At 40.0% G+C, this 144,179-nt stretch overlaps 1 protein-coding gene across 2 annotated transcripts; it reads left to right on the top strand.

Annotated features, from left to right (window-relative positions):
* Positions 1-58,496: 58,496 nt before the first annotated feature.
* Positions 58,497-142,221, top strand: cacna1ha (calcium channel, voltage-dependent, T type, alpha 1H subunit a). 2 transcript variants are annotated; one of them, XM_084743353.1, is made up of 36 exons: positions 58,497-58,621; positions 60,181-60,314; positions 62,585-62,682; positions 71,524-71,683; positions 76,305-76,596; positions 82,276-82,368; positions 83,904-84,142; positions 85,257-85,792; positions 91,676-91,842; positions 92,852-93,046; positions 102,071-102,222; positions 102,796-102,981; positions 103,067-103,184; positions 105,207-105,362; positions 106,625-106,712; positions 106,867-107,150; positions 110,036-110,395; positions 112,617-112,720; positions 113,009-113,132; positions 114,008-114,076; positions 114,676-114,860; positions 114,962-115,088; positions 115,617-115,742; positions 117,741-117,830; positions 118,568-118,760; positions 123,448-123,599; positions 124,426-124,535; positions 124,802-124,935; positions 125,573-125,643; positions 128,392-128,470; positions 131,842-131,963; positions 135,010-135,168; positions 135,731-135,871; positions 136,068-136,236; positions 139,200-139,357; positions 139,543-142,221. In XM_084743353.1, the coding sequence occupies exons 1-36, from the start codon at positions 58,529-58,531 to the stop codon at positions 140,965-140,967; spliced, it is 7,089 nt and encodes a 2,362-aa protein (XP_084599479.1). In that variant the 5' UTR covers positions 58,497-58,528; the 3' UTR covers positions 140,968-142,221. The 2 variants fall into 2 exon arrangements, with proteins under 2 accessions (XP_084599479.1, XP_084599478.1); XM_084743352.1 differs by having other exon boundaries at positions 118,568-118,781.
* The last annotated feature ends 1,958 nt before the right edge of the window (positions 142,222-144,179 follow it).

The following is a 144,179-nucleotide window of genomic DNA, read 5'->3' as shown; positions in this document are numbered from 1 at the left end:
GCTGATCACATTACTGTCTGAAAGATGGCTGGAATGACAGAAAGACATACGCACACACACACACACACACACATACACACACACACTGAAAGAGAGACAGATACACACCATTTGTAATGGCCTAGTTTGTATGGACAGCGTTTCATTTCAGTGTTTCGGAGGGAACAAAAAAAAACTGCTCGCACCAATCTGCTTAAATACGGGTGCACGTTCTCTCCCGATACAGATTTTGTCTGAACTCTGATGATCAAACCAGCTTGTAAATGAGGGCTTATGTATGTTAGGGAGTGCATGCATGAATGCACACATGTGAGGATGCACATCTGTGTGTGTGTGTGTGTGTGTGTGTGTGTGTGTGTGAGTGAGTGGTAGTATGAAAGAGTAATGCAGAGATGGATGAATAAATAAAAGATCTGGGAAACCCATCAGCATCTTGCACTGGGTTGTCATGGCAATGCGGACAGCACAGCACAGTGTGTGCGTGTGTGTGAGCGAAAAAGAGGGATAGAAATCATATCACTGCAATGTTTTAGTAGCATGTATGTAACTTTGTCTCAGCACAGGCCTCATTTAATACGAACAAAGGACATCTCTGGTGCCCACAATGTCATCCAAATACAACGGAGGGATTAGCTTGTTCCTGCATTTGTAGTTCCAGGATTCAATGGTAGCTTGGGAGGCAAAAAATCCCTGACCTAACAGTCACAGTCGTAGTTCCAAGTTAATGTGTTACAACAAATTCTCAACCAAACCTTAGTCAAAAAATCTGAATTTTAGCTCAAAGTAAATGCTGTTAAGGCTAAACAGCATTAAAAAATTAATAATCAGACAACTGACAGTTATAAACAGCTGATCAACTACAGTGTAGGACCCCTTGCTCCTTTAATATTTGCTTGTTTTATACACTGGAAGCACTTCATAGTTTATGTTATGTTTTTACAATCAAATTTAAAGAGCAACCTTGTTTGTTTTAAGGCTGCTTCTTGTGCCAAATATGGGTCTCCACGCATGTCAAGCGCCCATCTTTACGTGTGTGTGTGTGTTTGTGTGTGTGTAAGTACAAAAGATGCTTTTACAGCAGTAGTGTATAATGGATATAGCCTGATACTTAACTGCATCTCCGTAGAGACCTGAAAACTGCAGCCTCTTCCCGCTGCTTCTCTTCCTCTCTCAGCTCTGCAGCACGTGTCCCTGCTTTGTCTACAAAAATGGGCCTGTATGCACGGGAGTAAGTGTCTGTGTGCGTGAGTGTGTGTGTGTCTGAGAGAGTGCATAGGTGTGTAGATAAGCGTAGTGTGAAGAAGAGTTACGGCAACCTAGTTTTACGGCAGAGTGGTGATTGAAGGTTGATGGTGAAGAAAAGTGCGGGGTGAATTTAAAGTGCATGTGCCGAGTTTAATGAAAGCAACTTGAAACGGCACAAATGTGTGTTGCAATCCATGCGTGTGTGTGTGTGTGAGGGAGAGAGAGTGGGCAAGAGAGGTAAAAGGAGAAGTCTAGGACAGTGGGATTCTCTCAGCGAATAGGCTCTTACTAGAAACTCTACCTGGTTACTAGGCAACAGAATAGCACTGCTGCACATTGGAGCATTGGGGAGGGGGGTGTCGATCCACAACGAGTGTCCATGTTTGAGTGCTGAGTCAATAACTATATTATTTATGATCATTTTATAAAGAAAGAGTGTGCATGGTGTGAGACAAAACAAGGGGGGAGGGGAAATAAATGGTAAATTAAGACTGTGGGTGCATCTCAGCATGTATATGAGAGACTGTATGTGGTGTGTGTGTTTTACTTTGGTGTCACGCAGTGAAGATAACATTCAAAAGCAGCTTTGGCAGAGGCTAAAAAGGCAGGGAGATATTTGCTGCATGGCAGAGGAGCTCTTGAATCTACACAGAGCTTTCAAAGCGTCTGACCGGTTGGTTTTGAACGGCTGAGGCTGAACTGTGCCTCACTTTCAAATCGTCGCGTTTAGAGACGGCGTCGGAGCGATGCAGCACCCACCCGACTGCATAAAACAAAGAAAAGGAGAGAGGGAGTGAGAAAAAAAGAACAAAAAAACAGACAGGCTAAGTTGACCTAGTGTTCATGCTCAGCGCTGAAATGCTGCTCATATCAGATTTTTTTTTTGGGTGACTTCATATCCGTTCGAGGATGTAACCCACACCAAATTGAACTGACAGTGAACTCGCAAAGAGACGTGCAGAGTAAGAGGAGACATCACATCAGCTTGCTTTGTCGCTTGATTGATTTTAGGCATCAGACCAAATACGTGCTAAGTTTGTGTTGTTTCTTTTGCTTCATTCTGTCTTACCTAGGGCAGTGATTGTATGGATTTTTTCTACCTGCGGTGACACAGCAACATATTCCTGAGGGATGTCAGTTTACCGCGACTTTAATTTTGTTTTCTGGAGCCCCTGGTAGTGCAGTTGGTAGAGTTTGTGCCCCATGTACTGAGGCAGCAGCTGTGGGTTCAACTCCCAACTGTGTCCCTTTGCTGCACGTCATCACCCTCTTCCCAGTCATACCTACAGCTGTTCTATCTAGAGAAAGGCCTGAACATATATTAAAAAAACAAACAAAACATTCTATGGGACTTACTGTCAAAAGTGCACCATAGCTACTTGAAATCAAAAATACACATCACCTGTGGTGCTATTTATCCAGCTAGATTGTTTTATTTTGAGTTGCCAAATTTTGGACGTATTAGCCGTAGAGATGTCTGACTGCACTTGAATATAATGGAACTAGTTGGCACTCCTCTTGTGTTGCTCAAAGCACCAAACAATACAATGAAAAACAGCAATGTGTCTTTCCAGAAATCATCACCCAGTTACTAAAGATAATCCACAGACACTGTGGGAGCAAGTTCATGAAAGAAGTACTTTCTTTCTATGGTAGAATCTACTGGAACTACTTTCTGTCAGCTAGAAAGAACTAGTTCCTACATGAAACTACTCACAGCAAGGTCTGAGTAACCGGGTCATGATTTCTGGAAAGAGACTGGTTTTGAATTTTTCAGTTGTATTTTTTTGGGGCATTTTTAGCACCACAAGCCAAGTGCCATTGAGTTCCATTATACTGGAGAGAAGGCAGGCATCTCTACGGCAGATCTTATCTTAAAAACTCTGCATCTCACACCAACAAACTAGATGTACAAATATCACTACAGGCCATAGGAAAAATAAGTGTATTTGATTTTGGGGTGAACAGTCCCTTTAAAACTTATCAGAAAGCTGTCAAATCTGGCTGTAAATGTGCAAGTTGCAGTGCACTAATAAACGCTAAACAAAGCTTCTTAATACCAAGTTAAGTCTTTTCTATTGTTTCACAGCTGCTGGAAAAGCGACAGGGTAAGCTGAGCGAGAAAGACTGCCAATGCTAAAACTAGCACTGTACCTTTACGTCAGCTTTTCTTTTGGAGACGAGGCAAAATAAATCCACACACAGAATGTCTTCTGAAACGTCTTCCTAATAGATCCAACATGAAACTGACACTTCAAAATAAAATTTGCAGCAAAGACAGCTCAACCCCATGGTAGGTATCACATGACCACTATATTGCGGTAATGTAATTATCGTCACGGCCTCAGTCGTACCTTGTTGAATGACACAAAATGTATGTAAGTCGGGGCTCGAAATACAACGCTCATGTACGTGCAATGCCTTTTCTGTCTTAAAAAACATTTTAAACTGCACGCTAGTACAAAAAAGATCTGGATGTGAATACTTTGCAGCTGCAGTGTGAGTCACACGAGGAGAGAGTTTATGAGAGGGTATGATATTAAATGTGTCACTTCATAATATTTCCTTCAGTCACAGCTTCAGCTACAGCTCCCTTCCTTCAGTGTCAAATGCCTGCACACTGATGTGGAATATTTATGTTAAAATGGAGCATCATACCACTTTTGTCAAAAAATTTTGCATTTTCATTACGCCTAAATGTTATTTAAATTACAGCTTCAATTAAATAACTCAGCAGGGATGTTTTCTCAATAACTCTGTCATAGTTGGAAACACTCTATCTCGATAGATTTCTTGCTTTTAGTCTTTTTACAAGAACAGGAACCTGTAGTGACCCTACAGACCCTCTTATTGTGATCGTGTTAACAAAGATGGAATCATATTTATTTTAAATAGACTCGAATTGAGTCGAATCGAATATAATAGACGTTCAGTAGCTCAGTGGTGGAGAGTAAATTGAGATCGCAGACACTTAGTGATTGTCGTCATTTTGCGTCATCACTGACAGGCCAACAAACAGTAATTTTGCATCTGTAAGAAGCAGAGTGTTGTAAACCAGGAACTAGACTCCTCCATGTCAGTATGATTAAAACAAAAACCAATGAACTGTCCTCCCAGCAAATGATCTATTGTCCACAGGATCGAACTTGGCATTGTTTGTCTGAACTCATAGAGGTTACACACACTGTCTCTGACAAACACACACACACACACGCACACACATACTCAGGCAGTGGGTCAGTGCGGATGCATTAATCTTTCACAGACAGTTCAAATGATTATTAATTGTCTCTTGGAGAAATGGCAGCCTTATCAAAAGCATTTCTTATTTGCTGTGTGTGTATGTGTGTGTGTGAGACTTCTGTTTAATGTCCATTAGGCTGTAATGAAGGAACGTTGCTCTCCCTGGTCCCCTGTCTGCCTCCTAATGGACCTCTATTATCACAGTTCAAACACACATGGAAACTGCACCACACACACACACATACACACTGCATTTTCTTTGACGCACACACACGCTGCCTCGGTGTGCGATGAAAGGGTGTCATGAAGCAGCTGACTTTGCTGAAGTGCAGGCAGCCTGGTGTGTGTTAAACAGCCTGGTTTTAGCTGAAGTGGGTATATAATGGTGCTGTTATATACTTGTCTGGAGAGCAGAGAGCCATACGTCACAGAGCGAAACGCTGTTACACTGAACATAGAGCCAACAGCCAGCCCAGTCCTAATCATTTTTTCTTATTTTTTTAACACAAATCTGAAAACAGTTGTTGACTGCAGAACAGTTTAATGCAAAAGTGTACTTTAAAAATCCCTATTGACGTGAGTTGCATTTCTCCTTTAATTTTGTACTGTAGTGGTAAATATAAATGTGGTTAAACTAACACTTGGACTTCGGCATAAAGCAAACAGCCTCAAAAAACAACAAAGTAACTTAAATTCCTCTTCTCCAAAGAGAAATGTGTGTTTTTTAGGTTTGCTGTGCTCTTAATCTCTCTGCAGGAATTTACATACCGATTTGTTTTACAGTTTGGCTGCAGAACACCTGTTAATGTAATTGTTACACTTGGCGACACTTTAATTGTGCAGAGAAGAAATGTAACAAAAGAAATGTGGTTTCTAAAATTTAAACCTATGCAGAAATAAGAAAGGTAGACCTGAGAGTCAGGGAGGATTCTTGGCAACACATCACATAAAGCAAAATGCTCAAAATCTGTTTAGGAGTAGTGGATGAGAATTTTTGTTTGCATCTGCACTCTGTGTGTCTATATGAACTGCGCAGCTCCCGTAGCAGCGTAATCACTTTTGCATGCACTGCTGCCTCTGTGTTCTGTGATAAATGTGCAGGTCAGAGGTCCCTGACATCAAACTGGGGAACCGTCAGCTATAAAAAAAAAAAACACAGTAGGGAGCCTATGGAAAATGAAGCTGTCACACAAAGAACTGCTATGATCTGTAACACGTTTTAGTACCTTTTATTCTTCGTTCACAGACATGGTTCTCTCTCTGCTGCTGTAACGACCAAATTCCCTGCTGGGGATAAATAAAGTTAAGCTTACTGTGTTATTTTATAACTTTAAAATCATGTGAGTTGTAAATATTAAGATTTTCCTATGAACTATTTTATGTTTGATGCTCTCTGAGACTAAAAACTGGTAGACAAAGTCACTCTGACATTGAATTGCAGTTGCAAAGCACCCCATGTATCCAGAAAGTGACTCACCCACATAATATTTATTAATTATTTCCTTTGCTCATTCGTTCATCTACCCATTAAAAGTTGGTGTCTCTTAGGAAAGGATGCTACAAGCAGTTTGAATAAAAATTATTGACATGCTTGTTCTGTAAACACTGCAGATATGTGGAAGCTAAGCTAAGAGAATGAATGGATGAATGACTTTATATGTTGTGAGTTCTGTGTAGGGCTGTCCCCAACTAAGATTTTTATCATTTTAATTCAGTTTGTCTATGCAATATGAATATTTGACTATTCATTCTTTTTGTTTTCAGTTCAGTGCACCACACTAAATTCCTGTATCAGCCTTCATGTAGGCTGATACAGGAATTTAGTGTGTTTTACCACCAAGACTTGCATTTTAATGTCTTTCTTCATTACCTGTGATGTGAAAATATCAGATTTTCATACAGTTTCAGAAAGTGGGTTTGTTAATCAGTGTACCTGCTCTGCATTCTGCTTCATGCCATGAGTCACTGATTTATTTCAACCAAACCAGAGTAGATGATTATTGGAACAATGGTAATACAAACCAGGACGTTTTTGGCATGTTTTATTTTGTGATGATGTTTTGCAAAGGGAGTCTGGTAGTTTGGGCTGGCAGCTATTTCTGGTTTACTCCTTAAAAAAAGGTCTCTCACTGTAGTGATCATTTCCATAATGTTGTCAAAAGCATTAAATAATAGTCTGACCTTGTCAATAGGAAAAACAAGCCCAAACAAACAGGCAAGCATCACCTGCCCTGCACACTCCGCTGGTGCGCTCTGTTGTCGCTGACAGCGTGTCATCTGCGCTCCGTATCTATCACTCTCCTACATATCCATCACAGTTAGTCTTGTACTGGTTGTAATTTTGAGACTCTGTTTCTAAATTTCATAGGCTGTCATGCTGTTGCATTGCTCTGTGTACAATGATACAGTTTAAAGTCAGTGTAAAGGAAAAAGGGAGTTCTTCTAAACAAATTATACATGTAAGAACATAGTTGTTGAAAACGTGAAAAAGCTGTGTAGTATTGAAATTAAAAGTTAAACCTGTAGACTATTGTTTACAATTTCTGAGTTCAGGATTTTGCAGGTGGAGCTGAAATATGGCTCGATGATGTACCAGGGCCATGACCCCCACAACACTATACAATGTAAGCCTGATGAACCGACACGACACTACAACCCCCCAGTTCCCCTGTGCACTTTTGTAAACTTGTGCCTGTTTAATCCTTTTATGTTACGAGTGCTCGACTGAAAGAGTCTCAGTCAGCTAAGGGCTTTCCAATTAATATTTGAATCTTTGACTTTCAGGGGGTCGCCCAAGTTCTGTGCGTGGTCCAAGTAAAAACTGTCAGTGTGAAGCAGAATGTGCGAACACTAGACCTCTAGTGGTAAATGTGTACAGCTTGCAGGCAGCTAATTTGGGAACAGCATCATCTGTTTCCCAAGCAGTCATTTAGAGGCAGACTGAAAATGCCAAACTTTCTGGAACAAAATTGTTCAGTCAGTTTAACCTGCAATTAACCCAGCAAGGAGAATGATGCAGTGTTTCACCTTAAAAACTCCAAATAAAGATGTAATTAAGAAGCATCATTTGCTCCTGTATGGTGTGATAGTGTGTGTGTGTGGTTGTTGGCGTGTGTATATGTGCATCTGTAGTGTATGTCTCAGGGTGTTCATGCATAATGCAGCAGAAGGACAGTCGTCATAAGCCTGTGCGGTCATTGGCATTTGTGTCTCCATGTGTGTCACTGTGTCTGATAGCATTCTGCTAGGAGTTCCAATGCTGTGTGTGTGTGTGTGTGTGTGTGTGTGTGTGTGTGCGCACTGTAGGCAAAGGAGTGCTAACATGAGTGTGTGTGACAGTCCTCCTACGCACCGTGCTCTGATCTGGTTTGTTCCGGTTGGCGGACTTGTGTCAGCATGGCGATGGACACTGGACAGGCCCTCCTTTGGCTAGCTGAGCGCCAGGCACAGAGACTTAACAAGGCGCTGTGCTAACGAACAGATCAGAGAGTGGTGGACTGAGCGCCGATATGTGTGCGCGTGTGTGTGGGTGTGTGTGTGTGAGAGAGAGAGAGAGAGAGAGAGAGAGAGGGAGAGAGAGAGAGAGAGAGAGAGAGAGAGAGACACGTGTGCTGGTGTGTTTGTCTGATAGGAGCGTCATCTGTCAGCCCGGCTCAGGACAGCGAAACTGAGGTCCATATTGGCCTATTATCCTCCATTCCATCAGGCATGATGCAGAAAAAAAAAAGCTTTAAAAGCCCAATCTTTAATTGAAAATTAAACAAAGTGCAGACCCAACAAAATATCTCATCTTCAGCATCCTGGTATTCATAAAGCCGTTTGCTCTTAGTGATGAAATTCTAAGAAAATTCTTAAAATTATGATATTTTCTTAGAATTTTCCTGTTAAGAGCAGATCCTGTTAAAAGTAAGCATCTTAGCACTTGAGAGAAATTCTAAGATGAAAAGCTGTTTGGAGTAGGAAGGAGGACTTTTGAGGGGCTTAAGAGTTTCCTAAGCAGAGGAGAAAATAGTAAAAAAAAAAAAAAAATAGCAACGATAACACAACACTTTTCTTAACAATGTGACAAAGTGCTTTATAAAAGAAAACAAAACCAGACAAGGCAGATAAATCTCCTAATCAACACAATAATACTACAATGGCAGAAATGAAAGTGATCATGGCATTAAGATATTTAGCATAAAAAGCAGCAGTGCAGCAGTGATGACTTGGGTCTGTCACATCCTTCATCAGCAGAGTGATCGCACAAACACTTACAGCACTTTCACAGTCTCATATCGTGACACAGTTCATTTCATTTGCACTGGACAGTCACACCTTGCAGGCTCACAAAGGAACGTTTGTGGACAAAGCAGGCTTCCTCTGTTAGTATCAAATATATTTAAGTTCCCATGAAGTCAAAATCCATGTATATGTGTTTTTATCACATATGCATCACCCTATACTTACATATGTCAGGATCTGCTCCAACAATCCCAAAAGTAATTTTGTAGGTATTTTTGGACATTCTAATGGTTTTTCAGAGTTTATCTTTTCCTGGAAAATGATTAGAAACTGCTGATGACTCATCCTGGACCCGGGTGTGTTACTAAATTTGCGCCCAATGAAACTCTTTCTCGCTTATGATGCTGCCAGAGCATGAATGTATTCTCGTTTATGATCCCTTCACTGCCCTGTTTCTGGGGCCCTCAGTGTACAAAAGCACAACTTTATAATTTTTTTCACTGATCTGGGTGGAAGTGGACCATATTTTATGGTCTGATGTCCTCACTGGGACCAACACAGCCTCTGAGACAGACAGGAAATAAAACACCGAGGTCATTTACAGGGTTTCCTGATGGGAAGATAGCATTACGTGTTGCTAAAGTAACCGCTAAGTGCCGTTGGCTCAGTTACCTTTGACTCGGCCCTGGGCTGCCAGGGACCAAACCCATCCGGAAAACCTCTTTTGGTCTCAGAGGCTGTTTCGGTCCTGGTCTGGCCATGTTCACTCTGAGCTCTCAGTCCAGGAAGACTCAGCTAATATTGCTGCATTCCTAGATAAAACAGGTTGCATAATTACTAGACATTTAAGCTAAGTTAGGAGTGTATTCTCAGAATGTTTGCGATTACGGGGCCTGAAAATAACACCCACCTCTATTAACAAAACTTTGTGACACACCCGCCAGTGATGTTAGGGGCAAAGTGGTGAAATCAGTTGGGGAAAGTCAGTGTTTACAGTCTAGGAGATGATTAGCAGAACGCTGTGTAAGCTATATTAAAATTAACAATTTTTCATGCTGCATTGATTACTCAAAGGGAGTTTTGTCTTTTTGTGATCAGCTACAGATCAGCACCCTTGCAGCTGATGCAGATTCAAGTCTCTAGTTTCACAGTGGTAAACTAGTGTTCTAGGTCAATGACAGCCCAGCACAGTGTTTTCGCTCATGTGGAATGAAATCTGCAGCTTTTCCAGGACTATTCCTGGATTTCTGCACAGGGTGATTTTGATGCGGGTGTACCAGGTGGAGATTATAACAGTGTGTAAAATTGGTGTCAACTGTTTAGAGGCGTTAGTCACTCTTCAGCACAGGGTTTTCACTTCACCACACCACCCTGCTCAGCCTGTTGCAGCTCCCTGCCACAGTCAGATGAGATGTAGATCTGCCGCAGCTAATAAATGTTAATTCTCTAAAGGCTAACATGAAACTTTTTGGCAGTTGTCTGGTTAATTATATACTTTCTGCAAGCTTGTGCCACTCAGCCAAAAATCGCTTATGAGTGAAAAAAGCATATCACACTGTAAACACCCCGGTACAACTGTGAGTGAAGCGCATTAATTTATTTATCATTTTACAACATGTTATTTAATGAGTTGCTAGTTCAAATGGCTCTACCAAACAAAGCAATGTCATATGGAGTGCGAATACTACATACATGCCAACCTTTCAGATGTTCCTGAGAAAATCCCATTCGTCATTAGCCTCTCTTGGTTTCCTGCTCCTTGGGGGTTACAGTTCTCTTGTATTTCTCCCGGTTTCTGACATTTTTCTGGCACTACACTGCATGTGTTTACAACTCTAAAAGTCCAATGTTTCCACCCGGAAAATACATCTACACCAAATGTCGTTTCATGACAAAGAAGAGAGCTGCTTGCCTCCTCCTCCTTCACTGAGTGAGAGTGGTGTATTGAAGGGAACCCTTGATTTGTGGAACTTTCACAAGATTTGCACGCTTTGTTACGGTTAGGGAAATATCATTGTTTGGGCTAAAATGTGTAAAAAGAGAAAGACAGCAAATTTCAGACATCCTAGAAAGAATAATTCCCATTTGAGAGTATGGAAAGTTTAAAGGAAATGTGCACATTTGTCTAAGAGCAGCCTTACTGGCATACCCTTTGAAAAAAAAAAAAAAAGTGAAATATACATTTTCTGTGTCACTGCAGTCAAATTTGAAATTTGATCAGGTAAGGTTAAATGCTGTGGTCCCATTCCAGTCAATAAGCATCAACTACAGGTCATCTGGAGGTGTCTGTTTGCTAAAAATGCATACTTATAATTCTGAATGCAGGAAAAAAAAACTATGAATTACATTACTGACTAACATTCATTTGTATTTATGCATTTATACAATTTCTTTATTGTGATTAATTGATAAATGATTAATTGAAAACCTGCTGTAAATACCATAATGACACTTGGGACAGCATCTAATGATAATAAAAAAATCTCTGTTAATAAAATTTCTTTCACTTGTCCTACCCATTAATTAACAGATTCTGTGATATGTCTAGTGCTTCCCTACCTACACAGTAAAGAGCTGCAGTCTATTATATAAAAGTAAATATTCAAACTAAAGAATAGCTGCATCAGATGTGACGGTTTATAACAAGAACTAAATATGTTTAGTGCCCTGGAAGCACCAACTACCTGTCTGTGTCTGTATGTGTGTGTGTGTGTGTGTGTGTGTGTGTGTGTTTTCCCAGACTGAGCAGAACATGATGTTTGTGCGACCTTGCATATTATTTCCTAATTTGGTAACTGACAGACCTACGCTGTGTGTGTGAGCAAGACGAAGACAGAGTATGTGTGTGTGTGTGTGTGTGTGTGTGTGTGTGTATACTTACAAACATGTAATGTTTTTCTGAATGATAACTATCAGGTGGAGTAGATGCTGTGAATGTGTGTGTGCTAACACATTTGAGAGTGTTATTGTTTAGAGGCGATCCTGCTTCCTGTGTTATGGCACAGAGAGAGAGGTGAAGCAACAAGAAGAAAGCATGAAGCCACGTGAGAGTGGGAGAGAAACTCGGCCATAAAGACATCAGCAGGGAGTAGAGAGTCGCACAAAATGAATTGTACTTTTATAAACAAACTGTGTGCAAAGAGCGGTGATATAACTTTAGTATTCTGGGATTTTGCACTAGTATGAAATGACCTCCACCTCAAAATGTGTCTGCCTTTGTTCAAGCATGTGATACTAACCCATTGAGATGGATAAAACAATGTTGGCCGTGGGAGGAGGGATGTGGCATTAACAGCCCAGCGTGGATAGCTGCTAATTTTACACTCATCCTAGCCCACCTAGCTTCGTGTCTGTACTCGTTTGAAGTGCACACTTATCTGAAGAGGAATCTGTCATCCAGGGCCTGGGCTGGAAGAAGGGATGGATGGACTCAGGGGCAGGGACACGCCGCACTTTTAGGAAAAATCATTTAGTAAATGTAGTTTAGTGTCTGCAGAAACATGTTTATTTGTAGCATAATCACTTTTTTTTAATAACATGGTATCATTTGCACTGATGAATTGCTCAGGTAACACTTAGTATACACTTGCCATGCCATACTCAAAAATTAAAGTGAAAATATGTCTCTCAGGGTTAGAGCTTAAATCATATTTAGCACCCTTAACACTGCTGAGGTGAAGGTTAATGCACCGAGGCCGAACAAATGTCTGTTTACCACCACTTTTGTCCAGATTGCCTTGCTGGTGATTGTACTGAAACACAAACACTGAGTCGAGTCAGGCAATCGCTCAACTGACTCCCATCATATTTCAAAAAATGTACATCCATTCACAGCACACTCCAGTGCGATTGCTCTTCAACAGAACCATACCGAGGTATGCAGTACTGTGCCAACGTGGCTGAATGCTGAATCCATAATTTGATAACCACTAATAAATAAAACAGTTTGTATAGGGGTGAGTAAAAATTGCCTTAGGCCAAGTAGACCCGTTTGATTGACCGAGTAAGACGTTTAACTCTGCTTAAAGAAACCTCTTTGACTTCACTCAAGCATGTTCAGAAAGATGTTCTGAAAATAGGCAGCATCAGCGATGAAAGTTATACAACAAATTTTCTTCTGTCAGACAGACGCAAAAAGTTAATGGAATTAGCCCCGAATGGCATTTTATTTTAATTGAGGTGATTAAATGAAGCACTCTTATTCTGATTGGGCTGTAATTCTGTTTGTTAATAGAAGGACAGGCTTCATTTAAACACAGCTGATAAGACTGCAGCAGAGGACACAGATGCTCAAAACTAATTTTTCTTTTGGTTCTATCACCTGCTGCATCTGCTGAGAACATTGCACAGCTATGTCTAACGAATTTGGGAACATTTACTGTATTATCATCATTCATTTATATATTTACACACAGCATCAGCAGTGATTAGTTGTTTGGCCTAGAGTAGAATATATAACTTTCTCCATGAGTGGATTCAGACTTGGAACAAATAAAGTCCATCCATGCACCAACAAGCATGAGGGACAATGCACAACCGAACCACCCAATATTTTCTGCTTTGACAATACACTTAAATGGGACACATCCTACTGATAAGGCAAATGAAAGTGTAGGAGAAGATCAAGAAGTTTCTGTCATTCCTCTGTGCAAAGCCATGGAAGATAAAATTATTTTACAGTTATGGCAAAGCCAGCACTTTATGTGAACAAGTGTGGCAAACAAACACTCACTCACCTTTTCAAAATATTCAGCAAACTCCAGTCTAAAGTTAAGTTAACTTTGATTGATGTAAACATGTTTGCTAATTGTCCTTAAGTGTTGACATGAACTTTCACATTAATTTACAAAGTGACTCATCTTTCCAGTTGCCTGATAAATTCGATGCAGTCGATCCAGCATCTCTTTCCCTGCAGATGAACACAAATTCCTAAGGAGTCCCAAATCTCAAGTCTAATTCCAGCCTTAAGTCTTTTTTGGATGAGTCTGAAGTCGAGTCTGAAGTCCCTGTGTGTGAGACTCGAGTGCAAGTTGCAGACTTGAGACCCCGTCTCTGCCAGAAGATGATGCGCAGTAGAGGCAAGAGCGCAGACTGGCGAGAAAAAGAGAAAGTGAGAAAGAAAGGGAGAAAGAGCTTCAAACACTGCAGGGCCAGAGAGTAAATAGCACATACGCAAAGAGAGAAGAAAGAGAATAGAGAAAGAAAATGGGAGGAGAGAAGTAACACAGAAGCTGTAACAAAAGATACAGAAAACTGAAGATGGAGACAGAGCAGGAGAAGATGCAATGAAAGTCAAGTGGATGAAAAGAGTAAGAGGAATAAACTGAGAAGAGTACAGAGGAAGAGGGCAGGAGGAGGAGGATGGGTGAGAGTTGAGTTTCCTGCAGTGGAGCACAAAGCCAAGATATGTCTCACTCTGTGGCTTTCACTGCATACAGTACAGCTAGGAGATATATTAGATTTTAAAAATAACTGTAGCTGTCTGTGTGTGTGTGTCTCAGCTGTGATGCACCAACATACATTGAAACTCATATCTTTTTTGAGGTGTGCACCAGAGAGATTTTTTTTTTTTTCTGTCTGCGTATCACAGTCGCTATGGTTTCTTGTTTGCGTGTGTGTGTGTGTGTGTGTGTGTGTGTGTGTGTGTCTGTCTGTGTTCACTTGTTGAGATGACTTACAAAGCCCCTAGAAGTGAACAGCTTCTCCCGCTTGGTTTGATCAGCTGCTAATTAAATCTGAGAGAATAATGAGAGGGTCAGAGAGATTGTTCATTGTTTTAAGGCCATCTGGAGCCTTGCCTTTGGGGGGTGGCAACACACACACACTCCTTATGCAGTTATGTGCTCACAGATATACAGAAGCGCCCAGGCATGCAGAAACATAAAAATGCCAAGAGCTAATACAACACAGACTGACAAAATACACACACACACAGGGACGGAGAGAGAGAGAAAATGAGGGACCAAAAGGGCGGGGCCAGGCTGAGAATGAAAACGGAGGCGGACATGAGAAACAATAAAAGATGGATAACTCCAGATAGATGGCTAATAGCTCCTCGAAGCTCCTTTAGATAAAGAATTGGACTGCAGAGTAGAATGTAAAAACAGTTCAGGCCCTGGAGTGGGTCACACGGGAGAAGACAACGTACAGTAAAAGTTAAAAATAGGTCCCTGATTTTATCCCATCAGGCCTCGACTTTGTCTTGCCAGAGCACAGTACTGCAGGACCGAAGCCATTTGTTATAATGACAAACACCATCTGTATTTTTATGTTTAAATTTAAAGACTGAAGTAGCAGCAGATGCTCAGCAGGTTAAGACATTTGTGCCTGCGTTTGCATCGTTTTATGTCTAGTCTTGTGAGAGCTTTAAGTTAAAAATACGATGGCTTTCTGACATCATCAAGCAGATGTTTTAAAGTCGTGATGAAACAGAGATCAGAGTGCCATTCGCTTCCACACACTGATGCTTTTCCTGTAAAAACAGGCAGTAAGGAGGGACTTGTCTCTGTAGCCAAGTGTGGTTTGTTAACCTCACTGACCGAGAGCTCCCAGTGAATATGACCAGACTTTGATTGGATAAATTCTCAGAGACTTTTGGAAGCTGAGGACAGGGAATACAGTGCAACAGTTGCCTCCTTGCTGGATTTGGTGCTGAGGTAACTAACTTAGTCAGCCTTAGTTAGATATTGTCATGATAGTATTGGTTGAAATTGGTTAGTTCTGCTCTACTTAAGTAGGTACCTGTCATATATTGTTTTACAGGAATATATCTTTCATGTTTTTGATATAAAAATATAAAGCAGTGGATTTTTTGTCATATATTATTAAATTGGTGCACAATAAGACTTGGGGTGATATAAAAGGATTAAAAAGGCATTTTTCATTCCATCTCGACTATAAGGTTAGGATTTAGAGCAGGACTTGTTGCATTCAGCTGTAGGTTACACATAAAGATGGAGGTAGAATGAGTCATGCATGTCACTCAAAACACGACATGTCATGCGGCTGCATTGCATCCTGGTCTCTTAAGGCTACTGTCAGCTTTCATCTGCTCCTTTTGCCGCAGATTTCTGTAAGTTGAATCATCAAGTGTCATCAAAGCGCTGAGTCACCGGAGAAACTTTTTGCTATTTTTGAAGAGTGGTAACATCCTGGCCCCCATTGATCTGCAGGTGGATCAGTCATTGCAGACTCATGCTGTGCAGCCAATCCGTGCCCAAGCCTACAGAGCATCGTTTTAAATTCTAGCTTGGGGCCCAAAGTTTCCAAATATACCAAATATGTTGCACACAATTTTGAGAAAATGTGTATATAATGGTGCATGAGACATCTAGCCAGACTATTTCCATTTGATGGAGTGGTGCAGCTATAAAAACATGAATAATTGAGTCTGAATATTTCACTCAGTATGAGCATCATATAGCTTCACTGTACAGCTGGAGCAAGTTGATAGAGAATATATGATCATAGTGTGGAATAACGGCTCATTTATGCAACCTTTACATACTTAAATAGATATGCCTGATTTAAATTATATAACCGTGGCTGCCCATACACTTCCATGTATCCTTTATATATCTTAAGAAATACATCCACTAGAGGGCGTCTCTCAGATTTAAAAGTTACCCCGAAGAAGAAGACAAGGCCTATGGACTGTGACAATAACTGTATTTCCACAATACCACAGCCTTGTGATGCCTACCGCAGGATTGAGCTCGTTTTATTTTGAAGGGTCAGTCTCGTGTTGAGATCTGTGCATTGATCTGTTATTACATCTAAGGGTCAGCGCTAATATATACAAATCAGGAACATAGCCTCTGATTGACAGACTCAACCCAAAGCATCATGGGATTGCCAGTGGATAGCGAACAATATGCTTACAAGAACAATAAATGTTTTCTAGACAGAAAAAATGGGTAAATAACTGGTTGGTTTAATGTTCACTATGGGTTTCTTTTACCACATTTCCAAAAAAGACTGTCTGGTTTACAATGCTTCTGAAAACCATACCAACACACCGGAGCTGACGTTGTAAAGTGTCACCACTTGCTTAGCGGTAGCTTTTCCTGCTGAGCTTACTTCAGGGCTAAACCTGTCACTGTTCCAACCTTTGGGAAACAACACACAATACTTTTCTTGGTCTTGAGGTGCTGCAGTGTTTATTAACATGTACTGTACATTTACTGCCAACATGACAACTTACTGCTCTGCTATGACCAGCACGGGTTCTCGTTCACTTGCATGCCCCACATACTTACGCTCTGCCCAATTCCTTAAAGGGGCTATGCTACTCTTATGACAGTATGCTTCAGTAAAGTCCAATAAAGGTGGGAACATGTCACCACAGTAAGAAAAATTGCAACACAGCAACCATGGCGATACTGGAGGAGGTTGTAATTATGTACCTCTTGAGAAAGAAGCAAAAGTGGAGGCAGCAGTGCAGATGGCCTGTGCAGCAATTAAATACACAGCAACATGTGGATGGAGAATTCTTTTTACTAAGTAACTGACAACGTAATTCCCAATATTCTCAGATTTGTAACACTCATTTGTCATATCCCATGGTGTCGTGTCTTGTTTGACTACACAGCTACAGTACGGATGGAACGCTCTATCCATACGTGTATCTAACAAGATGGTTAAGATGATTTCTCCAACATTAAAGATACTTAAGACGAAATGAAAAGTGGAAGTTATGGAGTCAGAAATGTTTTTGTTGGACATTGTAGTGGCCATCATGTGGTGTGTCTTGGTCTTTTGACCACATGTCAATGAGTTCAGTGTCATCAATCACGGATGGCTGCACTGCAGATAATTATTTCTGTAAGTGCAAAGCACATTTGCACATGCGCATGTCCTGTGCATCATGTGTGTTTGTGTGTGTGTGTGTGTTACAGAGAGGGACCAATGCTGATGAGGTTAATGGAACGACAGGCCTCTTGCAGCTCCTCTCATTAGGAGTAATGGAGGGCTTCTGTAAGTGGCTCCTAATACAGACGCACACAGGACAAGAGGGAGGAAGAGGGTGGGGCAGACAGCTGGATTTGATGACATTTGATTGAAGATAGATGAGGACCATGTAAAGAAGGAGTATAAACAGGAACTGACAGAAATAAGGATTTAGAAATACTGCAGGAGAGAAAGATGTGCAAGTCAATGTCAGAGAATATTAGGGAGAGTCCGAAATAAGCCAATATTTGTGAACTCATTTAAGAGTCTCCCGGCTGGCCTTTAAATCTGTCAGTTTGAACTGAAATACTGTCAGTATAGGTTGTAAAATTGCCCCTCTGTGCTGCTATCTCTGCGAACCTACTGGTATATTATCTTGGCTGATAATTGGCCTTTTAATAAAAATTGAATTCTGTCCAGTCAGTGTCATCCACCGCTGATATAATGGCTATGATATACTTTGTATGGTTGCGTATATGCCACTACTGTTCACTTCACATAACGTCTTTATGGAAATTATTATAATACACTGTTTTAATTAGAATCAACAGAAAGATATTATACTGTTTTTACAGCTGAAATAAGATTTCTTGTTGATCACTTGTGGCCCCTCGTGGCTGGTTCAGAAGAGTGAGAGGTCAGCTGTCAGTGGTCGTCTAAAACGGAGTAGTCAAAAAATAAAATTACTGCCTGGTAGTTGTATGATTCCACCAACCGGTCAGGTTGCAGTTTACATCCATGTTTGTCTAGACTCATACAATGTATGTAGTGAAGGAATTCATTTTGGAATTTACCACTATATTGACCTGTAACTTTGAAGGAATTAAATAAAAGGTATAAAAGTGTATTTTGGGGAAAAAGGAAGTTACCACTATACATGTATGATTCCAGTGACCTTTTAGATATAAAATGTCACTTCATCCTATAAGGTATTTGCGTGTAATTCTGTCATAATTATCATATGAAATCTTGATGTGTTCAGTGTTGATCACCGAACTCCAAGAGTCCAAGTGGACCCTTCTACCAAGTTTGAAGAAATCCCCTCAAGGTGTTCCTGAGATATCGCCTTCATGAGAATGAGTCAGATATGATGTCATTGTGACCTTGACCTTTGACCTTTGACAACCAAAATCTGATCAATTCATTCTTATGTCGAGCTGGTCATTTGTGCCAAGTTTGAAGAAATTACCTCACGATGTTCTTCAGATATCACGTTCACAAGAATGTGTTGACCCAAAAACATAATGCCCATGGCCTGGACTGTCGCCATGTGGAGCCATTTCTTCAAAAGATTTTTTCAAAATGTGTGAATCACTGAGGTCCTACTGTGTACAGTGATGAATATGCATGAAAAATAGGCTACTCAGTCTAGCAGTATGCAGGATTAGCCGTGGACAAGCTCTAGGTCTGGTGATCAGGCATGCATGCATGTGATGTGGTTATGACCCTTTCATAATTTTTTATCTGAGCGTTGATATCCACTGGGTTAGATGTACTCTACGTAACGTGTCAAGTTAAGAGAGCAAGGGACATGAAAATGAGGTGGAAATACAGGACAAGAGAGTGACAAGGAGAGAAAGAACAACAGCAGAGAGAATTGGGGGAAAGAAGAGTCCAGGTTTTAAGGAGGGAGGGAACAGCATAAAAGAAGAGAGAAATGAAGGAAAAGAAACAAGAAAGAGAAGCAGTGCTGTCAGTAGATACAGCAGAGGGAGTGAAGTCAGGTTAATTACATTAAAAATGAGTTGAGGTTGGGTGAGGAGGATGAGGGAGAGACACTGAGGAGAGCGTCGGGGAAAGAGCAGAGAAGTAATGGGCTCTGAAGGTTGAATGAGCGCCGTCAGGAGAGAGAATCAATCTGTGCCTCATCTCTTTCTGACCATAAAATACACGCCTCGGGCCAACAAGCATACACACATACACACACTTAGACATAAAGGTGCTAACAAGGACCGACTCAGGGGCTTATACCAAGAAGAGGGTTGTATCTAGAACCCACCCAGTAGGTTCTACCGACAATCCTTTTATATTATGGTGCTAAGAACCCTTGATGAACCCTTGATGTAAGACTTGTTCAATATTTTCAACAATCGTTGAAGAACTCTTTCTTCAAAAAAGGGTTCTTTGGATGAAAAGGGTTATTAATGGAACCCTCAGTCTTATAAAGAACCTTGTTCTTCAAAAAACGGCTCTTCAGAGGCACTAAGTTGTGAGTAGAACCTCAGCCCTTCAGGAAAAACTGTTTTGGAAACCCTTATTTCTAAGAGTGCAGCTTTTAATGTAGTGTGGAAGCTGCAGGGACATATCTGGTTCGACTTGTGCACAGTAACTCAAAGAGGAGAACATGCTGCCTTCCATTATTCAATCAAAACCACATTAAACCTCTTCATGCGCACATCTCTCCCTCTCTGTCTCTACATATATCTCTTTGTCATGCTACCTCCGTACGCTTCCACCCTTCCTCAGTCTCTTCCACCTTTTTCTAATGTTTTCACTCTTTATGAGGGAGGCTGTATATCGCTGTGACACGGCCACGGGCTAAGCCAGTGCTGAGTGTATTACGTTCAAATGATTCCCCGGCAGTAGCTGCAATGCTCATTCTAACTTTTAAAGTAATGGGCACGGCGATAATCTTTGGCGCCATAAAACGCTGTGTGTCCTTTATTCACTCTGCAGGGAGAGTGTGATCAGCACAGAGAGAGGACCGAGCGACAAAGCAATCCAGTTTATTCAGCAATAAGTGCCTGTGACAGAGAAGATAAATGTGACATTAAAACTCTTTGTACTGCTGCAGCTTTACTGTAAACAACCAGCTCTCTCTTTCTCTCTCTCTCTCTCTCTCTCTCTCTCTCTGTGTGTGTGTGTGTGTGTGTATGTATACCTATGTGAGCCAGGAGGGCCACAGCAAATGATTTATCATGTACACTGCAATGTTTCTTGTTTATATGCAACTCTACAATGAATGCCACTCCTGTCAGGGGGTCTGCGTATGTGTGTGTTTTCTGGTTTAAGCAAAAAGATGTACACACAGTGATGTGATGGGAGCTGATTTATCTCCGAGGCAGAGACAGGTCTGACCTTTAACTTCACTAGGAGGAGAGGGGGAGGGAGGGAAATCATGGGGAGAGAAGGGTGGGGAGAGGGACCTGATAGTGGGAAGAAGAAAGAATCTGTCACTTGTGTGGACTTGCAGTGATAGGTCAATTAATTGATTAGTTGCCAACTATTTTAGTCCACCACCTATTTTGCTCATTGATTAGCCTTTTTGAGTCTGTTATTTTTTAAGAATAAATATCACATTCTCCGATTTTAGCTTCTCAAATATATGTTATACAAAGGAAATTTCAATCAGTGTGTTCCAAATTATTAAGCAATGATGCATCTGGAGTGAAGAAATGTATTAGTCACCACACTCATGGTGAAGAATAAGCCAACACAAAAATGACAATTGCCAACATAAACCACCATAAACCATCATCGTCTGAACAAACACATTACAAACATTACCAAACAGTAACATTCACATTTTGGAACATAAAATAGCAAACCCAAACTCAAATGTGTGATGGGCTAATTATGCAGCTGCACAAGTGAATGTCACAAGCCAGAATCTTACAGCACCCCACAATGATTTAAGGACTCCATTACGCAACCTACATTACACAAACTTTACAAGCTTTCCAGAATGAGGCTCAGTTTCAGCCTTGTGAAACCTTAATAATGCTGATAATGATACTACTTCTACTACTAATAATAATGATAATAATATTACTATTAATAATAATAAAAAAAAGAAGAGCACAGTTATCAGAATTGGATCTTAATGGAAACAATCATGGATCGTTACACTTCTAGTTTTTTTTGTCCTCTATGACAGTAAACTGAATATATTTGGGTTGTGGACAAAACAAGACACTTGGGATACAGATTGACAACTTACTGCAAACTTAGCGCTCTGCTATGAGCAACACAGTCACTCATCTGCTGCTCAATGTACCTCACTTGCCTGCCACACACATATTGTGCACTGCCCTGTTTCCAAAAACATATTTATTTATTTATTTATTTATATACCATCCCATGGTAATATGTTTCCCCGTAGTCAGGAAAAATCCGTCACAGCCCTAATCGATGACATTATCCATAGACTAACTGTATCTTGTGGAAAATGTTATTACCAGGAGGGTTAAAAAGGGGTTTAAAAAGGGTTTGTGAAAATTTGGCGAGGTCTGCGTGGGTGTTCCTCAAATTAAAGTGGCGGGGGTGCATGCACAGCATGTTGTCACCAAAATACTAAACAGGCTCAGGAGAAGAAAAACTACACCTTACAAAAATGCTACTTCGCCTGCATGAAAAACTGAGCCAGAGAATTCACTGTTGCAGTGATCTGACTGGCTCAATATAGGTTAAATAAAAGAGACTAATTATGTGGATGATGAGTGTTTCCGTTTTTCGGCTACGTGTGTGAGCGAGAGTGAGCGAGTGAGTGTGTGTGAGGAACAAAGTGAGTGTCTGTGTGTATAAAGGCTTTAGGCTAATCCTGTTGTATTCAACTGGATCAAAGTTGGTTTTTAAGCTCTATTTGTAAAAAGTGTGACCTGGCTAATAGACTCATGTCTCCACACACACTCTAACTAACACACACAGGTCTCTGAATGTTTGTGCTTACACCTTGACACACTATATTGATATGTGTGTATGTGTGTATTTTTGTGTGTCTGTATTCCCACATGACCAAAAATGACAAAAAGGAATCATCCAGCCTGGTGGTTGGAGTGGGGTGGTTGTGTACTGACATGCTCCACTGTACACACTACCAATAATCTCTCTCCTCATACACACACCAAACACACACACACACACACACTTATGCATGCATACACACGTATAGCAGGAAGCTGTCAAGTAGGGCCTTAGTGTTCTGTTCGGTTCCCTCAAGCATGTGACAGCTCCTAGACAGGAGAAGAGAGATTAGGACAGATAGGAGAAGGGAGAAGGAGGAGCTCTAGTGGATGGAGAGGGAGGCTGCCTGAGAGCAGAGTCAGGGAGAAAATAGACAGAAAAGGGCCAAGAGGAGGTTAAAGAGAGAAGAGAGGATAGTGGCAGAGATACACATTGCTACTCCAAATCAGCACGATTGATCATAAAACATAGTGGATGTTAATCAAAATATCTTTAGAAGGCTGCTTAGCAGGCAATTAACAATTTGTCTTTTCATTATTAAACATGATATGTCTTCATCAGGAAAGTTTGTGTAGTCTGTGTAATGTAAATGATGGGATGGCATGCTTCAACTGTTGTGGGGAGCTGTAGGAATCTGGCTTGTGAAATTCATATGTGCACTCCAGTGATGCATACTGTTTGTTAGTGTTTGTAATGTGTTTGCTCAGGACATGGTGTTTTTTGTCGGTAACTGTCATTTTTGGCCTGGTGAGGTGGCTAGTACATTTCATTTGGAGTGCTTTTCCTGCAAATGCAGAGTAGAGGCAAAAAGCATCATTCAGTTCTCATTTCGCGCTTCTTATCGTCGTGTTTACACTTGAAAAACACATAAAAAAAATGTGGCAAACACTTCCACGCATTGTGGAATAGATCAGAATGTGGATCAGTGTCGTGAGTCCAATGCCCTGTGAGTGCCATATGTCAATATCAGGGCCAGACACTGATATTGGATTTGATCTGTTCCATCTGTGATTATTATATTCGTTAAAAAACTTTAATTTAATTATTCTACAAATGTTACTTTAACAGCTGCAAGAAATAGCCTAATAGGAGGCCATAATCTGTATTGGCCCACTGTGGTTCATTCATTATTTTTAAGAATAAAAACATTTAAAAAACATCACCCCCTCTGGGCTTTGGAGTATTTTCAGTTATGAGCATGGTGTGTTGTCATGCTTTGATCATGTTGTAAATTTCTCATTGGCCAATCAGATTTCTTGTCGCACCTACTTGTTGTATATTTATTGTTAGAAGGGTTCGTGTTAATGCTGCCCTAAGGATACAGCTTTACTGGTTACAACGACTGCACTTGTAATCTTGACAACAGAAGAAGAAAGGTCAATGTCAGACATGTTGTGAGAAGTTTTGTGGTCGGGGTCGAGGACTGAGGGGTTGTCACAAGTATGATCAGGTAAACAGAAGCGCCCATAAACATCAGGAGGACAGAGGAGTGAATCTGTTTGGTAAATCACGCCTGCCCACACACTCCCTGCACTGGTCAAAGACTCATGCAAGTCCTCCAGTCACTGCAACCTTAGTCAAGGGGAGCTTTTATGGTCAATTAGCTTCCTAGAGGGCTGAAATATCCTGCACCAAACTGGGCTGCATAAATCTCTATGATGTAATAGCGCAGCATAGAAGAGCAGGAAGGTTTGATTTTTGGCCAACTGAATGGTGTCTGAGAGGGTTCAGCTCGTCACACCAAGCTTGTCCTGTGTTTTCTTTAACCAGAACTGGAGCAGCAAAGTTTACTTTATTGCATTTTGTAGCTGGTTTATTTAGGTTCAGTCTGCCAAGCTGCAAGCAAACCGTTTCTTTTAAACAGAAGTGATGTGGACTCACAAGGAGCTAGTTATCTGGAAAACGTGAGAGAGCTCAAGAGGGGAGATGGAATTTGAATGCAGTTCCTGTAAATTATACACGGTAAAATCAAATACTCAAACTAATTTATTGTAATAAGTAGTGTCAAATTTGTTTAAAAGTTGCTTGTTTGTTTAAAAATTACTATGGACTTTACTGAACATGAAATAATGTTTTTTATACTTCAAATTATTCATATATATTCATATTATTATTCTGTTCACTTGTTGTAATAAGAGAAATGAATGAAAGTGAATGATGTTGGCTTAATCAATTTTAATTTAACTGTAATCACTAACTCCAAATGTTTAAGCTCTGATTACTTTCAACTTTGGAGTTTGTGAACTGTGCCATACAATTGCTTCTTTTTTTTTTTCTTTGATTACCGCAAACTTATTTGGGTTTACAGTGAAGATAAACATGATGATACCAATCAGGAATACATGAAGAAATAGATACTTGGCAGCAGAAGCATCACTGCGGTTTGCCCTCTTTTTTTTTTTTTTTTTTTTTTGTCATGACTGGCTGTCAGCAGAGGTCAAAATCTTTGTCCTCATTCCCATCAAACCTTTTCTGTGGTTTTGTGTTCAGCTTGGATTACATCATCATGACTAGCTGAAATAAGAGTTTCTCAGGAGCAGGACTAAGACTTGATTTATTAGTTAGAATGGTGGAGTTAGATCTGTTTTTCACCACCAGTGTCTATTAAAGTCACTTTCTCTGTTTGAAGAGTTTGTGGAGATAAACTTTCTACAACCACAAGAGCCTTTCACTTGATTGCATTTATATATCTTTTTCATTTGTACAGTAACTGAGTCTTTTATTGTTTACAAATTATTAATAACCACTTAAAGAAGCATCCTAGGCTGGTGGGCATATGGAAGTTAATGTTATTTATGCAGTGCTGCTTGATTTTCAGTGATTGATTGTGCTTCTTTAATTAATCGTTAATAATTTCCTTTTGTGTTCCTCAAACAATTTAATTGAGAAATTGGCTAATGATTGTGTTGTATATCTACTGGCAGTATCTCTGTCTGTGACAGGAAATTACACCAAGCAGCAGTGTAATGGTTATGGGAAGCCGGGCTGGCTCCTGACCTACAGTTAGAGTTCATTAGTGAGCCAACCGCTACATGCTATTGCTGAGCCAGAGTCACAAACATTAAGGCCTAGACTGAGTCAAAGAATATGACTGATGCTATTTTATCTTATTTTTATGGAGTTCAATACATCCCGTAAAAGATCAAAATGTACACTTAGTTTATCCTACTAAACTGTCAGATGTGCTTACTTTATTTCTTCCCTCAGTGCAGTCCTTAAAATCTAAAATTTATCAGATCACTCTACTCCACATGGCTGGGATGCAAAATACTATGTATGTTTCCATGATGGAAAAAAAAGTATTTCTTATCAAAAAACAGAGAAACATAAATATATTGAACATTGACAGTCAGCTATCTGCAACTTCTGTGCATGAATATATTTGGTGCGTGCATTCCATTATTTTTGGACCTAATACAAAAAAAAAAAAGAAACACATTTTGAAAAGAAGCTGTTCCTGTCTTCCGAAAGCACCAATATGCAGACAGAGCTGTGTGCTACACTGTGAAAAGACTCCTGCAGTTGGTGCCTGTCCACCCACACCAGTTTGGAGTATTATGGTATGGCTCATTCACGCAGATAGAGAGGCTACTGTACATACTTTACCTGTTTCTATGGTGACGAAACTTGAGACGCAGTCAGCTACGAAATCAGTGACATTTACCTGCATCTTAGTCAGTCTTTCTTTGTAGATAAAACAGCATGTATGTGTGCATGTGCACAGACTCCAGCAGACACAGATATGCAGTCTGCCTGCAGTAACACTTAAAAAACACACACTAAGTGTGTGTGTGTCTGTTTGTGTGTGTGTTTGTTACACCCTGTCAGTGTGTTTTTCTAGACAGATTTGTGGTGCAGCTGTGCAGTCTGGTGTTGTCTCATCTCAGAGGCAGAGCCGTCAACAATATTTTAGCAACCTGCTTCACATTTCAGACATTATAGTTCACTTATTTGTCCATATCTGAGCTACTGTGTGGAAGTGTGGGTCAACATGTAAATGAGCAACATAAAGCCATTTTTATATTATAGAAAAGAGCAGCAAACTATTCATAAAATGGAATCAAAAGACCAGCAGACTTTATATTATGGTATCGAGGTCAGTTATCTATCATTATAAAACACAGGGAATGTTTGGGGACATGCAGTCAACATTTTAATTGTCAGTTTTAATATCTTTCAACAGTAGTATGGTAGCATTAACCACAATGGCTAAAATATTTACTGTTGCTTGGCAACGCCTCTCTTTCATCCAGACTTGTAAATATCAAACCTGAAACTCAGTGCAGCCCCAGTGCTGGATAATCTTGGCCTAACTTTGGTTCAGACTGAGGTCCAGTCCGTATTTCTCCTTTCATTCTCAGGGGGGTTGAATCTAAATCGGCACGAAATCTTGTAGTGTAAACCCTCCTTAAGATGTGGGTGAGATAAGGTTGGTACCACTCACATTTGAACCAATATGTCACATTTGAACTGGAATTCGGGTCCGGTAACCAATGGTGCCTTTTTTGTGACTTTACTCCCTCTGTAATAACAAATATTGTAATTTCTACTGTAAAAAAAACTCTAAATGTCTCATTTCAGAATTGCTATTTATTTACAGCATTGTACAAAATAAAATCCCAGTAACTGTAGCTGTAATGGGGAGACCATCTATTTGATTTAATTGTTTATTTCTTAATTAGCCTTACTGAGTGGTAAGAAGATTTATTTATTCTTTAGTAACAGGCAGGCTAATGACATTTTCTTCTCCCTCTTCCTTTGCAGTCATGGGATGTGTAAATACAGTTGTGTTTTGACTGTGAAAAGCTTTTTCATTTGTCTTTTTCTTGGTATTGTGCATCACAATGAGCAGAACAAATAAAACAATTGATTAATGAATGAACAAATGAATTTTCCTTGTGTTGGTAAAGAGGCTAAATTACCTTGACTCTCTGGGATTTTATAGTGGAACAAAACAAACACAGTGAAAACAAAAATGGATTTCTTTCACTTGGTCAGCAGGTCATTTCCTACTGACAGCTGAGGAGAAAAGCTATTTCTTCTGCTTGTGATTTAGGGGGGAAATTGCTTTTGCTTTTGAAATATATTTGCATATTATGCAAATAGCTTTGTCACTCAGTACCACTTCACCAGAGGTTGTATAACACAGGAGTGAATAAAGGGTACTTTTAATCAGTAGGTAACTTGCAAAAGAAACAGTTGTCTGGGGAATTAAAGGCAGCTTTTAGATCAAAAACTTACAAACAAGTGAAGATTTATCCTTGTGCAGTATTTATATAAGTGCAGGGAAGCAGTGCAGAAGCTTTGAAGTAAATTATGCAATTAAGTCAAAGGAGTGTCTTGTTTGCACCCAGGTAAAAAAAAAGGCACCTGGCAGCTATTTGGTTATTCACATCCGACCTCTAGGCTTGCTACAGATCATCTGTAGGTAAGTTGCTGAGAAGGATGGATGGCTTAACAACAGGACTCTGCTACAAGAGAGCAGAGTTTGAGCCCTGTCCCTCAAAACTGGGATCTGAGTCTTGTGTGAAATTATAAGTCACTGTTAATTTTAATTTTTAGACTTAGTTATTTACAGTTTTTGTTACTTTTTTATTTATTTATTGAGTTTCAGTGGTTTCAGTTTAGGAAACAAAACTACTTGGTTAGATTTAGGGAAAGATCGTGATTTTTATTTTTTTCTACCAAGTGAGTGCAAATAGTCACATTTGCAATATTTACAGCCCAGATGCAAATAGTGCTGTTGGATACAGGCACACAGGTGTTTGTCTCTGCTGTGACGGGCTATTTACACCCCAAGTGCACATAGGCACGCTGGCTATTTACATCTCGGGTATTGTTTGATACTGAATGCTTTTCTGTGCCGTGCTAGGCTATATACACCCAGGTGTAAGAAGCCACAATGACTATTCCACCGTGGGTGCAAATAGCATCTGCTTTAAATAAAACACCTCTTTTGCCCATTTCGCATTAAAACTGTTCACATATTGAGAGTCAGCTATAAAATGTATGCTAACGTCCATTTTCAAGCCATTGTCAAGACATTAGCATGTTGGAAAATAAAGGCTAATATTGGTTTAGCTCTACTTTCACAGAAGTGCAACCAAATGACAGTTGGTGAAGTACACCAATCTGTGGTTTGATTGTCCATTCATTATGTAGGAGACTGTCTCTTCATTTATTTTATTTTTAATTTTTTTTGTCTTTCTTCTTCAGGGAGATTGTATGCACAGGCATGTGTAGTCCACTATTGGTCCAAAGTGATTTGGAGACCTAGTAAAATGGCCTACGTTTCCCTGTTGCCCTTGATCAGAGAGCTTGTTCACATGCACCTTGCAGGGAGACATGAGGTGGACTGTGTGTGTGTGTGTGTGTGTGTGTGTGAGTTAATGTGTGTGTAGGAGCCGGAGTGAGAGGAAGGAAGAGTGTGGGCATAAGTAATGAATGTATTGTCACTTTCCATTTGCCACACTAAAGCATCACTGCGCTCCTGTCCCGCGGGAGGAAACGCTACCTACCTCGTTTAGCTCTGATGTTGGAGTGTAAGAGCGCGGGAAAGAGGGAGCGTAGGGTGCGCTGATGGAAAACCACTATAAAATACAGAATAAATAGAAGAGGAGAGAGGGAGAAAAAGGAGGTATGAAGGGCTGAGAGGTAGACAGAAATAGAAAGGGGTCAAGGAGGAACAAATCTTTTATGATTGCAGTTTATAATCCTTTTATTTTTGTATATGTAAACAATTTAGGTTTTAACAATCACCTCTGATGTTCTTGACCTTTTTTGAACAATCAATTGCTGTTATTATGCTGTGCAGTAACTGCTCTGCTGCAGGAGGCAATAGCTTGTTACCTTGTAGCTGTTTCCATGGAAATTATTTATGTTTGGGCTAATATTTGATTATGGGTGCTGTGTGTGTGTTAGTTTCTAACAGTCTGGCCAAAATGATCAGTTGTTTTATTAGGCTGTAGAAAAATCATGTTTACACTGTTAATCCTTCAGCTGTGGGGCTATTAACCATACACAAACACACACACACACACACACACACACACACACACACACACACACACACACACACACACACACACACACACACACACACACACACACACACTGATTTTTAGTGTTATAAATACAAATGGCCACTCTGCTGACGTCTTATTCAGTCTCATTCTGCTCAAATACAGCAATTTATTTCTGACAATTAGTGGAATTGAACATAAAGTACTTCTACTACATCTGCTGAAGTATAATAAGAACATGTTACACAACAAAGTGCACCCAGTGGCCACTGCATCGTAAGCACTATGTACCATCTACTGCAGTACAACAACTCTGCCAAACAGTCTACCTTTATGAAATGAATGTTCAGTTTTTGTTGATATTACCAGAAATATCACTGAACTTTTAATCGAATTAACACATTTATGACAGTGTCAACAAAAACTCAACATTATATTATGATAAAAGTAGACTTTATGGCAGAACAGTATTGGATATTGCAATTACATTGTACTGGTGTACGTATCAAAGTAGAGATGACATAGTAGTGTAGGTTTACTGTTTGGGGTGTATGACTTTTCTAATACACATCTATAATGTTGCAAAACATATGTTTGACACTACAGACAAGTCAGTGCCACTTAACATGAAAAATACGCTTATAAATTATTTATAAACATTTTATAATATGTTATTATTAGGTTGTTAACACTATGTAAATCAGTAATGCACTGTTACAGCACATCAGACTAAAAGGGCATCAGTGACTTGTTCCTTATCAAATAGTGAGTTCACATTTTATCTATATTGTTAAGCCTTGGCTGTCATTGTGTACCTATTTTGTGTCAGGGTTCAATATTAACATGGTACTATGGACTGTAGCCACAAAAAGCCACGAAATAGCCTCCTGGGGTCACAATTCTACTGTATTTCTCCCAATTTACTACAAATATTCATCTCTTTTTTTTCTTACAAGAATTTTAAATATGTTGGGGCTTTTTTATGCCTTTATTTGACAGGACAACTGAAGATATGACAGGAAAATGGGGAGAGAGAGTGGGGGAATGACACGCAGCAAATGGTCGCAGGCAGGGGTCGAACCCACGGCCGCTGCAGTTGACTCACAGCCTCTACATGGGGTGCACATAGGGAGCTATCCAGGCGACCCTTTATAAAAAACCTTTTGTACAAAACAAATTTTCTGTGTTATTGTAATCAAACTGGAATACTATGTAAGGCCAAATGCTGTGGTCCCATTGTGTTTATCTAACTAATAATTGTCATATATAAGTCATCTGCAAACATCTGTTTGCCATTAAATGTTTTACTTATTATTTGTCCTTGCCATTCTCTAAGGGTCACCAGAATAAATGAAACACAGTCTATGAGGTCTCATGTATGTTAATAGAACAGGCCGTTCTGTAAATATCAGGATTCACAAACATCTTCATAGACAGTTAATGATGCTGAGATATTCTTCAATGTAAATATATACACACATACACATGTATCTTAAGGCAAGGAAATGCATGCATCTTCATCTGGAAAAAGCAAAAGAGAACAATTTTTAGGCCCTGCTACTGAAATGTGTTTTCCTCCTTTCTCTTCATTCTTGCAGTCCATGTAAGCTCTGTTTCCATGGTAATTTTCAGTAGGCTTTGAGGCTGTTGATTAATATAAAATATATTGGGATGTTTGTGATGTGCATGTAAGGATGCATTTAATCTTGTTATTCTGAATATAACCTCAAACGGTGTGCAAGGTGACTGACTGAATAACTCATGAACACACTCTCCTAATGTCCGTGTTTCATATTTACACTAGTTAATATTAACCCCTGTACCTCCTCTGAGAAACGCTCCCGCCATGACTGTGTGGAGCAGTTGCTATGGTAATCTGTGGTACCTGCCCCAGGTGCATCCCTTGTTGTCCGCTGTTGCCGTGGTTACAGTAAATACAGTTTTACTGTTGTTTACTGATCACCGTGGGCCTTGAGCGATGGTGAGATATGAAATAATTTATTTTCCCTGACCCTGGAAAGTGTTGAGTCACTGCTCAGAGAGATATATCTCTAAAGCTGAAGATGGTAGGGGTCCAGAGGGATACATTAATTTTTCAGTGTAGCAGATCAGGGGCATGGCTCCACCTTTTTTCTCCCCTCCTTGTAGATTTCAAAACGTGATTTAAAAGATTATGTGTAATTACATGTAATGTGTTGTATTATGTGCGCTGCAGATGCGGTGTTGGTGGAGGGGAGTACTTTGGAGCCTCTTTCTGTTTAGTGAAAAACATTACAGTTTAACCCAACACAACAACAGCTGTAATAAAACATCCAGATTAAATTTCTACAAAGGCAATTAAGGAGATAAAGGGTGATTATGTTGGATAAGGGTAATAGAGGGTTTACTCAAATTAATCCTGCATCTTTAGGATTAAATGGGAATGAAGTCTGTCCAAATGCTGCAGTGCCCTTAAGGTGCTTAAATTAAAGAGCAAAAATAAAATTTCGGCTCTATTTGGGGCACAGGGTTTATATTTTGGCTCAAGATTGAATATAGAGAAAGACATGTATGTGGTGTATATAATAACAGTAAAAAAAAACCTTTTGTTATAATGCAATGTGATCTGTTTGTGGTTTTAACCAAAGAAAATTACTTTACAAAGGTCCAGGTAAGTGCAGGGCTCTGTATTAGTAAGAATTTGGCAAAAACAATACATATCATGATACAGGAGGTTAATATTTAATATTAAATTACGATATATCGCAATACTGTAAGCAAAGTATTGCTATCTTTTTAATCAAATTTTAGGAAAACTGTCATAGTATAAAGAATGCAACATGTGTTAAAAATGACCTTTATGAAGCACCCGACCAATTCTGGATTTGAACTGGATTTTGCTGATACCAGTATGAGGGAGTAAGAAGAAATTCTAATATCAATATCAGCTTAAAATCCAGAATAAAGTACATAGAAAATAGAATATATACACAAGCGCAATTTTTTTTGCAATGATCCCTTAAACCATGGCAAAGATATGTAATGGAGGCAGGATATTTTACTGTTTAATGATAAACTTTTGTCTTATACATATAACTGTTTTCCAAAATGACATCAGGGCTCTAATGACATAAAAAGCGAGCTAAATAATGTATATATTAAACCTGAATTAAGACAAATGCTCAAATATTCACAGAATGCTGCCTGTGTAGCTAAGAAATAAAAATAGTTTTCGTTATACTATGCTGAAAAAAAAAGGATTCAGATTGACGCATATCAGGCTTAATATAAGAAGATGTATAAACTGGATGTGTTTTGTCTGCTGAAACATTAGCTGTCACCCATTAATGTGAGAAAATACACATTTTGGAGCAGCGTCAGATTAAGCTATTCTTTCCCTCCGCTGTTTACGTTTGCTGTTGTTTTCATGCTGCGAGGAGAGTTCGGATGTGCGTACAGGCCTCCATTTATTTTGGATCAAATCCCACCAAAGCCAGTCTCCTGTGTCTCCCGCAGTCTCAGCTAATAATAAAACACAGTGAAACGTCCTGCCCACTCTCCTGTGGCTGTGCTGTAAAAAGGTTGAGGACCTCTGGCCGGGCGTGTAGTCAGCTCTCGCTGCCTCGCTTCATCTCTCTGTCTGTTAAACATGGCTGAAAGTTAGAGGTTATACAGAGACGGGGGCCACAGGCAGGGTCACCCCTAGAGATAAATCAGATGTGTCACAATACTGCAACTAATGTCAACTGATTTTTCTTCTTCAGATTGAAACTCTTCCAAAGCCCAGCAAATATATAAATCATTTTTTGTTATTAAATCTGAAAATTCAAAATATTTCTTATAGCATCTTGCTTCACTCCCCATATCAGCTTTCCTATGAAAAGAAGAGAGAAAGGGAGTTCTAGCGAGAACCCTTTTATATTCTAAGGGATTTATCTAACCCACACAGATGGTTCTACAATAACTCTTTTATATTCTAAGGGTTCTATCAAGAAACCTTGATTAAAAGTTCTTCAAGGATTTCAACAATCCATGAAGAACTCTTTCTTTAAAAAAGGCTCTTTGGATGAAAATGGTTCTTCAAGGAAGTCTCACAAAGAACCCTGACAAACATTTTCTTCTTCAGGGTTCTTCAGAAGCAAATGGTGCTGGGTAGAACCTCAGCTTTTCGGGAAGGAGAGCTGACAGCGTGCACAAAAAATATTACGCTGATCGGTCTATTAGTGTAGCTCCAGCCCTACTGGTCGCACACAACATACAGCTAATCTATAAAAGGCCAAATTAGCAGAAAATAACGTTTGATTTGTCCAGTAAATAAATGAAGACACAGGAAACATACAGCGCTTCATCCGGCCGTTCACTGCTCATCTGTAGACCGGCGCTCTCAGAGGGCAGGTCATTGTAGATCCAAATCAGTGAGTAGTGGAGCCCAGGAGGAAACTGGAGCACGCTCGTTCTTTAATTGCATTAATTGCACCTAATAAATAACAATTACAGGACGAGCTGTGTGCTCCAGTTTCCTCCTCCACTCCCTGTGGACTGTGATCAACATTTTTCTGTAATCTAACACCCCCTGGAGGAGGGGTGGAGGGTGGAGGGTGGGGGCTTGGACTGTACAGGAAAAAAAGAAGAAGAAAGTGTGTGTGTGTGTGCGCACGCTCTAAGGGATGCGCTACAAGGAAATGCAGTTCCTATGGTAACGCGACCTGAAAATATGGAAACAAATTCAATTACTCCTTCTCTCGATTTTTGCCCTTCACCGTCTCTGATCTCCATTTTGTGTCTGTGTGTGTCGTCGTCGCAGCCGCTCGCTCTTCCTCCCGCTCTGTCTGGCACTCGGTAAAAAGAGGTGATTTAGAGGAAGGAAGTTGTTGCGTCTAAGTGCTGCAGATTTAGGCTTCAAATGAAAGAAACCAGGGAAACAACACATTCACCAATCTGTCAGATGTCAGATTTTGGCGGTCTATGTGTGTGTGTAGGTGTGTGTGTTTGTTTGTTTATGTTTGTGCATGGCTGGCTGTGCTGGGGATGAGCGCAGTGAAGAGGAGTTATTTTACAGCTCTGAGGCAATAAGCAGAAAATTTTGTAGAGCGCGCCAAACCGTGGTCAGTGTGTGTGTGCGTGTGTGTGCGTGCGTGTGTGTGAGACGAGGCATTACAGTGTTAACATGTTGGAAGCCTTGAAACACAGTCTTGGGTTGCACAGTTTCTTCTTCTTTCCTCCCTCCAGTCTCTCCTGTTTTCCTGTCAGTCTTTTATTCTCCACCTTTTATTCTCCGTCTTTCTCGCCCTTTGGGTCCTGCAGCTCCAGTGGCAGAGTGATCCTCTCTCCTCCCAAATGAAAAACCCTGACAGAAAAGTTTTATGGTGGGAAGACAAATGTCATCTTTAACTAGCCCCAAGTTTTTCTTCTGCCGGAATAATCCTTTCAGTGTGCCGGTGATAAAAGGGACTTTAATAAGACTGTGAGGTCGTATCTTTCTTCTTCATGGCAAAGGAGAGGTGAAGGTGGAGAGGTGCACATATACACAGTCTACACACACACACACACACACACACACACACACACACACACACACATCAGGCTTTGATGTAAAGGAATTACATAATTAGGATACAAACTAAGGCTAACTGTATTCCATTAGCTAACACAGACCGACTTCTAGCACACTGCCAAGCACTAACCAAACGCTACACAGAAATCTTGTTAGCTACTTCTACTACTACTGAAAAATATTTTGGGACTGTAGATGGTGATGCTGGTGATTGGGATGGTGTGTGGGTACAGGAAAATACACAAGTCCCAAAATAAATTAATGCAGTTTGCTTGAAATCTTTTTTTTTAACAGGCAATCAGTAACTATCATAATAAATTTTTACACACACACACACACAGATGCAATCAGTGGTTGCATATTGTTTGACGGGTATGACACACAGTCGTGTCAAGCTGAGTGTGGGATATTTTCAATTATGACTCAGCAGCAGTGCACAGAAACAATGTGAGAATGACTCTGAACTAAATATACTGTTCGAGGCCGACATTGTGCTTTTAATGGCCGGAGCAGAGTCCTGTTAAGTGCTTATTGTTGTACTCAGCGTCTTCGTTGTAATGGCTGCGGTGCAGCTGCCAGAGCTCCATACTGCGCTGTTGAATTCTGGCACTTTTAAATAGCTCCAAGTTATCTTGTATTTACTTTCCTTAACTGAATTTGCGTTGCTAATCGATTTCAGTTTAATGTTTTTACACCATCAGCTTATTGAAAGTCAATAAATGTGTTTATGTTTGTGCAGTATTCAGCGGGGATGCTTATTTTACTGATTTAACTGTTTTTAAATGCATGAGTCAGTCAGTTCAGCTGCTGATGCAGAAGTCCTTCCTTAGAAATCATACCTGCTAAACTACTGTGGAACTGCACAAGGAGTGAAAATATCATCCCTCGCTGTTTTTGGTCATTGTAGTCAAAACTAGTGACTGGGTTGCTGAGAGGCCATTACAAAAAGTGCTTAAACTACAATAGGCATGATGCTCAGGTCAACCCTGAAACCCTATTTTGGGGGCACGAAGCAAGCCTATGTTGGACTCCGAGGCTGTATCCCAGACTTATAGGGCCACTGACTGAGCTTTCTAGCTTGGCTTTTTTAAATTTTAAATTCTGTGGCTAACAAATGAATGAAAATGTGGTTGAGATTTCACTGACTAATGGTTTAATCGACACCAGCATCCTGCAGAGCATGCAAATGCAGCGTCCTGGGGCACGCAACATGCAACAAGTCATAGTCTGAGGATCAAAATTGCTAATTCATAATGAAAAATGCTAATGGTTAATGTGCACAAATGACATCCACTGGCTGTTCAGCACAAATTTATTCTATTAAACAACTGCTTTCTGACAGAAGTCAACACATAGACCACATATAGTACCTCAGACAGCTGCTTTTTTTGCTTCCATTTGTGAAAGAAGGACCTGACATGAACTTCATCACGAGTGTCTACATTAGAGAGTGGTGTGGAGTATTCACTTGGACAAACAACTGAGTACTTTATTACTGACATTCTGCACCAGTGAATACTGATCCAAGGAGTCAAATTCTGGCCAGAGGTTTGTCAGCTTGATTTCCACACTAGATGGAAAAAAATGAAGCTGAACCAGCAAAGTGAGTCACTTCAGTCCCTCCAGGATTTCGCAGGCAATTTTGGGGGGGATTTTTGTGGCCTAAAAATGTCTGATTTCAGAGCAGCTTTTCAAAAAAAATAAAAAAAAATAAAATAAAATATGCTTCATGTTGCCATGTTTTCAGGCGCCTTTTGCAAAGAAATTACAGGAGTGAGTGAAAATTGCAAAATGGCCAAGTAACATAATGGTTAAGTAACCATTCCTCAGCATTATACAAGAGGGGGTGTTTTTATGAAGAGGCAAAATCTTTTTTGGAGCGCAAACTCAGTCAAAAGAGCAAGCACAACATTTTTAAATATAAAAGTGTGTAGAGCAGATAAATGTCAATATCAATGATAAACCTTATGCTCTTTTCAGTACCCATACCCAGTATGATGGTTTCACAGGGGACTACAATGATTGGTCAAATTTGCAGAAAAGTTGCAGGGGTTGGACAAATTTGCAAGGTCGTGCAGAATTGGCAGGGATTGGTTGTTTTTGCTTTTAATTTCCATTGATCCAGTTGAGCTCCAATATCTGAGTTGCTCTGTAGTCAAAAAGTGACCAGATTTTGTGGGGAAACGATTATTGTTTGAAAAATTAAATAAATAGTCTTGGAGGAAAATTAGTTCCTAAATCCAAGCGGCACGTTGGCGAAAGTTACGCTGAGCTTGAGCAACACTCTGGACTTAATGCTCTTTTCTTTTGATGTCATTTTACATAAAAGCACTGGCTAAAAGCCAAACAAGTAGCTAATACTAATTTGGTTTAGCTGTATAATGTTCCATAGTGATTATCTTTAGCACTAATGCAGCAGAGACGTGAGATAAAAACCTGAAGGGGGGGCTTATATAATAGTTACTCGTGAGGGTAATGTGCCCGGCCATTAGAGGCTGCAGCCTGCGAGTGAATCAGGTGAGCTCATAGAGGAGGCTGCCAAGAGCCACTGCTCACACATGGCTACACACTAATACGGATGGCCACACACACACACTCGTAGACACACACAGGTTCATTTGGAGGGCTTGGATGGATACGCTCAACATGTACGCACGTGCAGGTGTACAGTACACACAGATGCAGCACAGGATATTTGAATGCATGTACATTTTCACACTGATTTTCAGCACGGATATAGATGTTGTGTAAAGGTGTGTGTCACTGGGACACTGTTTGTTTTTAAGGGGGGGCGGCATATGTTGGGATTTGTGTGTGTGAAAGGTGCATAATAATGTTTGCCTTTATAAACATGTTCATCTACATATATACATGTGTAAGCATATGTGTGTGGGTATGTGTGTGTGTGTGTGTGTGTGTGTGTGTGCGCAGCTCGTGCCTTGGTTGGTGTCCAGATGTCCATATGCTGCCAGGCAGGGCAGGGCATATGGCCATCTGGTAGGAGATAGAAATACAACCAATAGGCTTTGACCTTTTGATTTGGTTTTTGTATTGGGGTCTGTACTGCATGTGAAATGCTCATCTGATGTCGAGCATCACATCACTGCAGTAGCTGAAGCTATTGCAGACGTTTTTGGTTTTTTTTTCTCTCTCTCTTTTCTTGGATATCATCCGATCACTCTATTTTGAGGAGAAAATGTTTTAATTTTACTTTTCAGATGTGTGATATTGCAAAGTATTACATTTGAAAATAGCTAAGACTCCAATTAAAGCTATAATATGTAACATTTATGCATTAAAATGTCTAAAAACGCTAGAACTATGTTAAATATAATGTTAAGTTGTGTACTTATCCCAAACATTTAAGATTAGGGTTAAATCATATATTTTTGTGTTATGAAACTGCTTTGAGTGTGTATAAAGGAGCTAAAAAAAAAATGTTTTCCAAATTGTGTAATGTAATTTTCATTTTCTAAAACTGATTTTATAAAATTGGTATTCAATAAGCAAGTATCCCAACCGCTGCTGGTATCGAACATTTTTTAATGACACCCAACACACTTAGAGAGTAGGGAAGAAAGTCGGCGAGCTAAATGTAACATGACTAAAACTTTAACACATTACCTCATCCATAAACTTGTTTTCTGCTTCAGCTAGCATAGGATGATTTTCATTTATACTGGTGGATATTATTTAACAGTGACGAAAACAACTCCCATGATCCCATCATACTTTAGATGTAATCAAAGTCTTTTGTTATTATTTTAATCTTAATTTGATAGACCACTAGTGGCAGAAATTGCATGATGTGCATTTAAAAGTAATAATCCAGGACAGATGCATGATGGGAGACTTATGTAATGTAGTGATGTATAGATCTGTAAGCCTCTAGACAGAACATGATAAAAGTCAGGAAGCGGTTCTGGCAGTACTCTCTGATGTCAGTCTCTTAAAAGCAAGTGTGACATTTGAGTCTTTGTCCCAAGTTTTTCACTGAAGGCAGGATATCCTGCAGAACTGTACAACAACCTGACACCACTCGCAATGACCACTGCAACTGTTGGCACGGTTAAAGTAGTTCAGTGTTTCATTTGTTTGCAGTTCATTAAAATTGTGGAAATATGTCCTAAAAACACATTCATTCACCATTCACCTTATTTCTCTTCCCTTTCTCAAGAATTTATTTAATTTGGCCTCTTTCTCGACATTTCCCCTCAATCAAATTCATAACTCCCAAAGTAATAGTTTTTTTTTTTTTTTAGTTTAATCTTAAATTTTCCAGGTTTCTTCACATTTCTAATATTCAGCTCTTTGCTCAAATGTGTGGTCATACATGGCTGGTTTAAAATACATATCAAATAATAATATTTTCTACTAATCTTAACCCTAATTCCATTTGTAAAGGTTGATTAGTTTCAATTACTTAACATTGGAAGAAGTTGAACCACAGCAAAGCTCCCCTTGAGAAGTCTAGTCTGGTTAACTGAAGCTACTTAGAAAAAGTGGTTCAAACTGCCTTGTAAAAAAAATGTTCATATTGACAATGTAGCTACATGTAATATGAAATTCTAATAAAATAAATTGCAAAGAAGTCACATGTGAGCAAAAAAGGCACTCACTTGAGTTTATTGTAAGAAGTGCTGACTTGTTCACAGGTCATACATAAACCAAAAAGACAAAACGTTCCACTATTGACAGGAAAGTGTCATTAATCTAAGCTCTGGTTTTGTTTTTTAATGTCCATCAGTCAGTAGAGAAGCATCGGTAAAATAAAAAATGAAAAACCTGCACAAACAATTGCAACAGCAACATAAGTTTGTTATTTATCACAACAAAATAAATTTGCGTCATATGCAAATAATATAATTTTACTACAAGTACGTTGGACACCTCACATATATTATTAATGTACAAAATTAACAACAATGGACCAACACTGAGCCATGGGGGACACTACAAATAATCTTCAGTGATGGTGAATCACCAGTATTTATTTAATACCTTTATTTTATAATAATTATGGTCAACAGTCAACATCAAATGCCTTCTTAAGATCCAGGAATACACCCACTGCATATTCTTTATTTTCTATTGCTGTTGATATTTCCTCCTCACATTTCATAAGTGCAAAATAATTTGTCCTGTTGGGCCTAAAAGCCATATCGCTGTTCACACACTATGTCCTTCATTATTAATATTTTTTGCAGTATTTTAGAGAACTCTGGGAGCAAGGAAGCTGAACGTTTTCCACACGCTTTAACAATACTGCGATAGTAATAATAGCCATGATCTTTATCATCACAATAATCATGATATGAAATGCTCATACCGTTTCGTCTCTAGCCTTCAAGTTCAGTGTCTAACAACATCTGCAGGTCCAGTAGAGCTCTTTGTCTATTTCTCTCCTTACCTCCCAGCCACTGGCTCTGCCTTCCACTACATATACCAGTGAAGCAGTCAGCAGGACGATCTATAAAACACACTAAAGCAGTAAAAACGATACTGTGGGGTCAGCACTATGGTCCTCTGAGGAGCCATGAACCTCCCAAACAAACACTTGACCAGAGCACTGAAACACTGCAGCACATTAACTGGACATTTGCCGGAGCTCGTTTTTAATGCATTAAGAACTGACCAGCCCTTGTGTGATTCGTTATGCTGAAGATTTATGTTAAACAATGTGGATGCGGTTGTGATGAATGGTTCTCTTGAAGTTTAACATAACAGTTTAACAGGATCAACAGCAAGAGAGAAAGAGTGTGTATGTGTGTGTGAGGATATGGCTCATATGTAAGGGATAATACTTGGATTATGTGACATGTATTGTTGACATGTATGTGGCATGCAGAGGCGGATAGAGGAGAGAGAACAGGAGAAAAGAGAAGGGGAAACGAGAGGGAAGTGATCTCTCTCTTCCTAATATGACAATATGAAGCGTGAGACTCAGGAGGAGGAGGAGGGGAGAGGATGGGAGGGTGGAGTTTAGGAAAAAAGACGGTGAAACGGGGAGAAAATAGGGGAAACAATCCAAGAAAAATGTAAACACTTTGGCCGAGATGCAGACAAGAGACACAAAACACTCCACCTTCCTGTCCTGAACTCTCCTCTCCTCTCTCCTTCTCTCTGTGGACACTTCTCTGGAATCCTCGGACTGCGGTCGGTTACTAAGCAACCAGAATCCTGTCGAAACTGTGTCAGAGAGACCGAGAGAGAAAAAGCACGCATGATAAAAGTGGCCCTCCTAATCGCTATAATCAGTCAGGATGTTTACGTCTGATGGTCCTCCACGGTACGCTGTCAGCATTAAGATACATCAACAATATCATTTACACAGGCCTGCAGGAATCCATTTACACACAGTGTTTGTGCAACAGAGTCCTTATGTTACAGGATGAGGCTGCCGGTATGTCACAGCTTTCTTATTGTAAGTTGTTCAGTCAAAAGATCCAGACCAACAAAGCATTAGCGTGACTTCTCTGTCTTGTCTGTGGTACTGAGCCCCAAACCCATTAGTCCCGAATTAAGACATACGTCTTTAAAATTAGGTCACAAATATAATTTTTTCTCTCAGTTGTTATGTTTGTTATTTTAGCCCAAATCACAGTCTTTTTCTAAACCTAAACCTTACCAAAGTGCGACCGTTTTCTAACATAAACTACGTGTGCAACGTCACATCAATTATGTCACATGACTAGAGTAAGTAACATAGTTAAGGTCTGGTAGGACGGTAACATTTGTCATTTTCGGAGTAATTGACAATCGACTTGTTGTGTCGTTTCGGTATGAGGATGTGTTTGATTTTACACATGAACATCAGGTGACTCATGAGAACAGCTGTGGATCTTTGTCGGGCCTCTGAAAATAACTGTGATGATGTCAAAGTGATGTCATCCAGGTTATCTCAGCTTGTGCTTCAAACTTCAAGAAAGATGTCTATGATGGAGGTAGATGGTACTCCAAAAAATACATTAGAAACCTTGTTGAGAGCACTTTGATGTAGGAACTGCTTTCCCTCTGCAGTAGAATCTGCTGCAACTAATTTGTTTCTATTAGAAAGAACTGCTTTGGTGAGGAAGCAAGAGAAAACGCGATCAATCATCTGTTCGAGTTACATGTTATTCGTGCAGTTAAAATTAATGAAAACAATTTAACTGAGATGTCAAGAACCACACTAATTTGCGTTCAGGCTGCTGTACTCTGTATAAATCATGGTAACTAGGAAAAGCATGATTGTTATTTCCAGGAATCTGCAAACTTTGTCATCACCGCAGCAGGTCTGTCTCTCAGTTAATCCAATTGGACAATGGGGGTAAAAATGGGAATGATGTCAGACGCTTTTCTGCTCTGAGCTGAATTTTATTTTTCAACTCAAGGCTTTCAGAGTGCTCCTGCAAAAATGTGAGGTGCTCTAAGTGTCTAAAATGCAAGGCAGTCAGGGCGCATTAGCAGTGCATCGAAATGTTTACCGTCAACAGAAAACAACTGGAAAAACCTCTCACTGCCAAAACGCTCTGTCTCATCGAGCCACAAGCCCATAACAGAGACGAAAAGTCAAAACATCTCAGCTGCAGCCACTTCAAGTTTGACCATTCAGATGTTTTTTATCTGCTTAAATTAAGACACCCAACTTTATAGTAATGAATTGTTGGAATCTCTCTTTAAGTAATTTCTTAAAACATCAAAGCACTGTACTTTTTTTTAACTAATGTTACTCAAATGGGAGTAAATAATGCCTTTGCTTGGGATTACATTCTTTCAGCTGCATATTAATATGCAGATTCATGTTGTATTGACTGAAAGTACAACATATTGCACGTTTATTGTAATGAAAGTACATGTTAGGGATTTTTCGATGGAAATATTAAATTGAAAATCGATTAAAATGAGCTTTGAATTACAAGAATCAAAATTAAAGGCAGAATCAATGATTCTTTTCCCCCTCCACCTCCACATACTTGTGGTGCAATTCGGAAGAGAAAAAAACAATACTTCAAAGACGATACAGCGTGTCTTATTGGCTGTTATTTCACACTTACAATTATAGACTTTTTAAAGAAGAATTTGTAAATGTAAGTGACAGTTGTCAGGACATAGAACCAATAATCTGTAAATCTTTACAAATCAAGACTCGATAGTTTAACAGTGGCACAGCTGTCAGTGCTAAAAAAAAATGTTTAAATCGAAAAATCAAAGCAAATCGTGACGTTAGAAATCAAAAATTGAATCCAATCATAGATTTGGATAATTGTGACACCCCCAGTACATGTCATCCAGTGCAACAGTGTGACTCACACGTGTTTTTTTTTATAGTTCATGGATAAAAATGTCGCTCTATGGAACAGAGGAATAAGCCATGGCTTGTTTTTTGTCTTTATAATAAGAAAACTATAGAATATTGCCTGTGTTATCCCTCAAGCAAGAGATGATATCAACTTGCTCGCGTTTTTGTGTCAGCATCTGTGTGGTACTGTGCTAATACATGTAGGGGAGCCAATACCTCAAGGTCGAGCTGAACCGTTGAACCATTTCAGACATGTAAGGTAGCCCCCGGTGTGTGTGTGAGTGTGTGAGAGAGAGAGAGAGAGAGAGAGAGAGAGTGTGTGTGTGTGTGGAGTTGAGGTTTAAGGCCAGGCCCCACCAGATGCAGCTGCTCTATTTAGAGCTCCGTATCTCTCCCTCTATCTTCTTCTCCTCCCTTTTTCCTCCCTGACACTCACACACACACACTGCACATGCACATGATGGGACAGATGCCATAGGAAAGAGAGCCTCACCTTGGGATGTCTTTAGTTCAGGTGTTTTGTGTGTCGGGAATATTTCAGTCCAGTACATCATCTGCACGTTGCAGCGCAGCAGAGAACAAACTGTTTCTGTTATGTTGCACTGGACTGAAAAACACCCAGATTTCTCTCACTGCTTTGAAATAGAAGTCATAGAGAAATAGAATAATGTAATCAGTGCTGATGGTTGATGTAAAGAAAACATAAAAAAAGGGCCATCAGCATAGGAGATTAAATAAGGCAGTGGAAACAAGTGGGAGATAAAAGCGCATGCAGCAGAGAGACCATAGCAGAAAGACAGAGGGAATCCTGGTGTAACTGCGTCACTGCTGCCTCAGCCGCCTCTCGGGGGTGTAGGAGGAGGAGGGATGGAGGGATGCAGGGATGGAGAGATGAAAGAGGCAACGGGGAGACAAGGGAGAGAGGAGAGAGTTCAGGGACAGGCTGATTTATGAGTTTCTGTTTCTGAATCGTGACGTCTTCAGGGACTTCAGTGAGATGAGCAGAACTAGAGTTCACACACACACTCACGCAGGAGACACACGAGACACATGCGACTCTGCAACTAGTCACTCTGTTGGCAAAATCCTTAAAGTAGCGATCGCAGCAGGTGGAGGCAGTTTTTTTTTTTACGTCTGAGGTAATGGTGGAGAGTGTGCGTGTGTCGGTGCGTGTCTGTTTTCTGTGGCAGATGGTGAAATAAATGAACAATCATCCCAATCAAACACGGCTCGGAATCTGGATTGGAAGCACTCCACCGCCACATCGACAGAGTGAGACGGATCACTATGAGGCGAGGAGGAGGAGGAGGAGATGGAGAGAGCGGAGGAGTTAGGAGAGCGGTGAGAGAAAAAGGTGGAAAAGACAAACGTGACGGGGAGAGGAGAGCAGATTTTGGTCGGAGCAGAGATTCACAACAAAGTTTAGAGATGAGCGGTAGAGGGTAAAAAAGAAGAAAGGACAGCAGAGGGGGAACAGAGCTCATTAACAGTGAATGGAGTGATGAAGGAAGGAGGACAAACAGCCTCTGATGGTCTGTGGGGTGATGCCAGCAGTTGGAGAAGCTCTGAACTCTGAATAGATGCTGCTTGGTTGAAGCAGAAATGAGTTCCTCTGAGATTTGCTCACCAACAAATCAGTTCAAGGTGTTTAAATAGCGTCTAAAAAAATCATACATGATGCCACACATATGTACACAAACCCATTTGAATTATTGAAAAATAAAGGATATTTTATATGAAATAGTCTGAAGATTCCTCTGAAATAAAATATATTGGACAGACAAATAACCATAAATATCTACAAAATAATTTATGTATGTAACTTTATAGCAAATCTTGAATGTGATTATTTCATGGGTGACAATGTGATCCACTTCATGTATGTGTGCATTGTTTTTTTTTTTTTTTTGGCTAGTATTTTTTGAATGGCTCAATCAATACTGGATATTTGGCTGATAGTAAAACAGTTACAATATTGATATATCAGCAGATATTCTAAGTGGGGATTCATATTGAGAACTGGTACCGGTTTCTGATTGGTCAGTACTGATATATCAATATATAAGAGCTGACAGGGTAAAATGTTCAAAAGTGTGGGCATACTTTACTAAATTTGATGAAAATGCAACTAAATGCAATAACTCAGAACACAATTCAACTTATTTCTGTGAAAAAGTAATAATAACTTTTTTCTTTTCACATCTTTTCATGTTATGCCTTTATTTTTTATGGTAAGTCGTATCAATAAGAGTATTGATGCACAGTATCAGTATACTGATATCAGTATCAGCCATCATACCTTTATGCAACATACAAGATAAACACATTCTTTGCAGTGATCCCACAAATGTAGTTTGTAACGTTTGTGATAAAGATATGTAATGCATGTAATGTATGTAACCTTTCGCGTTTTGCATGAGTTTTGCAGTCATGGTAGGTTCTATTATAGACTTGGAAGGGGAGAGTGAGACAACGTGTTTGCAATCTGCAGGTTCTCTGCTAGATGCCATTGATTTTTTTATAAATATAAAGAAAGAACAATTTTTCCCTAACCTGAAGTGAACCTGAAGTGTTTAAGTTGTCTAAACCTAACAACCAGGTCATGATCAGGTCATGAACGTTGCTGTTAAAGTCCTGTCATTTGAACACCCAACCTTCCACTTCTGGAGTGTTTTCTCCTTTTGACAAGATATATTACACCTCCAGGCCTGTTTAGTCAAACCAGTAGGGACAAAGTAATAATATACAAAGCAGATAAGGAAAGGACAAAGGACACTGCAACGTAAATTGGTATGCTTGTCATAACAGGCAACACAAATACATACACGCACACACTTGTTTTCGTACTCTCTCACGCACACACACTCCCGCCCTGCTGATCGACCTGAGTAGAGAGTGTGATTAGGTTATTACATCTGATGGGATTGAGTTTGCTCTCCTCTAATGAAAGGGGGATGGACTGGAGCATGAAGAACGAGGAGGTGTGGGGGGGAGGGGTGAGGGGGAGTTCAGAGAAATGGATTGCAAAAGAGGATTGAAGAAAACATACAGAAAGGGAGGTGAGAGGCTAAGAGGGTGGATAATGTAGAGAAATGAAGGTGTCAGCGAGAGAGCGAAGGGGTGAAGGTGAGAGTCAAGGAACTGAGGAAGGAGGGAGGGATGAAAAGAGTGTTGAGGAGGGGGATAGAGGGAGGGAAAGAATGGGTTAACCTTGTTTTCTGCAGGACTGAGATTGAAATTCTTGCAAATGTTATTACCGAAAATGAAATGAACTCTTCACATTAAAGTAATTAAAAGTAACGCCTGTTAGGCAGTGTCTGCATGAGCCACGTTTCCGCCGCAGGACTAGGAACCTTTTGCAGGACACAGTGCTTTTGTCACCGCGGGAACCGGGGTCAGACTCTGGGGTCATAATTTCAGCACCCCCAAAAAAAGTCCCTGCTTGAGGGGTTAGTGTTTACAAAGGTACAAAAAGTTTTGGGTGGCAGTGCTAAACATTTCTGAGTACTTGCAGAATTTTATTTTAACCACCCTTTTTTTAAAACTCTGCAGCTGCAACCCAGTTTGTTTTTGCTCATTCTGCTTCAACACATTAACATGGAGTTAGAGAAGAAAGCATATGAACAACTGACAACTTTGCTATAAAGTAATAGGCAAAATTGATGTGTAAAAACAACTTTTTTATCACGTTGTCAGCAGCCTAATATTTGTGGGTCTTAAGTAGGGATGACACAATACCAGAACTTTAGTAGTGGATACCGATGCCAGTAAAATTCCATGATTCTTAATACCCAATTCGATACCCAGTTAATAATTATAATAACAAAATTCAGCCATTGTTATTTTTTTGCCACCTGAAATAAAAACTCTTCTGAGGTTCTAGGACAAAAGACTGAGGGTGATATTTATTTATCCTGATGCAGCTCACTGTCAGGGAAGCAGATTGCCCACGTCTAAAAAGTAATGCAAAAGTGCAAAAGTGATTTCTGCTCCTGCAAAAATTAGTTAATCAACAACCTGCAAATCACACCAACTTTAGACATTTTAGCACAACTTTCAGGGTCACACTGCGCGTGGTGTGACGCTACAGCTGGAAACAGAGAGCTGTCAGAGGCTTTTTAAGAAACAGACAAATTGTTCCTAACTGCGTTCTTCTTGAGTCCAGAGTTTCAGGATTTTACTTTTTTGTTTAACTATTTTGACAGAGTGCGCCTGATGCATCACTGTGTGCACCGCTGCAGAGAGAGGGAGATAGAGAGGGGTGAAGGAAAGTGGAATGAGGACTAATGTACACCATGTTTGTGCAAGTCGTAAATACTAACTCCGAATTCTGCTTTGTCACTTGGCCCACCTGTTGGAACGTGTCTTATTTTCTAGAAAGTTGCGGTGCGACCCACACCCTGACCCACACGTCACTCTTTCTTTTTTTCTATTTCTAAGTCAAAGTGGAGCTGTTGATGTAGCTGCACATGTCGCTATCTTACACACGTAGTGGTTGTTGTTCAGTGCCAAAGGACGTTTTTCTTCTTCCTTTGGCATTTAACGGCAGACTACAGCACTTGTAAACATTTATGCTGTCCCTGTCGTGTCCACAAGAAAGGCATTTCCAGTACCTATCATACTGTAAAAAAAAACTACTTGGCATCGACTTAGTACTGAAGTATCGATTCTCGTGTCTTTAGAGCACAGACGACAACGGGCTGTAGGAATTTTCAGTTCCTTTAAAAGTAGTTCCTGAGACTAAAGGTTTTGAGTACTTTGGGTGAAAACTCAGCTATAGAAAGACAGCAATGTTATTGGAAATGTGGCACAGTTGCATTGATGAATCATTGTTTAGCACGTGTGGGACTTGCAGTTTGAGAAACTGTACAAGTAAACGTGGAGACCAAACAAGGAGAGAATTTCACAAACATTTTAATTTTGTACCTCAGACTTTGGCAGAATGTATAGATGCTCATATACAAGCTTGATAAACTCGCTGCAGCATCTGTTAACATACAAATATGTTAATATACAAATATGTTTCTACTTTCCCACATACAGTAAACTCTACATCGAGATGTGAATGCAGTTTCTTCTTCTCTCTCCATTTCCTACTTTCTCTTCCACTAAAATGTATTAACGGAGTGGCTCTGAGAGCTCCATTAACCCTAAAAAACACTTTAAGGATGTACTTCGGTGTTGCAGACAAGTCTGTTTCTTTCCCTGTCTCTCTATCTTTGTGTGCATGAATGCATAGATTTGCTCTGCCCAAGCCATCTGTATCCATGGCAGAGTTAAGTGCCGTGTGACTGGTCACTGATCTGAACCTCTCACACTAATTACCTCTCCTTTAGCTCCGAATTCAGCGGACTGAGGCGAACGGAGCGAAAAAGACAGGTGAAATTTATCTGCCTGGCTGAGAAATTTTACCTGACAGAAGAGAGCGACAGCCGATAAGCTCTCAGGCAGGAGCCACGAGCCTCAGTAAATCGTGACCACTGACTGTGACCAATGACATCTGTGCAGGACATTTTTTTAGATTCCCTTGAGAGATGCTGGTTGTGCTGGCTGCCTGGCTTCCTGTAATAAAGGATGAAACAAAGGCATGATGCAAAAGTGATGCCATTAGCTGTTCCATTGAGTGCTCACTGTTTTAATCAGACTTGTACTGGTGTGTGAACATGTGGTCAGACACAAAACTTTTTCTCATGGTGAACTAAAGTGGAAATTTGAGAGCTTCTAACCAGACGGGACAAGCTAAATTTATAGTTTATTGAAGAACAAAGGGTGCTAAGCCGTGGGGCACAAAGGGATAAGTTCTGCTGGTGAGCTGAGACTGCAGCTCCTCTTTAACACATATAGAGAACCCTGGGGGGGATGGTGGAGGAACTGAGTTGGGGGAAGAGATGGAAACTGATAAAGAGACAAAACTGCTGTTAACGTGGTCTCAGTTCAGTGGTTCTCAACCTGGAGGTCAGGTCCCCTGATGGTTATGGAGAAAAAAAACAAAATAACATTGTGGCAAGCAGCATTGAATGAGAGTCAGGACTCAACCCTCAGCAACATCAGCCTCTTAAAGACATTCAGCATGAGGTTCAAGCACTAAAGATGTACAGAATCCAGCTGGCATCAAGAAACAGCCACCTCACTAAAACTATAAACCAGCTCGGAATTGACGGTCACCAACATAAACCACCATGTTCAGAACAGACCCAAACACTTACAAAAAGAAACTCTTGCATTTTAAATATCAGTCTTAACAAAGTACTCCAGTAGTCCAACATTAGGCATGATGGGAAATGAGGCTGTATTTTAGACTAGGGAATGGTTTTTACAATCTATCACCTGTACCAGTGATATAATTTGCCTTATTTTGTAGCGTGTGTTTGTGAGAGTCAAAGCAAAAGTGAGTTTCTTGCACAGATGGCGGCGGAGCTGGTGGGATCGCAGTCACCAACCTGAATATTCTGGGAGGTCGCAGCTCGAAAAGGTTGAGAACCTACGGCTTAATTTAATGAGCCCTTTCTTTTTTTAATGGAAGCTGACAGACTTGGGTTTAGTTCTTCACAATTCTCAATGCCAATTCGTTGAGTGTCCTCTTGTATCTTTGCAGGAGAATTGTGCCAAATACTAGTTACCACGGATAAACACAACCACCAGAAACACTGAGGTAAGCTAAACTAATGTTAGCTGGATAAACATAGTGACAGTGATTTCTTTTTGGTTTAATTGATGTTTTGGGGTTTACTTCAGCTGCTTTACTGTAATTATAGAGAATATCATTGTTATAAGATTCACACAGTTTGTGCCATTCAGCTGCTTGTCAAGTAACTTACCAGTGGCTGGGTAGGTTAACTGAGAATAATGCTAGATTCATGATTTAATAAGTCAAATGCATGGTGACATGCATGTATTCACTGTGCGTGTCTATAGGTGCAAACAGTCAGGTTGGAGTACACAGACTGATTTAAAAATAACACAAGTGAAATTTGTGTAGGAATCGATAAGCAGAATCAAAATCAAAATTTGACATCAGCTCTCGATGCCAAACACTTTGACAGATTGTGGGTGAACTCAGTTGATGGGAGACAACTGGACAATTCTTTGTGCTCCTTTATTGTTTACTGCACCCTCATTTCCCCCTCTCTTCTTCCTCTGCATGCACTGGCACCGACCTGACAGCTCAACTGGAGTGGGCTTGACACTGTGTATGTGCCGTGAGACCTCTCCGGTGTATTCATGCTCGTGTGCATCCATGTATGCCTAAGAGGTTGTGTTGGGGAATTGTTGTTGTCTTGCATCGGCAGCCACATGTGTCTAAACGTGTGTGTGTGTGTGTGTGTGTGTGTGTGTGTGTATAAGAGCACAATGCTACTAAAGCTCTTTTGACCATGTAACGGTGCAGTTATATTGTGCTTTTCATGTCCTGCTGAGAAAAAAGGAAAAGCACAACCTGCAAACCGTGCTTCACCCTGAATGTATATGTGTATAGAAGTACTATGCATTTGTGTGTGTGTGTTCACTTACTGAATGTGTGCAAGTGTTATCACAGTTGCAGTAGGTGTGAGACTTTGCTATGACAGAGTGTGGTACAAATTTAACAGGCTCTTACAAATGCTTTAACATTGCATTGTGATATTTGTGTCTTGTTTACCTCAGAAAGCTCATGTTATTACATATTTGCACAGCAGATGCTAAAGATAAACAGTGACTCATGCAATATCCATTATACAGTAACAGATTAAAGTACAGTAATTGATGCTCCAAATATCTGTCTTTGTATTTCTGCCTTCTAAACTTTGTTTCCCTTTTGTCTCCGGCAGTGTTATTGAATGTGTGTGTGTGTGTGTGTGTGTGTGTGAGTGTGTGTGTGTGTGCACGTGTGTCAAAAATATATAAACCGAAATTAAATAGAATTTAATCTGTATAGCGATGCTAGCTTGACCCAATTAAAATAAATACATACATAAAAAAGTGCTGTATAAAAGAGGGGAGAACATTTTTGGCTGCTCTATATTGCTCAACAAAGCGTTACATTGTTTGCTAGCTGTTGTTGGCTAGCTATCTAAAAAGCCTAGGCTAGCCTAGTCAGCCTTCTCATGATAGCTCGGCACAGATGGTTTAATTTCTCCTCTTTTGAGAAACATTTGTCGACCAAATGATCAGATGGAGTGAAAAGACAAACAACATAAAACTCAACTTGGTTGAGTCTGTCCCTTAAATTTATTCAAGGAACTGGATTATTTTTTCTCAGTCCATCTCAAAAAGGCAGCTAGAGTTAAACCTTCTTAGTGTAAGTTTAAAGTCAAGACAGGGTAGCAGTTTAAATTTGAGTTTTGATGCAACAGAATTAAATTTAATCTAGAGTTACAGAAATTAGATGCCTAAAACTGGGTCAAAGCAATTATATTTTTATTAACAATTGATTAATTCATATTATTTTAGTCTCTGTATGACAGCAACAGTAATATAAAAGATAACTAGGACACACAAAACAAAAACCCATTCATACTCTCTTTTATTGTGCTGTATTGACCCAAAGTAGGTTAATTTTGACCCAGTGATTTTTGGTGCATGGGCGGATGATAAATGGTAATATGGAACTATCGCCCAGTGCTACACTTATGTAAACTCATAATCCCCTACATCACGTGTGACATGTAGACCTTTTTTTTTTCTCAGAGTGGTGAGGCATGAATTGACCTTAACAAGTGAGACCAGGAGCAGCGTGTGCCAGAGGTTTATTTTTCCCCAACAATAGGAGGAATGAATGTACACTATATTTGATCCAGCTCACAGCAACATAGGGAAAACATACTTCTGAATATGAGCTTGTATGTGTGTGTGTGTTTGTGAGAGAGAGAGCGAGAGAAAGGCAGAAGCCAAACAAAATTTGAAAAACAGCAGCATCTTTGTTGTTTTCGGTTTACTGCAAATCAGCGCGTACGCTGCGCTCGCTTTGCAGCGACAGCCTGGATTGACTTTGAGGACTTACACATTAATGCTTGTATGTGTGTGTGTGTGTCTATGCATTCATGCATCTGTGTGTGTGTGTGTGTATGTGTGGGAGAGCTGAAGACAGAAGGGGGCTCAGGAGGTGTTGACTGCGGAGATTAAAGAGGAATTAGAGAGAGCAGAGCAGAGGGAGGCGCAGAGCAACACGACGGAGAGATTCTCTGAATATTCAAATCTCTCATTTTAATTCTGCTGCAGATTACTGAATCTTTCATCTCTGAAGGAAGGATCGACCTTAGGTTGTTTGACTGTGTGTGTGTGTGTGTGTGTGTGTGTGTGTGTGTGTGTGTCTGTTTGAAGCATGTATAGTGACAGACCGGCTCAAGGCATTTTCCATGTGATTGAAATTGTGTTTTTTCCCTTTGTATTAACACTTACAACAGCACATTGTATCTTAACACAGTGTTATCAACAATGTTTTATTGCTACCCCCCCTGAGGGCACTACAGTCCATGTTTTACACTAACATAATAGCTAAATACATATCTAACTCATTTGTAGACTGGGCACATACAACACAAGCAGCAGCCGTAATGCCTCAGAGCTGTTGTTGCTCGCAGAATTACTGAATATAATGTAAGGCTTCCTGTGTGAACATGGCCTCTGAACTGGACTTCCCCTTCATCATACCACTCATTTCTCACACACATGTACCCTCGAAAATGTTAACTTCTCAGATGCCCCTGGTTTATTTCTCCCTCTCACTCTATTTAAAATTTGTCTCTCGAGGATAAGCGGCTGGGTTTGCATTCTTCCTGCCTCCCACAGTAGCACCGCTTCTGTTAACGCCAATATCCAGCTGCTGCATACCACAGCAATCGGAGCTTGGAGCACCGGCAGAATTACAGACATATAGCAGACAGTTGAGTTTCCCCCAGTATACAATATCTTCCCATCAACTTGTGAGAAACAGGAGATATATGTATAAGTAGCGTGAGTGTGTGAGATTATGAGAGTTCCGCACTCAGATCAGATTTCTGGAGATCCATATCTTCCCTCACAGAGGACAGAGGAAAGCTTTTCTCAGCAGGGAGAATGAAGACATGTGGCATTTTGGCAGAACACATTGCAGACTTGTCGAGGTTGGTTAATTAAGCGGCCTGACATAGGTGAGTAGTGGCAGCCAGGGCTCAGGAAATCCTCTGTCAGATGTGCAAATGGGCCGGCATACAGATGATGTGCTCGCAGGAGCAGAGCAAAGAGAAGAGGCTGTTTTTATTACGTTTTTGTCGTAAAATGCATATCCAGGGAAATGCTTGTAGATTGCTGCTGCAGACTAATAGAGATATTTAACCAATTCAGTTTTCAAAGGACTTTTTGCTGTTGTTATTCCCTGTCCAAACATTGCCTTAAAGCAGCGATATGTAACAAAAGTGAGTACTGCACTCCAAATAGCGAGCTGGAGCCATAGACAATTTATTAAACAGGCTGAAATCCTATTTAATAGACAGTCTATGGTTTATGTGAGCTGTGCCTCCTCGCTCCCTCCTCCCCAGACTCAAGGAAGTTCAGGCAGGAACACTGCAGGAGCGCATGACAAACTCAACATTTTAACTCGTTTGATGCGTCCTTAATCTCTGATTACATATTTACTGCGGTAAATAGTTCTATTTTGACTTTTCTTTAAAGTAACAGGGACAAAAACGATTGATTTTGGTCTCTTCAGTTGTCAGTATGATAAATACCTGAAAACCCACTCGATTCATAATCTGATCAAAACCTGCTGTTGAACCATGTAAGAAGCCTTATGTATTCAGATGAGACTCCTCTTCCCTTCCCTTATACACCTTCTATATTTCTTACAGTATATGTATTTAGTCTTGATCGCCTAATTGCTCTTTGAATTGATTTTTATTCACAGCTACAGGAACTACAGACATGTTTAATTATGTTTTCAGTGTACAGTTGCATAACATTGTACATAGACCTTACTTTATGCTACTGTTAACAAGGGAGGTAAATTGCCCCTAGAAACAAAGTCTCGTGGTTTTCTCATGGGTTTCTTGGTATAGACATGTTTAGTCTAAGACGTTCAATATAAACATTGTGTGCAGGGCACTTTACACCAGGGTGTTGAACCTTGTGACATCTAAGGAAAGTAGTCGGCTCACGAGGCTGGACAACTAGTCGTTCTTAGTAAATTATAGAGTGTTTTCATCAATTCAGTCCATTTTGGAAGTGCTGAATTTGGTTGAAGAGGGAAGGTTTAATTGCTTATATATTTGGGACAGATCAGCATTTTGATCCAAAAGGTTGTACCAGCTAATTAAAAATAAAAAAAGTAGTTCACTATTTTGGGATTGGAAATATAAGTCAGGTTGTCGTTCCAAGACAAACGAGTCAGTTCATACAGATCTTCACCTCCTATTAACTGCTGTGAGGTTGGGGGATCTGACAAATGTATTGTCCATCAGCAACTGTCTGAGTCCATCGCTGGTTGTCTTTGGGGGGCTATTTTTATAATTTTATTTTGTTAATTTAATGGTCTGCAGTACAGTGCACACTACACCACTGGGCCGCCAGGTGAGTCCACTGAGCTGGAGGAAGAATGAGAGGAAAACAGCCTGTAGAGTCACATCTAATGCAGTGAATTAAGAACTTATTTCACCCAAAGCAGAGCTGCTGATTGTTGGATCAGTGTAAAAACAGCTTCCACACATTTTCCTTAACCTTTATGTGGTTTAAACATCCTAAAGACAGCTTGAATTGATTATTTAGTGTGTAATTCATTCTGTTCTTTATACCCAGTACGTCCAAAATGGCCAAAAAAATGTTTTAGGATGCTGATACAAACTTCTGTCTCAGCCCCAGATCACAGCAGTGAGTCCCTCGTGTGTGTGAGAGACATACACTTTATGTAATTTGCCCACAAAATATGTGTGCTTGCATTTGTGTGTTCTTTACGACTCTGTACATCTGTGTGTGTGTGTGTGTGTGTAGAATGTAGAAGACAGTGGTCACCATTTGTTTTCTGCTTTAACTCCCTTTTCTAATTAGAACAGTACTTCACCCTGGGAATACTTCAATACCGCAGCTCACCGCACACCAGATCACTGCATGTGTGTGAGTGTGTGTGTCTGTGTGTGCATGTGGGACAAAAGCCAAACTAATGTAGAAAAACAGCAGCCTCTGTGCCTTTTCCTAGTTGAGGAGACATGATTTAAAGCTGTTTCCTCCTGCTCTTCTACTTGTCATTTTCCCTCATGCCGTCTCTCTGTCTCTCACTTGTGCTCTCTTTGTAGTCTTTGATCACTTGGTGATCTATTATTTTTTCGTATTATGATCAAGGGACATCTTCTGACTTTATTGCAGCTGCAGAAGCACTGTGATATACTGTCCATATATCTTTCATTAGTTAACTTGAATTTTTATGGACTGGTTTGATTTATGTGCTGCAGCATGTTGTCAGTGCTGCCCCGATGGATTTATTAATTTGTTATCAGTTAGAGTGCAACTACACTGTTCTGTTGTGTGTTCATTTGAGACTTGAGACTTAAAGGAGTGATATGTAACAATTGTGTGCAATTGTGAGCAATGCAGTCCAAATATATCATAAACTAGACTTAAGGAAGCTCAGGCAGGCTGCAGAAACAATGCAGGAGTGCAAGATAGGTTGATTTGACAATAACAGACAATGGCAAGCCCTATACTGTAAGTTGATCAGCTGTTAATAACTGTCAATTGTCTGTCAGTGTAAACGTAAGCCTGTTACCCAGAACATGCATTCATTTGAAATGTAATTCATGTGAAACAGGCAAACAAAAACAATAATGCCTGCCCAGAACGGAAATTTCAAAGGAGGACACTGCAGCTGTAGCGTTGTTGTGACAGAAGCGAGAAGTACAACTAAACATGTTTCATGAATCTCTGATAGCATATCACGGTCATTTTATGTTTTACTACAGTAAATATATTCCAGATTTCTCCTTTAAGATGGAAGTTTGGATTTCGGTGCTGCCTGTGGGTTTTCAGATTTGTCATCTTTCATTTAGTGGACACGGGGTGCAATTCTAGTTGCCATCCATGTCGCTACATTCAAGCTACATCAATGGAATTCCTAAACAAAACCTGACAGAGAGAAACTGTCTCCAACAAATGTCTGTCTATGTCTGTGAGGCACCAACGGGCCACACTGTTTAGACTCCCTGTGCTTTATAGATGGATTATATTTGGAGCTCCTGTGATGTGGACAGAAAAGAAACTAAAACAAAAGAAAGACATAAAACAAATCCACTGTTGACTGTGCCCTCTGCACTGCTTTGTCCTAAATAGATAAGCTCACTTGGTGTCCAAAACGGATAAAGAAAGGATAACACAAGCAAAAGGAAATCAACAAAAGATTACTCACAATTGCTATTTTAGACAGGCCAGGGGTGACATCTGATATCTGTGGTCCCTCTAAATTGTGCGACGAAGAAAGTAGGACTTTGCAAAACAAATCCTGAGACACACAAAAGATCTGCATTAGGACTTCCTGCCGTACTTGTCTCTTCTCAGATGTTGAAATCAACTGCCACTAATGTGCAGAATTATAAAATCCCCATCTATAATTGTGTTAGAAGAGCATCTTTATATTAGAAAACGATGCAACAGGATATACATTAGACATGGGCCCATTACAATGTTTATTTGAAAAATTGTGAAAAGGCCTGTAAGCAGATTAACAGCCAAAAAGCCTGGCTCACTGGGTCATTATCAGACCCATTATGTGCATTAGGCTAACACAAAACTTCTTATTGGCATCCGGTTCCAGTGTGTTGGCGGAGTGTTTGTCTCCTCACATGCTCTTATGCTGGATCATAGTTGATAATTATCTGGGATTTTAGTGCTTCTTATGTTTGCTTATATATATTAGCACCATATGATATTATATCATTGTTTTTATGGACTGGAGCCCTGATTATTTTTATTATTGTCTACTATCTTTGATTGCTGAGGAAATGGGCCATAATGAACAACGCTCTCTGGCATCACGCCTCAGATTTTAGTCTAGTCTAGTCCTGCCTTGCGATGGCTCACTCAGAGGAACCATTTGGGACTTTAGATGGATCCACATTTTAGGCAGCAGTAGTGAAGAATAAGACAAGGGTCTGTGTTTTCTTTTTCAGCAAAATAGGATATTATGATACCTTTTCAGTATCACGCAGGGTTCAACATTTTCACTTGACTTGTCTGGCAAGTCAGAAACCTACTTTCCCAAAGTCAAATTCACTTGACCCTATACAAGCCATTTTATTTATGAGTACAGTGGTTATCGAATAATTCCTTCAACAAGTCATATCCGTGTGGTACTGTGTACTCAGGTCAGTCCTGTTCTTCTGTTGAAGACCAATCTCATTGGAGTAGGGCATGAACTGTGTTGTTTTGGAAACATGTTACGCTGTGGTAATCAATCTTAGAATTACCTGACTTGCCTCAAAGACCCTGGAGGAGGGGTCTTGGCTGCCGTTCAAGCGAGTTGCTGCCAACTGTTGTTATGGCATTCCAGCACTGTTTTTCGCAATCTTGAGTTGGCTTTGAGAAACCACTGTTTTATCCGCCTTGCTCTCAAATATTTGACAAATTGCGCAATATGGAGTTGTGTGTGGAGTTGAGTTTCACCCACATATTCTAACGCCACCCAACTAAACTCCTCTTTCCAGGATAACTGAAATGCTTGCTTGTGCTTCAGCTTATGAACTTTGTCTTTACCCAACGCCATTTTCTTCTTTTATCACTCCTCATCTACTTCCACCATCAGCTCCAGGAAAAAAATAAAGTGTTTGATTCTTTTTCCCCACTTGCCTAGCTGGGCAAGTGAGTTGCTAGATTAACTAGTCTAATGTGGCTTTTTACTTGTTCCTGCCAGCTAGTATTGAAAGCACTAAGACAATGATCTTATTCAGTTCAGTTCAGTCTTCATTATTTTGCTGAGATCTGGCTTGTAGAAGAGCCAGACAGTGTTAAAACGTTCTGTTCCAGCTCTCTGACCAGCTCAGCTGATTTCCCTTCTGCCAGTATCATTCCTTGCCTCATTTTGCAACAGGTCAGCAGGCCTGTTTTGACCGTGCTGCTCCTGCATGTGGTTTGCACCTGATCATGCCTGCCCGTGATGCACCTGTGGTCCGTACTGTTACAGAAAATGGTATCCCCAGCTTTGATGATGCAACATTGACATAATCTGAAAGCAGACATTTTCGGCAGCATCCGATTGTTTCAGTTAGTGTCCTGGAATGAGCAGTGCTACATATCTAATGTCTCTTTTTTATCCTACATGTTAAATATGTAATCCTACACCTGTAAATGATTTGAAATGACATCATATATGTTTTGGCCTTAACCGCTTTCTGCACGTGGTTTGAGCATGTGTCCATGCTGGTGATCCTGCTCAACTGTGTGACTCTGGGGATGTTCCAGCCCTGTGAAGATGTCAGCTGCCAGTCAGAGTGGTGCCGCATCCTACAGGTCAGTACAACGCCCTCACCCTTGTAACTGGAAACTCTGAGCACATTATCTTACATGGCAAGTTTTGTGTGCTTACTCTCTATCAAAGCACATGACTAAACTTCACTCTATTTATTAAGCAATGTCTTGGTCCTGACAGCATCACTGTCATGCTAATAATGATAGTAATGCACTCCCTCTCATGTATTATTGCAATTATACGACAGTTACCAACAACATAAAATAAATAATCAAACCGTGTTCATATCATGTGACAATGACAAAAACAATCAGTCACATGAGTAGATTTCCCATGTCAAGAAACTTAGTTTACTACTCCAGCAAGTAGGCTGACCCTGCAACAGTGACGATTGCTAGTCCCTGTTGAGTCAGTCTTGGAATTTCCTAAACTGAATAAATTGCACACATACAAACACAAAACTGCCTTGCTTGCTCAATCTAAGATATCCACTGTAAAACATGAAATTGACATGGACAGATTTAGCTCCTATGTCCACAAACTTTTAATATATTTTTAAGCTAGTAGCACCCGTCACACCTCAGAGCCTCTGTGTGATCCAAACATGTCCAATAACCCCAGAGCACTGTCAAGTTCAAGTTTAAAAATTTAATGAAAAAAGATAGATATCCAAAATTCATAGCATGTTTTTATCTAACGAAATATTCTGCTTTCACTCATATTTGTTGACGTTTAACCTTTCAAATGCGACCCTCACTGTCATAATTAAAATTGCGATTGCAAAAGTGTTCTAAATGTCAACTTGCTAGGACGGAGCTACCTGTTGTATAATGGAAGATTTAAATAAGGTTAAATAAATGTGCCAGACTATGTGCAATGTGGGCACTAAATGTGTTTCCATATGGTAGCAATGGCATGGGAGGTGACATAATGTGACTGTAAAGTCATGTGCCATGTTTTGATTTTTACTCAACCAACAGTCAGTGCTCTTGTGAATAAAAAGGAAGATTCTAAGACAGTGTCACTCACAGGGCCAAATGTAAGGAACGCAAAAGACTCATGCTAATTAATTGTAAATAAAATGTTCATTTCACCCCAGGGATTGGTTTCACATTCTGCTTTAATTTGTTGTGGAGTGGCTGCAAGAACCATAACAATAATAAATCCAATTCTTAAATAAATGGTAATGAAAACGTCTTCCATTCTGTCTCCTGTCTCACTTGTCTCATTTGCTTCAACGTGCTGTCACTGTAGAGTACTGTTGATTCTTAGTGCACTGAGATGCACTCATTATATTCAAATACAGACGCTCTTTTTGCTGTGGTAGATGTCTAATTAATTGAGACACAGCCATAACCGTGCTAAGCCAGAGGTATTCCCTGCTGGGATGAAACTAACTAATGGAGACAAGAATTTCTTTTCAGACAACCTCCATGGCACTTCTGCCACTTCTTTCAAAACGGGTCTGCATATTGAGGAGGAAACTTAAAAAGGATTTGACCTTTCTTTGTTGACAAGAAGCCAGTTTCCTCTTGTTACTGTTGTCCGTGTTAAACATGAATCCTCTCTGTATGTTTGTTTGTTTTTCAAATTCCTTCAGGTATTGGATGACTGTATCTTTGCTTTCTTCGCTGTGGAAATGGTCATCAAGATGGTGGCCCTGGGAATTTTTGGCTCCAATTGTTACCTTGGCGACAAGTGGAACCAGCTTGACTTCGTCATCGTTATGGCAGGGTTAGTATCCCACAATCCTTTCTGCTCGTGCCCACACATTGCTCAATTTTCTCTCTCATCTGCAGCTAGACAATAGCAATGTGCTTAGAATAAAATAACATCTTATTGAACAAGAAGTAAACAGTCAGCCCAGCACACAAACAAGCAGGCACATACACTCTGTTTTCTCCAACAGGAGTGAATATGGTTCACATGACACAAAGGAATGTGTTTATGCCTGCAGGTGTAGGGATGTTAAAGACTAATGATTTATCAATTAATCAACACTGAGATTTTAACCTAATAAAATTGTACTAACTGACAATATATGATTTTTGTGTACCGGCCGAGATTTGTTTTGGTCTGTTAGTCTAGTTAGTCTTGTCAGTCTGTCTGCCCCTTTTTTGAACCCACTAGGCGCATCCATGTTGAACAAAATTTTGAATATGGTTAAAAATTCACATTTTAAGTTAGCTAATGTTTAAAAAAAACACTAGTTAACAAACGAGCAAATCTATATCAATCATTTAACTAGCTGGATAGTTGGCTAATGTTTTGCTCTGTAAAACTTGTTAGCAACAGTTGTAAATTACATCCAATAGCCAATTTCTGCAAAACACTAGCTTACTAGCTAGCTAATCTAAAGCAATCCTTAGCTTGCTAGTTAGCTAGTGTTTTAATAACCAACTTAACATGTGACTACATGTCTTTTTAACTAGTCCCCCAACAGCATCTTCTAACCATTTTCACAAACTGGTTTTCTTTTCAACATAGATGAGCCTAGCAATAGCATATCTTTACAGGAAACAAATAATTAGAAAGTTGGCCAAGGTTCCCATGGGTGCCAAGCTTTATTGGACCACAGAGCAAAGAGGGGTGGGTCAGTTGTGCCCCATTTGACATTGGTTTCTTTGGCAGAGCCATTTGTTGAATAGGGAGTGGCAGAAAAAGGTAGCCGTTTCAAGACTTTTATTGTTATATTATTCTGTTTATTTGCACTTTATTAGTTGTTGTTGTTTCACACAGTGCACCAGGTCTCACTAGAATTGTTTAAATAACACTTGTAAAAAAATGTTTCATTTGCACCGTCTTTAAGGGAATAACATGTTGATTCCACCCGGCACGGATTCATTGCATTCCTGCTGTAACATGGCTGCAAGAGCTGATTGCAGCCATTCTGGACAATACTTGTGATTCCACCAGAATCATCCCAGGACCGAATCTCTGCTGTGCTCTGCTTCAAATATGTGCTGAATCTATTTTTGACGGAGGCAGCGTCGAGCTGCACTGAGCAGATCGAGCAGGCAGGCAGTCAGATTCAGGGAAGACATAGATAATCCATTCAATTATCAAAATAAAGCACCCTGTGCAGACCCCTGGTCATAAAAACTGACAAAAAATCCATTTAATTATAGCCTACCCATGATAGAAGCACAAAAATCAAGGAAAAATTACCAAATCGACAAAATCTAAGCAAGTCAACAAAATCAGGCTGGCAAAGTGCTCTGCTTCTGAAGTGCTCCTAATAGTGTATGAAGAAGTGCAGAGGCTGGATCAAAATACAGCATCATAGAGCCGTGCCCTGTGCAATTAAGGCGTAAAGGTGCAGCAATGTGGATATATGTAGCTTCCACATGTAAACATTAGGCCCGACCATGCTATAATGCTGCAGTCAGGCATTTATAACATGACATAACATGTGACAACAAACAACAGTCTACTGAAATTAAACAAAGAGAAGAAAAGATAGACAAAACAGTTAACCTTTACTTATTCCCAGAAAAGAGATGTTCAGTACAATATGTACCAGTCTAAGCAGCCTCTAAATGCACTTATCGGTAACCAAGACTTGGAAACTGGAGGAGGCTCTTGCTGTTAGCTGCACTAAAGGCTGTGGCCACTATATGCTGTAGGTTGAGGCGAGGGCAGGACCCAATCAGCAGTAGACAGCCCTTTAGCTACTCCCACACTCCAAGGGCTGAGCCAGTATGACCACAGACACATTTCCTCACGCAGGCAGCCAGCACAATCACAGACCATAACTGACTCCCTCTGCCTGCTTGTCACATTTATGATGTTTGGGTGCTGCTGCACAGAGGAAAAGAGCTTCTGACTCTATGTAATTAAATGCCACATGTACAGTAATTATGTGGGTAGGTGCCATTATGAGCATTATTATATTTTTGATGTTCCAGTTTTCTTGTTGTTGCTTCATGATGTATGTGTGTGAATGCATGCAGCAGTGTATTTGAAGTAAAACTTTCTCTCCCTCTGCTTTTCTCTGTCTCCAGGGTGATGGAGTATTCTCTGGATGGCCACAACGCCAGTCTGTCAGCCATCCGTACCGTCCGAGTGCTCAGGCCACTGCGGGCCATCAACAGAGTGCCAAGTGAGTCCATGTTTGAATCTTTGCGGGGATGGCCTGACCTTTCTTGATTAGCGATGAGCACTTTTTATCCACCTGAGGTCATTTGCTCTTTTGCTCAGTGCTCACAGTTTAGCTCTCTGGAGTGGTCCGCTGAACTTGCTACCCAAAGCCCTGATGGTTTTCATTCTAGCTACGTGTAAATGAATTTAACTGAGAGGAAACAGAAATGTCTGCTACAAGATTTGCAAGGCACATTAAAATGCGCACATATATTAAACATAGTTAAAGGTGCAATATGTAACAATTGCATGTCCAGTCAAAATAGCGAGTTGGAGCCATAGACGGTATATTAAATAGGTTGAGATCCTATTTAATATATGATCTATGGTTGAAGTGAGTTGTTTCCCCCAGCCCCCTCCTCCTCCTCCTCAGACTCAAGGAAGCTCAGGCAGGCTGAAGGAACACTGCAGGAGTGCAAGACGAGCGCAACATTGTAGTTTGACAATGAAAAGCGATGATGAGTGCTCTACTATAAGATGATCAGCTGTTTTTAACTGTCATCTGTCAACATAAAGCTAAGCCTGTTATCCTGAAAACAAAAGTCCACTGATCCAAAAGGACACACTCTGAGTTACGGCCTGCCAGACTCCATTAATATATTGCTCAATTTAACCAATATAAAAAAATCTAAAACTTTAAAGACTTTAAACTAGTGATTGAGAGCGTTAACTCTTCTAATGAGTTTATGGTCTCAATCACAAAATTGTTTACTGAGGTCATTCATTAAATGAGAAGTAGGGTAATTTTCTGCATGAACTGCATACAATCTGACTTCTTCTGCAGCCAGTGGAGTCACCCCCTTCTTTAAGGTTTTAAGGTACTTCTGCATTGGCTTCAGTTTTCCGACCCTATGGCATTTATTAGTTTTGGACTCTGGGAAAGTGGGGAAAAACTTAAGTTGTTTGGAGCCCCTCTGGGGTACTCTGCATAATTTTTTGCTACATGTTTGGTTTCTCAACATTGACAATATCTTAGGGAGGTTCGACATTGTCATATTAGATTTATATTTTTCCACTATCCTACAGAATATGCATTTTATTTAAGATTACTGTAATGCTGTGCTGTATTATGTTAGCCACCTGTTATCATTCAACACCTCTGCACTGAGCAGTAAAAAAACAAAACTACACTGACAAAATGTGATGTTTTGCTGTCTATATTCTCCCTACTCAACAGCAGTTTGACTGATGATCCAGGACTTGCTTGCTCACTTCCAGAGGTTGTACAGTACAGTACAGCGCCGTTGCTGAGTGAGAACTCGCACATAGTTTGTCATTTTCCTAAAAGCTCTGTGACAGAGGTGGCCATGAATCCACAGCTAAAGAGGATCGCCAGACAATGGTGTCATAACAACGTACAAGATTATTAACCAGCATACATTAGGCAAGCAGCCAAGCTGTTTTTCAGATTCAGACTACCAGTATTGGCATTTTGCGCTTCCTTATAAAGGTTTATGAACTGTGTTTAAATTTAAGACTTTCTTTCTTTCTTTCTTGCACAGTTTCATATCAATTTATTTAGTATTTGCTTTCTGGTTAAATGGATTTTATCGTTCTTAAAACAATTTATCAAAAAAAAAAAAAAAAACAACTCTTCTTACAACATCAGTGAATGCATGGGAGTACTGGCACATGAATGGTATTTGTAATATTCTGACTAAGTATGTTGTCAGAGTAATAAATGCATGCTAGAAGTCTAGCTGCAGCGAGCCAAAAGACTCTGTGTGTGTGTGTGTGTGTGTGTGTGTGTGTGTGCGCGCGCGCACGCATGTGTGCATGTATTTGAATGATGACCCCACTTTCCCAGAATAAGCCAGTTGTCAGCATGTGACTCAGGTTGACCTAAGATTCTCCTATGTAAATGATGATGTTATATGTTTTTACAAGTGTGTGTGTGTGTCATTTTTGTTTTGTGTGTGTGTGTGTAGGTGTGTGCTTTGGGCGCTGCAGATAACCCAAACACAATCATAAAGCATGGCAGGTTGTCTGTTTCTCTCAAGCTATCATCACAAACAGTCTCACACACAGGGACACACACTTTTTTTGTCCTACTCCTGTGAGGACTGGGTGTAACATTAACCTTATCGCTAAGCTAACCATAGCCCTGAGAAACAATCTCTACAGCCATGGACGAGGTGAAGTAAAACTTACATTATTGTAACAAGTTTTCAGTTGCTCCCTGAAGAGTCTGACACAGAGAGGCAGACGGAGAGAAGAAAGAGGGAAAAAATTGAAATGAGGGTGACAATGAGAGGTATTACTTGGGGCTGGAAACTCAAGGTCGGTGTACATACAGACAGACACAAACATACCCCAGAGCCCACAGACTCACATACTCACAGGTGCACACAATCAGACACCCCGGAGATATTTAACACCAGCTTACTTCCTTCATTTGTCCTCTCTGGTTTTTTTTTTCTCTCTCTCTCTCTTTTAGACTCCATCTCATATTTCTTTCTCATCTGCTTTGTGATCAGAGATGGAGTGTTTATGGGTGCAAGCCAGCCAGGCTAACAGCCAGGTTAAACTTTTCTACTTAGCGTCTCTGTTTGTCTCTAACTATTCTGCAATCACTCTGTCTCTGTTTTCTTTTCTGCCTAAGTGGAAGGGAAGTATCCATTGTTAGACAGATGCTGATGTGTTTTTGTGCTGTAGCCTGGACACAGTAAGTGCTGCTCTCTGGGCTCTATTCTCATGGTGGTGCAACCACCAGTACGGGGCAAATGTGCTGACATGAGGAATAAAGCTAAAATGTAAATGAACAATTTAAATTAAAGGAGAAATCTGTTATGTATTTACTGTAATAAACCATAGACCACAATACGTCATCAGAGATTAAGGAAACATGCTAAGTTGAAATACTCACCTGCAGTGTCTAATTACAGTTGAGATTTATACTGAATGTTCACCAAATGAAGTGCCTGTTTATGACTTGTAACATATCATTAATAATCTTTTAGAAGAACTCCAGAGTGTGTGTTTTCCAAGCAGTGGGTCTTAGCTTTACATTGACAGACAACTGACAGTTATAAATAGCTGACCAAATTATAGTGGAGGAGTCCAAATAGCGAGTTGGAGCCATAGACGGTATATTAAATAGGTTGAGATCCTATTTAATATATGATCTATGGTTGAAGTGAGTTGTTTCCTCCAGCCCCCTCCTCCTCAGACTCAAGGAAGCTCAGGCAGGCTGAAGGAACACTGCAGGAGTGCAAGACGAGCGCAACATTATAGTTTGAAAATGAAAAGCGATGATGAGTGCTCTACCAAGGTGATCAGCTGTTTTTAACTGTCATCTGTCAACATAAAGCTAAGCCTGTTATTCTGAAAACAAAAGTCCACTGATCCAAAAATACACACTCTGAGTTACGGCCTGCCAGACTCCATTAATATGTTGCTCAGTTTAACCAATATAAAAAATCTAAAACTTTGAAGACTAGTGATTGAGAGCGTTAACTCTTCTAATGAGTTTATGGTCTCAATCACAAAATTGTTTACTGAGGTCATTCATTAAATGAGAAGTAGGGTAATTTTCTGCATGAACTGCATACAATCTGACTTCTTCTGCAGCCAGTGGAGTCACCCCCTTCTTTAAGGTTTTAAGGCACTTCTGCATTGGCTTCAGTTTTCCGACCCAGAAGCTCCAATTATTCTACTGTCTGTGGTCCTATGGCATTTATTAGTTTTGGACTCTGGGAAAGTGGGGAGAAACAGGACTTGTCGCTTGGTATTGTCAAATTGCAATGTTGTGCTCATCTTGCACTCCTGCAGCCTGCCTGAGCTTCCATGAGTCTGGAGAGGAGGGGACAGGGGGAAACAACTCACTTTATAGATAGCATTGCTCTTTTTTGGACAGCCAATTGTTACATATTGCTCCTTTAAGCACTCTCCCACTTGTAGATGTGGTGAAATGGGCCCCGATATTTATTATTCTCTTTTGATTTGATCATTGATAATGAACGGCTAATTCTCACAGTATCTGCTGTGTGCAGCTGCTTTACACTTCATTAAATACCTGCAGACTCCTTGAAGGCAGCGGCACAAATATGTTGATAAATCTGCGGAGCCGGTTTGAGAAGGGCCGGTCCAGAGCACAGTGCCACTATGCATGGCTGTCCTGCGTGTTCACCTTCAGTATTAAATCATGTGCAAATACACCAGGCTGCTACGAACTAAGCACACACAGCTCCACACGGATCAGGTGGGTCGGCTGTAATTCAGCGTTCTGTTGTTTGTTGTTGGCAGACATCAGATTCCTGTGGCTCATTAATTCTTTGTCACTGTCTCCTTTCTAACTTTCTTTATAGAAAAAGTGTTGACATTTATTGTTTTATTCTTGAAATGCAAATGCTGTTGTGTCACGTTTAACAAAAGTTAAACAATGTTTACTTTATGAGCACATAAAAAAAATACTCCCTTGAAAAAAAAAAAAAAAAGACAAGTGGCAACTCAGGTACTTGTGTCATTGTGACTCGGTTTTGTCCACATACATAAAACTCACCAAAGCTGTTGTTTTCTGTCTGGGCTATCTGTGACCTCTCAACTCACTCATGTACATTAAACTTATGAAGGTCTTGGATTTTTGGAATTGTTTTGATTATAAGGCATAAATGTGAAATTACCAACAGTATTACAAAAAAAAATCCAAATATATATAGTGAGTCACATGATATACTGTTGAGGAAGGCTCTGCTCCAAGGCAGTATTTTTAGTTATTAGTGTAATTACAAATGTCAGTGTGATTTAGAGGGTTTTTGTTTTGTTTTCTTTGTTTTTTTTGTTTTGTTTTTTTTTTTACTTCTGGAAGTTCTGGTTTCATATCTGTCTCTGTATCTGTATTTGGATAGAAGACCAGAAGTCTGTGTGGTTTATATTTGACGTCACGTTAAATCGGACAAATCCTGTTTTTTTCTAACCTCATACTCATTGGTAATGACACTGATGTGCTTCTAAACCATCAATCAATCAGTCATCAATATTGAAATATAATGAATTATGAAATATATTTCCATACTGTTCTTTTCATCTGTCCCTCTCTCTTATGTAAATTTTTAACTAAACTAAGTCGTATGAACTAAACTCCAGGACCTGCTTTTAACTAGGGAACATTAAACAGAATCACTGAAGCTGAAAAAAAAATGTTTTATAAATCCAAAGATTCGGTTTTACATTTAAAAAAAAGAACCCTTTACAGTAAAGATATCAAAAATATCCTTTAGTTGAGGGGGAATCATCTTCCAATCAATCATCTTCCAATTCCAATGATGCTGCGTTCATGTTTCTTGATGTGTTAATCTTTTGGAAATAGTTTTATCCTGAAAAATATTAAGAATATTTGGATGGAATAATATTTGTTTTTGCTTTCCTGATAATGTTTAGTATTTGATTGTATCTACTAATGTGAGCACAAGCTGGCAACTTTTCCAAAGCATTCTCTCATGTATACCATCAGGAAAGCAGAGATATGAGCAGATATAACCCCCGTCTTTGCAGCTACTTGGATTCTTCACAGTAGATCCATAGTGTCAAACCATAGACACTGTAACTTAGGTTTTATTGTTGTTCATGTTCTAAAACATGGCATTCATTTCTGAGGCATGAGGCTAATCCAGCTAATCAAAACATTTAATTTAAATATGAAATTTGAGCTCATACAAACCGCTGCAAATTTTGTGACAAAACTGGCAAATGGACTCAGTGACCCCCCCACGGCCCCTGTAGTTCCAGCTGGGGGATATTATGTCCCAAAGTGTGGGGCTGACATGAAATATCCGCCTTGGTGTGCTTGGATAAATCATCATAGGCATCATAGGCAGTTGCCTAATGACATTTCACATGAACATATTTAATTACTCCCAGATCTAATCTAAGAATCAATTTCATGACTTTATTACAAGATCTTATCATGAATTAAAACCTAAAATAATATTTATTGTCTGTCTCAAACTATATATATATTTTTTTTTAAATAGAAATTCAGGCCTTAAGAGTCTGCCACTTGTGTAACCTTCAATTGCATTAGTTTAATTACACCTGCCTTAACAGGGCACATTGTGTAATGCAGTGTCAGTCTAGTTTTAAATCTTTTTGTGTTTTCTACTCTGCTCAGTATCGTTCGAAGCAATCAAATTCAGTATATTGCTGAGTCACATCTCTGTACACAAAATGGTATATGGAGAACCCTTACATATTCTGCATAGGGGATGTCAATGCTGTCAAATGTTTGTGTTTGCTAAGCAGATTTCAGTGCACACTGCATACAGTAAGGCAGCTGTGTACTGTTTGCTCAGCGTGTGCATGTGTATATTACCATGTGCTGAATGCGATGCTCTAGTGTCTCTAGAGTATTACTGCTTACTTCAAGCATGTACACAAACATACTCTTTTCTTCTCCAGTGTCCTGATGAGAAATGTGCATCACTGGAGTGTGTCTAGGCCTCCCTATAGCCTCTATTTCATGAAAAACAGGAAACAGCAAATGAGAATAATAGCGAGTTCTCAAAAGTAGAATAACTCGGTCAGAACAAAAGATAATATGAGATAGACTGGTGGTCAGACAATGACTTAAACAGAATATATGATTGATTTTATGAACATGGTGTAACCCCTGTGCGTCCCACTGATCAGTAGCAATGCTGTGATTTTCTGGTTTCTATTCCACCTCAAAGCCATGACCACATTAGACCACATTAGAACAGGTTCACCTGTCTCGCTGTCACATATCTCACATTAAACACACGCAACTCCCGATCCGCCACCAAACTGTGATCAGTCAGTCATTAAGGAGGGACGGATGGCGGACCGAATGGAGTCATGAATGGTGGATGGACTTTTTATAGTAGACTTTTTTAGGAGATTTAATGCCGTGCCACTATTTAGAAAATGCTGCATTTTCTGGGCAGCATCTTTGTCGGCCGTGAGTGGACACAGAAGCACACATAGATAAACACAATAAGGCGATGCACACTAAACGCTGATGAGTCACTCCCTCCTCGAGCGGGGACAGTTGGTACTTCACAGAGTAGCATCAGAAATCCACTGTCAGGACTATATGTGTATATATGTAAGCAAAAACGAGATGTTCAGACCTTATACATGTATACATTATTAATGTCTCCACAGGTCTTTGTTACTATCTGTTGTAATATCGTGTGTCATATTTACTGTTTATTGTAATTTTAAGTGAGTAATATGTAATTTATTTATCACAATAAATCATAAAATGACCATGATATGTCATTAGAGGTTAAGGAAACATGTCACGCTGAACTACTGGTCTCTCCGACAGCAATGCTGCAGCCAGCATGTCCTTCTGTAAAACTTCCATATAAGGCCGGAGCAACGCTTTTTGTTTGCTCATTTCATACTTACTAGGGTTAAAATTAATGCTGAATGTTTGCCGAATAATCATCTGTGTATGAGTCATAAAAAATCCTAATAATCTTTTCAAAGGAATAGATGTTTATCACAGTTAAATTGAGCAACATGTCACTGAAGTCTGGCAGGCAGTAAGCCAGACAGTCACTGAACTCCAGCTTCAGAGTGTGTATTTTCAGAGCAGTGTGCTTTTGCTTTGAGAATAACCGGCTTAACATTGCATTGACAGGCAACTGACAGTTATAAACAGCTGATATGATAGTGGGCTTGTCATTTTTTTGTCATATTGTCCGACTATAACGTTGTGCTACTGTTGAGTGTCTGTGTAACCTGCAGGCAGGCTATTTAATATGCTGTTTATTGCTCCAGTTCACTATTTGGACTGCAGTTCTCATTTTTGAATGCGAGGGACTTACATATTTCTTCTTTAATGATGGCATTAAGCATGCAGTGTTAGACAAAAAAGGGTGAAACAAAATGGAGGAAGTGTAGGAGCAAGTAGTAGTCATGTTTTTTTGAATGCATCAAGAGGATTTTCTACAGGAAAAGACAAAAAAAAAAAAAAAAACAATTTCCACATTGTGCTAATTTATGCTCCCAAACATGCATAAATAATTAGTGATAATTTTCTGGACAATAGTATGAGTTTAATTTCACTCTGACTCAGTGAAAATGGACTTTGATAATGTTTAGCTTCTGGCACAAAATTTAATTAGAATGTATTATTAAGTGGTGAGCCTGGTGCAGCTAAGGCACATCCTGATAACAGTAAAACTCATAAACAAACCGTAGCATTTGTTTTTGTCTCCCTCCTATCACCAAATGATAATGGATTCAGGGAGAACTGTCTCCCACAGCAGCACAACACAAAAAGTCTGCAGATTAAATTTTGGAGACATAAGGAGATTTAAGTTTGAATTTGCCACTGTCAAAAGTAGCAGCGACACTGAGGAATTGTCATACTGTAAGTGTGGTCAATGTGACAAAGCTGTGATATAAGTGAAAGGGGACGGAACACATTGTGAGGACCTCGGGGACTAGATCCCTGACTCTGCTGACGCTAAACACATCTGACAACTGCGATGGATGCTGCGTGCACGTGGTTAGATAATACTAACCACAGGGAAGCTGCGAGTTCAAACCCCAGGGGACAAAATAACGTCAAACTGTCACTTTCAGTATTGTCATCACTTGTAATTATATTGGCTGTGGGGCTGAAGTTGTGGGTTCCAAGCTCACAAGATCAATAGAGGTTGTCAGGGTGTATGGTAACCAGCGGGCTAGCAAAATGCTAGCTGCTGCACCACATGCAAAACTCAACTGTCAATCATATATGTGAACTTTTGAACGTGTCTGTGCTTGTGCATGTGAGACAGCACGGCGAAAATGTCTCATGGCATCATTACTGTTTGTGTCCCCTGTGTAGGTATGCGAATCTTGGTGACACTGCTGTTGGACACCCTGCCCATGCTGGGAAACGTCCTTCTCCTTTGCTTCTTCGTCTTTTTCATTTTCGGCATTGTGGGAGTCCAGCTGTGGGCGGGGCTACTGCGGAACCGCTGCTTCCTGGGAGAGGACATCAAAACGTAAGGAATCTGGTCTTTAGATAACATGTCTGCATTTATTCTGGCCCCGGAAGTGGCACAAATGGCCCCATGAAACTGTCCCTACACGACCCTGGTAAAATCTTTATTAGATGCACTTTGTTGAGAACAAGACTGGACTCAAGTTCTTTTTTCCTTGAGTAGAGACAAAACAGAAATGAGTGAAAAATACAAACTCCATCCGCAGACTTAGAAGTTGTGATCAATTTTTAATTTCCCCCAACAGTAAAAGTCTACCATCCACCCTGCTTTGCAAGTGCTGTTCTCCACATCCATATGGTGACCAGCACTGCCTCCAGCATACACACATGAAATCTTCAAACATGCTCAGCTCACTTAACTCAAACATGATATTTCTTTCTTCTTCATCCTCTCATTGTTTCTTCCCTTTACTCTCTCTGCTGCTCTCTCTGGTTAGCGTTCATGTTCAGTTGTCATAGGGTGTAACAATCAGCTGTTGCCTGTAGCAAAATCCAGATAATTGTTACTTCTGAGAGTACACAAACTGCATAGCGCCCCCATGATGTAAACTACCGTGTTGCCTCACACACGTACAAGGAGGAGCAAAGAGAGAAAGGCGAAGATAGACAGAGAAATGTGGAATGAGAAATGTGGAATGAGACAAGGCTGTAATTTTAGCGCACTTTTGATACCACGTTACACAGAAAGAGGTCCAAGGCACACAAAGTAGAATAACTTTTCTCTGTTTTTTAGTAGCAATGTGAACACAGTACTGGTACAGAAGAAGTTGCTGAATTTTGTCTTGGTTTACTGCAGCCCAAATTTCAGGCCAAAAAATAAAACTGAACTGAACTGAGGCCTTGAATAAGGACTTTGATACTATAATTAATGGATATTGTATTGTTTTAAACATGTGGTATTGATTAAGTTTCAATACTTTAGTTCTTTTGACAACCTTAGTCCAATGCACCAATAAAACTCATCCTCTTTACAGATGATGTGATTCTTATCTTATCAGTCTTAAGTTGAAGATAAAGTAAAGCCTGAACATATAAAAAAAATTCTCAGCCTGTGACTGTGACCCCAAAGAAAATTAAATGGCAATATTCTAGAAAATAGCAATACTTTTGACAATGTACCAAAAATAAAGAAATTAAAAAAAATAAATTAAGATGAAGACAAAAAGTAAATTATAACATTCCAGAACAGGTTCATATGTCTCCAGGGGAGAAAAATAATTTATACAGGAACAGGATAACTGAACAGAACAAACATCTTGAACAGCCTTGGGTGTAAAATCAGCAAAAACTAAACAATTACTTAACAGACAGAAACATTTCAAACTCATGGGAATGAAGTAATACAACTCCTAAACAGATGTAAAGCTTCTCATTTTCCCAGATTGACAAAATTGCAAATTATATGGGGAATGACCCAAAATGGACAAGGTGCAGACTCTTTATACATGACACAGGACGACAAGGTGCATTTCCTTCCACACTGCACACATTATGAAAGTAAAAAAATAAATAAAACTATTCTCCCAAATTTATCTTATCTAGTCTTGTGATACTTAAATGAAGATCCATCTTTTAAGAGAAGAGCAACAGACAAACAAACACTATCTCCTGAAGACGACAGACACACAAACAGGCACACATACACAAACACACAGAGAAAAGATCAGAGTCACCATTTTAGCCGCGAGCATCGAAATGATACCAAAGAGAAAGAAGAACTGCTTCAGTGTCCGCAACCTCAGGACGCCAAAAATGTCCCTTAGACATCCCTGAACTAATTCTGTTTTTGATGTAATGGTACAAATTGTACCAAAGTTAATGTTGCTGAATCTTCCCCTTCTGCGAGAGCGACAGAGAAAAAGGCAGAACGAGAGCAGGGCCTTAATATTTCATAGCTGAGGCGGCTGTGTTTTCTCTCGCAGAACAAATGGTTGTCTGACCCCCGGTAGAATATGAATCCTAAGTATCTGCAGTATAGCATGTGCACTCAATCAACCTCATGCATGAGCTCTTTCTCCAGTTTGTTTCATAAGGGCGCTAAAATAATCTATACGACTCAGGTCACAGGGAAAATAAGGACAGGAGCATGATGGGAGTCAACCACTAGAAACAAGACTAAGATCCTTTCCCAGACTGGCCCCTTCCCACTAGAGGTTCAAGAGTGAATGTCACTCTACATAAAGGCACACTCACTGTTGTGGAGGACTCTCCACTTTAAAGGGGAGGGTATAAATAAGCAGGTAAACTGTGGGATGCACTCAACACTTTGTACTGACAGTAGGACATTTCAGCTGGTAGCAAGGATACTTATAGAGGCCTTGGAGTCATTATGTGTCATTATGTAATACAATAATAACCATGTGCTATTAAATGGATGAGATTTTCTCTTTTTAAAGGACCAGTGTGTATAATTTAGTGGCTCCTAGTGGTGAGGTTGTAGACTACAACCAACTGATTACTGCTCACCTCACCCTCAGCATGATTATTACACAGCTTTGTTAAATACTTGATTCTGATTGGTCAGTTTCGGCATTCTAAGGTCTGACCTTTTCTGTGGAGAGTGTGATGGACAGATTGATCACTATGGATGAGCACTGAAATCATTTTTAAAGTAATATTTTGTGTCAGATTATTGATTTTTAAGTAAGGATCTTGTATAAGGTGGGTCATCATTGCAAAATAAAGCCCAACGGGGGCTTTGATTCTCTTGATTCACCTTGAATGATGACCCACTCACCGTACATTATCCCTTACTTATTATGCTACTATTATAATTGTTATATTACATGCCATTGCTGCCATATTCTGCAAGTTGATGCCCCTAAATCCTACACACTGGATCTTTAATAGAAGTGTCTAAACTGTATGCACAACTCACACAAATTCATTTATTTTGTCTCTCTGCTTTCTACATATTCAATATTTGTCTCACCATGATAAAACACTGTAGGGTGCATGAGGCAAAATTCTATGGGACTAAACAGCAAGAGAGACTTTCCTCTGTTTTCAAGTCAAGCGATGCAGACTCATTTCCCACTTTGGGAGAGCTCTTGATTTGACATGTCAATGCACAAATGCAGGTGGAGTGGATAGCATGAGGGCGTTGTGGCCAAAATGAGGTTTAGCCTCACTGTGAAGTCCCCTCTTTAAAGAAAAACTGATGAAGAGAGAATTAAGTGGGTACAGACAATTTTGACCAAAGCCAAAAAAAGATCAAAATAAAAGGATTAGATGTTCAAGATTTGTTTCTAGGGATTACAAGCTACAGAAGCTACTCTTCAAGCGCTTGTAAAATAACAAGCTGCTGTTTTGACTGCAATGAATACAAAAGGCAATCAGCCAGTTAACTATGTAGTAACTTTATGACAGCTAAGATAAAAGTAAACAGTTATTTTGCCTACAGCTTTCAGTAAAGATATTTAACATACTCTGCACCACTGGTCACAGCTGTAGTTTGTTTTTTGAGCTACTGAGAAATTATAAGACAGAAGCTTGATTTACCCCATTACTCTGTTGTTCAGAGGATCTGATCGAGATGCCGTGGAAGAGGAGAACACACAGCGTAGATGCAGTGTGAAAACAGTGTGGGAGTAGTAGTTGGGTGCTGCTGCTGGAGGTGTTTTATGGCAAATTCAAAGATAACATCTGTGATCAGATGTGTGCCCATTTAATAAGTACAATGGTATATGCAACAAGTGTAGTAATTTGTAACTTTGTGCAATATCAGTTCCAAAAAAAGTTGTGATGCTGTGTAAAACATAAATAAAAACACAATGCAATGATTTGAGAATCATTTTTGACTTCAGTTGAATACAGTACAAAGACAAGAATTTTTATGTTGAAACTGATAACCTTGTTTTTTGGAGCAACATATGATGCCATCAAGACAGCATTGTCTTGCTGAAATAAGGAGGGCCATCGCTGAAAAACATGTTAAGACATTTTGCATTGTAAAAGCATGGCATCATAGTAAACGAGACTGGCCCTGTCTCACACTGAAAATGTGTGGTGCAAATATGAAGCCCAGACTGTTGAGCATCTGACATCGTATATCAAGCAAGAATGGGAGAGAATTACTTTTAAACCTTCAACTAAACTTCAATTAGTGACCTTGGTTCCCAAATGCTGACTGAGTGACTGAGCTGACTTTGAGTGTTGTTAAAAGAAAAGGTGATGTAACACAGTGGTAACATACCTGCGCGCCAAAGTGTTGAAGGCATCAAACAAACAAAAAACAATAAAGTTAATCAATTGAATATGGGTCAAATCATTGCATTCTGTTTTTATCTTACACATCATACTAACTCTTTTTGGAATTGAGGTTGTAAAGCCAGAATGATTTTTATTTGTTACAGTCAAGGGCTTAGGTAGAATTTGTCAGTTTCTCTTTTCTACACAATCACTTTAAAACAGAGACAACAACTAAGCCATTCCTGAATGATTACAGTCTGTCACTCCTCAGTGTATTTAGTTTATTACTGATATAACCTAAGAGAAAATGAACCAAAAAAACAAACAAACAACAAAAAACATCTCATGAGATATCTAAAAGATAGATGTATCCATACTTAATGCATTGTAACAATGCAGCCTTTTGTCTTTGTTATTGTTTTTCCATCCAGAATGTACAACTTGTCCATAAGTCCTTACTACATGTCTGAGGAAGGCGAAGACAGCCCGTTTATCTGCTCGGCTGCCCGCGAGAACGGGATGCTGCGCTGCCATGATGTGCCGGTAGAGTGCTCATTGGCTCCTTCCCACCAAAGTTCAGTTCTGATTGGATCAGCGGCCTCTGTTAACGGCTGCATTAACTGGAACCAGTACTATAACGTGTGTCGCCCCGGGGACCGCAACCCTCACAAGGGAGCTGTCAACTTCGACAATATCGGCTACGCCTGGATAGCCATATTCCAGGTAAGAAGGGATAAATGTTCTAATGTTGATGTGGAAGGAAAAGCATGGAGGGCAAGGTGTTAAGAATGTGTCACTGCTTATGAGACCGTGTATGAGTTGGCTGGGGTTAAAAATGTGCTTTGTTGCACCTGTAACCACTAAGAGTAATGTCTGAGGGTCCCAGAGTCCAGATATACATCACTGCAGCTTGCTGAGATGTTTAACCAGTGGAATTAAGCAAAAACAAGATTTTCAGGGTGCTAGTGAGTGGCAGAACAAGTAATTTGAATATTTTTTAAATACCTTATTAAAATGTTATTCACTTTTCTTTATTATCATGTATAGTCATCTCAGAGAGAAAACAGGAAGCTCACAGTATCACTCAGAGTTTACTGACTTTTTTCAGTGAGCTACATTTGGTTGCAGTCATGCAAAATAAGTTCCTTATTAATTAACAGATAAACTCCTGTAGAAAGCTTGGTTTGTGATCACTGGAGCTGTCATGATTTTCGATTTTCTCTACATGATTATCATGGCCAAAAGATTTCCTGATAATATTTTGGTGATATCTGTAGAAAATTCATTCAAAAATTACAATGTCATGCTCATCTTGCAGTGATGCAGCGCAGTGTTCCTGCAGCCTGCCTTAGCTTCCTCGAGTCTTGGGAGGAGGGGACGGGGGAAACAACTCACCTCAGCCAAAGACTGTATATTAAACCTTTTTAATAAAACCGTCTACAGTTCCAGCTCACTATTTGGAGTGTAGTAGTCATTTTTGGACACAAAATTGCTAAAATAAACTCCTGGATTATTTACACCATATTATCATACGTGTATTATTAACATTATATCAGTATCATGTTTTTAAATACAATGGTTATCGTCAATATCGGTATATCACAACTCACAGCTAAAAATATGTTTGACTAGACTGTGAGCTTTCAATCTGCTAAATGTGAGAAATGTTTTCATGGTTTGAGGAGGCTCGGCTGTGTATTTCTGATTGCTAAACCTATCAAATATTTTGTTCTTTCCAGTAGACAAGTTTAATTTGGAGGCAATAAGTATTATAAATTGTTTCACCAACAAACAGTGATGATGAGCTGATCCCTTGTGGCAGGCCAGTTATAATTGTTATAATACTGTGATTTTTTTTGCATGCACAAAATCAGTCATCATTCAAAAACAGCACAAAACTTTTTCAGGTGTGTTGAAATTCAAGTCATCTTTTTACAAATTCCTCTACTCAGGCCATCAGAGGGCACGCATTATGACCTGAGAGCCATTCCTTCTCCACACACTGATTGCACAAAATGTATTTTTCTTTTCTCTCTTGCTGATTCCAGCTCCCCCAGGAGCCTTGACAGGCTTTTCCCTCTCACAGCCTTTGTGCTAACACTGTCTGTGCTGTTGTGATATGAATTCCAGGCCTTTTAATAGATCTGTCTGGGGCTCACTGCTAGATCTGACTCTGTCTAATAGACTTTGACTTGCACAACATGACTTCTAAGAGAGTCTTACTTTCAAATTACCCCAAACAGCACAAAGACACACACAAGCACTTAGACACACTAGCATACTAGACACAGAGACTTAGACAAGATATTTTTTTTAGCCAGGTGTATGATTGGTGTGCTTGTATTTAAGAACTTGTTGCAACTGTCAGTGTAAGGGGTAGGTTAGTATTAGGTGTGAGTTCAGTCGCCATCTCTGTCAGGACATGCTGCTGCCTACACATTCAGATGTAGTGGCGTAACATGACAAAAACAGAAGTTTGTATCATCTGTTTTTTATGGTTTATGTGTGTAAAATTTGTGACCATAATAGAGAAAAGCTTCAATGTGCATAGCATAGGAAAGAGCCTGGTCTCTATTCAGATATGTTCCATGGAAGTAATGCATGAAATATTATAATTTGAGAAATATCTGCAAAAATATTTGTATTAGCTGTATTTGCTGATAAAGAGTCTGTAGTAAGAGAAACATTTCAATGAATAATGACAGACAATGAGTGATGACCTTGCCATAACCTCAAAACAATCTAAATATTTTCAGCATTTAACAGACTATTTGTTGACAGGTGGTTGGAAACAGGAATAGGACCAATGAGTCAAAGAAAGCAAAAGTTAGACAGAAAAATAAAAGCGGTTGCGATAGAGAAAGCTAGAAAATATGCTGGAAAAAAGGAGAAGGCTATATTGAATGTTAAATGAGTTGCTTTGCTTGTTATCCCAGTCTACAGTTTTATTCCCCCAGTATCTGAAAATATAAAGAACATGAATTATACATCTCAGTGCAGGGTTTTGAAAACATCTCAGCCCATGGTTTCAAATTGAGTTAATTCAAGGTTACCCTGGGACTCCTGCAGAGTACAACAAGCTGTTAATGTGTCACATTGGCCACTCAACAAAACCATGCATGTGGTTATTGAGTCCCACTGAGCAATGGGCATATACCATGCCGGCTTCCTGTGTTTGCTTCTTTTTTTATTCTAGAAGTATTTTCAGTTACTGTCACTATCTCCAAAATGTCAACTTTTCAGAAGATAAGGTACATTTTTTTCAGCTTGGTGGTGTCTCAAGTGTCCCAACTCATGAAGGAGCAGTAACTCCTTCAGTTTTAGCGAAAAGATTCAAAATCATCAAATTTGTAAATTTGTGATTTTTACAGGACAGTGACGTTATGGCTAAATGCAGCCACCTGTAAGAGCTTTGGTTTGTTTAGTCTAGTTTATTTGTTTGATTGCTTTCTTGATCACAGGGCTCAAACTAGAATTCACCACTATGTAATAACAACTGACCCTTCTTAAGCCCTGCCCCTTTTTGCGCTGCGCTACAATAACAGTTGACAAAGCTTGGCACCCAGCGGAGTCATGTCCATTTTATCTTTTCCTGTAGGCCTACTTACATTTGTTATGTGCTAGGCTCATCTGTGTTGAAAAGGAAACTAAATTTTCAAAATAATAAAAAAAAAATGTTGCTGGGGATCTGTAAAAGCATCATGTAGTCATGTCTTAAGATAGTTAATGTTAGTAAAACACAAGCTAATTATCTAGCTAACAATTGATGTGGGTTAGCTACTTAGATAGCATTCTGGTACAGAGCAAGAAACTAGCTAACTGGCTAGCTAACGATTTGTGTAGTTACCATATTGCGAACATTAACTAACTTAAGGTGTGTGTGGTCCCCAGCAAAACCTTATAACCACCTTAAGGCTTTGTTTTCCTTTTCAACATAGACAAACCTACAACGAAGTGGCAGGAAGATCAGTTGGTTTTAAGAGAGGATGTCACGCAAACCCCGTCCTAACCTGTCCTTTAAGAACCAAGTGATAGACTGACAAAAAAAAAATAGGAGCAGAGCTGAAAGTGATGGGATGATAAAACAAAAGAAAATAAGAGTAGAAAAGGTGATAAAGACGACAGGATGACAAATGAAGAAGTGGAGGAGAGATAAAGGATGACTAGAGCAGCAAAGGCATCTCGGGGTTATCAAGCCAATGTTAACAAATGTTAACACCTACTGAGAGGTTAATGACTATTGACCGTGGACACACTCACACAGGCACAGACACACACGTACACCTGTTCTGCCAGACTGTCTTTAGGGTTCAAGAACAATGTGCAGGTTAACTCGTTCACCAGTGACAGCTGAGAACGTGCTCTCGTGTTCATGTATGTCATTAGCATGAATTACAGGACTTGATGCTTTGTTATCTATCTCTGATCTTCACGGTGGGTCAGGAGCAGAGGATGGGGACGGCCTGGGGGTCAGTCACTGACTTGCTCATGCTATCATGTTGGTTGCCCTTCATAAAGCAATAATATGCACAGAGACACAGAGAAATCTGATTTATTCAAGATAATGGTGGGTTTCCTGCTAGTCATTGCTATCTTGTTGGGAATTGCTGCAACTTATGGGAAAACAGAATATGCCAGAGCATGCGACTAAAGGTGCTGGAGAAAGGTCACATTATCATCCTGCTACAGGATAAAAATGCTCTGACTTGTCTGTATTTCTTTCAGCCAATCACAATAGTCTTGGGTAGTGCTAAGCCAAGGATGCAGCAATGGTGCCCCTGCAAAATAGTGCTGAGTGTGGAACTTGTTTTAGTGAAACATTTGCATGTCAGGTGGCGAGTCCTGGAATTAAAATGTCTAAATCACTGCCAAAGAAGAGATAACAGCTACTAGTGTGTTTATGTTTGTACCGTTAGCCACGCAGATGCTAATTTTCAGCGTGTAGGTTGCTAGCTCAGAGGTTGTTGCTGCCGGAGACTTAGATAGCAGATGCCACGATGGTGCAGGCTTATACCCACAGAGTACATCCAGTGAGTCAGACTAAACGTTATGTGAATAAAACTTTAATATCGCCTCGTCCATGAACATGATTTCTGCCTGAATCACGTCAAATGGATTTCCATCTGCTATGGTGGTTGTTTAAAAGTGAAGATAAAAGCTTCCATGATCTGACGCTATTTCACATTGTCATCAAACTATGTCCTCTCTTGTGTTTTAATGTGAGAGAGCCCCTCGCAGCAGAACTTACATACTGTGCATTTAAATAACCAACATCAGCAACCCATATCATTGACTTTTACTACATGGCTTAACACAAGATGAAGAGTTATTGCCACATGTGCAAAGCAAGAATGGATGAATTGTCCTTTCCTCCATTTTGACAAAGAAGATATGTACTTTTATTGCTGACAGACACCACAGTTCCAATTCTTGATGACCTGTATGAATGAGGGACAGTTTGTTCCAGTCCGTACTGTGAGGCCTGTCTGAAAATTGCTCTACATGTCCAGGCTAGGCTAGCTACATGGTTTTCTTGCTTTCCAGTCATTATCATAACTACCAGATTATTAGTTTGGCTGGCTATATTTTGTTGCATGGCTGTTTGTTCACTCTGTTTCTAAGGAATAAAAGATGCAAAATGATTACATTTTACAAGTGTGTTTCAGCTCAGAAACGAGAATCCTTGGCTCTTTTGTTAATCTGTTGCAAGGAGAGCATTCCAGCAGCGAGCGGATTAGTCTCCTCTGGGTCTACGTGTGTGTGTATGTGTGTGTGCGTGTGCATAATACGCATTTGTGGTGTCAGTTTATGTTAGGTCAGTGTATGAGTCTTTATGAATACACAAGTATGCACAAATGCACGTGCCTGTTGGCATGTGTGTGTTCAGGCTCTTGTTCAGTGTGTGTTTGCCTGTACCATTGTTGCATGCACGCTGGCAGCTGTAATGTGTTATGCCAGCTGAGGTGTAAATGTTGAGGTGTGAGTGTATTATCGGCTCGGCTGAGCCGAGCAACCGCTCTCAGGTCTCAGCATCTCCACTGCTCATTAGCATAGTGGCCGCATGAAAGAGCTGCGTCAGTCCCCTGGCACACACACACTCACACTCACACTCACCCACACACACATGTATAAGAAACTGGAGGGACACCACAGGCTTTCTACTGAGGAATTGCCATTAAAAACAGAATTGGAAATGTACTGCATCTGACTGCTGTGTGCTTTGGGTGTTTGTGTGCGTCTGTGTGCACAGTTTTGTGTGTGCGTGCGTGGGTGTGTTTGTCATATGTTTTTGAAGAAAAAGCAATGGGCAGAGCTACAGAGGAATGTTTTTCTACTTTACCATTCATTATAATGCAGTGTCTCCCTCTTTGTCTCTCTGTGTCTTTTTGTCTCCACCACCAGGTCATCACACTGGAGGGATGGGTAGATATCATGTACTATGTCATGGATGCTCACTCCTTCTACAATTTTATATATTTTATACTGCTCATAATCGTAAGTACCCACTCATATTTTCATTTTAGTAAAGAACTTTTTCCTGATATTTGAATTTGTTACTTGGGCTTGAAAAGCCAGCTCCAAAATAAGAGCAAAATGAATTAAAAAAAAATTATAATTACACTTTTGATTGGATCCAAAATATCTGGCTCAGATCTTCATGGACCAAAATGGGTCTTGTTGACTGTGAACCAAACAAAAACAAACTCACTATAGCTTTATAAAATAACTTGACATTTTTTATGGAGTAACAGCAATTTTCCACAGAAATTTGCCCTTCCTAAGTCCCACCCCTTTTTGCCTTGTGATCCAGTAACATTTGAGCAAGCTTATGGCAGATGAATCCTCGGTCAAATTTCGCCTTTCCTGTTTCCTGTACTTACGTATGCTTATACTCTAGGCTTTGCATTCAAAACAGGTCCTCATCGACATCTTCTAGCCATCTTCTAAAATGCAGTTTTCCTTTCAAAGTAGACGAGGTGAGATGAGATGAGTTGACTGAGGTCCCAAAAAGGGGCGGGACTTAAGAGGGGTTAGTGTTAAGTGGTTCAGAATGTGAAGATATATACATCATTATATATATTTAAATCTACTGTTCACTCAACACACTGATTTCTATGCTCTCATTGAGAAACTTAAAATGTCTGTAATCCTGTTCCTCTTCATGAATTTCTACAGTCTGCAGTATCGTGGTTTGAATGCTCAACAAATTTGCATATGTATAACTTGCCTATACGTGTGCTTCCAAAAGATCTTTTTGTGTATTTGTATTTCAGTCGTGCTTTGGAAGGCCCAGAACAACCTCTCCATAGTAAACCACAAAACTCTGCTCCCCTCAGTTGAACCATGCAGACTTCTTACCGTGTACAATTTCACTCTTATCATGCTGTTGTGTGAGGTTTTCAAAGATCCCGGCTTTGGTTGTATTTTACAATGCTGTATGAGCTCCCTGCATGTCCCTCGTTTGATGTAAAAGCGCTTATTATGCATTCAGAGGGAGACAGAGAGGAGACAAAATTGGGGTGAGAGAAGAAGGGCTGATGAAGTGATTCATATAGAAAGTGAGTGAGACAGAAATTAAGATAGCTGAGAATGTTAGAGAAAAGAATTTTTAAAAAGATGGGGAAAGCGCTCCTCTAATTTCCTATCACTCTTTCAGTAACACACAGTAATGGCAGCTTAAATAGACATTTCTTTATAGACTTGATAGATACTTGTAACTTCCTGCCAAGGCCACCTCATCAGACCACAATTAAAATGTGAAATTGTAAGTAATGATTAAAAACAAAATCAGTTTTATCATCCCAGGATCTGTTCAAACAGGCTGCATCTTAATAATATATAAGGCCTAATATTGCCTCTTGTTGACACAGTGTTTTATTACTCTTTTAACACCTTGAGGAGGGAGAAAGAAGGATAGAATATTGATGAAGTAGCCACAGTTGAATTTCAATTTTAACAGCAAGGTGAAAGATTTCACCCAGCGGAACTTTTTTAGATTTGTTTTTATCACTTTACCTCTCCCCAACCAGGTGGGCTCTTTCTTCATGATCAACTTGTGCCTCGTGGTCATTGCCACCCAGTTCTCCGAGACGAAGCAAAGGGAGAACGCCCTGATGAGGGAGCAGCGTGCTCGCTACATGTCCAACGACTCCACGCTCGCCAGCTACAGCGAGCCGGGCTCATGCTACGAGGAGATGCTACGCTACATCAGTCACCTTTATCGCAAGTTCACACGCAGACTACAGAGGATATACTCTGGATGGCACAGGTTAGATATGGGTGCTTTGTTTTTCTGTGGCATTGTTGTATTTTCTGTGTCCAAGAATGTTAGAGCAAATATAGATTGCATTAAATTAATTCAATATTTTGTCTACCAAGGGTTAGAGAGAGTTGGAACATAAGATTTTGCATTATTGTTAAGTAATTATCCAGCATTATATAAGGAGCAGGTTTAAAACAACCAAATCTATCAGTTCCTGAGACATCAAACATGTAGGCTGACCTGTGCTGGACTCATTTCACGCACTCTTGAAGATTTTCTGTGATGTTATTAGTATGACTTGGCAAACTTACCTGGAAATAAATCAACAACCAGTAAGGACACTTAACATTTTTTTATTTATTTCAACACAGAATGACCTCACGTAAGTATTGTTGTTCAGAACACAAGAATAAATAACTTTAACCTTTATAAATTAAAAATACTCTCAGATTCAACTACACAATGGATGAAATATACTTACAAATTAAAGGCACTGCAAAGAACTTTCATGTTGTTGATTTTGGAGCCTCCTGTGGACAAACGCGATAGTGTTTCCACGTCCACAAGCACAAAATATAATTTCAAAAATAAAATTATCAAAATAAAATTCTCCTCCTGCTTTTGTTTAACTGGCTAACCTACAACTCACTGTAACTTTGGCTGGGAAAATGTTAACACAGGCTTGTTTCTTCTGATTTGTTGGAGAATTTGGTGTAAAATGGTATCAGTCAACTAAAACTCTTCTCACTGACCAATGCTTTAGTCGACTAGTAGGGGGCAGCCTCAGATAAAATTTCCTATGTTGAAATTATAATCACACTTTACCCCCTTGTTAAATTGATCATGACTTTCTCCTGCAGTTAATAGTCTTTGCTGGTCCTGTGGCTGTTTGCAACATTGTATGAGTCATTTGGGGCAACTAAAATGTGTTTTGTTACAGGCATAAATAGTTGTGTCAGTGTGCTTTGGTAATTTTGGATCTCACAGATACATTGTGCACAGCCCCCAAAACTGTTGAGCCTCACCTCGTCACCTCGAGATGCACTCAGTATCAAATGCATAAATATTACAACTTTATACGAACTTGGTAATAATACCTTCTCTATTCATTTCCAACCAGTAAAAGGCGTAAAAAGGTGAATCCTAATGGCAGTGGCGGAGGCAGTAACGGTGGGGGTAATGGACATGGCCATGGTTCCAGCAGGAGCTGCGGAGGCTTAGGCCCGGGAAGTGCGCTGTGGTTGAGGCCGATCCATAACCTCCTGCAGCACCATCAGCACCAGCACTGTCGCCTCAGCAACGGGGGCCAGCACACTATCAGCGTTGCAACCGCCGAGCACATGGACGGAGAGGGAGGGGAGGAGCTGGAGATGAAATCGCTTCCCGTCCGTAGAGGAAGCACAAATGGAAATAGCGGCGGCGATGGCGGAAACCCGTGCATTGTCAGCCAGCGCATGGGGGCGCTGCTCGGACGACTGAACGGGGGGATGAACTATCCGACCATCCTGCCGTCGTTTGTGTGCAGCTACAGCAGTAAGACGCCACCCCCCCACTCCCAGCAGTGTGGCCACAGTCCAGAGCAGCATCCGCCAAACCACCCAGCATCTGAACACGCAGAGACGCTGCAGAAGCTCTACCAGCTCATGGGACAGCACAGTAAGAGGACGCACACACACACACACACACACACACACACACACACACACACACAGACTCCTTATAAAGGGAGTCTAAGGAACACAGGAAGTAGAAAAACATGAATGGTGAAGTTATGTCACATATACGTTTCTTCAGTGACTTTACAGGTGATACTATTGGACACATCAGCCTGTTATTTTTTGTGCATATTTATTTCTGTGACTTCTGATGCTTGTTTGAGTCGTAATTTTTGAAAAACAGTTACTGACCACATTTTGGCCTTTGTGATGGCTTGAAAACATCCAGAGAAAAGTTTACTTTCATCTTAAACTGGAGCAACTGCAGATTAATCCCATAAACGATATGTTATGACCCACTAAAAATAGGCAGGTTATGGGATGAATAAATCCCCCCAGAGATTTTCTTGAAGTTTAGAGCTAAAATGTAAAAAAACTTCTGAACCGCCGCAACTTCTCTTGGGACATGCAGCCTCCGACCAAATCAATAAATAAACCAATACACAAAATTTTATTGTTGGGAAGTCACCTGCATGCTTGTAATGTTGTAAACAACTAGGAAAGTGTTAAAAAATAAATAACAATGATCACATTTATAGTTTTCTTATTAAGTTAATACAGTTAGATGAACCCAGGACCCTCAGTTACAATACCATTGCACTATTTTATGCATCTTCAAGAAAACTGAGACTATACAAAACACTTTGCATATATCTATACAAGCAAACTTACCCTTTACAGTACTTTCACAGCTGGAAGTAATAACTTGCACTATACTGTAATGTTGTTCCCCTTTTCTGATTTAAAGACAAAATGATCACCCTGAAAGTATTTTTTCACTAAAAGACTTGGTAAGGAATTAGCAGCTGTAAGATCAGCTGGTTTCACTTGAGATCAGAGTGGTGTAAATCTGCTAATAATCCCCATTTTTACTAAATGTATTTGTAATCTGATTATCTTTTTTTCTGCAACTATGATAGAATACATTTACCTTTTTTGTATCCTGATTATGTAACTCTGTTACATGTCATCCATTATTCCTCAAGCTTGAGCGTAAGCAGCAACCGCTTTGGCTGAGTGTGACAAATTGAGTCACATAACAACCAAACAAATAAGCCATCAAACATACCTATTTCTAAAGGTTCATTGTATTGGAACAGTTATCTTTCAACCATTTTTTCCTTTTCTTTTCTTATGTTTCTATTTCTGAAGTGTTTCACTGTTTACAGTCTGTCCTTGATGCTCTGAATTTCCCCTGGGCTTCATTATGTTTTTGTCATCACACTCACTCTTATCTCCTGTTTTCATCTTCATTTCTTGCTCTTTCTTTTAGCAAATACCTCTGTCCTCTTTCCCAAGTCTGACCTGAGGTAGCCTCTGGCTACATCTGCTAAGTGTGCGTGTGTCTCAAGCAGCACTTAGAGAATCCTGACAGGAAATCCATGTCTCGAGTGTTACAGTCATCAGTGCAGAGAGGTGGATAAAGGGTAGGATTGAGGGGATCAACAGGCTGTGTGGGGGATGGCAGAGGGGAAAAAAGCGGGCAGTGTAAAGTAACGCAGACAAAAACACAGGTATACAATGAAATTTTGAAAAATGTGGAAGATGAGAGAAGAAGCAGACGATGTTAAGAGGAGAGGAATAGCATATGAAAGATTCAGATCCAGATGGAGAGGCTGGGGGAGAGAGAACACACAGAGAAAAATAAATGAGTTCAGTAGAGAGAAAAGAGAGGAGGGAGAGAAAGACAAAAGTAGACATGAGTCAGAGCAACAAAAGGACAAGAGCACAGAGACAGAGAGGAGACATAACATTGTTTGCTGCAAAAGCTAATGAAAAAGTAGTGGCTGCATGATAAACTTGACTGTTCTGTCCTGAAAGAGTGTCTGCTAACAAGCACACACACACTCTTCAGCTCCTGACATGCACAGAGACGTCACTATTGGTATCTGTATCTGTTCAATCAACAAAATTATCTGTATCTGTATTTGGATGGACAGCCAGAACGGTTTATACCAGAAGTCATGTTAAATCAGACAAATGTTGTATTTAATAACCTGATATTTATTGGCAAGGCAACTGTTTACATTAGCATATAATGAAATATAATAAATACCAATAATACATTTATTTATTTATTTTTTTATTTTACTAAACTTTTATAAACAGTCTGAACACTACCACCACCATCGACCCTTTACCTGGGGGGCACTGAAGAAGATTCACTCTTTTATTTAGTTCACAGCACTAGAATTTTATACTTAAGTAAATGTACTCTTTGCAACTTTACTTTGCCGTCTGACAGCCTTTTCTAATGAGAGACTGTTTTTGTAGCAACCAGATATCTCCGTCTCCAAACCAACCAAAAAAGGATAGCTCACAAAGTCACATAATAACACAAACAAACTAATGGATTTAGGCAGCAGTAAGACCAGTGATGTAAAGTGGCTGGTTTTTACATGGAGTTTGGTTGTTGGAAAAAATGATATTTGGCTTGTTTAATGACAGTTTCCCATCGGTTAAGGCTGTCTGATTGCAAGGCAAAGTGGTGAAAATATAACAGATTTAAATTGATATTGACATTTTTTTAGGTGGACCTTTTTAAATCCAGTCCACACCAGTTCATTGCTTGTTTTCCCCTCTCTGCTTTTACAAACTGGGGCCGCGCTGACTGCCATCTATTGTGGTCAGCATGTCTCCAGACAAGTACGTCATTGAACTCCACATTAAATGATCAGAACTATCGCTTTTTAATTAGTGACTGATTAAGATAGATGCAATCTTTTTAAAACTATGTTGAGGTGATCATGGGGCTGACTTTTTTTTCTGAGTAATAATGAGCAAGATCGGGTACAAAAAACATGCAATGCATTGTTTGTGCGTCGTATTTGTATTTGGGTGCATCCCTGCTGCTGACACTCCAAACATGATTAAGCACACATGAATTAGCTCCTTGCTGGAGTGAAGAGTTACTGTCTGACATGTGATAAATACAAAAAAAAAAAAAAAGACAGCAATAAAGAGTGCTGAAAAACACCACCAGTGTGTTCAACGTGTTAAACAGTCAATACACCTCTGATCTGCTCACAGTCGATATGATCCCTCTTGAGAGTACACCAACACTTCTCCTTTACTACTAATGGGTGTTGAAGATCACACATTTTAAACAGACTTTAATGAACGGTGATTTAATGGTTTGAAGTCTAAATGAGTGAACGTCTCCAGCCTCTGTCGGACATTTCTGGATCTGCAGTTGGTTGCATTTAGTTTTGTCAGATGAGTCAATCGCGTTTAAACCCTCTAATGTAATGGGATTAAAGTTTGAATACTGTTTTTGTTTGATAGGGCCTTTATACTGTTAAAGCACCGGTGATCTTGGGAATATTTTTCAAGTACGAGTCTCTCAAATCTAATTTTAGTATGAATGTAATCTAATCTAGCCTAATGTAATATAAGTTAATGCTATAAAGCTTTTTGCTAGACAAATACTTTGTCCCCTTGAAGGAATTTGCTCAAAAATGGTGAGAATGCAAACAGGCTGTCAACAGTTGAAATCAAAACACTTTTTTTAGTTACAGTTTATTTGTAGCAGTGATATTCATGAGATTAGACGAGATGAAATATGATGACAACTCTCACAACTGTTTTTTGTAGCTTGAGGTATTAGAGTTGTAAACAACATGGCGTGTTGCTGAAGCTGCTTTTGAAGAGCAGATTTTTCCAGAAGACATGTTTTGCCCCTGTTAGTTTTCAGCGATGCTCTGCAGCTCCTCTACAGTGGTTCTGAGAGGATGTAGTCAGAGAACAGAGGGTGAGAGGAGTCAGCCGGGACCTTGTGCAGGACTGTGGGGGAGCTCACAGTGCTCACTGCACAAACCAACCTCATCTTGCTCTCGACTGAGATAGGACATCCCTCTGGCACTGTGTGCTAAATTTCACTTACATTATATTCTTCCATCTTTATAATTCTATCATTATGACTATGTGTCAGTGTCTTTGTCTCTCTCTTGTCCTATTGTGCTCCTTTTTAAATATGGCAGTCCTGTCTCTTGATGTAAATCTACACTAAAACTACACTTTGGGAGAAATTTCCCAATGGATAAAAGTCAAAACATTAGTGCTGAAGTCAACCAAAGGAAATCTGGGTCAACTGAAATTCTGTAATTGGTAAATGGGGGGGAAAAAACACATTATCTAGATCAGCCATTCCCTAAAGAATGGCAAGGCCCAATTTGAAATCTGAAAATGTGGCCCACCCAAACCTTTGATCACAACTTTGATCAGCACACAAGACTACTCGTACCAATGATGAGATATAAGATATGCTCCACTGTTAATGTGATGTAGTGTTATGGGGTAACACCCGTTAAACTACGTCAGATAAATGCATAATAATACACAATCTAAGTCCAATGGCTTTGTTTTATTGAAATCAATCATAAATTAAATTGTATAGTAATTTCAAATAAAAAAAATGAAACTTAACAATGTTTTATTTATCTTTCACAGCCTCTCAAGGCCCGCACTTGGGAAAGCACTGGTCTAGATGAATTAACTCAGCCACAGTGCACTGAGAGACTCCTGCTGACTTGCTAGCCTAAATGGGTGCTAATAAAGTTCCGAAGCACTGACAGATTTCCTATCAGTTCCTGTAGTTTGACCGTTTCTTTCTGACACTTAGCTGTATCATTACTTTCAGGGCAAGTAAAATCTGTCAAGTTTTCATAAAGCAAATATAAACAAGGCTAAGTGCTAACATGCTTGAAAAATGGTTACTGGATCCAGGCGACAACTCTTGTTATGTGGTTAGTTGGCTTCAAATGAGGTTTAATGTTAACAGTTTCTGCAGTATTATAATATTAGTCCAACATCACTCCAGTCTGTGGGAACAGCCACATCAGCAGCATGCTAGCATCAAATTCATCAGGATAACATACAAAAAAAAACGCTTAAACAACATTAAGCTCTCAAATTTTGGTCATGGGCAGTTGGTATTGATCTGTTATTATTCAAGTAACACCAGCAACTGTCTGACCACTGAGAGCCCAGGGGTGTAGTTTCCACTTACTTTTAAATATTCTATTATTGTCCATCTTTGTTTAAAATGCTCATTTATATTGAATATTGTGCAACGACTGTCCGGCCTCTGTAGTCAAATGAGAAGAGAGAAAAGTTGATATTACAGAAAAAAAAAAAAAACAACAACAACAAAAACATGTTGATGCACTCATCTGAGTCACCTTCAATTATCCGGCGCTCACAGCAATAAGCTTAACGAGCAGCAGTAAGTGCTTCGCAGCAAATTATTTCTTTTTTTACCCTGCATTTTGCCTCTCAGGCTGAAGAAGGCTGAATAAAAGTACTTCTACCTCCTCTAAATGTTTTTTTTTATTCAGTTAAATAACATTTCATCCGTATCATTACTTAAAGTTTACATTTTCCCAAATAGATGCTACAATCAATGGCCGTTTTTCATGGCAGCAAGTGATACTAATTAAGGGTCTGTTCCATTCAGGTCAAACAGTCATGATTCTGCCGTTGTACATGTTTGCTCACTGGAAAGACTCTGCTACTAAGTGGAATGGGACCTTTATTAGTAGGCTATCAGTGGTAACACCTGTGTTTACCCTACTGTCTCATATCAATATGGCTGCTATGAAAAAGTCTATTAGATCAAGTGTAAATCGATTTTCAAAGCAATACTTTCGTTCAGTTCCTCGAAGTAGAAAATGCTGCAACAGGTGACCGGCTGTGGAAGAATTAACATCTAATGTGTTTGTTCTGCTTAGTAAAGCAAGAGAGACAACGGCAGCACACGAGGACAGCTAGGAAAACATCCCCTTTGCGATGTCTGACCATCTCCACACGTTTCCCCTCCCCGCAGGACGCCAGAGGCTGCTGTACCAGCTGGCAGGCGTGGTGCCTAGCCCTCTGCTCCTGGAGCTGCTCAGCTGCCCTCAGTGCGCCCGCAGCCTGGAGACCTTGGAGCTGGAACTGGGAGACCTGGAGGGAGGCAGGGGAGAGGCTGACGGACTGCACGACTTCCCCCAGGTCAGAAAGCACGTGGGATATACTAATGATGATGGTCAGCAGCGAGGATGAGGGTTGTGGAAAGGGGAATTTGGCATTAACAATGATGGTGAAAGCAATATAAAAACTCAAAGTGAGTAAAAGTGTAATGTTCAATTATTTGTCTTATGCTACGAGTCAAATTGCAGTGAGCTGGAGTGAACTAGAAAAATGAAACTTGGCTCAAATAACTTGAAACAATGTGCTTTAGGTTCCACACAAGTCCAGCTCAATGTGCTCTACAAAAAGCATCTTGGGCCAAAAACGTCCAACATGATTTAATTAGCATAAACTGACGAACACCTTCATACCAAATTTGAGAGCTGAGATACACAGTTTCATTTTAAATTAGCAAGACTGGGCAAAAAAACATGGCCGCAACAAGTCAAAATATCATCACAAAGGGCAGGGTTTAGCAGGGAATTTGTCCAATCCACCATTTGTCCATTCACCATAAAACTAAGAACAAGTCTTTGGGCCATGCTCAAAGCATTTTGACCCCCGTCCATAGGGGACAGTACAAATGGAAGCCACTGGACAGAATTTTACAAATTTTGGTGTGCATGCTCAGGGGGCAAGTATGGGGACAGAATCTGAAGTGCCACAATGACTGATGCAAGATACAAGTGGACATGGCCTGTCACATATTTGCTCTTAAATCAAGATGTCTCTGAACAGTCCTGATTAAACTCACTGGGGACATCCAGTCTCATCTTCTGAATATGCACACTGGGTTTAATTCAAATACAATGGGGGGCGGAGGGCAGTGGTGCCACTTTAAGTATGTAATTATTGAAATGCTGTAGGCTTTGTGGGTGATTGGTCTTACTCTTTCTTTAAACTAGCTGAGGTGACTTTGTTCAGCTTTGTGAAGCCTGAGACCCACTTGCTGCTGCTCACGGCTTTGGTTTTAATTGTTTTTGCTGATTATGTAGCATATTTTCTAAAACCATAGTAATTACTAAATACAACTCCCCCGTCTTTGCTCTAGGGCGTGGATCTGAGAGGTGGGCGAGGTCGCTGCAGACGGCGGGGGGTCGTGGAGTACAAAAACGGAGTGGTGCGGGCCTGGGTAGGCTTCAGGGAAAAGCTGAAGAGGATTGTGGAGAGTAAATACTTCAACCGAGGGATCATGATCGCAATTCTCGTCAATACTCTCAGCATGGGGATAGAGTACCATGAGCAGGTAAGAATAATAATGAAAATAATATCCTCTATTTATATAACACTCTTCAAAAACAGGTTGAAAATGCTTCAAAGACAAAAACAGTGTAATTACAAATCTAAACAATCTTAATGCAAGAGAGAAATTAATAAGATTCAGAAAAAACAAGTTTGTAAAAGACTTGTAAAAGAGTACGATGACTTATCTAATTCTCAAAGGAAAGTTATTCTAGAGTTGTGGAGCTGTTCAAACAAAAACCCTACTGGGGTTGTAAGTTATGACTCGCAGTACTCTAGATGGCTGGAGACAAAAGTGAGAATGAGAATGTGCATCATTGAGCAAAATGAATCATCTGGGGGGGTCTGATCCGAATCAATGATTACTCCCAAAATTCTGGCCTCATTTGAACAGTGTTTATCATTAGAAAGTTACTGGACATCCAGGACTTTATGGTGAGACAGGCTGTGAGTGAGTTAACTGAGAGAAGGTCTGATTGATTTATAGACAAGAAGATTTGTGTATCATCAGCGTAAAAGTGGAAGGAAATACTGGAATTGTGGATAACTTGACCCAGTGGTAACATGCAGTTAGAAAACAGTAAAGGACCAAGACTAGACCCTTGAGGAACACCACAGGTAATATTTGCCTGATTAGAGGAAACATTCCCATCTGATACTGTGAAGGTTCTGCCACTTTTTCTACCACAGTGTTATAGTTGATCAATTAGTATAGGGTGAATTAAAGCCCTGAACTGTTTCAGATCAACAGTTCAAACCTAAAAGGGCTGTGAATGACCTTCCAAGAAAAACAAGTAGTTTGATGAGAAGTCAGACATGGCATTTGTGAGTGAAAATGGCATTTGGCTGTCTGAGATGCTAAATGAGAGAAAATGTGAGTATGGCAAGAGGGGGAGGTGGGGTGGACAGGGGTGGAAGAATGAAGGAAGAGAGGGGAGGGGAGGAGTGGAGGAGCAGTACCCACGGTCTTCCTCTTTCTCAGACACAAATACACATGAAGGCACTGTCACACGCACTGCAGGATTATGTTTCTAGTTTACTCTGTGTGGCCAACATCTGGGAAGCATCCACCTAATAACACAGCTCCCTGTTCTCTCGCTACACTGTCACTCGCTCAATATGTGTGTGGTTGCACAGACACACTCATCAACAGAGTTTTCACACCCAAGTAGGTATATTATATATGCGCACACACGAACACAACCTTTTCATTTCCCACTAGTGCAGCAAATGGATGAGAAACCCAAAGAGAAGATTCCTGTGCATGCACATGGTCCATTCCCTCCTTTCCCTTCCCGTCTCTAATTCCCTCTCCAGGGGATGTGTGTGTGTGTGAGTGTTTCTATCTTTGTGGGATAAACATAAGGAGGGACTGGGAGAGCCATGGCCTTATTGGGCCAATAACACACACACACACACACACACACACACACACACACACACATAGACTGAAACGTTATGTAAGAGTTCCTCCTCCCCTCAGTACTCATCATCCCCTTATGTGACACCTAGCCAAACTTTATGAGACTATGAGTTTATATTGTGTGTGAAGAGGTGTATGAATGTAGGAGGCATAGTGTAGACAGTGAGTGTATTTATGTGTGTGTGAGCGTGTGTGTAAAGCAGAAGGTCAGATGGAGATGGAGATGATTGATGCTTGTTTTGGCTATGTTTAGACTAATTCCAGATTGGAAATAGATCGCTATTATCGAATACACATGGAAGTAAAAGTCCACATGTGAATTGATTTGTGGCAATTTATTTCAACCACACTGGACTCATGCATGAGTCTTTCCTCATTTCTTTCTTATATTTATTCTGAAACAATCAGTACAAAGGAAATATGAAAATCCTATGTGGGATTCATGAAACCTACGCTGACAGCCGATTCTGTTCTTACCAATTTGAGTTTGTTGATGAATCACATTTGATCTTAAATTGGATGTGTGTGGCAGGATGTTTGCAATTAGCATGTAGAAACGCCCCAATAAATCCATGTAAGGACGGCAGACTAAGTGCTGTGTTCAAACCACAAAGCAACAAGCCCCTGACATTTGACAGGTAACATTGAACTCAGATGAAAGAAGAAGGGAAACAGAAAAGAAATGCCAAGGAACTGCAAAAAAAAGACACGTAGGACACGTAGACAGGCACGTAGGAGCAGATTGGAGCATCAGTGGAGTGATTTTGTGAGGTTTTCTGTTGGGTGTGCAGCAGGTGCAGCCAGGTCACACACACAATTTAAGATCACATCTGTTCGTACGAATGATCATACATGAGGCCCATTGTCTGGCTATTCCAATCAGATTCTAAACTATACGGCAGAAACATCACAACACATTGACATTATGTTTAGCTTGACTTCAGCATAAAAAACGTGACTCAGAGTTCACCCCAAAATCAAAGATACATATTTTGAGTTTCGGAGACATCAGCTGTAGAGATGTCGACTTTCTTTCAAATATAAAGTCAGCCAGCTTCTGATGCTCAAATTGGCAAAAAAAATATATTTCAAAAAATTAAACAGGAATGTCCTTTTCCAGAAATCAAGACCTGGTTACTCGAGATAATCCACAGACTTTGTTGCGAGCAAGGTCCTACTGCAGAAAGTGGTTCTGCTAGATTCTACCTAAGAAAGAAACTAGTTCCTACATGAAACTGCTCAGAACGAGGTCTTTGGATTATCTTCAGTAACTGGGTCATAAGTTTTGGAAAGAGACATTTCTGATAAGACTTTCAGATGTGATTTTGGTGCTTTGAGCACCACAAGCTGAGTGCGTGGATGTATTATAGAGAACTGGATACAGCATTGGAGGCGGTCCTCTGTTTATTCCTATGAAAGATGCTCACTAGCACATGGAGCTTCAGTGTTGGAGTTATTCCACATGCCTCTGCATTGTGCCACCCAGAAAGCAAGCACAGTAAAGACCTCCTTCGGCACAAGTGGCTAACTTCCATTTAAGTCTCTGCTAACTTGAATGGGATAATTTGATTTCATTGTTAATTGGTTATGACACTCAAAAAAATGTATCTGCCATTTTACAACCTACAATGTAAGGGTTAAGGGTCAATGGGTGAAAAGTCTTTTTGGGTCACAGAACATCATCATGATGCTGTCATTATATGGTTTGGCCGCTATGTCAAATTGGCTTCAAAGCCCGCCGCTCTTCCTGGGGGCTTGGCTGAGTGCTATCTAGTTCCATTATATTCAAGAGGAGGCAGACACCTCGACGGCTGATATCTCCAAAACTCGGTAACTCACACCAAAGCAGTCTAGATGGATAAATAGCACTACAGCAATGTGTATTTTTGAGTTTAGGGTGAACTGTCTCTTTTTTGTTGCTGTGTATGATCTGCCTGTGTGTGTGTGTGTGTGTGTGTGTGTGTGTGTGTGTGTGTGTGTGTGTGTGTGTGTGTGTGTGTGTATCTTTCTCTGCAATTCTCACAGCCTGAGTAGAGGAGAGAGACAGAAACAGCAGTGCAACCTTTGATCACTTCGTTTTACAGAGTCCTGACTTCATACCCTGCATGCTGTTACTGGCTGAGGGCTACACATCACTGCCCAAAGGCTGACGCCAAGAAACGTCCTGAACACAGCAAACCATGAGAAAATGAGAAGATACAGGCAGAGGGCAGGGCCAATACAGACACAATCACACGCTTGTGGTGGGTCATAAGTGATGATTTAGAGGAGTACATACATTATTTTTGTGGAAAATCCTACATAGTATGCCTTTAAGAAAAACATGCAGATACTTTCATAATGGATGGCACAAAACAGCTGGTAAATCCTTAAGATCATATTTGAGAATCAAATCAGATTTGCTTGCAAGCTCTACAAAATCATTGTCTTAAAATTTGTGCATGAAAAGCACAAACACAAAAGAATACACAATACAGGTAAACTCTAAGGTAATTGTGTGCTATGTTATCAAAAGAGCCGACAGGTACTTTCCTACTTATTAAAACCCCACAAACACTCTTAAATATATGCTAAACTGAGGTCAGGGATAAAGTGGGTTTCAGATTTCTTTGTTTGATGTTTAAGATGCAGCATCACGCAGTTTAATGCTCAGTCTGTGTGTGTACGTATGTGTATGTGTGTGTGCTTGTGAGTGCATGTCTCTGTTTGCTTTTGTTCTCAAGGCCAGGGTCATATGTAGAGTTGTATTCAAACATCCAAACACTCACTCAAATGTCTTCCTGCAGGCACTGACACAGTATTTAATTCTGATTGATCACCTGGTCTGTCAAGCTTAATGATGGTAGAGGAAAGTAACGTCTAAAGCATTAGTTCAGAGAGCTCATTTGGGACCATTATAGATCGCAGAAATTATATTGACATATGTTTAAGAGCTTCTAATAATTTTGAAACCACTTAGTTACTAATGACCATGGCAATCTAGAACTGGCTACTACAAAATAAAGTACGCCATCAGATAAAGCTGACAGCTCAAGGGCACTTTTATGGGATTTACTGTATCAATAGAGGGAAGAGGGTCTCTTTTCACTGCCCCTGCCCACATTTTTACCACTAGCTAGGACTTGCTTCTCTAACATTTACTCCTGAACTTTGCTTCCTTCATCTGTGTTGTCCATGATGTTGGCATAAACCCGAACAGGAAGCAGAATTCAGTGCAGAGTTAAAGCTGTAAATGCAACATTTCTGCATAAAAATGTCCAAAAACACAAGTTATGTTATATATTTTGTTGAGTTGTGTCCTTGTATCATCCTGAATGTTTCCAACAGTTTTCAAAAGCAGAGGAATCCGCAGTTTATTTAAGGCGATGGTGTGTTTCTTGCTCTCCGTTGCTTGCTAGTTGCTATGAATTCTGGGAAAGACGTCGGCAAACGTGAACACCATTTCTGCCTGAGCCATAACAGGTAGATTATCATCAGCTATGGTGGCTGAAGACATCAACTCCCATGATCCCTATCTTTTGTCATTGGTTTAATGTCAGAGGGACACCCAGTGGCAGAACTTATAACTTGTGCTTTGAATTTTTTTTTTTTTACGTGAAAAGTCAAACACTAAATCAGCACCTATGCAAGCTAACTGAGATTTTTAGCACTTCAAACAAACAGCTCTTAACTTTGATCAATTCATATGGTGGCCCTGAGAGCTCAGTAGCATTTTCTTTCTAAATGTGTTGTCAAATTGCTGAGGATGATGAAGTCGCAGTGCTTTCAGCTAGCCTCCGCTTTAGTGTATTTAAAGGAGGGATGTGAAATAAATACCCTGTAATAAATCATAAAATGATCATGATATGTCATCAGAGTTGAAGGAAACATGTTAAGTTAAAATACTCACAGCCATGGTATCTTTCTTTGGCCCAAAACTTAAGTTATTGTTTGTACTTTAACTGTTAACTGGAGTTCAAATTAATGCCGAATGTTCACCAAATGAGTTGTGTTCATTAGTAGCCATAAGAAATCATTAATAATCTTTTAGATGGATTAATAGGCGCAATAATTTAATGGAGTCTGGTAGGTAGTTACTGAACTCCAACTCCAGAGTGTGCAGCTTCAGAGGAGTTGGCTTGTCTTTACATTGAGAGACATAAATAGCTTATAGTGTATTACATATTGCTACTTTAATTTTGTGTTGTTTTGACCTACTCTGTCAGCGATACTGTGCTCTGTCTTCTAACCACACTGTAAAGCAGTAAGTAAATATATATTTGTAGTTGTATCAGGCATAAAATCAGCCGTGCATTTCATGGAAATTGTTGCCCTGCAAGTCTGCAGTATGCTCTTTCAGTTCCTTGGTGTGAAGAGAGCGGGCCAATAGGTAATGAAAATGCCACTCGTCCACTGTTAAATAATAATGTATGTGACTCTACTGTACTGTGACTGCTTGAGATAGAATAGCTGGCTGAGAGCTCTTTTAAAGCTTTGTTGAAGTGCTTTTAAGTTTTTATGTGCTTGCTGGGCAGTGAAAGACCATTTGAACAAACTGCTTACAGCTATAGTCTCTCTCTTGTCTGTCCAGCTCTTTTTTTTAAAATATGGCGTTGTTTTCCTCACCGTGCAGCACACCGAAATCTAAGCTCGAGTACCCTGACATTACTTTTGTGCCCTTTTATTTTTGCACAGGCGTTTCTGCTTCACGACTGTCCCAATTAACTCAATAGCTCATCAGCCCAAAATAGGAAAGATACAAAGAGAGAGATGTTGTGTGTTTTAGATTACGCAAGCCTGCACTGCAGTGTAGGGACAGTGTACTCCACACACACAGCAACCCAGTTCATACTGACAGTGCCAGCTGTGCTGTAGGAGTCAATGCTTCAACTACCTTCAGACTGGTGCTCTCACACCCACCTTTTCCTGCAGCTGAGAAAGAAACGGATGAGACGCTCTTTGTTTCAGAATATCCAATAGGCTGTTTGTGTTTTGTCTTTAGCGATCGTGGCATAAAATTAGAACGCTTATCAACACAGCTAATCAAACAGTGATGTATTTTACTGACAACAAATACTCAAATATCCTTGAAATTGAAAATGATACAAAAAGCTGTGTGCTCAATCAGCTTCCCATGCAGTGAGATCCTGGAATTAGCACTCCACTCAACAAGCATCTTCTCCAGTGAAGGAAGAAGAATTCAGAGTGTTGACTCGAGTAAAAGGAACAACACCACACTATAAAAATACTTCATTACAAGTACAATTTCTGCAAGGAAAATGGTCACACTTTATTTAACAGTACATAATACAACTTAACAAGCCATTTTTTGTATTAAATTTGACAAAAACTTGAAATAATATGTGTTTTATTGGACCATTTATGAGACCATTATTAGACTGAATTAGAGAGTAATTAGGGACACATTACAACAGAATTGTACTATAGTGAAATCACATATCTGCTGCTTTGCTATTTAAAAGCAATGTGTGTACCATTTCTACTAACTAATGGACATAAGTATTAGTTGATTGTTAATTGTAGAGGAATATTTTGTCAATAGGTGGCTCCACAGTCTAATAAGAGTCTAACCGTGGGAAACAATACCCTTAAGTTTATAGTACAGTTCTGTTTTAATGTGTCCATAATTACTCTCTAATTAAGTATAATAAAGGTGTAATAAACAGTCCAATAAAGTCTAATAAAGAACACATTATTTCTAGTTTATGTCTAATTCAATACAAAGTCAGGCTTCTTATGTCTTATCAGTGTGCTGTAAAATAAACCACAACTGAAAGATTTTGAAGTACAGAAGTAGTTAAGCAATAAAGTTTAGTCAAAGCATTAAAAGTAGAAGAACCCATTTTGCAGTAAGTACCTTTTCAGAGTGGTTCATTAACATGTAAGCCTTACTCAAATGCTGGTTGAGTTGGAGCATTTTTTTTACTGCTTCATAAACTGCTGGGTAGGTCATATGTTATATGTAAATTATTTTATGTATATAAGCTCTATGTTTTGTATGAAAATATAGCTGTCAGATAAATGTGTTGTAGTAAAAAGTACATTATTTTGAGCTGAAATGTGTTGGAGTGGAAGTCTACGGTAGCTTAAAATGGAAATACTCAAGTAAAGAATCTCAAAAAAGTACAGTGACGCTGTACTTGAGTTAAATATATTTGCTTTTCACCACTGATCTTAAACCCTCACCCCTTCTTGTTTGAAATGTGGCTGTAAAAAGTTTGGAGTAGTTTACTTCTCTGTGTGTGTTTGGGGTGGAGTGAGGTGAGGCTGTGTAGTTTGGCGCCCTCTATCTGTGATCATGATCTAAGTTGTATTTCAGTAGAAGCATCAGTGGATTTAATTTTTTTGTAAAAGTTGTAATTTTAATGTGCTATTATATATCTGCATTTGATATAATATTTGTTTAATTATATGTGAATTATTTTATTTACATATGGAGTAATTAAATTAATGTTTAGACCACATATAACCTACTTATAAATCCTAATTTTTTTCCCCATGATTCCTGCTTTATTAAGCTTATTTATATGCATAACATGTTACATGTTGCATGTACATGCAAAACTGGATGTTTCTGCAGGGTGCTGATAGTGCAGAATAACCCAGGCTGAATTTTAACCCCTCTGTCTGGTAGGAACAGGAGCAGGATGTCTGGGATTTTCTATATTAATCTTCTCACTGTGTTTATGAGTCCACAATATGGTCTGCCTGCTCTTATACGCAGTGGGCCAGGAACCAAAACGGGCCTACTGCTCGTTGATCCCACATGAAAAGAATCACAATGTGTTTTAATGAGACTGCCATGCGTGACATGAAAATAAAAGTCACACACTGAAGGGCTTTACAAGCTGCGTGGCTCACTACAGAGTGCAAGCATTTATGGTTTAGAGTGATTCAGTTGTCTGAGGGTCATAATTATTTATTCATTTTGAATGTTCAGACGGCACAAAGCTTGTCAGCATTGAATCAAGATACAAACAAGGAAAAGTGAAAGATGTGAATGTTGGAGAGGATTATGTTTATTACAAGTTTATAAAAAAAACTGAACTGGACCTGGAACTGGAAAAAAAAACTTTTGACTCAAACTATACATATATATATACTTCTGTCTTATCTCATGTTAATGTTTACACATGTACATTGTACAAAACAAAGCTGGAATTGAAGTCAAATCTTTTGATCTGAATCAGCACCTTTAGATCACTATAAACTTAAGTTGAGGATGGGCCCCCATATTGGGTTTACCAGAGTACAAAACTGCTGTGTTTTTCACAAAAGACTTTGACAACATGCTTTATGAGAGGGCCTCAGTTATGTCTTGCTGGATCAGTGACTGTGCTCTGAGGTAAGTAGAGTAGATCAGCGGTGATGGATTGGTGCTGTTGGTTCCATTTGATTGATTGGGGCTGACTGCAGCGCCGAACTTGATTGATAATGTCTCGGCTCACGCCACTAATACCAGAAGCGTTTTACTACTCTGAAATAATAGACTGGAGATATTAACTAACTCTTCTTTTCCTGCTTTGTTGTTTCTGTCTCTCTTTCTTTCTTGCTTTCCTTCTTTCTTTTTTTTTTTGTTTGTTTTCTTCCTTTCCTTCTTCACAGCCCGAGGAGTTGACAGATGTCTTAGAGATCAGTAACATCGTTTTCACCAGTATGTTTGTCCTGGAGATGGGCTTCATGCTGCTTGCTTTTGGCTTGTTTGGATACATCAGGAACCCCTACAACATATTTGATAGCATCATCGTTATCATCAGGTAATATTTGCCCACGTGGCCTTAACTTTATTATTTATAATTCAGTGCAAAGACAATAAAAACATGGTTCCAATCACTCTAGATTTCACAAACCAGACGATTGCTAAGCTGGGATTTAAAAAGCACCCCCTGTTCTTATTTCTTCTCCAACTTGTCAGTCATTGGATTTCGAGTGTCAGGTTCGCTGCTGCAGCATCCATCTTTACAATAGCTAAGATTGACATGCTTGTGATGAATCACACAGAAGCAGCTTTACTTGCTGCCACAGCGGATTCTTGCTCCTGTTGAGATATGAGGTTTTCTGTATGGCTGTTATTTAGTTTGGTTTTGCTCATATTGGATCATGGGACCTTTTTGAAATGTGTAGTCATGTTACTTGCAGTACTGAAGAAGAATTACCTTCATAATTACTCCAGATTTACTAAAAAATGAATTCCTTCAAAACAAATTTGCAGTGTTGGAGGACTGACCCTTTTATATGTACATATGGGGTTAATTTAGACAGAAAAACTACTTCAAACTTCCAAGAGATTCAAGTGTGTTTTAAGATAAATTGTTGCGTTTGGTTCTCAGTGTGTGGGAGATCATTGGTCAAGCAGACGGTGGGTTGTCAGTCCTTCGGACATTTCGTCTGCTGCGTGTTCTGAAGCTGGTTCGCTTCCTCCCCGCTCTGAGAAGACAACTGGTGGTGCTGATGAAGACCATGGACAATGTGGCCACATTCTGCATGCTGCTGATGCTTTTCATCTTCACTTTCAGGTACGCACACATACACCATACGCACAAATCCATCAAAATGCATACATTAAAATTATGGTGAAAGCATTTTGTTTGTTTTCTACAGTATACTGGGTATGCATCTGTTTGGCTGTAAATTCAGCCTCCAGACGGATAATGGAGACACCATCCCTGACCGCAAGAACTTTGACTCTCTACTGTGGGCCATCGTCACTGTGTTCCAGGTTAGTTTTGTTAGTTTTGTGAGTGTATCAGTACTTTTACCACACTAAAATTGATAACCATGTCTCATACAGCACAAATCTAGACCCTTCTCTTTACAATATGACCCAACAGTTCCCACTAAAAGTGATCAATGAGTGGGGTGGGTTATGCAAAGAAAAATAAAAGAGTTCATAATAATCCATAAGAAATGTTCTCGCAAGTTGCCTTGAACTTGCAGTATTTAAAGCTGACAGTCATGCATGCATCATTTGAAAAATGTTTTTGCAGCGATGCAGATATTTAAGTGGCTTCCCTTCAAAACAAGAGCTCAAACACGCTCCTTTACGGTTGAGCCTGAACAGTCTGATTTAACACTAACTGAATCAAGCAGCATTCATCACTATGAGACATTTTTGTAAATTGTTTAAAGAAAGGAAATAGCCCACTGTGACATCAACCCCTTCACCGCAAGAGTTTTGACATTCAAAATATTGTTGGAAATTATAGCTGGCCTCATAAAATGCAACAGCCACGTCAATCACGGTTAACAATAATAAACCAAATGACAATTACAAACATAAATCACCACCTTCTGAACAGACGGACTACAAACACTAACTAAACCAAAGTGCATTTTGGAACACAAAACAGAAATGTTAATACACAGAGTAGTTTGTTAAGTTTGCTGGTTGCTGTGTGAAATGTTGGCAGTCTCTGCAGCACATATACTCACCACAGCTGAGCAGGCGGTGGTGTGGAGTTAACTTCCTAACTAGCAGTCATTTTCCCTTTCCATTTCAAATTAAAAGCCCAGTAGTGTTTCAGTGGACAGAACCCTTTCAAGTCTTCTATTGTGAAACATTTCGTGAGAAATTTTGGCATTACTGGTCCAGTTTGGTGTTTGGTTTAATATCAAAGCAGTTTGAAAATGTTCACACCGGCCAAACCCTATGCTCCTACTGGCTCTTATTATGACAGAGTGAATTAATTGACATTAATGGAAGTGTATGACAGTGGGAAAAATGGCAGCTGTAGCATCACATCCTTGAAAGAGATCAACTGGGCAGTGTGTGAGCGTGTGTCCATTTTTATCCCAGGATGTCCTAAATCAGGTGTCAGACTGAGTCTAGAGTGTGTTTATCTGTGCATATGAACTTGTGAGTGTGTTCTGCTCATTAGTCAAACGCCATGAAATGAGAATTTCTGCTTATGTGCACCCTCTTTCACTATTATTTCTATTTTTTGCTCTCCTTACGTGGAGATATTGTTCAATCGCTCCAGATAGGTTGTCCTCTTTTCTATACTGGATGCGTCAGCAGAAAGGTAGAACACAGAAGGCAGTGGACTGTCTCACTTTGGTGTGTGTGTAGGAGTAAGATGCTGAAAAAGCATTTTACCCAGAACTGACTGTCATGTGAAGGCGTTACACACACTATATACTTAATATAGTTTTCTGGGGAGTAGCTACAGAACACACAAATCTGTGCACACATGCATACACACAGACAGCGCAGAGAATTGCCTTCCTGCCACAGCGTTTTATGAGTGGGCAGAGACGGAGTGAGCTTTCATGCTGCATCATGAGCGCCGTCCTACTTTTAAATGCTTTCATCAGTCACATTGATTTAAGCACACGCAAACACACACACACACACATACACACGCCCACATACACTTTGCATGTCAACTTATAACAATCCCATGTGTATGAAGTTGAAGTATTGTGGCAGGATGGCAATAAAAGTAGCTCACAACTGGGTTTTATATAGTATATAGAACCCACAAGAGCTATATAAGCTAATATGCGTAATAAAGCTGCATTTCTTGCCTCACCTTTCCATGTGCCTTCTCTTCTTTGATCCTCTGGGTCTTTTCCTTCCTCTACATCTACAGATCGTTACCGTTTCTTATTTTTAATTACACTTCATTAAAGTTGACATTCCCTCTCACCATGTTTATTTCTGCCTCCATCCACCGCATCCCCTCCTTTCCTTCCTTACGCATGTCTAAACCTCTGTGCCTGTGTCTCATTCAATCTATAGATTCTTACCCAGGAGGACTGGAATGTGGTGTTGTATAACGGCATGGCCTCCACCTCTCCATGGGCAGCTCTCTACTTCGTTGCTCTCATGACATTTGGCAACTATGTGCTCTTCAATTTACTCGTGGCCATCTTGGTTGAAGGCTTCCAGGCTGAGGTGAGAACACCTGAAGTGTTTTTTTTTCCCACAGAATATTGAATTCAGTGACTTTTCATTTAATGACGGCTTATTTTTTTATATGTGACTTTAAAGTGTTGAAATGCATAGTATGAACAAAAGAAGACTTCTTCTTTTCTCCCAGTTTTTGCCGTTATGTTTTGTTTTTGTCCATCCTTTTGTCCCGTTCTCGTGAATGCAACATCTCAAGAACACCTTGATGAAATTTCTTCAAACTTCATACGAATGTCCACTTGGCCTCAAGGATCAACCCTTCAGATTTTGGTTGTCAAGTCAGGAGTAACTTGTAACTAGTTACTGACCCTGATTTTGACCCGCGTTGGTCATTTTTGACTCTTTTTGCAGAGTAAAATAGCTGGATTCTTACAGTGTGCTGTAGATTGATTTTGAAGGAGACTTGCATTTTTGATTTTTTTGCTGGTTGTTTCGCTCATGCAATGAACTCTTCTGTAGAATAATAGTCTTTCTACTTACTTTTACTTTGATTGAGGTGTAGTTTGAGATATAGGGCTCTAAGTTCCGAGTGTGTACTGCAAAAAACATTTCCTTCCCACTACTGTACATGAAGACTTAATGGCAAACCAGTGTCATAGTGCAATTTTTCTGGCAAATTTCACAGTGTTTTGCGCTTCCACTGTGTGTGCCATCACATAAGTTGGTGAAGACACACATTCATAGACATTTCATCAATTTTAAAAAAACTTAAAAAAAAACATTCTTTTGTCAGTCTGTTTCACTTTATTTATTCTTTAATCATTCAGGAAATGTAATTGCACAGAAAAGTTGGTTTATTACAATTGCAGCACTAATGTCAGGGGATCGGTGTAAAGATTAATGTCTAATTCCTAACAGGATCTCTCATCCATAACTGTGTGAATGCTGCATGAGGGCCTTCTCTTGCTGTTAATTAACTCCCAGTAGATCATCTGAGGGCCGCAGATCCGGACTTGCAATTACCAAAGTGTCACATCCTACAAGGCACCACTGCTTTTTAAAGGGGATGAGAGAATGAAGATTGTACCCGATCCCTAACTCATCCACTGATTGTTTCAGATCATCAGTTCTTCCTCATCCAGCCCTGTTATCATGTGCAACCCAGGCGCATACTCGATGTGCCTGTGATCTGTGCATTGATTAGAAAAATTAAAGGCTGTAATCTTCTCCATGATGGTAACTCAGAAGGAAGTGGGACAGAAATAGAGATGAAATGCTTATTTCTGTCATGTGTGTATGTGGTGTAGGGTGATGCCAATCGGTCGGAGTCAGATGATGAGAAGAAATCAGACAACTTTGAGGAGGACGAGAAGGTAGAACAGCTCAGAGACACTGGTAAGTTAAATGACAGAGATAACGTTTAATTCAGTTGAAATTGTGCTGTTTTTCTTTCTGCTGTGATTGTTTCAATTTCAAACAGAAAATAACTGAATGAATAAACAATGCTGATAAGAATTACTTTATTTTTCCTTCTCGTTCTCTTCCACAGAGCTAAAAATGTACTCTCTGATGATGACAGCCAACGGTCACGTTGACCCTCGCGGCTCCATGGCTCCTCCCATAATCATGCGCACGGCAGCCACACCCATGCCCACTCCGAAGAGCTCCCTGGGACCTGAGTCTATCCTCGGAGAGGACCTCATGTACAGAGAGGGCGTGCCACAGTATAGTGAGGCGGGACTAGGCTTTTCTGAAGCAGGAATCGGTCACACTGAGTCTCGCCGTGGAAGCTCCACCTCCATGGACCCCTTAGCCTATGACCAGCGGTCTCTGGTGAGTTACATCAAACATTCTGTGGATTGACCCCAAAGATGGACCCCAGAACTTTATCAGTCCATTACCACACTGTCATCTAGTCATTAATACATGTAGGTGCCATAAATAGTATTTTTTAAAGGATTTTTTATTTTAAATACAGTCTGATAAGTCTGACACCCCCAAATGAACTTCTATTAGAGTTAAAGGAAAAAAATGGGTTTAAAATAGCTATAAGAAGGATTCAAAGCATGAATATAACTCAGTTACATAGCAAAAGCCAGGGCAAGGAGAAGACATATGGGACAAACTTCAAATAAACAGACCCAGTGGTCCGAAATAGACGACCACACAGGGACTGAAGAACCAGTGACTCATTTCCCATGAGGTAACACTGGAGTTAATCACAGGCTTTACATGTTTCAATCTAGTGGTGACTCGGAAATCAGTCAAATCCACCACCGTGAAGGACACCTCGGCTCTCTGAATTCTGCTTAGAGGACTGAGAAAGAGCTAATCTCACATAGTCCTAGTTTAATATGAGGAACGTATTACTTTTAATCGTATTTTCTGATTATTAAGCCTCAGTATCGCTGCAGCTTGTAGAGAGGAGGAGGAGGAGGATTGGGAAGGTACCAGATAAGCCACCAACAATGGTTCCAAACGTTGCAGCTTCACCAAACCACGATTAGCTCCAGGTTGCGTAACTGTCCATAACAGGTCACTGTTAGCCAGGGAGACATTTAGAGATTTATTCCCCCACGGAAATCGGAGATGCCTGAAAGCAAATCTGGAAATGTAAGAAACCAATAATTACTTGGTGTTTGCTCCAGGGGAAGGAAAAATCACTTGAACCTAACATGTTCATTAAAGGTGAGGATGTCAATTTGACCAAACGTTTCAGAGTAGAATAGACTGAGCAGTGTCTGATTCTGTATTTTTACCATGACCCAAGGGGGTACCACAAGGTCCTCTACTGGGACCTATCTTGTTCACAATATATATAAACATACTACATCCTCTTTTACCAAATTGTAACACCCATCTGTACGCAGAAGATACAGTTCTATATTGTTTTGCTAATGCTGCACAAGCAGCCACTGAAAACCTACAGCAAGTGTTTGATAATTTGCAAGAAGCACTATGTAATTTGCAAACAAACAAACAAGACCAAATTTGTGATATTCTCCAGAGCCAGAGATATTGAAGACAACAGTTTGCATACTAAATGGACAGGACTGAGAGGGTGAATATCTTGGTATCTGGCAGGATCAGAAAGTTTAATTTTCACACTGACACACTTTTCAACAAGTTACAACAGAAAACTGGATATTTTTGCAGAAGCATTGCTAATTATCCCATGTTCAGAAGGAAACGGATACAAGATTACAAGAAAGTTTCATAATATATTGATGTTAAATCCCAGTGTGGACAAAAGCAGTAGTATTTCCACCACCATAACCGCATAATATAATGTCAAAAATACAGTTATCTATAATGTTTCTTTTTAACTCTAACTCCTGGCAAAATGTAAACACAAGCTTGTTTAATCTGACTTCAAGGAGAATCCTGAAGTATTAAATGTTTCATAACCAGTTGAAAAGTCCTTGTTTGTCTCTTCACCCTAAGATTTATCACTTTTAACACTCATCACTGCATCCAGTATGAAAAGGTCAGGTGGACATCTTTAACAGTTTAGCAGTGACCAACTGAGCATGATCTATCACCGTCTTATTAAATTGGTCCAGTAGGCAATTATTCAACTCACTCAAGTGACTGGCCAATGCTCAAGGTCCCAAATGCAAACACTGAATTTGGGGAAACAGCTTTTAGTTTTTGTGCTGCATACACTCAGAACTGGGGCTGTGGTGGTATAGATTTCTTCTGACTAGGGCAACAAAGCAACATATTCCAGCAGGATGGCGGTTTACCACAGCTACCCAAATAATTATGTTCTATTGGGCTTTATTGATGGATAGTGTCCTTCAAAGAAGAGGGCTGTTTGTAATGTGTGTGTAGATGCAAGTGAGGGAGAGAGAGGGAGTAGCAGGCGTGATGGTGCTGCAGAGCAGAGCAGAGCAGGAGATTGTCAATCTGGAAATTAATGTACAGTACAGGTTACACTATGTCAGGTAATAAATGCTGCAGCTTCTCAATACCAAGAAAAGTCTTGTCTGTTATTTCACAACTGCTAGAAAAGTGAAGGGGGTTTGCCCTGAAGTAAGCTGAGCAGCGAAGGCTGGCAAAACCGTCATCTTTGTGCCTACGACTTCAGTTCTGGTGCGATCGCGTCCCCTTCAGAAGCTTCAAAATCCAGTCTTTAACTGCAGCATCTTTTTGCCTTGTAAAATAAAACAAGAACAATAAACCCAACAATGAATGTTCAGTGCAATGATTTATCAATTTTTCTGTCTTCAAAACAGTTGTTGGTGTTGTTAGCATATTGTTAGCCTTCCACTGGCAATCCCAAGATGTGGAGTCTTGTCGACCAATCAGAGGCTGTGTTCCTGACTTGTATGTGACAGTGCTGCTCCATAGGTGTATTAATAGACCAATGTGCTGATTTCAATTGCCTTGTGCAAGTGATGACGGTAATGAGCTCAATCCTGTGGTCTGCATCATGTGACTGCAGTATTGTCATATTGTGGTAATGCAGTTATCATCACAGCCGTATTTGGAACACATTACAACACATATTTAAACTCAACACTTGTACAGATAGGCCAGTTTTAAAACGTGAATACAAACTACTTGTTGCATGTATTCTGTTGAACTCAAGATTAAAGATGAATTAATGAATTAACTCAAATTATCTCTACACAGTGTCATCGATAAGTGTTGGTACAGACACACGCTTTCATTGCCACACACTATACTTACCTCCTTATTTCCCGTCTCTGCAGAGCCTGTCAAGTCCTGGCCGGCGCTCCCCTCTTCCTACCCGTTCATGGGGAAGTCGTCGCTCCAGCTGGAACAGCCTGGGAAGAGCGCCGAGCCTGAAAAGACGAGACACCAGCGGAGAGAGGGAGAGCCTGTTGTCTGGGGAAGGAGGAGAGGAGGAAGATGGCGGGGAGGACAAGGGGGAGGCCGGGGGGAGCAACCGACTACGGCCGGAGCCCTTGGAGCAGCTGCAGGCGTCCACTCTCTGCCCTTCCATAATAGCGGAGTACGGCGACTGTAACGGGAGAACCCTGACCTACGACCCCAACGTGAACTCCGACTCCAAGGACGACTCCTCGCCTGAGGATGACATGGATGATGACGTAAGTTGTCACGAGTCATAACTTTCAAAGTAACATTTAGGAAAGCTGGGTCTTCTGGCTGTTTTTAAGATCGTCAGCATGATATCATCCTGGCACGTATCATCTACTTTTTATTATGTCTCAGTGCCAGCGACAGCTGTGGCCTGAGGAATTATGTTTTTGGGTTGTCCGTCCCATTCTAATGAACATGATACCTTAGGAGCATTATGACAGAATTTCTTCAAACATGGTACACATGTCCACTTAGACTCAAAGATGAAGTGATTTGATTTTGGTGGTAGATGGTCAGTGTTCAAGGTCACTGTAACGTCACATCCATTTCATTCTCAGATTTGGTACCTTTGGTTGCCTTTGATTCAATGAACTTATTAGATTTTGGTGCTAAAAGTTTAAAGTTTAAGATCTTGCTTCAACCATAGGGATTCAACCTAATTTATATTCTGTCTGTGGCTCCAACTCAATGTTTGGACTGCAGAACTCATTTTTGTATGTGCTGTTATTACATATTACTCCTTTAATACCTTTTCTTGAATTCCGTCAAAGTCCTCGATACATACATCATACAGACATTGATGTAAACTGGAACTTTACTGGTTAAGGGAGGCATACAACCGTGACGCGGTAATTCTAGTTTACACAGGGGCTTGTTTTACAGTTATGCAAGCAAGAAATTTGGTGGGGTTTTATTGTTCTGGTGACAAATTTGCTGAGCAGTTGAGCCTTAGTGGTTTTGCTCTCTTATGTAAATTCTTTATCTTTTAATCTGCCCTCTCTGACTCTGTTTACACATTTTGGCTTTCTCTACTTACCCAGTTCTTTTTTGTCTTCTTTGCCCTTCTGTCGCTCTCTTACTCCGAGATATTATAGTGTGTGTGTTTTGTGTTCTCACTGCACGGCCTAGAGAGACACTAATTGTCATGCTGTAATTGACTGGCTTGAGCAGTAATTGTTTTCTCAGTGGGTACAAAACAACAGTGAGCGTGGTTGTACATTTGTGTCTGTGTGTTTGCATGTGTGTGTGAAGCAGAGAAGGGTGTACTCCGTGGTGGTTTTGGATGACCTTTGTTGCGACAGTCTTGATGGTTTAATTGGCTCTAAATTGAGTTTACAAAGCCATGAAATCCACTAAAACAAAAGGCTTTCCCAGGACACACTGAGTATGGGAGGCTTAAAACTCTACCAGTGTATGCAAGTACGTGTGTGTATTTGCATGTGCGTGTGCAAGATCATGTGTCAGTGTGTGTGCATGTGACGTGGCAGCTCAGACGTGTGTATAGGCCTATGCATGGGTTTTATGCGTGTGTCTGTGTCAGGGATTATGGATTTCATCTGAGCAGCAGGTTCTATTCATCCAGTTTACACACACACACTCACACTTGGACACACACAGAAGGACAGAGAAGGACACACCCAGATGCGCACACACAAACACACACACAGTCACACCAGCAGCACTCTGCCAAATAAGCAGCGTCTGAGAGGCTTGACTTTGGGCTGTTTTTAATTAGAATGCTAAAGTACAGAAGCTGCGCACCTAAGCTTTCTAATGTTTGTTTTATTAGAAACTTTAATGAGTTTCTGCCAGCTAAGTTGGGAGTCTGCCTGTTATGGTCCAGTTATCTCCATCTCTAGTTATGCAAAAAATAAAACAACAACACTTGTTTATTGTGCCCCCATAGATTTCTATGTGGAAGGGCTAACATCAGCAGCATTGTGGATTTAACTAAGTATGCTTTTTATAATGCTTTATAATGCTCCTTTAAAGAATAGGGCAGTGTCTAAGTGTGTGCTGCTCTAATTGAGTGAGAGCAGGCAGCAGGCTGAGAGTGACCGTGCTGCCAGCAAGAGGAGAAAAACAGTAAGCTGTTAATCGGACGGCAAATGTACAGTACAGGTTACAGTTTGTCAGTTAAGAGCAAGAAAAGTCTTGTCTGTTATTTCCCAACTGCTGGGAAAGTGAAGTTAGCCCTGAAGGAAGCCACTGAAAGTGAAAGTACTTAAATGGAACAATTAAAATATAATGGATAATGTTTCCAAGGGCCACCCCTGCCACTGACAGTTTTCATCATTTTCTCTATCAGAATTACTGTGTTTGGCCTCGACTGTTTTGATGACAGCATGATTATAACAATAATGACTGTGGCTTGGGTGTTGGCAGTGTAATAAATATAATGATTTCCGAGTTGCTGTTGGTAATAATGTTGACCTTTGACCTCTGCAGAGTTCTTTGTGCTATTGGATCAAAAAAGAGCTCCGAAACATGAAGCCCCGCTGGTGCAAAGAGCATGAAGACTGGACGCTGTATTTGTTTTCTCCAGAGAGCCTGTGAGTCTCACACACACACACACACACACACACACACACACACACACACACACACACACACACACTTACCACAAAAAGCCAATATCAATCTGTACGTGTCTAGTTTCAGCTGGCTTTCTTACTCCCTTTTCCTGCTTTCTTCTTCTTTATTTAATTATTGTGGTTCCGCTCTCTCATTTCTCTTCTCTTTAACTGCTTATTCACCGCTAATTGTTTGTTCAATAGCTTTAACCGACTATAGACATTTTATAAATGACACTGTGCATCTGTGTGTGTGTGTGTGTTTAGATGCCGTGTGTGGTGCCAAAGTGTGATCTCTCACAAAATGTTCGACCATGTGGTTCTGGTTTTCATCTTCCTCAACTGCATCACCATTGCTCTGGAAAGACCTGACATTCAGCCTACCAGCCCGGTAAGACACACACACACACACACACACACACACACACACACAGAGTTACCGTAGAAAGTGGCTACTGCTCATATTTGACAATTATTTGTCAACAGAAAACTTCCTGAACATTAAACTGACTGGAGGCTTTTGACGATTTACTACAGTAGACACACACATAGAAACTCACTAGCTTAGCAACATCAAGGCTAAAAGATATCCATAGTACTGCACAGTAGGATTCATTTTTAAACTTGATCAAATCGTGGCTGAACTGTAAATTATGCTGCACCAAATATTAAAACTATCTTAAAATTGAGTAAGCTTAAATTTAAACCTCTGTTTAAACCCCAGTTTAGTTTTTACTTTAAACCTAGATTAAATTGAATTCTGTTGCATCAAAACTTTAAACTGCAATTTAAACTGTGAGCCAGTAATAACATTAAACTTGAGGAGGTTTAACTGCTTTTTTAAGATGGACTGAGTAAAATAATCGAGTTCCTCGAGGAAAGCTAAGGGACAGGCTTAACGCCGTGGAGTTTTATAATGCGTCTCTTCTTTTTGTCACTCCAGTTGGAACTAGGCTCACTTACATTTTAGCTAGCTAGCAAACAACTTTTTTGTTTGTTTGTTTTTAAGCTAGTGAGCAAACAATTTTTTTTTTTCATTTTAGCTAGCCAGCAAACAATATCATATTTTGTTTAGGAGTACAGATTGGTTTACATCATTAAACCTGGATTTACTAAACTAAGATTAGTTACTAATTGTACAAAGGGCTAACAAAGTAACAGGCTAATCATATAAAGCAGTTCATACTTGCTGTTGTGAATCCAAAAAAGTCCTATTGCTAAACAGTGTCTTTATTGTCTGTATATTAATCTCACTCTCTTGTTTAGGAGCGAGTGTTTCTGAGTGTGTCCAACTACGTTTTCACTGTGATCTTCTTTGCAGAGATGGCCATTAAGGTAAACTTTGCACAAAAGATGTAGTGTGCATCATGTCCTAAGTACATTTTTTTGCTCTGCATCAATAACTTGCTAGTTACAACTCAAATCTTAAAGGGACAGTTGACCCAAAAATTAAAAACACATGTTTTCTCCCGGTCTGTAAAGCTGTTCATCCATGTAGATAATTTTGGTGTGAACTGTAGAGTTTTGGAGATATTTGCTTGAGAGATGTTTGCCCTCTCTCCAGTGTAACGGGGCTGTATGGCACTCAGGTTGTGGTGCTCAAAGCGCAAAAACAATATATTTGAAAAATTCATAACCAGTGTCTCTTTCCAAAAAGACTGAAGATAATTCACAGACCTTATCTTTAGTAACTGGGTTATGATTTTTGGAAAGAGACACTGCTTTAGAATTTTTCAAATGTATTTTTTGGTGCGTTGCACAGTGTTATTCAGTCCCATTTCTATAGCTGGTATCTCCAAAATCCTGCAGCTCACACCAAAACACTGTGGATGGATAAACAGCTCAACAGCCCAGAGGAAAAATACGTATTTTTCGAATTTTGGGTGATCAGTCCATTAAGGGATGTTTTAATAATTCCACAATGATTTCTGCAGGTTGTAGCTCTCGGTTTCTGCTTTGGGAAGCAGACCTACCTCCAGTCCAGTTGGAACGTTCTGGATGGTTTGTTGGTGTTTGTGTCTCTGGTCGACATTCTGGTCTCTCTGGCCTACACTGGCGGAAACAGGATCCTGGGTATCCTCAGAGTCCTACGCCTGCTACGAACACTACGCCCACTGAGGTAGCGTATTCGTGTGCGCATCTCACCTTATTGTCTGCAGGTACTTGACTGTATGTGCTGGTACTAACAAACATCTGTATGTCTTTAATTCTGTTTTACAGGGTGATCAGCCGAGCCCCGGGATTGAAGCTGGTCGTGGAGACGCTCATCACCTCTCTCAGACCCATCGGGAACATTGTCCTTATCTGCTGCGCCTTCTTCATTGTCTTTGGCATCTTGGGGGTGCAGGTACTTTGCATTCACACACAGTAACTCCCACAAGCCAGTACATTCCTTTAAACAAGTCAAAATTTCACAGACATGTAAGCTAGGTAGAGATCTGATGCACACGCTCCACTGATTATTCTGCTCTGTCATTTGCTTTTCTAAGCTCGAGGACAGAGCCTTTTACCCTTTGTAGCTTAAATGTCAGTCTTGTTGAGCAGCTGATGTGATTCCGGCTTGGGGGGCAACTGGAAGTGTCTTGAATATTCCATGGACAATAATCTTTTTCTTCCATTGTTGAGTGCCACTTTTATGAGAGACTGACGATTAGGTTAAGTGTGAAAAGGGACAACATGACCCGCAGGCCAGCTTTTAGCAGAGCACTCAGGAAAACCTCTGATAAGAATTTACTCTATGAAACGTCCTTTTATTCTTGGCATTAATAGTTGGTTGTTTAAAAAGCTGCAAGCGCCGGTGCAATTGAGATAATGTGTAAATGGCAGCAAATAGCCCTGCGGACCTCTCTCTCTCTCTGTCTCTGTCTGTCTCTAGCTGTTCAAAGGGAAGTTCTACCACTGTGAAGGTCTGGACACGAAAAACATCACCAACAAGTCCGACTGTCAGCAGGCCAACTACCGCTGGATACGAAGGAAGTACAACTTTGACAACCTGATTCAGGTGCGGATTAGTAGACTAAGGCTGAGGAGGAGGGGGATGTAGGGAAGCGGATTAGTGTGCAGCCTGACAGTCTTCAAAAACAAATCAAATGGCTAAAAACTACTAATAAAAAGTCACTTATGTTGCCTCATTTAAAGTGATTAAAGACTCAGAGCTTTTTGTGACCTGATGTACAACAGCACACATTGTATTGACTGTGGTAAATGCATTAGTAGCTTAGGTTCTTCACAGGGGTGGTGATAGGAGTGGTTTCTGTATAAAGTGTTCATATGATGAGTTTCCTCGCTAAGTAACCACTGTCCCACTTGATTATATTTTTAATTACATTTGACAGAGATCGATTGTCTTACATTCTAGTACAAGACATTTCAATTGCTGTTCATGACCAAGTCTGCCTCAGGCTGTTCAGGAATTACCGCATGAAAAAGCTACCAAACTCACATTATTATCCTCATTTCAGGCGATGTATTAAAACAACCATTCCCAAGTCTAAAATATGGCCCTCCTTTCCCATCATGCCTGCTGGGCTGAGTTTGTTAAGTTTGCTGTTTTATGTTACAAAATGCAAAATGTATTTTGCACAGTTTTTAGTGCTTGTTCTTTATGACATCTCTTATAGCTGCCTTCTGGCTCTCATTATATAATGCTTGCCACAATACGTTGTTTTATTTTATTCCTCATAAACCATCTGGTGACGCTCAGAAAGTATCTTGTGACCCCTTGGGGTCCTGACCACTCAGTTGTGAACTGCTGGTTGAAATGATTCAGTAAAATGTTATTATTTGAACTGATTTACTTTACATTACTTCACATGTAAATGGTTTTATACATAGTGTACCTGTCTACCTTACTATATCTTCAAAAGTAACTATCAAAAAAAAAAAACTGTTTCCAAAGATGGATCAACTTCTAAATAGTAGTATTATATTCAAGCCAATGTCAGTGCAGTCTTCATACTGTAACAGATGTCTGGGTTAGGGCTGCATAATTAGGCTGGACAAAATCCCAGTCTTAGGGTGGCACGGTGGTGCAGTGGTTAGTACTGCTGCCTCATAGCAAGAAGGTCCTGTGTTTGAATCCCCTGGCTGGGGTGTTGGTGAGTTTCTGGCTGGGGCAAGGCCTTTCTGTGTGCTGTCTTGGTGGTTTCTTTCCGGGTACTCTGGATTCCTCCCACAGTCCAAAGATATGCAGCATAACAGGTTAATTGGTAACTCTAGATTGCCCATAGGTATGAATGTGAGCATGGTTGTCAGTCTCTATGTGTCAGCCCTGTGATGAACTGGCCAGGGTGTACCCCATCTCTGGGATAGGCTCCAGCCCCCCACGATCCCTCAAGGACAAGCGGTTACAGACAATGAATGCAAAAAAAAAAAAATCCCAATCTTGATTTATGGATGTAACGATTCAGTCACTCCTACTTCCCTATTCATTCACATCACGCCGCATCCACACATTGACTTATTTGCTTCAGAACAATTCCAGCTGCTATATCAATCACACTTATGCAATGTAAAGCAAAACATGCTATTAATTCAGCACACACCTCAATCAATGTTCACTTGAAATTTTTCAAGATGAGCAGACAGACACATACCAGATATGGGCACACAGACAGGGGAGAAATCCCTTCCACAGTCATAATACAAGATGGTATTTTTAACTTCATTGTTGCAGAAGAAACAACGCCCCGTTTTTTCGTTATAAATTCATGAGCTTATCAGCTCCGTGTGTGATTAGAAAAGACCGGAGGGGCAGAATAAGACGCAGACGCTGTTGTGTCATGTCACGCCTCTTTATGGAGTCGGCCGGCAAGCTGCATAAAATCACACCCTGGGACGGCTTTATAGCAGCATTATTTGGTTCAGAGTCTCAATTCTTAGGGTGAAAAATTGTGATTCACACTTAGGCAAGAATTATGCAGCTCTATTCTGTGTGTAATAGTATGACGACCAGGGTAATCTCTCTGTTTTGACTTATTTCTCTGTGTTTCCACCCCAGGCTCTGATGTCTTTGTTTGTACTGTCCTGTAAGGATGGCTGGGTCAACATCATGTACGACGGGCTGGATGCAGTGGGAGTCGACCAGCAGGTAACAATGCGAGAAATGTGCCAAGCTGTCCTGGTACTCGAACTGGTGTCAAACGTTTGTTGATGGCTCCATATCAGCTACATGAAGCTTGATTTTCCCGACATAAATCATATTCGTTTACCTTTACTTCAATCTGTATTTCTTCTGCAGTGGCACTGTAATCTCCATCGGATGTTTTGACCTCACTATGTACAAATACCTGCCTTAAACACAGCCTAACTTCAGGTCTTAGTAGCAGAAGGGTTAAATATGTTGAGACAAAGTGGGAGTGAACAATTGAGTAAATATTTCTTTAAAAGAACAAAGTTAATTGACCGTGGGGTATTAAAACAGATTCTTAGCAGAGGCAATGATCAAAAGGTGAGTTTATTGCAGAAACTTCAAAGCTTCAATTGATGAGGCTCTCTTTCGATCCAGGACTGCCTGTGGTGTAATGTGCTGAAATATTGTAGCCTTAGATAGCCATATCTAGTCACTCATAATAGACTGAGTAACAAGAAACCAATGGGCTTTTGTAATATCATCAAAAGAAATCTTAGAACTCCTACACTAAGAGTAAAATTGTGCTTTTGAATTTTGGAAAATTTGCCCAAGGTTATCCAAGGATTTTCACAGAATATACACCGTCATTGCTCTACATGCATCTGGGGTTCAAACCAGGTCAAAAGCACAACTTACTTGGTGATACACACACGAACAAAAGCTGTTCAGACTCCTATTTATTCTTCTCTTCTCAGCCTGTAAGGAACCACAACCCCTGGATGCTGCTCTACTTCATCTCCTTCCTACTCATCGTCAGCTTCTTCGTCCTCAACATGTTTGTCGGTGTTGTCGTGGAGAACTTCCACAAGTGCCGGCAGGACCAAGAAGAGGAGGAGGCCCGCCTACGGGAAGAGAAGAGGCTCAAAATGATAGAGAAAAAGCGCAGGAGTAAGGAGAATGGAGGGGCTGGTCGGTAGTCTATTTTTCTGAGCACTGCCTGCTTTCAGAGCCTGAAAAAAAAAAAGAGAAAGAGAATGACAAAGAGAGAGAAAACAGGGAAACATATTGAGACTGTAACATAAAAAAGGGAGAGCTTGAAAGACTGGCTAGCTCACGCAAAGACTGATTGATGATTGACAGAAGGCGTGGGCTACGCCAGTCTGATGCATGTGACTGCATGACTGCAGCCCTCCCCTAACCCTCCCCTAACACTGCATGAGAAACTTTTGAGACCGGGCCAACCTAACCAACCTCTACATTACTATTAACCTCTCCAAAAATTTGTATGCTCACTCTTTAAGCAACAGAACTGCCACCATTGTAGTGTAAAAATAACAATAGCAATAATACAACATCCAGTAGTCTCTGCTTCTTTCTTAAAATGCTTAAATTTTATCCCCAAACACCAGATCCTGTTTTAAACCCAACCCTAACGCATAATGAGAATGATAATCATTTTTTTTGTAGATTACATTACTGTTAAAGAAAACCTTTGCAGCGCCTTCCTGCATGTGAAGCTGATCAAGGTTGACGCTTTCCCCCATGTGTCTCGGGAAATTTTGCTAGCAAAATTTTGATCGGTGAAATGCCAATGCCCCTTTCCCTTCCTCCGAGTGCATGTGCAACCCTGAGGCGTCTCTCGACACAGGCTGAAGAAGGACATTTCCTCTAAACATGCTTTGACTGGCAGACTCAGAAACATAGCAGACGTTTTGGCTGCTATACCTGCAAATACCTTGGGTAATAGAGCTGTTGGACGATGTTAAGTGAGTTAGACGCAGCTTGTAGAAAAAACAAGCACATGTTGGCAGAAACGTCAGAAACACACCACCTATTGCTAGAACAAGTCCAAAAGCTTGCATTACAAAGCAGTATTTTTGGAGGACTTCCTCTTTCAGTATAGTCACATGTTGAGCTGAATAAAATTGGTAGAAGCACACAACGATTTGACATTGAAACAGAATTTTATCTAACTACCCAACACATAAACCACAGAGTAACACCAGAAGGCAGTATATGGTGTGAGCACATTGTCGCTCTTTTCATCTTGTGTTAGTATAACATGTCTCACTGGTCTAAAACTGCTCAGAGTCCAGGCAAACGTAATCCAATCAACTGTCTTGGAGACTGGCCATGCAATCAGATTGGCCATACAATCAGTCTAACTATCGACCAAGAAAAAGAAAAAAAAAAGTTTTAGACTATTGAGATTTCTCTGATGGGATAAAAAAAATAACTGTATTGACATCATTGAAGAGTAGAATGGCTCCAGTGTGTGTTCAACATCACAGTCATGTTCTGCAATCATTGAAATTAGTTTAAACTGATTAAAGTGATATTGATATATAGATCTGAAATCGACAGACTAAAATAAATAAATAAATAGTCACTGATTAAATAGTATAATTGACCAATGACCCTGTTTGTGCAAAACTGTGTTGTTGAACGTACCCTGCGCAGCCCCTCTCAATCAAAGACATTACCCTTGACATCAAAGGCATGTTAGCATGATGTACTTGAGAGGGTGACATAAACATGCACGCACATACACACACACATACATACAAATATAAGCATAAATTGTCAAATAGGCTTGGGCGGCATTTTTTTCAGACCTTCATACTTTCCTGACATTTTACCGGGGTATACAACACTGTGACAGTATTTGTGTAAAACTTGCCGGTCAGTTCTGTGTGCCATTATTCATTTTTTTTCCTCCCTTCTTCATTTCTCTTTCCCATGCTACATCACATTATTTGAAAATTGTTGTATTCTCCAAATAGATTGATTTTTTTTTTTTTAATCAGTCAATGGTGTGTTTTCCTTGTTACTAACTCATCTGGCTTGCTGCAGTTGATCATAAGTAAGCTTTGACAGTTGTGCTCTTTAGTGTCGCTATGGTTACAAGTTGGGTAGCGGATTAACTTTGAACAGTGATTAAACTTGCATTTAACAGTTTTAACACACACCTGCCAGCCAATCAGAAAAGAGTATTCACCCAGACCATGGTAGAATTATCTATGTACAAATGCAAAACCAAAACAAGTCAGCAGTCAGTAGCAGTTGTTTTATAAATTAAAAAAAAAATAATGAAATAAAATAATTAACAAAGTAATATCAGGGTATATATCGTCATAGTTCAGTACAGTATTGAGACATTTTTTTCTGATGAAATCATCTTTTTACATCTCTACTACTCATCTTTTCCTTCATTCAACACACATTCATCGTCACTATCTGTCACTCGTTCACACTCTACTCTGACCAATCAATGGTCTGCAGTGGTTTACCTTTATAACTGGGACAAAATCTGAAATACTGAACAAGAGCAGAGGTATTGTTCTTTTTTTTTTACTAGTTAGTCCTGCAATGTTATCCTCCAGATGCCATGTTTCTCACCTCATCTGCATTGCCTTGTCCATCAGTAGAGAGACTGACCTCGGGTGGCGTGTGCTGCACGCTATAATACATCATCTCAATACTGCATCTTTGTATCAGTTTAATAGAGCAAAGAGTGTCTATATTTATGACAGTATTGAAAATCATACCGTTGGGATGTCTTAATACCCTTGTATACTGTAATTTATGCTGCCCAAGCCTATTGTCAATTATGGACATGTGAGTGCACAGTCTATTAAAACATAGTTACATAATATTTCCATTTAAGTGCCTCTTAATGAAGGTCTGATATTGTGTTCGCTCAGTTGTGTTCACCTGTGAGCTTTATTCATGATAACAGCTACACTTACAGTGTGTTAATTATTCAAAGGCTTTAATGCATCAAACGTTTCCCTTCTAAGAAGGAGCAACACACCTGTCAAAAAATTATATACTGTAGTCTGATTTTACGCACAGCAGAGACCTCTCTACCCTGACAGGAATAAAAATTATTAGGGAGCCAACTCATCTTGTAAAAATGCTCCCATAGGAAGAGCATTATGAATTTTACTCAGAAATAAACGTGTCACTTTTTTTAGTCCGGTACAAGGGTAGATCAGGGATCTGCACCAAAGATTGGTAGAAGGGAGAATCACTTAAAGGGATAGTTCAGATTATTTGATGTGGGGTTGTGTGAGGCATTTATCCAGACTTAGTGTATTACCTACAGTAGACGCCAGCTATTATGCCCCCACTTAGGAGAGACTGAGAGGGGCACTAGCATGGATCAGTTGATGTGATTAGTGTCTTTAATAATATTTCAATAGGGCTGATGTAACTGGGTGATAAAGAGATGTACAGTTGTGTGTCATCAACATAGGTATGAAATTTAATGCTGCATCCTCTGACGATATTTCCCAGTGGCAGCATATAGAGACTGAACAACGCTGGTCCTAGGATGGAGCCTTGAGCGAACCCACATATTAGGTTAATATTTGCTGAGCAGCGGCCACCAAGGGAGACGAAGAAGTGCCTGTCAGACAGATAAGACCGAAACCAATTTAAAACTCAGCCATTTCTGTAGTCTAGTAATAAGGATGCCATGATGAAGGGGTGCTTAAATCAAAAAGTGCTAATATTTAGAGTTTCTTGTCATCCATGTTCATTCTCAAGTAATTTACAATTTAAGTAGTGCTGCCTCAGTGCTGTGGTGAGCACAAAAGCCAGATAGAAACTTTTGATATATAAAGCTGAATTTAGGTAAACATTTATCTGTTTAATACCACTACTATACTAATTTACTGTATTCTCATTTTACTTAAAAAGGAATGCTGGTTTCCCATCAGAAAAGGCCATCTAAAATCTAATCTAAAAATATTCTAAATATAATGCATAATTACCTGGTATTGATATTTTTTTAGGTGGACCTTTTTAAGTGGCCATAATATGTTTTGTTGGTGACTCTGTCTACAGCAGTTCATTGCATATCTACCATGCTGGTATTCTTATCTGCTACTCCAATGTGGAGGCATGCCAACCACCATCTACTGTACTTAATCCACTGATTATTGATAAGTACCTCTTACAACCCCAATCAAATGATACAAGCTGTCCCTTAAAAGTAGCAAAAATGCCTTTCAACAATTTCCAGACTTTCTTAGTTTCACCTGGTTTCTTCTTGTGTTACCACACTAGAAGTAAAAAAAAAACTTTCTGTAATTTCATGCATCATCAGAAACATGCTGTCCTCAAGCTGGAGTTGTCATACCATACCATAAACAAAACCAGGTGACTTGGATTTCTTGGTGAGGAGAAGGTATAGTGACACATTATGCAATAAATAATAGAGCCTGCCTGTGACTCTCATGTCCTCTCCTTTTTGAACACACCACACAGGCAGTGGTGTGCACAGACTGTCTGCGGGGTAGAGGTGATAATGCACAGAATAAGGAGCAGGGTTACAGTTTGAGCTCAGTCACAGTAGTGTAGTGCTCGACATGTCCAAAATAATGGAATTCCATAGAGACACATGCATATCTTGGTTGAATAAAGGTGTGAGAAAGGAACCTTTGCAGCCTGTGCAAAAAGAGCCTCCCATTGCCCCTGCATCTTCCTGTGCACACCACTGGGCACATGTAATATTCAAATTTTAGAACTCACATTTGCACTCTCTCTGTCTGTCTGTGTTGTGCTATTTGTCTCTCCTCGTACTGTCTTTGTATATGTATGTCTGTGTGTTTCCGTTTTTGTGCTCCAGAGGCCAAGCAGAGGCCGTACTATGCTGACTACTCTCCCCTGCGTCTGTCCATCCACACACTGTGTACCAGCCACTACCTGGACCTCTTCATCACCTTCATCATCTGTATTAACGTCTTCACCATGAGCATTGAGCACTACAATCAGCCACAGGTATGTTTCCTTCCTTTCCGTCCACCAGGTAACACACCAACATATCTGGAATAAATAGCACTAGTCTTTGGTACTCTAAGCACAAAAAGTCTTATTGCCATTTAGCCCCATTACATTGGAGAGAAGGCAGAGACCTCTGAGGCCTAACTTAATTAATGGATAAATAGCAATATGGGAGATAAAATATGTATTTTGATTTTGGAGATAACTGTCACTTTAAGGAAACATGCTAAGTTGAAGTACTTCCCTCTACAGCTACAGGCATGGTTTCCTTTGATTTTTTTTTTAAATCAATTTACAGTGAAGGACTTGTCCTCACTTGTTAAATGTTGCTCTCATCTTGCGGTCCTGCAGTGTTCCTGCAGCCTGCCTGAGTTTCCTTGAGTTTTGAGAGGAGAGAGCATGGAGAAACAACTTGTTTCAACCACAGATCACATGTGAGATAGGGATTCAGCCTATTTGATATACTGTCTATGGCTCCAACTTGCTATTTGGACTGCAGTAATCATTTGTGGTTGCACAGTTGCTAAATACTGCTCCTTTAAATTGTTTTCTGGCAGTTTCCTGGCAAGAACCCAAATACTCATAAGCCTCTGGGCATCCATTCACTTAAATTTCTTCTGACACAACAACAGTGCATTTTTACTTTGCCCACTGTGAAATAAAAATTTCTGTAATTTCAGTTATCAGATAAAACTTGAACAACAGTCTTCCCAGAGAGCACGGATAAACTCTTCTGTAGTCTAATTTGAATTTACTTTGTTTTACAAATAAACTTGAATTTGAGTTTTATTTGCCCTCTGTCTGTATGTGTCTGTGTGTTCAGTATTTAGAGGAGGTTCTGAAGTACTGTAACTACGTGTTTACCTTCATCTTCGTCATCGAGGCCCTTCTGAAACTTGCAGCATTCGGCATACACAGGTTCTTCAAAGACAGGTAACACAATGGGATGTGATTATATACATGACGAAATGTTGTAAAATGTTTTTCTTCATTGGTGATATGTCATTATTTCCTAAATACAATGTTTACTTTGGTCTCCTGCATGACATATATTGCAGCCAGCCACCAGGGGGCGATTGAGATGTTCTGGCTTTACTTTTGGGTCCATGTTTACTATCTCTATACTAACCTGTCATACTGAACTGGAGTAACATCAGAAAATGATCTTTTTTTCTACGTGTGTTTATTTGTGTGTTTAGGTGGAATCAGCTGGATATAGCTATAGTGGCGTTGTCCATCATGGGCATCACCCTGGAGGAGCTGAAAATGAGCGCGGCACTGCCCATTAATCCTACCATCATCAGAATCATGAGAGTACTCAGAATAGCACGAGGTACAAACACACACACACACACACACACACACACACACACACACACACACACACACACAGATGCGTGTCTTTCACTCCAGGAGACTTGCCCTAACCCTACCTATAATGGCTACTTGCTTAACCTTAGCTAAATTCTAGCCATACCCTAACCCTAACCCAAGTCTTCACCCTAAAATTTAATGATTTACGTTATGGGGACTTCCATTTGGTCCCCATAAGGAAGGCAGGTTCTCACAATGTGAGTGTGTAAACAGGTTTATGTCCCCACAACATTAGTAACAAACACAGACACATACACCTATACCTGTTTATCTCGTAAACAATTACAAAATGTACAGTAAGATGTACATTTAGTTTGTAAGTCATCACTACAGACACCCATGCATGCATCATATATGTCATTCATGTTGTGAAGCACTTTTTGTCACCCATTTCTTTATTTTATATTCTTGTGGATTCACCATTAAAAGTGTCACTGATGCCTCCTGGCATCTAGAAATGAAAACACTACAAATTTGAGTGCCTCCCTCCCTGGTGTACTTGTATCGTGCCATGCCATTGTAAATTTTGCAGCAAATGGGGCTGATGAAGCCAGCTACAACAAGGTGTTTAAGACTGCTCCTCTGTCCCTCTGCAGTGCTAAAACTTCTGAAGATGGCCACAGGGATGAGAGCTCTGCTGGATACTGTCATGCAAGCGCTGCCACAGGTAAACACAGGTTCAAACACGAAACAGTCATTTTGTTTTTTGTTTTATTTATGATTTTTTGTATGACTTCAGGGTAAATATGAAATTTATGTTTGGAACAGACAGCTCTCTAAAAGATTTATGCTTGTTGATGCATATTTAACTCAAGTCATATCTGTCCACACAACAGAATTTGTACTCTGACCTTATAATGTCTCATTTTGTAGATTCCCTCTCCCACCTCTTTACAGTTGGACTGTGCGTGATTTTGTTATTAAATTTGCATAATGATGAATGCCACACACACACACACACACACACACACACACACACACACACACACACACACACACACACACACACACACAGGACTTTTTGCAATCAAAAACACTCAATGAGAACGAAGCAACATTATTGAGCAGTGTCTTAACATTTGAAGGTATTAAAAAATAATAGGTGCGGATGAAAGTAGATGGTGCAGCTGAGGACATGGAGGCTTCAAAGAAATCAGTTAAATGAATGATTCAAAGAGATGGTCACTTCATACATATTGGACCTTGATTGTTGAGCCGTCCTGTCTTTGAAAAAGCGACTTTAAAGCTGGTTTGCACCAACAAGGATTAATTTTTAAACCTGATTAAATCATAGTTTAACTTTAAATTATGTTACACCAAACTTTTATACTAGCTTAACATTAAGAAAGATTGCATTTAAACCCTGCTTTAAACCCCAGTGTAGTTTTTACTCTAAACCTCAATTAAATTTCTTTCTGTTGCGCCAAAGCTTTAAACTCCAATTTAAATTGATTTGTGATCCAGTAATATCTTAATATATATATATTAAACTTACACTTGCGGTGGAACTGAAATATGTCTTTTTGAGATGGACAGACTGAAGGTGGAGAAATTAGAGCTTCTCTGCTGAGCCATCATGAGTGGGCTAATTAGGCGACTAGTTAGCAAATAATGACATGTTTACTTAACTTTTTAGCTAGCTAGCAAACAACATATTTTATTAACTTTTTAGCTAAATTTTATATCTGGATTGCCTCATTTTAAACCTAGGTTGGCTAAACTCTGATCAGGACAAATGTTAGATTAAATTCATCTTTGTTGTTGCAACCCAGTTTCAGAGTTAGACTGTGCAGCCAACTTCCTCCCTATTATTACTTGATGTGCTTTTTCTAACCAGTCAACACACACTCCTTGTAAAGTATGTCTGCAGATGTTGTAGGGGTATCTCAGGTCTCTCACTCTCCTGCTGCCTGGCACAGTTCTTCGAGGCAAAGAGCATGCAGCTAAGACTATGATGCACATGCAGTGACAGACTCCGTTGTTCTGCTTGTTTCTAAATGTCAAGTGCACACATATAACCACGAGGGCACAGAGTGTACAAGAACAGATTGGATAAAAGACAACATGCTGGGAACTTCCTGACGGTATAATGCAGATGTAGTCGTGAGAAATGTTCACAGTTCATAGGGTTTGCACAAAAATCCTTCATGATGCTTTCTACATGAGTAGAAAGCTACTGTCAGTAACTCAGTTCAGATTTTTGATTGACGATGCCAAAGTTTTCAGTGATTTCTAACGTGCAGAAACACAGAGTACGTGTCAGCCTGTTAATTTTATGAATGCATAGGTTTTATTATGTTAATCAGTGTAGTTTTCCTTGGGGAAAATAAAACAGAATTCAGGTAGCATGGTTTGTAAGTGGTCCAAGAAAGGACAACAGGTGAACCGGCGACAGGGTCATGGGTGTCCACAGCTCATTGATACGCAGGGGGAGCAAAGGCTCGCCTATCTAGTTCGATCCCACAGCCGAGCTACTGCAGCATGAATTTCTGAAAAAGTCAGTGCTGCGTAGCTCCTGTATGTCCTGCCTGATGTTAGCAGGGTGAACTGTGGCTGGGTGGGTGTAGTCTTTTAGTATCCTTTAGGTATTACAGAGGCACCTCAGGTCCTTGATGTCACTGATGATGGATAGATAGGTACCAGCGATACTCTGGGCAGTTTCAACGACCCGCTGTAGAGTCCACTTGTCCTGGGTCGTGGACATCTCATGCCAGTTTGTTGTGTTTCCAGTCAGGATGCTTTCTGTAGAACTTAACAAGAACATGGCAAGGGAATTTCACCTTGTTGAGTTTCCTTAAGAAATGCAGACATTTCTGAGCTTTCTTTACCATGGTGGATTGGTAATGATTCCCAGGAACCTAAAACTGTTCATCTGCTTCACCTCAGCTCCACTGATTTAGACTGGGGTGTGTGTCTTTTCCTCCTTTCTCCAAAAAACAATCAGCTCTTTGGTTTTGCTGACTTTGAGCAGAAGGTTGTTTTCTGGGCACCACTCTGCAAGACTGCAAGACTGTTGATTTCCTCCCAATATAAAGTCTCATCATTGTTTGAAGTCCAGCCAATGATGGTGGACTTAAAGGACTTAAAGGATCTGCTGCTAGTGTCTTGGTGCCAGATACCACCGGACAACTTCAGAGGTCTGTAGAGTCCACGCTTCGAAGGTTTAAAGCTGTCAATATTACGATATTAGGCAGGTGGTTTTAATGTTGTGGCTGTACAGAAGTTCACTTTGGTACAAGACATTTTCATTAAATATGTTTCTTTCCACCTATAATGTGCGGTTAGGATATTGTAAAATGGAATAAATGTAATACATAAATCTTAAAGTCTTCTATTCCCTGCAGGTTGAAGCAAGCAATATTTAGACTGTGGTGTTTCCGTGCAGAGAAGGATCTAACATGTGTATCGCTTCCAGGTGGGAAATCTTGGTCTCCTCTTCATGCTGCTCTTCTTCATCTATGCTGCGCTGGGAGTGGAGCTGTTTGGCAAACTGGGTCAGTCACACTACCGGCAGTAAACACACAAACACACATGTATCACGCCCTACAAGCTTCAACGGAAAAGGTTTTTGAATCCAATCATTACTACCACAGTCACGACTTACAGCGAATTTCCCTGCCTGAACTGTCTCAGCTGAATCCTCACTCTGTACCCCCATCTGTCTCGCTGTCTGTCTCTCCGTCTCCGCCACTCTCACGTCAGACCCCTGGTTCTAACAAGAGCAGATCACATTTGCATGATCACATTTATTTACATGTCGCTTTCTCTATAGGCCCGGCTCCGTCCAACTCATTTTCTCTGAGAGCACAACAATGTGTGAGGGAAGAGGATTAGCAAAAAAAAAAATACATCTGGGAGGACAAAATGAAAACAACTTGGGGATGAAGAGGTTTCTTTTTGTGAAATGTTGTTATGCTTCTGCTCGACACATTGGGAGAACGAATAGATGCCTGTTTTCCATTTTTATAAAGTATAAATCCCTCTCCATTTTTGCTGTGATTTTTCGCCTTTGTCAAGTTGCTGACAAAAGCTTTTGGATGTGCCGAATGCCTTCTTTTCCCTGCCAGTGCTTCACTTTGAGTACTGTTGTAAAAAGTTAAAAAGCTGGAGAAGGGATTCGTATTTTGGTAAAGGCTTGGTGGAGAATATCGCAGTATAGTTTGGTGAGGACAAAGACGCATTACTATGACTTTACATCCATCCTGGACCACTGCTGGCCATTTGGATGCCGTCAGTGTAATTGCTTTGCCAAATCTAATTTCCACATAAGCCATGACAGATCACTTTAAAATGCATACAAACCTACATAATTAATCAATTATGTATAACCTGTTTGGCTTACAATGATCTATTGTAGTTGTGCTTCATTTTAATAATTATTAAGATAATCATTTTGATTACTATGATTGATAATCATTAGCAGGGATACTGGACGTTATTTACGGAGTTGAGGCATTGTCAGTCTACATAAAGACCTCATAGTAAATGGTGCACAATATTCATGTTTTTATGAAATAAGGAGTACTTCAAAATAATGAGAAACCTTTTGAAAATGATGACTTAGTATAGGAAATTAAGGACAATGTAATTCATTATCAATCATCATCAAATTGGGTTCTGTAGGATACAGACATTTCACAGGAGACAACCAGATGATGCAGATCTCTCCTTCTGTATTACTGTTGACAGTCTGAAGCATAGTGCTGATACACCACAGAATTATAGAGAAACATCAGGCTTTGTGATCAAAGAACCTTTTTATATCAAATTGACTTCTGTCCATATTCACACACTCTCTTTCACTCGTCCTGAGCTCTTTCCCTCTCTCTCTTTCTGTCTCTTGGTGGCCTATGTGTAGCACATCACGCATGTCCATCATGTTCATGACTGTCATATTGTGTTGAACTAATTTTCTCTGTAGGTTGCAGCATGTTGGGGCTCACTGGGTTTTTTTTTATGTCAGAGAATGTTTCTGGGAGTTCACACTGATAAAATTTTACAGTAATCAACATTCAAAACATGTCCCGTTCCCATGAAAGGTTTTCAATAAATGAACTTCACTTTTTCCATCAGAGTCCTGATGTCTGTGATTATGTCTAAGCTGACAGAGAATACAAAGCAAGCAGATACAGTAAAGAAGCAGTAAAGGCTAAACTCATGTGAGCTTTTTGGGGGTTAGCGCTGGTGTTGTGAAATAATTGGCAACCAATAGCTGGCTTCAACGGCTCATAAATTCTTTCTTCCCTCAGAGAGAAACAAAGACTTTGTAAGATGTTAAATTTCTTCCAGAGCCCTCGGGTGACATAGGTGACACTGTGTGTTGATACTCTGAATGTTACTACTCACAGCTTTGGATTCAAACTGCTGTACTGTTAGCAGGTATTTTGACCATAGCTGATACTGAATGTATTTCAGTTGGAATATGAATCTAAATCAGATCAGATCACTGATCGGTAACACTTTATAATAATAAATGATAAATTGATAGTAGATTAAGCTTTAGTTAATTGTTACTGTTTATATGTGATTTATAAACCATTTAATAAGAAATTGTTAGCTTTTATACTAATATCAGTTGCAACTTTCAAATTGCCACCCAAATAATGTTTATAGACAGCAGGTAACATACAGCAGCTTGGCCAGTGGCCCTAGACCTAATTACTCAAGTGTCATTTCTGCATGTGCAGGGCTTTACAGTAAACGTTCAAGGCACAAAAACTACTTTAGGTTCAGAAAACAAAACTACTTACGTTTATGAAAAGATCAGATTATGTTGCTTACATAAGTCCATGTGATAACACGGTATGCATAAATTACATTTCTAAGTATGTAAGGTGTTATAATCTTCATTTGCAACTTTATAATAGCCAGCCAAATAATGTTTATAGACAGTTTACAACTACTACTAATTAAGATAAGCTTGAAATTTAGGCTACAGAGTGTGTGTGTTGGGTAATTGACCATCTTCTGTGCGACCATTAAGAAAGTGTTACAAATATCTGGCCCATCTCTCCTGTAATAATTTCTTAAATGTTTGTAAATAAGTTGGTAATCATTAACAAATACTTGATATAGTGAATAATGTAATAATGTGGGCAATAATAAACTGTTTAAACAGAATAGAATTGTGATCATCTCCTATCAGCTATGGTACATTATGTAATTTATAAACTAATTATATTTTATTACACAAACTAATGATGAAATAACATAATTATATGATTTCTAATGATTAACTGAATGAATTGTCGTATCAAAACACTTTTTAAACAGTAAAATAACTAGAAACTAAAGTAGATTAACTAAAGTCAATTTACCGTTTATTATTGATGGTTATTATAGAGTGTTACCGACATGGTTACTGCTTGGTTTTGATGAATACATTTCTTATTCAGGAGAGTGACTATATCCAGCTACACACTCTTTGTGAAAGCGTCTCATTTTCTTTCCTGGTGTTTGATCCTCAGAATAAGAAACAAGGTACACACCACTCCAGGGACTGTCTCGTTCCTCCATAGCTTCCTGCTAATGTGACCTGGGCTTCATAAACAGAGGGAGATATCTTGTGGTGGCTGTTACGAATCTGTTAACAGGCTCCTGGGGGCTTTCTGTCAAATTGACCCTGAGACTGATAGAGACTTTCCCTGTCCTCCAGAAGACAGCAATCTCCTCTCCTATTCTCTGTCAGGTCCACAGAGACACCCTGCTCAGCAGCTGTTTGTGTTTGGTGCACGCTGCTTTCACGGCATCCGGACTTTCTGGGACGCACATTTGTACTCGCTTTTATCCGTGTTATGTTTGCTTTTTAAGCACCACGTATATGTGTAGTGTAATTCATGTCTCTCTATGTTTGTGTGTTGATTAGAGTGCAATGATAACAACCCGTGTGAGGGTCTGAGTCGTCACGCAACCTTTGAGAACTTTGGGATGGCCTTCCTCACTCTGTTTAGAGTGTCCACTGGAGACAACTGGAACGGGATTATGAAAGTATGAACACACACGCACCCCCCAACACACACACATGCACACACACACTCACATAAATGATGACTAGATTATCTCATAACCGCAGAGAGAGCAATGACCTCCAAAACCAATTATGAAATAATAAAGTAGCTTAGAGCTTAGCAATGTCAACTCTGTCACATCTTGACTTTCACTTTATTAAAAATGTGATGTAATATATAATCATCCTCAGCTGACTCAAAAATGACACATTAATAGGCCAGTAAGGACAATATTGAGAATATTTTTATATTGTTTGAGTATTAGTGTTAAACAAACAATGATAATACAAATATGAATCTTAAGCACACTGATGTTAATTTCTGGTAGGTTTTCCAAGGCATAAAGGTGAATTTACATTGATTTCCAACATTTTGGGGTTAGATTTTTTCAGAATATGTGTCAAACCATAATATTATATAGATATTGATACAATACAATCACAGTCACCATTCAAAAGTTCCAGTAGAGGACAGTCACAACCTACACACTTTCTACATTTAACCAGAGGTTAAAGCTAAAAGCTACAGCTAAAAAATACATCTTATGTAACTTCTAATCCAACCACTCTTTTTTTACATTTATCCACTTTTATGCATTTATTTTTATAGACAACCCCAATTTCAAAAAAGTTGTGACTTTGTCAAATGATTTGCAAATCCTTTTCATCTTACATTCAATTGAAATACAGTACAAAGACAAGATATTTAATGTCCAAACTGATAACTTCTTTTTTTAAATATTTAATCATGATTAATCGCAAATGAATCACACATTTTTTACTTGTTCAAAATGTACCTTTTTCAAGTGTTTAAAGTGTAATTCAGATGTAACTTTATAATAGAAAATAAAATACATTAACCAAAAACCAGAAACCCTCAAAGGCACTGCATTTGGCATAAAAAATATGCTCAAATAATAAGATAACAAACCCAAGTCCATCAGGCACAGATGAGCATACTGACCTGCTCAATTTAACATGAGGGCCAAAACGCACTAAAAGCTTCAATAGAAAAACCCATTGTAGCTTTTATGGCGCACTGCAGGCTTCAGATTTAGACCACAGCACACAGCAAACTGCACACCGACACACACCGAGGAGATGAAGAGGAGAGACAGAGTCTGTACTATTCATTGTGACTTACAATAATGCAGTGCAGTGACAAATGTTTTGTGGAGGAGACAAGCGTCTGTCTGTTTGGCCTTTGCAGCAACAGATACTTTAATCTGTGGAGTTTAAACCACTGAACTGTACAGTGAAATCAGGATTCATGATCAGTAAAGTTTTTATATTGGTCAGCACACACACACACACACACACACACACACACACACACACACACACACACACACCCTTCCCTCCCTCCCTCCCTCCTCTCTGCAGCTCGTCTCTCCTCCCTCACTGTTGTGATCAATCGGCATGAAGTAATTAAGTATTTAAAAGTACATAAATCGGACTAGGAGTTAAAAATCACCACAGAAGAGTATGATGACATTATGATTCATGATCATAAAAAGTTTTTAAATCAAGTCTGTCTGTCCATATTCACACGTTCTCTCACTCTCTCTCTGCTGTGAGTCAGCCTTATTTTTACTTTTACCTGGTTTCAGGTGAAGCTGCAGCTCGATCAGCACTCTCTCTCCTCTCCCTCCTCCTGTACTTCTGTTTCTTTGTGTTGAGCCAGTTGCCTAAACAGACAAGCTTTTACATTGTTGGGTAACAATGAAGCTCACGTCTCATTCAAACTATTGGTCAGACCGATATAACAGAATGTGCGTTAATTGCATGTCAAAAAAATTAGTGGCATTAAAAGGAATTCGCATTAACTTTGACAGCCCTACATTTCACACAATGTCACTTTTTTTTAGGAAATGGGGTTTTTACTTTCCTCCTCCTTCCCTAAACTTAATGTTTATTTCATTTGTATTAAGTTATTTAGTACTTTGAGTCCATCCTGAGGTGGGGATAAAGCTGCATCCTTGTCCCATCTGCTGATAGTAGCAGGGGGCTGCTGCAGTTCATACTGAAGGACAGAAGACTGGGTCACCCTGATTTAAACAGAAATTAGACACACATACCATCCCTGCAGGACAAGTCCCCTCCTCAGGGACTGGGGGCTGTTATGAAATGGTCTGGACCTGAAGCTGCGCCTATTTCCCAGTTTTTTTGTTTTGGTTTTTTTTTTGATAGGAGTGGTGGAAGGAAGTGATAAGGTGTGTGGAGTTTTATTCATCAAAACTTCTGCAACATTGCTAAATCCACACCATTTTTCCAGAAATTTCAAGTCCCTTCTGTCAATTACATAAACTTAAGGTCTTTAAATTTAGCTTCTGCAAACAAAAGGTTGAAAAGATTTATTAAGATAAAAGGCAACTTGTTCCGGTGACAATGAAACTGTTCTGAGTTTTGTAAGCAACCTTACCAAAAAGGCTGAACAGAATATACTCAATTTGTAAATGAAGAAAAGCGAAATCTTTTTAGAACTCAAACTCAGAAACAGCAAGCACAAAATCATAAAATAAAAGTGCAGAGTATTGTTAAATTTCAATAACAATGACAAACCCTGTGTTATTTTCAGTATCTTTGACAAATTTTTAAAAAATATTGTAAAATAGTAAATAATAAAAATTATGTTATGAATTATGTTGGTTAATTGAGATGTACATATGTTACAGGGTTTTTCCAGATTTCAACATTTAATTTTTAGATGCAAGCGAGGTTTGTCATCATTTACATTTAGCAATCTACAGATACTCGACAGGAAGAAGCTGTTATTTCAGTGTTAAAGCAGCTGCAATTTTAACATACTCTTTTCTACCCTACATTACTCCCACTGTCCTTAAATGCCTCTGCTCTATATCATATACCCATGGTTTATAACAGTTAAGGTTTCAAAGCTTTTGTAATGCAGCCTCCGGCATATCGGATGGGCAGTTTTTTAATTGAGCATATCCACATGTGATAACTTTTCTCTGTCTCTCTGCTCTGTCCCTCTTTCTGTCTCAATCTTTCTTTACGTCTTTTAAGGACACATTAAGGGAGTGTCTTCCAGAAGAAAGCCACTGTCTCACCTACCTGCCCTGGGTCTCTCCAATTTACTTCGTCACCTTTGTGCTCATGGCTCAGTTTGTGCTGGTCAATGTGGTGGTGGCTGTTTTGATGAAACATCTAGAGGAAAGCAACAAGGTACAGTGACTTGAAGGGCTAAGAGAGTGCATGAACACACATTAATATAAATCCACATGATTTATGTATTGGTTATTTTCTCATTACAGTTTTTACCCTTTTAGACTTAAAGCTGCTATAACAAACTTTCATATGTTGTTGATTTTAGAGGCCCCTGTGGACAAAAGTGGTAGTATTTTCTCCACCATAACCACAATATATAACATCAAAAATAAAATTATGGCAACAAACATCTCCTCCTTCTTCATTTTAACTGAGTAATATACTATTCACTATAACTGTGCCAGAGAAAATGCAAAGACAGGCTCATTAAATCTGATTTCAAGGAGAATCCGACCAATTGGCAGGCATTAAGAAAAACTATAAAGAAATAGCCGATCCTCTTAACGATGGTGTCATTTTCTTATGTAGGTCATATAGAGACATCGGTATTAAATTGAGATGGTTTCATAACATGTTAAAACTCCTCATAGTAGCTTTAACTGAACACTTACTTTGATGTATGTCAGCATTTACTGTAAGATTTAGCCATTAAGTAAAATGACTTGTCATACTCTTGCAGGAGGCTAAAGAGGATGCAGAGATGGATGCAGAGATCGCCTTGGAAATGGCAATGGAGAGGCAACGCAGATTAAGCACAACCTCCAACAACAGTTCAGTGGGGGGGACCTATGTTGGGCCATGTCCTCATTCACCTGGACAGGTAGGAAGGACATCACCTCATTACTCAGTCAGGAAATGTACTGGAAGAACGTAAGCTGCATGTGATAAATGTTTCTCAATATGTTCTTTTATTTAATGTATTCATTGTAAAAGACCATGTGTTGCACCAGGCAGAGTTGCTGCATGTAAAAACCCAGTCAGTGATGGAGCTGTGTGGTCTCTGTCTCCCCCTGTAGGAGGAAGAGGTGCAGTACAGTGAGCAGGACCTGCTGTCGCCAAGGAAGATGTCTGTATCCAGGATGCACTCTCTGCCTAACGACAGCTACATGTTCCGACCTGTGCGGCCCGCCAGCGCCCCCTACCCTTTGGAGGAGGTAGATCTCAGTCCCCAGAACCAGCATTCAGGTAACGTATCTGCTCTGGATTTAAATATTAGAAAATGAGACCCGCATGGAGTTGCTTTGTCTTTTCTGTCTAGCTACTATTATTATTATTGCTCTAACAGACACAGTTGCTAATCCTGTTCAGTAGACTTCACTAAAGTAAGATTTTTAAATAATGCTTGCATGTTTCTAGTGCCCAACTTAAATTAATGGTTACAGCCACAGCTGGTTAAGAACTGAAGTTTTAAGTATGTCAATCTAAGAATTTGGTTGATACAGAGTGGTGGGTCCCCCAGTAGTTCTTTGGTCTTGTTGTTAACAACATGTGAGATTAATGGATTTTTATGGTTCTGGAGGTTTCCGATGCTTTTAAAGTCCCAATCCAGATTAGTTTTGATCATTTTGGAGCAATGCCTAATTGGGAAAGAGGGACTAATTTAATATTATATATTCAAAAAATTACACTTTCGGGATTTGAAACCCTGACCATGCTTTTTTTGTTTTGTTTTGGGTTTTTTTTTGACATGATGTATAGATGGACAAATATGAAAATGGCATTGTAGTTATCCCTACCAAAGTCCTACCCCTTTTTGCTCTGTGCTCCAATAGCAGTTCTACTAGGGTTGGGCTATGTGTTAAAATTTTCCAACTGACCATCATCAGCCCATCCATCGGCAACTGGCAGTATACTTGTCCCCTCGCTCCCCACCTCCTCCTGTCCTCTTGAGCTGGGAGATGTGTGCAAGCAGCTGTGGGCAAAAATAAACAAAGCAAAATGAACGCACAGCGTGTCAAGAAATTAAATATTCTCGCACCTATTTTCCTTTTTAAACAGAGAAATATACCGCACATCTTCTGAATTCAAGTTTCTATCTTTTGCCAAAGTATGCGATTAATGGGCTTATTAACCCCACGTAAAACACACTTCAATCACACTTGATAGAAAAACATGTAACTTGTGTAAATGAGTGTAAAGTCACATGATTTACAATGAACTTATAATGGAATTTCAATCAATCATTTTATGTCTTATGATGAATATTGTACATTTAATAATAAATGATGGTAAATGTCAAACAGAAAAAAACAGTTCAATGGGAAACACACACCAGTTTGTTTGGCATTCATGGTGCTTTTCTTTCACGTTCCGGTTTGGGTCTTTCAACACAAAGCAAAACAAGACACAAGACCAATTAGAGTCAGAATGAACATGCTGAGAAAACTACTCTAAGCACTGACAAGCACTGTTTTATCTGCAGTCAGATTCTAATGGCATGTTGTGGCCAGGCTGTGGACAGGCCCAGCTCTGTCCCAAGGTACTCACTGTAGTGGATGAGCTGATTCATGTGAATCTCTGCAACCTTCACACAGGCTCATCTGCTCAGCTGTGGAATGGCTGAATACTCAACAAGAATGATGGTTAACTTAATGGCCAAGCTGCAAAGTCAGAAAAGTGTAATGCATAAAACAATGTAATCATCACAACTGTGGTGCTTTGTCTGTTTTTATTTATTTGTTTTGTTTTTTTAAGATTAAAACTGGTGGGCGAGTGGCTTTACAGCTTGGCCTGAAAGTACCAACTGAAAATTAACTCTGACTTCTGCTGCTTTACTGTGTTCTTACATCTGATCTCACAGGTGTGCTGGATCTGTGAGAGCAGCATGCATAAGACCCTGGTCACACACTGAGCACAGATTAAATTTATGGTGGAGGTTCCTCCTCGTCTTTTTCGCTGTCAGACTTATATTTAGAGTCGTCTGAATGTATGTGGTATATGTTATCAGGACTCCCTGGCATGACTGTCTAAATACAGTCACGTGAAACTGTTAAAGGGGAAATTCACTACTTTTTATGTGGATGTCTAATCCACTGTCTAAGTATTGATGGTAATTGTAGTCAACTGAAGCATTAAATTCCTCAATGCGCTGTATCGACTGAGAAAGTTTTCATGCCGCAAAATCTATTGTTATTCCTGCACCAGTGATGTTATTGATGTTAAAAATCTCATGAAATGGCTAGTGAAGTGCTTATTGCTATGGCCAAATGAGCTAGCTTGGTTGGCCCTGGAGAGCTAGAAGCAGAACCCAGCAAGAACACCACATCGGTATAACCTTGGTGTTCTGTTCCCAGTCGGTCTTGGAGGCTGTATTCATCCTGGAGACCGGATGTGTTTACTGAAAAGCTGCTGAGCCTGACTCTTTTTCCTGCTAACAGCAGCTAACAGTTACAGTCAGTTACTTTAGCGACAAGTAAGCTATTGTGATCTGTCCATCAGGAAACTGTATCATTGAATCACAAGGAGTTGAACCTGGGTAGCTAAAAGACATCAGAGGGAAATCCAAAAAAAGTAGTGGCTAAAGGCTAGGGCAGTTATACATAGCAACATGGGTGTAGGCATCAGAGGCTTCCTGGTACATGTAGGCAGCTTTCTTGTTCAATGTAACATGCACTGAGGAACTTATTACTTCAATTAACTGCGTTTGCCATCAAAAGCAATTGGCGATCCACATAAAAAGCAGTGAACTGTCCCTTTAATGTAACCAGGCTCTCATGCAGAATATTACATCCAGCAAACTGGCCTTGTATGACTATCTCTGACAGTCAGTTGCTACTTTACTGATAACATTTCTGTTTTGATGAGCAACCTACTGTATGTGCTGATGACTTTTCATTCAGAAAACACTTTATTTTGATGCCAATTTGGAAGCAGTTGCATTATTTTGGGAACTTTTAATTTAATGGATTTAATCGAATTCTTGCTGCTCAAATCCAAATATTCTATCAAAATAACGTGTTTGTGATTTTATGGTTTTAGATTGCTCAGACATAATGATTTAAAAAAATTCCAAATTGAAAAGAAATAGTAAGTATTATGTGTTTGTAGATGCATGTGTTTTCTGCAAAAGTGCATGTGTTTGCATTGAGAGTGTGCACATGTCATTGTATCATGTGTGTGATTCATACTCTTTATGTTTGTACCTTCAGGCTCAGTGACATCGGTCCACTCCCAGCCCTGTGACAGTCGCGCACTGCTGCAAGTACCAGATGTTTCCCCCGTTCACCTCCGGTCACCTCCCACCCTCACCCTGCCCCGCATCGCCCCGCCCACGCCCAGCTCCTCCCCGCGGGCCCTACGCAGACAGGTGAGAGAGATTTTAGGTTACATACGTACACAGCCCCAATTCCAAAAAGTTGGGATGCTGTGAACAATGTAAATAAAAGATAAATAAAGATATTCAGTTGTGTTTTGTGATTTTGGGCTGTATATAAAAATATTTAGATTCAGATTTATTGATGAAAGGTGTGCTGGTGTGTTTTTATGTTGCAGGTGGCAGTTAAAGTGGATTCTGTGGAGTCTCAGAGTTGTGAGCGTCAAGAGAGGCCCAACCCTATCCATCTGCCTCCCCCCTCCCCTTCTCCTCTCTCTCCTCATACCTCCTCCCCATCTCCCCTTCCTCCCCCTCCTCCTTCCTCACCCTCAGCCCTCTCTCTCCCACCTTGCTCCCCTTCTGCCTTCCCACTCCCTCCTCCTTCTCCTCTGCCTCCTCTACTGTCCTCCCCCTCTCCCCTCCCTCCTCCGCCATCTTCCCCCTCGCTTCTCCTCCCTCCGCCGCCCTCCCCCCGTCTCCCCCTGCGCCCCGCCAGCCTTCGCAGACCTCGACCGCCCTCTGCCGCCTCCTTCTGCGACGCCGCGGACGAGGAGGTGTATCACATCACCAGCTCGGCCCGCCACAGGTGGAGAGACGATGTGGACGGAGGGCAGGAGAGCAAAGGGAAGGCCGGCCGCAGCCACTCCCTCTCCCCCTACATCACCCCATATTCCACCTCCTCCCCTCCTCCTCCACCACTCCCGCCTTCCTCCTCGAGGAGTGCGCTCAGTCTTCTTGGGGTTGGATTGAAGGACCGTGACTTTAGGAAGGGTTTTAGCGTCGACAACCAGGGCTTCCTGGAAAAGCCGTCATCATTGTCTGCTGGTTACCCTGATGACCAGCGGCGCCACTCTATCGAGGTCTGCCTCCCACAGGCTGTCACCAGTGACGACCAACACTTTACACGTGAGGCCCACCGGTCAGAAAAGGGTGGTCAGGGATTTCCCATGAGGGTGCAGTCTGTTGGGGGCGGCCACAGAAAGAAGAAGATGAGTCCTCCTTGTATATCCATCCACCCACCCTCAGAGAGGGAACACCCCCAAATCGCCTCACCCCCAAAACTGGCTGACTGCAGCATGTTGCTGAGACGCAGGACACCATCGTATGACTTGACCCCGCACACACAGTCAAACATGCAAGACGTCTCGCCAGATTCACAGATGCGCACACAGCAGATGCGCTCCCCGATGCACAGCGGCCTCACACCAATCCATGTACCACTGCAAGCACACTCACCAACACACACGCTGATGCCCTCGCGGGCATCCACTCCGACACACACTCCGACGTACACACCACCGCACGCTTCCACACCAACACACCCGCACATTCCGATCAGTCCTAACATCTTCATCCAGCCTCATGCGCCTCTCCTCCCAAACACAATGCCTTTCTCTCAGACACACTCCCTCTCCCCCGCCGCGAGGCGCTCCCCTCTCACGGGGGACTACATGCCCCTCCCCCAGTTCACCTTTGACCAACCACAGTCCAGATACATGAGCGGCCTATCGGACGCTGACTCAGCCACCTGTTCTTCCCCTTTCGACAACAGACTGGGAAGCGGTGCGGGATTCAGTGCAAAGAATCGGAGGACTGCCCAATGAGCATCGAGTATTGCCTTCAGGAAGTGATATTATTGGTCCAAAATGGAGGGTCCTCCGCTGACCTCAGCAGAGATTGGTGCTGGGGAGAAAAGGAGTGAAAGAAGTTTACTGGGAGAGGGATTTTTTTTGTTTTGTTTTGTTAAGAATACTGAAAAGACATGGATTATTCTTTCCAGAGAGACGCTGGTACAGTCCTGTCCCAGAGTGACAAACAATGGATCCATTTTCCTAAAACCCAACGTGAAGGAGCGCAGATCCACTGAGGCTGTATGCGTCAAACAGGACCCACTGTACATGGTGTGTTTAGGACTTCTGCTGATAACACACCAGGACTAAAGCCACCTAACTCCGTAGCCAAAGTTTTTTTGACACACTGTCCCCACCCACGCAAGCCAATCAGGAAGCAGCGTCTGGCTGATAACCTCTGACCTGTACAGGAAGTGGTTTGTGAAATGCGAGCGTGGGGGGAATTGTGGGATATGCAACTTCAGGTTTTCTACAGAAGTTCTGCTTGCCCCTCCTCTGCTCCTCGATCACATTGATCAGAGCAGAAGTGTGTGTGTGAGTGCGCGTGTCTGCGTTTTCCTATGTGCGAGTATTGTCAAATCTGTTGTCATGAAAGTCGGCCATGTTATTCTTACGCCTGCAACGACAGAGAGGGGGAGCAGGGCAGAGCTGTAGTGTATGTTTATCTGTGTATCTGTGCAGTGTAAATAAAGGAAAATACTGTATTTGGTGAGATTAAAAATAGCTCTATCCATATGCACATATTTTTATAGAGATCTAAAATGTTTTTTGCACACAAATTTGAATTTCAAGTTGCTTGTTTTTCCTCTGTTGTCCTCTTGTGAATGTATGTTTCTTTTCAAAACAGAGAGTGAGCAGAGAGTGAGGGAGATTAACCCTCCTCTCAACAGGCTAGCTGAGGTCGACGAGTGGGATTTTATTTTTCTATTTTGAAAAAGAGAAAGACGAGAACAGGGGTGTGATGTGTTTCTGTAGCTTCGTCTCAGATTTCTATGTATTTGATGTCTATATAACAGTTTTAAGAAGAGGGCTCAGTGATGCAAGCCAAATTCATTTTGAGACGCTTTTCCACTCTGATGTCCCGGTTCATGATTTTGTGTGAAGCAGTACCTGTGCACTGTCCACAAATTCAAATTTAAATGTGGCTATGATGTTGGTTTGGCCCTTGTAGTGACTTAAATCACGAGTTTGTTTGCAAAAACAGATAAAGGCCATTATTATATATTATTATATATTATTATATGATTAACGTAGCACAAGTTTGACTGATATTCCATTAAGCACACAATAAAAAATGTGATTCATGAAAATTAAACAAGCAACATGAGATAGCTGCACATCCAAAATGAGTTGAAATAGTGAATTGGAGCCTAGGTGATATATTAAAAAGGTTGAAATCATATTTAATATAAAGTCTATGGTTGAAGCAAGTTGTTTCACCCTGCCCCCTCCTCCACAGATTTAAGGAAGCTCAGGCAGGCTGCAGGAACACTGCAGGAGTCCAATACAAGCATAACATTGTAATTTGACAATAACAAGCAATGGTCAGTCCTACGCTGTAATTTGATCAGGTGTCTACAAACGCTAAATGAAAAGCCCATTGTCCTAAAAACAAAAGCGTTCCACCACTGTCTGTCTTCCTGCCTGTCAGACCCATTAACATATTGCTCAGTTTAACTGCTGTAAACATCAACTCCTTCTAAGAGATTAATAATTATTTCTTACACCTAATGTGGAAAGGGGAAAACAAAAACAGTGATTTAAGCTGAGAATAGAGATTTTAATGGAAGATGCTGGGGCTGTAGTGTTTCAGACAAATGAGAAAATCTTTGTGGTTATCTTTGTGGTCATTTTATGATCTATTACATCAAATATATTACATATTTCTCCTTGAAACAATTTCAAATTATCTTATCAAAACAACCCAACACTGATTTGATTGCTGTCCCCTTGAGTGGAAGATAAAAAACACTGATATCTGTTTTTGCAAATGAATACTTCAAATATAATAAATTATATACAGCACAGCACCTCAACGTATTTATTTGTCAAGATAAGTTACAAAATGACAACTCACAAGCAGCCGAACCTCTCAGTGAGGCTGCTGGCTGTGAGAACACATACAACATGAACATTAAATATTAGTCTCATTTAAAAAAAAAGAACGTTTGACCTGCCATCACTGAGCCCCCTTTCTGCAGCTGTTCTCAAGCTGGATCAGCTCTGACACCAGTTAGTGTTCTGTACATCTAAAGACAACCAAACTAACTAACTTACTAAATATGTGTAGCCAGAGTGCAATAATAATATATACTTGTGAAAAATATAGTAACATCCACACTACATAAAACAACCACATTCTTGTGTTCGTACATACTGTAGAGCTACTATATATGATATAAATCCATTTTTATATGATGACTGAGAGTATTTCTATCTCTAGTGTTCATGCTACTATAGGTACTTGCCCCCCTGCGTGTTGCCGCAGTGGTGTGGGTGTGGCTGGAAGCAGTGTTAGGTAGTGTAGATTTCTCTAAAAGCTCAGGCCCACCCACTGATGGTGTTACTGTAATCAGAAGAGTGACATGCATCTCTGCTGAGGACTCAATAACCCATTTATCACTCCTCATTTTTATTTTTTAACACATTAGATCATGATAAGACAACACACTGTATTTGTTACCTTCATATCGGTTATGTTAAATGATCCGCAGACGGAATCACGTAAGCCAATTCCAGTGGCTGAATGTTCTTCTTACCAAGCCATACCTTTATTCCGACACAGCACAATATGTATTTTATTCAGTTTTGTGCACAGTCTGGTTTGGCACGGGAACACGAGGAGCATGCCTGTAAGCTACTACTGATTCCCCTTTTAAAGGCAGCTGGCTGGGACGGCGTCTTTATTTTTTTTCTGATCAGCATGTAAAGTGCACAACTCCTCAGTAACATGAGTGAAAACCAAAGTGCTTTAATGCTGTAGCATAATCACCACAGGCCCGGTATTTCTTACACTTGTGCAATGGAAAAATTGTATCTATCTTATAGGTTTTGCCAACCAAATTCAAAGTATTTGTGCTAGATTAACTGGGTGACAAAGGGTCTCTGGAGATCGGCAACAGTTAAGCTTTAAATTTTATTAATATGTGGGCATTAAATAAAAGTTATTTTTATGTCAATTTTTC

This window comes from Lutjanus erythropterus, chromosome 19, assembly GCF_056507025.1.
Source record: "Lutjanus erythropterus isolate fLutEry1 chromosome 19, fLutEry1.hap2, whole genome shotgun sequence".
In the NCBI taxonomy this organism is placed as follows: Eukaryota; Metazoa; Chordata; class Actinopteri; order Lutjaniformes; family Lutjanidae; genus Lutjanus; species Lutjanus erythropterus.
The sequence above is the reverse complement of the archived record's forward strand: the minus strand, read 5'-3'. Positions and strand labels throughout refer to the sequence as shown.

Coding starts and splice junctions, on each gene's coding strand:
- cacna1ha (XM_084743352.1), top strand. CDS start 58,529: ATGCTGGTGATCCTGCTCAACTGTGTGACTCTGGGGATGTTCCAGCCC. Junction 62,683..71,523: donor GGCCATCAACAGAGTGCCAA/GTGAGTCCATGT, acceptor TCCCCTGTGTAG/GTATGCGAATCTTGGTGACA. Junction 139,358..139,542: donor CGCGGGCCCTACGCAGACAG/GTGAGAGAGATT, acceptor TTTATGTTGCAG/GTGGCAGTTAAAGTGGATTC.